This window comes from Anomaloglossus baeobatrachus, chromosome 6 (assembly GCF_048569485.1).
Source record: "Anomaloglossus baeobatrachus isolate aAnoBae1 chromosome 6, aAnoBae1.hap1, whole genome shotgun sequence".
Lineage (NCBI taxonomy): Eukaryota > Metazoa > Chordata > Amphibia > Anura > Aromobatidae > Anomaloglossus > Anomaloglossus baeobatrachus.
This window is the reverse complement of record NC_134358.1, coordinates 441,174,601-441,318,779: the sequence shown is the minus strand read 5'-3', so window position 1 is coordinate 441,318,779 and position 144,179 is coordinate 441,174,601. Positions and strand designations below refer to the sequence as shown.

Sequence of the window (144,179 nt, the reverse complement as noted above, 5' to 3'; positions counted from 1 at the left end):
TTTGAGCACTGCGGCTTAATCCGGCTGTAAAACCTATGCAACGGATGCGGCGACAAAACCGCATCCTTTGCATAAGTTTTTTAAATGCGGCTCGTCCGGTTTTTGCCACTTGCGGCACACTACTGAGCATGCGCAGTGGCAAAAACCGCATGCGACCGCCGGATGCGTTTTTTGCCGCTGGACAAAAAACGTGCCAAGCAGCGTTCGATCTGGCCACCGCATCGGCTAAATATGCCGCATCCGGCAAAAACCGGACCAAACGCAAGCCCGTACGGCCCAACCCGGCACTAATGAAAGTCTATGCAAAAAAAACCGCAACCAGCGGCAAAAAAACCCGGTTGCGTTTTTTGTGCAAAGTGCCGAACTATGCCGCACAGGAAAAACCGGATGTGTGAAAGCAGCCTTATCTGACTAAAAGATGGGATATGCTCATTCTTCAGTCGGCATCTGCTGTGAAACCACCCGCTTTCTATTCTTCATCGTATAGAGGAAAAGATGCCGGCGGCATAACTGCTGTTATGGCACTAAAGTGTACAAATGGTAAATAATGTAAAATAAGGTCTTACTTAAAACTAGTGCACCTAACCTACCCAGATCTTGTTCAGACTAGAGGTCCCAACTTCACAGTCCCTAAAGGTCCTTGCGCAGACTGAAAGCACCCTAACTGAATGTGTCAGATGACCACTTGGGCCACATACCTACTTAAAAATTCGGGGAAGTTACAGAGTGAAATAAGGTGAAACAAAGTTATAATCTTCCAGGATAACCACAAAACAAACATGCTGTAGTTCCAAGCAGGATCCACTTCAGAAATATCACCAGTGGGAAATGGAAGCCCGGGGGGACTTTAAATAGCTACACCCGCCGGGTGATAGGGGAGACAAAATTACATCATAGGAAACACTTGTTGGCAGAAAGGCAATGCAAACACAAAGTGTCCATACAGAGACAAAGTATTCAGAACCAGGACAGCAAACAAACCTAACTGGGGTTCAGTAGAGAGGGAAACAGACCACAGCACAGGAGGCTTGCGGCTCAAATATGAGGCATGACAACTTGCCGTGAAGCAGCTTCTTTAAATTGATTAACGGAATTTAGCTGAAGCAGCATTACCTTTGAAAACTCTGATTGTGTTAGTGTTTGTAAGACACTGTGTGTACATAGCCTTCCAAAGATATTTTTCCTGTAGGAATGCAAAATCAATAAATCGTGGCATGTTCTATCGCATGCTGTATGCAAAGAGGTAGAACCATACAAAAAGCTAACAATGTGTGCATTGCTCAGGCTGAACTTAATGAATTTTAAATTGTCCTGTAAAACCCTAAAGACTGTATCTATGTGGCGCCCCTGAGGCTTCAGTCGCCACAGGGTACGGCACCTGATTTTAGATGCTGTGCTTATCCCGGATTCTTGGGTGATCAGTGCCGGTTCCACACAACACCACATCCCAACACACAGCAAACATCCAATTATTAGCTCACACATTAGATAAGGGCGGGTGGAGGTCGCATTAATACATTGTGACCTATAACCTGGTTATGGTACTAATCTCCGTGTACTGTATCTAGAACCATCTAGGGGGATGAGCTTAGTGGGTGAGCTGTGTGAGGGATAGTGAGCGGAGCTAAGAATTAAAGTGACAGTTGACAGCTGATGCAGTCAGTGAGGAGTCGACATGGAGTGAATCAGGAGTTGACGGAGAGTGAGAAGGGACTTTGGTCCAGGGAAGAGCTCATTTAGTGACTATTGGTGGAAAAAGGAGTACGGTCGCTGGGAGAGTACGGTGTCAGTACTCACAGGGCCGAGCACAGTCGGGGTGTAGAGCCCTAAATTAGGGGACGCTTTAAGCTTGCCTAATCTACCAGGAGAGAAGATTTTACGTTTCTCGGCCTACCAGAGTGCCCGGGGCACAGTAGCATACACAGAGCCTGCGAATTGGGACAGAGGTCCAATCCATTGAGAGGTTCAAGTTGCCTGCCATATGGGCCAGGATTGTGAGACAGAGAAGGGGACCCCAAGTAGCTTTAAACCACGGGGACCCGGAAACAACAAAGCGCTTAGAGGAAGGGCCCACCAGTCACAATACCAGCATCGGGATCCGAGGAGTTCAGGATTGGCTGGAGCCCATCTTCGTGTAGACTGGCACCCTGTGGGCAATCAGACAATCAGTGAGTAAACAGCTTGAACCACATTCCCTGTATCATCTGGCGACTTGCCGTCGCCCATTACCTCAGCAGCACCGAATCTACGACCACCATCATCCTTCCTGGGGCCTAGCTCCACCTATGGGGAACAGAAACACCTCAGCTGCCACAACACCAGCCCCAGGAGTCTCGTCCAGCAGCAGCGGCTCCAAAGCCGCAATCCACAGGTGGCGTCACGAACTTTACTTAATATTAACTATATCTCCCATCATCATCTCCCCTTCATTTTAATTTAAGATACTGCCAGGGTCACGGAGCCGAGCACCGCCACCGCTGACATCGCCGGACTAGTCCGGCCCGATTCCAAGTATCCCTAAGGCCCTGGGGCGGGTGTGTCATCTACCTCCATCAGCTCTCCAGATATATTATAATATTAGATCTTATGATAAGGATCAGAGAGAAATTGAACAGAGACTGTGTGCAACCGTACCATGATCTGTCATAGATAGGCCGGGACTGTCCAACTGCCCAAGTGGGCAAATGCCCAATGGGACACAGCATTGCACTGCAAAGTGGGCCACCAGTCCCGGTTTTCGGGAACAGGCCATTTAAACCTTTGCTGTTGGCTTTTTAAGTCTTCTGCTTGTCGATCGCTCTCACTCCAGGCACGTGCAGCCATGATAGCAAGTCTGACGCTACCCATGTCATGACATTTCTGTGTGATCAAAGTTCTGCTCTGTCCACAATGCCGCCTATCTTCTCGGTGAATCCTGGCCAGATGGAAACTTTATTAGTGTTTGCAGCAGTCACAGCCTATATAATGTACAGTACATGCGGCAGTCATAGCCTCCTACAGTCATATGAAAAAGTTTGGGCACCCCTATTAATGTTAACCTTTTTTCTTTATAACAATTTGGGTTTTTGCAACAGCTATTTCAGTTTCATATATGTAATAACTGATGGACTGAGTAATATTTCTGGATTGAAATGAGGTTTATTGTACTAACAGAAAATGTGCAATCCGCATTTAAACAAAATTTGACTGGTGCAAAAGTGTGGGCACCCTTATCAATTTCTTGATTTGAACACTCCTAACTACTTTTTACTGACTTACTAAAGCACTAAATTGGTTTTGTAACCTCATTGAGCTTTGAACTTCATAGGCAGGTGTATCCAATCATGAGAAAAGGTATTTAAGGTGGCCACTTGCAAGTTGTTCTCCTATTTGAATCTCCTATAAAGAGTGGCATCATGGTCTCCTCAAAACAACTCTCAAATGATCTGAAAACAAAGATTATTCAACATAGTTGTTCAGGGGAAGGATACAAAAAATTGTCTCAGAGATTTAAACTGTCAGTTTCCACTGTGAGGAACATAGTAAGGAAATGGAAGAACACAGGTACAGTTCTTGTTAAGCCCAGAAGTGGCAGGCCAAGAAAAATATCAGAAAGGCAGAGAAGAAGAATGGTGAGAACAGTCAAGGACAATCCACAGACCACCTCCAAAGACCTGCAGCTTCATCTTGCTGCAGATGGTGTCAATGTGCATCGGTCAACAATAAAGCGCACGTTGCACAAGGAAAAGCTGTATGGGAGAGTGATGCGAAAGACGCCGTTTCTGCAAGCACGCCACAAACAGAGTCGCCTGAGGTATGCAAAAGCACATTTGGACAAGCCAGTTACATTTTGGAAGAAGGTCCTGTGGACTGATGAAACAAAGATTGAGTTGTTTGGTCATACAAAAAGGTGTTATGCATGGAGGCAAAAAAACACGGCATTCCAAGAAAAGCACTTGCTACCCACAGTAAAATTTGGTGGAGGTTCCATCATGCTTTGGGGCTGTGTGGCCAATGCCGGCACCGGGAATCTTGTTAAAGTTGAGGGTCGCATGGATTCAACTCAGTATCAGCAGATTCTTGACAATAATGTGCAAGAGTTAGTGACGAAGTTGAAGTTACGCAGGGGATGGATATTTCAGCAAGACAATGATCCAAAACACCGCTCCAAATCTACTCAGGCATTCATGCAGAGGAATAAATATAATGTTCTGGAATGGCCATCCCAGTCCCCAAACCTGAATATTATTGAACATCTGTGGGATGATTTGAAGTGTGCTGTCCATGCTCGGCGACCATCAAACTTAACTGAACTGGAATTGTTTTGTAAACAGGAATGGTCAAATATACCTTCATCCAGGATCCAGGAACTCATTAAAAGCTACAGGAAGCGAATAGAGGCTGTTATTTTTGCAAAAGGAGGATCTACAAAATATTAATGTCACTTTTATGTTGAGGTGCCCATACTTTTGCACCGGTCAAATTTTGTTTAAATCCGGATTGCATATTTTCTGTTAGTACAATAGACCTCATTTCAATCCAGAAATATTACTCAGTCCATCAGTTATTAGATATATGAAACTGAAATAGCTGTTGCAAAAACCCAGATTGTTATAAAGAAAAAAGGTTAACATTAATAGGGGTGCCCAAACTTTTTCATATGACTGTATATGATGTATATGTCCCAGTCACAAACCCTTATATGATGTATAAGCCGCAGTCACAGAACCTTATATGATGTATATGCCCCAGTCACAGCCCTCTATATGATGTAGATGCCGCAGTCTTAGTCTCCTGTTTAATGTAAATACCATAGTTACAGTCTCTTGTATAATGCATATACACCAGTTGCAGTCTACAATGTGTATACCGCAGCTTCATCCTCCTATATGATGTATGTACTATAGTCAAAGTCTTTTATATAATGTAAATACAGCAGTCTCAGTCTCCAATGTATTTGCCTCAGCCTAATATATGATGTATGTACCGCAATCTCCTATGTACACACTGGAGATCAAAATTGGAGAACACACAATTCCCTAAATGTTAAGGTCAATGTGTAGTGTTATGTGATTACATCCTAACACGAGTAAAATATCAGTATTTTAAGCTTATTTCATAAATTTAATTTTTTCAAAAGCACATAATAAAAATGTAAATGAGATAAATTAAAAAGAACACTGATCAAAATTGGAGAATACTTTCGGATACCTGCAAGTTATTGGTGTTAATCTAGCACCTGGTGCTAATTTCCTTAATTATCTGACAAACCCTATGTAACTGGCAGTCTAAGGCCTCTGCCACACTCACGTGAATTTCACGCACGTGCCGAGAGACACGTATTTTCCCTGCGTGTTGTGTGCAGGTAAGTACGTGTCTCTGGTACGTGCGTGACACGTGTGTTCTACGTGTGCTATCCGCGATAGCACACGTAGAATCAGTAATTATTATACTCACCTGGTCCTTCCTGACGTCCGCGGTGCTGTCCGTGGTGCTGATCCTCGGTCTCCAGCCCTCCCGTCTCCCCGCTGCTGCTGCTGCCAGGCAGTGAAGTGAATATTCAATGAGAATAATGAGCGGCGGTCGGCAGCAAGAGGCAGCAGCGGCAGAGACAGGAGGGCTGGAGAAGGTGAGTTAATGTTTTTTTTTTTTTTCACTGACATGTGTGTTTTCTCCGGCGCGTGTCACACGGGACCGCATCCACACTACACCCGTGTGGTGCGGGTGCGGGCCGTGTAACACCCGTGCTGCCGGAGAAAACACTGACATGTCAGCGCTTTGAAAATCGCACACACGTACAAACGCACACGGACACACGTTCCGTGTGGTTTTACGTGTGTGTGCCTGCTACAATAGGGTAGCATTGGTTAAAGTGTCTCCGTGCCGCCGGTACGTGTAAAAAATGACAAACACGTGCCGGCAGCACGGATGTGTGGCACAGGCCTAAGGCTGCTTTCACACATCCGGTTTTTGCAATCAGGCACAATCCGGTTTATACCTGATGCAACGGATCCGGCAGCAAATGTGGAAAAACCGGACCAACCGGATGCGTTTTTCCCGGATCCGTTTACTGGATCCAGAAAAAAACGGATCCGGTTAGTCCGGTTTTTGCATCCGTTCGGTCCGTTTTTTTCATCCGTTTGGTCCGATTTTTGACGGATCCGTTTTTTGAAAGAGAGAAAAAAAACATTGATTGGCCAATGAAAAACTATACATACAGTGCTTTCACAGCACAAGACACCTTGAAGACAAAGAGGGAGACATGGAGGCTATAATAGCAAATATCTTGACGATTTCTATGGACTTCAATTTTGAGGCTAATCGATTAGCAGTAATTGTGCGGGAGAAAGAGCGACAGCGCATCATGCGTCAGCGACGGCGGCGCTTTTCGATGCACCCATTGACAGGCCACAGAATGTCCCGTGGGGTTTATTGCACTCTATATTTAGAGTTAAGAAGATACCCTGAAAGGTTTGCCAGCTACTGTATGTACGGATGACCCCGGATTCCTTCGACATTCTGGTTGGCTACGTGGAAGAAAAAATCCGGAAGTCTGACACTTACTGCCGGTTCTCCATTTCACCAGCGGAGCGTTTGCTGGTGACTCTTAGGTAAGGTATTTTTACTGTATCTTCTTCTGTTAGGAGACTTTAACCCCTCAGCCCCTGTGCATTTTGCGGTTTTCCGTTTTTGTTTTTTACCTCTTTGTTCAGAGAGCCGTAAATTCTTTTATTTTTCCATCAATCTTGACATATTAGGGCTTGTTTTTTGCAGGACGAGTTGTACTTTTAAATGAAACCATAATTTTTACCATATAGTGTACTGGAAACTGGGAAAAAAAAAATTCAAGTGTGGAAAAATTTCAAACAGTGTTATCGCACATTAGTTTTTTGGATATTTTATTCACCGTGTACACTATATGGTAAAAATTATGTGTCATTGTGATGCCTGAGATCATTGAGAGTTTGTAGACACCAAACATGATTAGTTTTACTTGTATTTAAGGGGTTAACAAAAAGTCACAAGCTTGTCCAAAAAAAGTGCCACACGTTTTGCGCCATTTTCAGAAACCTGTAGCGCTCTAATTTTTCTGGATCTATGACTCAGTGACGGCTTATTTTTTTCGTCTCGAGCTGACGGTTTTAACTGTAACATTTTGGCGCAAATGCTCCATTTTGGTCGCCGGTTATTGTATTTTGCACACTTTGCAACGATCAAAAAACTCATTTTTTGCTTTTATTTATTTTTGACTGTTACGCAGTTTACTAATCAGATAATTGATTTTATATGTTGATAGATCAGGCATTTCTGAACGCGGCTATACCAAATAGCTGTATGTTTTTATATTTTTTTAACCTTTTAATTTTTCTGCCATATGTCAAGATCACAGCTACAGAGCTCAGAACTGCAGATATTGTGCTTAACTTTCAATGCCGGCTGTATTCCAGCATTGAGAGGACGTGACTCATGTTAGCTACAGGCGTCATCACATGACCCTGTGCTACCATGGCAATGTGATCATGTCACGTGACTTCCAAGGTGGGCGGGGTAATTCACTGTAATGGTGGAGCGCATATACATCTCACTGCCAGACTTTGGCTGCGAGATGTAAGGGGTTAAAAGTTGCAGGTGGAACGCGATGCCACTCATAACTTGCAGGCACACATGTCAGCTGATAAAAACAGCTGATATGTGCGCGGATAGCCATGACCTGATCACAGCAGGGGGCGGGGATTAACCTCACACAATCCATGACCTAGTCAGTACGTCATGGTTCATTAAGGGGTTAAACTGTTGTTATTTTTTTTATTAATTATTGTCTTTCTTTTGACAGATTCCTTGCAACAGGAGAATCACTATCTTCTCTCCACTTCCAATTCCGACTTGGGGTCTCCACAATATCCAGAATTGTCCGTCATACCTGCAGAGCATTGTGGGACTGTTTGCAGGAAGAATTTATTCCACAACCCACAAGGGACACTTGGCGTCAAATTGCAGATGGCTTCCAACAAATCTGTCAGTTTCCAAATTGCTTGGGTGCAGTGGACGGGAAGCACATCAGGATTGTGAAACCAGCGGCATCTGGATCGGAGTTTTACAATTATAAAAAGTACTTTTCCATTGTGCTTATGGCCATCACAGATGCACATTACAAATTTGTAGCAGTGGACATTGGTGCCTATGGCCGCTCCAACGATTCCCAAGTGTTCAAGATGTCAGTGATGGGGCGTCAGTTGCATGGAAACACCCTTGACTTTCCAGCAGAAAGACCACTTCCGGACACCACTGGGCCACCAATGCCATATGTGTTCGTTGCTGACGAAGCTTTTCAACTTTCAGAACACCTTCTAAAGCCCTACTTGAGCAGTGGATTGACCCAAACCAAAAAAGTATTCAACTATCGATTATCCAGAGCACTTCGAATGGTTGAGTGCTCTTTTGGTATTCTAACTGCTAAATGGCGGGTTTTATTGACCGCCATTAACCTGAAGACTGACACTGTTGATGAGGTCATTAAAGCATGTGTTGTCCTCCACAATTTTGTCATATCTACAGAAAGTATAAATGTTGATGAGAATGCTGAGCAAAGTACTTTGCTTGATTACACTAATCTTAGTGTTAGAAGAAGTGTTGTTGTTTGTCGATTAAGGGACAAGTTTGCCGATTACTTCATGTCACCTGAAGGAAGACTGGAATGGCAGGATGACATGATTTAATCTTTGTAGGTATATACCACACTTCTTAGGGTACTATCTCACAAAACAACGTACCAGCGATTCCGACCACGACATGACCTGGTCAAGATCACTGGTGCGTCGCTACATGGTTGCAGGTGAGCTGTCAATCAGGCAGATCTCACCAACCACCAGCAACTCGTGGACTTCAATTTTGAGGCTAATCGATTAGCAGTAATTGTGCGGGAGAAAGAGCGACAGCGCATCATGCGTCAGCGACGGCGGCGCTTTTCGATGCACCCATTGACAGGCCACAGAATGTCCCGTGGGGTTTATTGCACTCTATATTTAGAGTTAAGAAGATACCCTGAAAGGTTTGCCAGCTACTGTATGTACGGATGACCCCGGATTCCTTCGACATTCTGGTTGGCTACGTGGAAGAAAAAATCCGGAAGTCTGACACTTACTGCCGGTTCTCCATTTCACCAGCGGAGCGTTTGCTGGTGACTCTTAGGTAAGGTATTTTTACTGTATCTTCTTCTGTTAGGAGACTTTAACCCCTTCAGCCCCTGTGCATTTTGTGGTTTTCCGTTTTTGTTTTTTACCTCTTTGTTCAGAGAGCCGTAACTTCTTTTATTTTTCCATCAATCTTGACATATTAGGGCTTGTTTTTTGCAGGACGAGTTGTACTTTTAAATGAAACCATAATTTTTACCATATAGTGTACTGGAAACTGGGAAAAAAAAATTCAAGTGTGGAAAAATTTCAAACAGTGTTATCGCACATTAGTTTTTTGGATATTTTATTCACCGTGTACACTATATGGTAAAAATTATGTGTCATTGTGATGCCTGAGGTCATTGAGAGTTTGTAGACACCAAACATGATTAGTTTTACTTGTATTTAAGGGGTTAACAAAAAGTCACAAGCTTGTCCAAAAAAAGTGCCACACGTTTTGCGCCATTTTCAGAAACCTGTAGCGCTCTAATTTTTCTGGATCTATGACTCAGTGACGGCTTATTTTTTTCGTCTCGAGCTGACGGTTTTAACTGTAACATTTTGGCGCAAATGCTCCATTTTGGTCGCCGGTTATTGTATTTTGCACACTTTGCAACGATCAAAAAACTCATTTTTTGCTTTTATTTATTTTTGACTGTTACGCAGTTTACTAATCAGATAATTGATTTTATATGTTGATAGATCAGGCATTTCTGAACGCGGCTATACCAAATAGCTGTATGTTTTTATATTTTTTTAACCTTTTAATTTTTCTGCCATATGTCAAGATCACAGCTACAGAGCTCAGAACTGCAGATATTGTGCTTAACTTTCAATGCCGGCTGTATTCCGGCATTGAGAGGACGTGACTCATGTTAGCTACAGGCGTCATCACATGACCCTGTGCTACCATGACAACGTGATCATGTCACGTGACTTCCAAGGTGGGCGGGGTAATTCACTGTAATGGTGGAGCGCATATACATCTCACTGCCAGACTTTGGCTGCGAGATGTAAGGGGTTAAAAGTTGCAGGTGGAACACGATGCCACTCATAACTTGCAGGCACACATGTCAGCTGATAAAAACAGCTGATATGTGCGCAGATAGCCATGACCTGCCCACAGCAGGGGGCGAGGATTAACCTCACAAAATCCATGACCTAGTCAGTACGTCATGGTTCGTTAAGGGGTTAAACTGTTATTTTTTTTATTAATTATTGTCTTTCTTTTGACAGATTCCTTGCAACAGGAGAATCACTATCTTCTCTCCACTTCCAATTCCGACTTGGGGTCTCCACAATATCCGGAATTGTCCGTCATACCCGCAGAGCATTGTGGGACTGTTTGCAGGAAGAATTTATTCCACAACCCACAAGGGACACTTGGCGTCAAATTGCAGATGGCTTCCAACAAATCTGTCAGTTTCCAAATTGCTTGGGTGCAGTGGACGGGAAGCACATCAGGATTGTGAAACCAGCGGCATCTAGATCGGAGTTTTACAATTATAAAAAGTACTTTTCCATTGTGCTTATGGCCATCACAGATGCACATTACAAATTTGTAGCAGTGGACATTGGTGCCTATGGCCGCTCCAACGATTCCCAAGTGTTCAAGATGTCAGCGATGGGGCGTCAGTTGTATGGGAACACCCTTGACTTTCCAGCAGAAAGACCACTTCCGGACACCATTGGGCCACCAATGCCATATATGTTCGTTGCTGACGAAGCTTTTCAACTTTCAGAACACCTTCTAAAGCCCTACTTGAGCAGTGGATTGACCCAAACCAAAAAAGTATTCAACTATCGATTATCCAGAGCACTTCGAATGGTTGAGTGCTCTTTTGGTAATCTAACTGCTAAATGGTGGTTTTATTGACCGCCATTAACTTGAAGACTGAAACTGTTGATGAGGTCATTAAAGCATGTGTTGTCCTCTACAATTTTGTTATATCTAAAGAAAGTATAAATGTTGATGAGAATGCTGAGCAAAGTACTTTGCGTGATTACACTAATCTTAGTGTTAGAAGAAGTGTTGCTGTTTGTCGATTAAGGGACAAGTTTGCCGATTACTTCATGTCACCTGAAGGAAGACTGGAATGGCAGGATGACATGATTTAATCTTTGTAGGTATATACCACACTTCTTAGGGTACCATCTCACAAAACAACGTACCAGCGATTCCGACCACGATATGACCTGGTCAAGATCACTGGTGCGTCGCTACATGGTTGCAGGTGAGCTGTCAATCAGGCAGATCTCACCAGCCACCAGCAACTCGTGGAAGCGATGCTGCGCTTTGTAACCAAGAGAAATATCAGGTAACTAAGCAAAATGCTGTGCTTTGTTACCCGATGTTTACCTTGCTTACCAGCGTCCGCAGCTTCCAGACGCTGGCTCCCTGCTTGCACATTAAGATCGTTGCTCTCTCGCTGTCAAACGGAGCGATGTGTGCTTCACAGCGGGAGAGCAACAAGCAAAAAAAGTACCAGAGCTGTGTGTTAAGGCCACGTCTCACTAAGTAACATCGCTAGCAACATCGCTGCTGAGTCACGTTTTTTGTGATGCAACAGTGATCTTGCTAGTGATGTTGCTGTGTGTGACATCCAGCAACAACCTGGCCCCTGCTGTGAGGTTGCCGGTTGTTGCTGAATGTCCTGGACCATTTTTTAGTTGTTGCTCTCCCGCTGTGAAGCACACATCACTGTGTGTGACAGCGAGAGAGCAACAACTGAATGTGCAGGGAGCCGGCTTCTGCGGACGCTGGTAACCAAGGTAAATATCGGGTAACCAAGAAGCCCTTTCCTTGGTTACCCGATATTTACCTTCGTTATCAGCGTCCGCCGCTCTCACGTTGTCAGTGCCGGCTCCCTGCACATGTAGCCAGAGTACACATCGGGTAATTAACCCGATGTGTACTCTGGCTAGGAGTGTAGGGAGCCAGCGCACTGGTGTGCACTGGTAACCAAGGTAAATATCGGGTTGGTTACCCGATATTTACCTTAGCGCAGCATCACTTCCACGTGTCGCTGCTGGCTGGGGGCTGGTCGCTGGTGAGATCTGCCTGTTTGACAGCTCACCAGCAACCCGTGTAGCGACGCTCCAGCGATCCCTGCCAGGTCAGGTTGCTGGTGGGATCGCTGGAGCGTCGCTTAGTGTGACGATACCTTAACGAGCAGCAATTTCATAGCCAGATCGCTGCTCAGTGTCACACACAGCGAGATCGCTGATGAGGTCACTGGTGCGTCACACAAACCATGACTCAGCCGCGATCTAGCTAGTGATCTCGCTATGTGAGAAGTACCCCTTAGATTCGTAATATTTCTGATTACTGTTTTAAATCGTTTACTTCCTTTTATTATACCTTGTACCTTTTTTTAAAAATTTGTTTTATTGTTAAACCACATTTTATTTTCATACCATAACATTTTTGCTTATGATTAACCCCTTCACCCCCGGCCACTAAAACACCCTAATGACCGGGCCATTTTTTGCAATTCTGACCAGAGTCACTTTGACAGGTTATAACTCTGGAACGCTTCAACGGATCCTGGCGATTCTGAGATTGTTTTTTCGTGACATATTGTACTTCATGTTAGTTGTAAATTTAGGCCGATACTTTTTGCGTTTATTTGTGAAAATTTAGGAAATTGTGCAAAAATTTTGAAAATTTCGCAATTTTCAAACTTTGAAAATTTATGCCCATAAATCTGAGAGATATGTCACACCAAAAAAGTTACAAAATAACATTTCCCACTTGTCTACTTTACACCAGCGCAATTTTCGTTAGGAAGTTAGAAGGGGTCAAAGTTCATCAGCAATTTCTAATTTTTCCAACAAAATTTACAAAATAATTTTTTTAGGGACCACATCACATATGAAGTGACTTTGAGAGGCCGAGGTGACAGAAAATACCCAAAAGTGACCCCATTCTAAAAACTCCACCCCTCACACTGCTCAAAACCACATCCAAGAAGTTTATTAACCCTTTAGGTGCTTCACAGGAACCAAAGCAATGTGGAAGGAAAAAATGAAAATTTTACTTTTTAACACAAAAATGTTACTTTAGCCATAAAATTTTCATTTTTACAAGGGAGAAAAGAGAAAGTGCACCCTACAATTTATTGTGCATTTTCTCCTGAGTACGCTGATACCCCATATGGGGTAAAAATCAATTGTTTGGGTGCACGGCAGAGGTCGAAAGGCAAGGAGCGCCATTTGAATTTTTGAACGCAAAATAAGCTGCACTCATTAGCGGATGCCATGTCGGGTTTGAAGACCCCCTGAGGTGCCTAAACAATGGAGCTCCCCCACAAGTGACCCCATTTTGGAAACTAGAGCCCTCAAATAATTTTTCTAGATGTTTGGTGAGCACTTTGAACACCTGGGGGCTTCACAGAAGTTTATAACGTTGAGCCGTGAAAAGAAAAAAAAAAAATTTTACCACAAAAAAGTTGCTTCAACTAGGTAGTTTTTTTTTTCACAAGGGTATCGGGAAAAAATGCAACATAAAATGTATTGTCCATTTTCTCTTGAGTACGCAGATACCTCATATGTGGTGGAAATCAAATGTTTGGGCGCACGGCAGAGCTCGAAAGGGAAGGAGCGCCATTTGAATTTTTGAACGCAAAATTAGCTGCACTCATTAGCGGACGCCATGTCGGGTTTGAAGACCCCCTGAGGTGCCTAAACAATGGAGCTCCCCCACAAGTGACCCCATTTTGGAAACTAGAGCCCTCAAATAATTTTTCTACATGTTTGGTGAGCACTTTGAACACCTGGGGGCTTCACAGAAGTTTATAACGTTGAGGTGTGAAAAGAATTTTTTTTTTACCACAAAACTGTTGCTTCAACTAAGTAGCTTTTTTTTCCACAAGGGTATCAGGAAAAAATACACCATGAAATTTATAGTGCATTTTTTCCTGAGTACGACGATACCTCATATGTGGTGGAAAGTAATTGTTTGGGCGCATGGCGGGGCTCAGAAGAGAAGGAGCACCATTTGACAGCAAAATTTGTTTGAATCATTAGCGGATACCATGTCACGTTTGGAGACCCCCTGAGGTGCCTAAACAGTGGAGCTCCCCCACAAGTGACCCCATTTTGGAAACTAGACCCCTCAAGGAGTTTATCTAGATGTTTGGTGAGCCCCAAGGGGCTCCACAGAAGTCGATAATGTTGAGCCATGAATACAATTTTCTTTTGTTTTACCACAGAACTGTTACTTGAACCAGGTAGCTTTTTTTTCACAAGGGTATCAGGAAATAATGCACCATAAAACGTATTGTGCAATTTCTCCTGAGTACGCAGATACCTCACATGTGGTGGAAAGTAATTGTTGGGCGCATGGCGTGGCTCAGAAGAGAAGGGCACCATTTGACAGCAAAATTGGTTGGAATCATTAGCGGACGCCATGTCACGTTTTTAGACCCCCCCTATGGTGCCTAAACAGTGGAGCTCCCCCACAAATTACCCCATTTTGGAACTAGACCCCTCAAGGAATTTATCTAGATGTTTAGTGAGCCCCTTATACCCCCAGGGGCTCCACTGAAACTTGATAACGTTGAACCGTGAAAATTATTATTTTTTTTTTAATTTTTGCAGCAATAAGGTAGCTTTTTTTTTTCTTTTTACAGCGGTATCAGGAAAAAATGCACCATAAAACGTATTGTGCAATTTTTCCCGAGTACGCAGATACCTCATATGTGGTGGAAATCAATTGTTTGGGCGCATGGCGGGGCTCAGAAGACAAGGAACGCCATTTGACTTTTCAAACGCACAGACGCAGTGCACTGATCGGCCGCTGCAGGAGGCACGGTCGGATGAGATACAAAAAGCGCTGGGGATACGTAAAAAAAAGTCACGCCAAAAATTGAGCAGGGATGCTGATCCGCGCTCAGCAGGACGCACGGACAGATGCGATACTTTTTTTTCCGTATCCCCGACGCTTTTTGTATCGCATCAGTCCGTGCGTCCCGCCGAGCGCTGATCAGGGATGCACATAACGGATTGGCATCCCTGCTCAATTTTTGGCGTGACAAAAAGCATCGGGGATACGGAAAAAAAAGTCACGCCAAAAATTGAGCAGGGATGCCAATCCGTTATGTGCATCCCTGATCAGCGCTCGGCGGGACGCACGGACTGATGCGATACAAAAAGCGTCGGGGATACGGGAAAAAAAAAGTCCCGCCGAAAACTGACCACGGATGCAGATACGTTATCAGCGCTCGGCGGGACGCACGGACGCATGAGGTGTAAAAATGGACAGGGGATAGAGGAAAAAAAAAGTTATACTCACAGTACCCAGAGGATTAGCAGGAGGAACAGCTTTACAGGAGCAGCAGGCAGGAAGTTGGACAGCTCAGCAGAAGACCCAGGAAGAAGGACCCAGTGATGGAGGCAGATGTGATCGGCCGGTGAAGACAGGTAAGAGGACGTCGGGGGGACAGCAGAGGGGGAGGGGGACAGCAGAGGGGGATGGGGACAGCAGAGGGGGATGGGGACAGCAGAGGAGGAGGGGAAGAGCAGAGGGGGAGGGGGAGAGCAGAGGGGGAGAGCAGAGGAGGAGGGAGATACCGGAGGAGCTGCAGAATAGAGATCACAGGGGAGGCCGGCAGATTGGGATGTCGGGGGGGCAGATCGGGATGTCGGGGGGCAGATCGAGATGTCGGGGGGGGCAGATCGGGATGTCTGGGGGGCAGATCGGGATGTCGGGGGGGCAGATCGGGATGTCGGGGGGGGGCAGATCGCAGGGGGGGCACGGGCAGGGGCCATTACGGGAGCGTGCAGGAGCAATCACAAGGGCGCGCAGGGGCTGCAAGGAGAGCAGAGGAGGAGGGAGATACCGGAGGAGCTGCAGAATAGAGATCACGGGGGAGGCCGGCAGATTGGGATGTCGGGGGGGCAGATCGGGATGTCGGGGGGACAGATCGCAGGGGGGCACAGGCAGGGGCCATTACGGGAGCGCGCAGGAGCAATCACAAGAGCGCGCAGGGGCTGCAAGGAGAGCAGAGGAGGAGGGAGATACCGGAGGAGCTGCAGAATAGAGATGGCGGGGGGCAGATCGGGATGTCGGGGGGGCAGATCGGGATGTCGGGGGGGCAGATCGCAGGGGGGCACGAGCAGGGGCCATTACGGAAGCGCGCAGGAGAAATCACAAGAGCGCGCAGGGGCTGCAAGGTGAGCACAATACTCACCGCTCCTGCTCCGTGACGTGACAGCAGCGGCAGCAGCAGCGATGGCGTGGTACCACTAGTACCAGCCAGTGTTGCATGCTGCAGACATGTTGGGGGAGGGTCCCCAGACCAGCACAGGCCTGGGGAGGGCGGCCACCGGCAGATCAGACCGCCCCACTGCACACTGATTGGAGCGATTGCGCGTCATAGCACGATCGCTCCAATCAGTGCTGCAGGGGCTGGGGGCGGCATGTTTGAGATCCACCTATGATCTGCTGTATCTGCTACAGCATCTCATAGCCGGATCTCACAATATCGCACTATTTCCGGCATTATTTTTACCGAAATCAGTGCGAAAGATGTGGTTGGCGGTTCAGATTTGAACAGCCAATCACATCGATCGTCGATGGGGGTGGCGATGCCACCCCCCCTGGGGTGAAGCAAAGGTCCCCTGCTGTAAGAAACAGCAGGGGACATCATTTGAAAGCCGTTGCTATGGCCACGGCAATCAAATGAACTTTAGGCCGTAAAATTACGTCCCTGGTCGTTAAGTCACGTTAAAATAGGACGTAATTTTACTGCCCGCGGTCATGAAGGGGTTAAAACACAATAAATTATTAAACCAAAAAAGTATTTATTATATAACTTAAGTTTTTTAATTTAAAAATTATAAATTTAAAAATTCTTGGGTGGAGATAGTACTGGAGGGGCTGGGGCTGTCAGATGGGAACACTTGGACAGTGGGAGTATGGAGGGTGGATTTTGGTGAGGGTGAAGGAAAACAAGAAAGAGAAGGTGAAGTAGTGGTGGTGGAGAAACAAAGAGGAAAAACAGGAGATGGGATGGGATTTGGTAAGGATTGAGGGGTGGAGTTGAGGGATTGGGTGACAGAAGAGGTGGTGGTTGAAGAAGAGTGTTGTAGTTGGGGCAGGATGGGTGTGGAAGGAGACGGGTGGTACTGAGCAGGGAGTACAGGTAGGGCAGGGAGTGGACGCACATATGTTGGGAACTGGTACGGGGCTGGATGCTGGAATGGGGCAGGATGCTGGTATTGTATAGGAGGGGGAGGAGAGACAGTGGCTGGAGGGGGGGCAGGTGCAGGAGGAATTAGGGTGGTTGGAGTTGGTTGGGAGGTAACCTGCGCCAGAGCATTCTGGGTGGCTTGCATTACATGCATCTGCTGCTCAGGAGAAAGGTTTTCCATGCGCTCAAGGACAGCTTGGAAAAAACAATGAGTGGTCGACTTTCTTGCATCTAAATGCAGCCTGTCCAAACGCGTGCACAATTCATGCGTATTGCTCTGCATGGTGTTTTTGCACCAGGCTGAATGCAGCACTGGTTTGCTCGGAGAGCAATTTGATTGCATTCTGAAAGGCTGCATTTAGATGCAAGAGCACGGGCGCATAGCTCCTATCCAGACCCCTCTGCCGCTGCCGCCTAGAACCCAAAGGTGTTCTACTGAGGGCAGCAGTGTCAGAGGGGTGGGGTAGGGGAAAAGCTACCACGTCAGCAGCAGCATCATGTAATGAAGCCTCACCAGTTGCTCCAGCGCTGGTGGATGGGACAGAGACAGACAGGGAAGGTGCAGAAGGGTGGGGTCTGTCCAAGTGTTCCCCGGTGGCGGACTGTGTTGGGATCGCTTCAGGACGGTTTGATGCTGGCTCCCGGGTGCTGCAGATGGTGCTGTGGAAGAAAGGAAACAAAAAAAAAATTAATTAAATATATTGCTATTGCCTGTCTCTTGCTGAAACTCAAAAAAGGTTACACATGTAAACAGTTTAACTTTGTAGATGTTGTGTGAAATATTTACCTTCTGCACACCATTGTTGTCCGGATGAACGCCAACACTCGGAAATACTTATATCTTGAGACGCGTCCTCCGGATCCACTCGGGGCCAGGATCTCTTTGTTCATCTCCTTCTTGAAGCAATCCCTGATGGACCGCCACTGCTTCATAACTTTATCCCCTGAAAAGTAAAAACACAAAATGGTTATTATCCAAAACATTACATCCTGCAACATAACCTACTGAACTGTGAATACTTACTTGCTCGAACCTGGGCTTTAGCATTGAGGTCCTCCCAACCTGTCACCACTTCACGGCAAACCTCCTCCCATAGTCGACGGGTTACAACTAGTGCTGAGCGGACCCGGACTGTAAACGTCCGGATCTGCGCGGTTTCAGCGCTATCCCCGGGCCGGACCCGGGCGCGGGATTCCGGCTGCGCGATCCGGAATCGGCAATTAATAAAAATGTTAAAAAACAATGAATAAATGAGCGTTTCATACTTACCAGACTCCGTCATGGCGGCACACTTGCTTCCGGGTCGCGCTTTCACTTCCTGTGCTGTGCACGCAATCACACAGCTTTCCGTGCTTTCCCCACCCACCGGCCGTCCTCTCAGCTGTGATTGGTTCCTGGCTGACGCGCCCCCAGCCTGTGACAGCTCTGCCGTGCAGTCATCGCAGCTCAGTAATAGGCTGCTACGCTGAACTCAGAGCGGGCAGCCATGCTCTATGGCTGCTCGTTCTGACATGTAGCAGAGCTGGATGTGTCGCCGCTGGATCTCGTGTGGATTACGCCGGAGGACTGTGGTGGGATAATAAAGTGGTGAAGGAGGAGGCTGTGTTTCCACTTTATTCCAAATAAAGGATTTCCCTGTGTCTTGTTTATTTACTGTATTTACAGGTTTGTGATGCGGGTATCTCACAGACGCCCGTGCGATCACAAACCTGGGGTTTAATAGCAGCCATGCGCTGTTATTAACCCCTGCTATTACCTTGATTGCCACCGCACCAGGGCAATCAAGATGAGCCGATATCGCACCGGAATGGCCACATCTAACAGACCATACCGGGCAGCTGCGGGCTGAGGATATACCAGCCCCCAGCCGGCGTTATCATGGCTGGGAATGAAAATTGGGGGGACCGCACGTTGTTTTTTTTTTAATTATTTATTTAAATTTAAAGAAAAAAAAAAACCGCATGCGGTTTATCTTAGGCTACTTTCACACATCCGGTTTGAGCAGTGTGGCTCAATCCGGCTGTGAAACCTATGCAACGGATGCGGCGAAAACACCGCATCCTTTGCATAAGTTTTTACATGCGGCCCGTCCGTTTTTTTCCGGTTGCGGCACGCTACTAAGCATGCGCAGTGGAAGAAACCGCATGCGGCGGTCAGATGTGTTTTTTCCGCATCGCGCCGCATCCGGTGTCCATAGGCATGCATTGAAAAATGCGCCGCAGCGGCCGGATGCGGCGCGATGCGTTTTTTTTTGCCGGAGCAAAAAACGTTGCAGGCAACGTTCCATCCGGTACCGGCTAAATCTGCCGCATGCGGCAAAAACTGGACCGAACGCAAGCCCATGCGGCACAATACGGCACTAATGTAAGTCTATGCAAAAAAAAAACGCAACCGGCAGCAAAAAAAAAAACGGTTGCGGTTTTTCTGCAGAGCGCCGTATTGTGCCGCAGAGCAAAAACCGGATGTGTGAAAGTAGCCTTAGGCAGCAGTCACAGTGAGGGACTCCCACAAGTGTGACATCGCAGCACAGCCGCACACACATCTGACCGGAGCGTGCATGTGTTTCTAGGTACATGCACGCTCATGTTCAGACAATGGCAGGCTGTGATGGGTGATGTCAGACCCGCACGAGTCTGACAGCGCATCACCGACGCAGCTGTACACTTCTGACAGATGCGTGCATGTGTTTCTAGGTACATGCACGCTCATGTTCAGACAGGCGTCAAAACACCGCGATTTTTTGCCTGGAGGTGTAGATTGGATGCAGAAATAAGGTGTAAAAATCACAGCATCAAATTTGTATCCCTTGGCCCCCAAAAATAAAAACAAAATAAAATTTTTTTGCCACATGTGGAAATTTGGTGCTAAAAGCTGGTGCAGACTATTTCAGCACCAAATGTGCACCTCCTGGCAAAAAAACGCGGCAAAAATCGCGGAAAAATAACCGCGGTAAAAACCGTGGCATAAAAATTGCGTCAAAACACAGCGATTTTTTTGCCAGGAGGTGTAGATTGGATGCGGAAATATGGTGTAAAAATCACAGCATCAAATTTGCATCCCTTGGCCACCAAAAATAAAAAAAAAAATAAAAAAATGTTGCCACATGTGGAAATTTGGTGCTAAAAGCTGGTGCAGACCATTTCAGCACCAAATGTGCACCTCCTGGCAAAAAAACGCGGCAAAAATCGCGGAAAAATAACCGCGGCAAAAAAACGAGGCAAAAACCGCGGCATAAAAATTGCATCAAAACACCGCGATTTTTTGCCAGGAGGTGTAGATTGGATGCAGAAATATGGTGTAAAAATCACAGCATCAAATTTGCATCACTTGGCCCCCAAAAATAAAAACAAAATAAAAAAAATTTGCCACATGTGGAAATTTGGTGCTGAAAGCTGGTGCAGACGATTTCAGCACCAAATGTGCACCTCCTGGCAAAAAACCGCGGCAAAAACCGTGGCATAAAAATTGCGTCAAAACACCGCGATTTTTTTGCCAGGAGGTGTAGATTGGATGCAGGAGTATGGTATAAAAATTTCAGCACAAAATCTGCATCTCTTAGCCAAAAAAACTGCGCTTTTTCTGCTAGGAGATGCAGGTCTGTGAACTCAGTGACCTCCACCTGAGGTCAGGTTACCTGCGATCACAGATGAAGGACCGTGGGAACTTCCAGCTGTGACCGCAAATGACCCGAGTGACGTCACCGCTCAATGCTCAGCTCATTCATTCTCTGGAGCTCACAGAGAGCGGTCGGTCGTGCCGCTCTCTGTGATATTCAGATGTAGCAGAGCTGAAGCGGCGTGGGACTTCTCCTGTGGATTACGTCAGAGCTGCAGGGTATTTGGGGGTTAATAAAGTGGTGAAGGAGGAGTGTTTGGTACTTTATTCCAAATAAAGGATTTTTCTGTGTGTCTATGTTTATTTACTGTCATTTACAGGTTTGTGTGATGCAGGTATCTGACAGACGCCTGTGCCATCACACAAACCTAGGGTTTCGCAGCAGCCGTGCGCCGCTGCTAACCCCTGCTATTACAGAGACTGGCACCGCATCACGCCAGCGGGAAGAACCAGTAGCGCACACCGATATGTCGCATCTAACAGATGTGACATACCGGATGGCTGCGGGCTGAGGATATACCAGCCCCCGGCCGGCGTTATGGCTGGATGTGAAGATTAGGGGGAACCGCACGTCATTTTTTTTTTTTACTTTCACCGGAGTCACACGTGCGAGGGGCTCACGTGAGTCTGCCATGGCAGCACCCGACAAAGCCTCGCACGTGTGACTCCGGGCACTGTATACACTGCACAGATGCTGGTCGACGGCTGAGGCTGCAGCCGAGCGCTATAACTGTGCTGCCGAGTGTTTACTACTGTGAACTGACCGACAGACTGTACTGATTTCCCCGCCCATCGGCCATCCTGTGATTGGTTGCAGTTAGCTGCCACTCAGGATGGGGGCGTGCCTAGCTGCAACCAACACGTGCCGGTGGGCGGGGAAAACCATGAATATTGAATTGTCGGCTCCGGAAGGTAACAGCGTGACCCGGAAGGAGTGTGCCGCCATGACAGCACCTCGGTGAGTATGCCGCGCTCGTTCCCAGCCCCCTAGCCCCTCCACAAACGTTTTTATCTTGGTGCCAGGCCTGGTGCTGCCTGAGGCCTTGGTGCCGGGCGTGGTGCTGCCTGAGGCCTTGGTGCCGGGCCTGGTGCTGCCTGAGGCCTTGGTGCCGGGCCTGGTGCTGCCTGAGGCCTTGGTGCCGGGCCTGGTGCTGCCTGAGGCCTTGGTGCCGGGCCTGGCGCTGCCTGAGGCCTTGGTGCTGGGCCTTGCGCTGCCTGAGGCCTTGGTGCCGGGCCTGGCGCTGCCTGAGGCCTTGGTGCCGGGCCTGGTGCTGCCTGAGGCCTTGGTGCCGGGCCTGGTGCTGCCTGAGGCCTTGGTGCCGGGCCTGGCGCTGCCTGAGGCCTTGGTGCCGGGCCTGGCGCTGCCTGAGGACTTGGTGCCGGGCCTGGTGCTGCCTGAGGCCTTGGTGCCGGGCCTGGTGCTGCCTGAGGCCTTGGTGCCGGGCCTGGTGCTGCCTGAGGCCTTGGTGCCGGGCCTGGTGCTGCCTGAGGCCTTGCATGGCCTGGTGCTGCCTGAGGCCTTGCGGGGCCTGTTGCTGTCTGAGGCCTTGTGGGCTGGCGGGGGTCTCGTCTGGCCAGGCGGGGGTCTCGTTTGGCCGGGCTGATCTCGTTTGGCCGGGCGGGTCTCGTTGGGCTGGGGGGTCTCATTGGGCCGGGTGGGCCAAGGGGGTCTCGTTGGGCCGGGTGGGCCAGGGGGTCTCGTTGGGCCGGGAGATCACTCATGGGCGGTCGGTGGGGCTGCTTCTCTCCTCGTGCGTGCGGTCTTTCTGGGGCAGGAAGTAGGCTGGGAAAATAGATCCAGCCTACTGGAGCATGTGCAGTGCAAAAATCCTCATGCGGTGGCCGGATGCGTTTTTTTCCGCATCGCGCCGTATCTGGCATCCATAGGCATGCATTGGAAAAAGCGCTGCATCCGCCGTATATGGCGTGATGCGTTTTTTTTTGCCGGACAAAAAAACGTGCCAGCCAACGTTCCATCCGGCCGCTGCATGGGCTAAATATGCCGCATCCGGCAAAAAACGGACCGAACGCAAGGCCATGCGGCACAATCTGACACTAATGAAAGTCTATGCAGAAAAAACGCAACCGGCGGCAAAAAAAAAACGGTTGCATTTTTTCTGCAAAGAGCCGGATTGTGCCGCACAGCAAAAACCGGATGTGTGAAAGCAGTCTAACTTTCCAGTTTGCACTGTTTGCAAAAATAGTGTGCCGTTCCAAAGTAACTAAAACCCTCTGGCAGCAGGTTGTCCAGATGAAGGCCAAAGGGGTGATCCTATCAGCCATAGCAAGAGAAATTGGTCGTTCCAAATCTGTGATTTCGAGAATATTGCATCTTTACAACATCACAAACTCTTTCAAGTCCCCCAAGAAGGCTGGTCACCCTCGAAAGAGAGGACAGGATAATGTAGAGAATCTCTATGGGTAATCGATTCAACACTGCAGCTGAAATTGCTCTGCAGTTCAGCACTGAACAGGGTAAGGATCTGTCTCGTCCTACAGTGTCACAACGTTTAAGAGTATTTGGACTGAAAGGCCACTCTGCAGTGACCAAACCTCTCATTAGCAGAAAGAATTAAATGACTAGACTTACCGTTGGTGTGGAGCATGTTGTATGGCCAGAGACATGGTCTATAGTTCATTTTAGTGATGAAAGCAAGTTTAATTTATTTGGCTCTGATGGGAAACATGTTCATCAACAAATTGGGAAAAGACTGAACCCAAAGTGTGTTAAAAAGTCATTGAAAGGTGGTGGAGGAAGTGTCATGGTTTGGGGAATGTTTTGTGCAGCAGGAGTTGGACCTCTCATACAGCTACAGTACAGACCAAAGGTTTGGACACACCATCTCATTCAATGAGTTTTCTTTATTTTCATGTCTCTGAAAATTGTAGATTCACATTGAAGGCATCAAAACTGAATTAAAACATGTTGAATGAAATACTTAAAAAAGTGTGAAACAACTTAAAATATGTTTTATATTCTAGGTTCTTCAATGTAGCCACCTTTTGCTTTCATTACTGCTTTGCACACTCTTGGTGTTCTCCTGATGAGCTTCAAGAGGTAGTCACCGGAAATGGTCTTCCTACAGTCTTGAAGGAGTTCCCAGAGATGCTTAGCACTTGTTGGCCCTTTTGCCTTCACTCTGCCGTCCAGCTCACCCCAAACCATCTCGATTGGGTTCAGGTCTGGTGACTGTGGAGGCCAGGTCATCTGGCGCAGCACCCCATCACTCTCCTTCTTGGTCAAATAGCCCTTACACAGCCTGGAGGTGTGTTTGGGGTCATTATCCTGTTGAAAAATAAATGATGGTCCAACTAAACGCAAACCAGATGGAATAGCATGCAGCTGCAAGATGCTGTGGTAGCCATGCTGGTTCAGTATGCCTTCAATTTTGAATAAATCCCCAACAGTGTCACCAGCAAAGCACCCCCACAATATCACACCTCCTCCATGCTTCACGGTGGGAACCAGGCATGCAGAGTTCATCCATTCACCTTTTCTACAAAGACACGGTGGTTGAATCCAAAGATCTGAAATTTGGACTCATCGGACCAAACACAGATTTCCACTGGTCTAATGTCCATTCCTTGTGTTCTTTAGCCCAAACAAGTCTCTTCTGCTTGTTGCCTGTCCTTAGCAGTGGTTTCCTAGCAGCTATTTTACCATGAAGGCCTGCTGCACAAAGTCTCCTCTTAACAGTTGTTCTAGAGATGATAAGGTGTGTCCAAACATTTGGTCTGTATTGTACATAGCAAAGTGATTGTAAGTGTGTATCACAACCTTCTACAACAACACGTGGTTCCTTGCTTGCATTCATCACTCAATTAGTCAGCCAGCAATTTTCATGCAGGACAGTGGCCCCTGTCACACAGCAAAACGGGTAAAGCAGTTCCTTGAAACAGAAAACATTGAAACAATGAAATCGCCAGCCCAAAGTCCTGATCTAAACCCAATAGAAAACCTCTGGAAAATCCTTAGTGACAAAGTTATGGCCAAGAAACCCACAACAGTCAAAGAACTGAAAAATTGAAAAGAATTGAAAAACTGAAAAGAATTGAAAAATTTAATATTACCAGTTATGTATATTAGATTTTATGACAGGGTATTGATCCAGGGAACTAGTCTGATTCCCGGATGTGGAGTCAGGAAGGAAATTTTTTTCCCCATTGGAACTTGTTTGACACATTGGGGTTTTTTTGCCTTCCTCTGGATCAACATGTTAGGCTACAGGTTGAACTAGATGGACTTAGAGTCTCCCTTCAACCTTAAAAACTATGATACTATGATACTATGAACTGTGGATGAGACTGGAAGAAGAGTGGACCAAAATCACACTAGAGCATTGTGAAAGACTAGTGATGTCATGTGGCCGCAGATGTGCTGAAATCATTCAAAGTAAAGGCCTGTGCACTTCCTACTAATTGGTGAGTGTTGTTACCTTCAGAAAATGTACTTAAAAATCTTTCTTTATGCTACAGTCATTGTTGTTCTCTAATTATGATCATCACATTTTAGGCAAAGTAAAGGTTTTATGTTAATAAGCTTTGGATCTTTTGTGAAACACTGTTCTAGTGATATGGCGTACCCCTTACAAAAAAACCTTCAAATGTTGATCAATGTAGATGACATTATTTCTGAAAAAAGAATTGTTCTCTAATTTTGATCTCCAGTGTACACTGATGAGCAAAAGGGTAACAATGTTTTGAACTTTTGACTTTCAGACTCCATATCTCACCATCCACTACAGCTTTGAATGTGAGACTGCCTTGATTTTATAGCCAATTATCTTGGCTATCTCATACATAAATTTGACTTGCAATTATTTAGCATATGATTAGTTATGCATATTCTTGTTATATCACTGCATTGTTACGATATTGCTATTGGTGTTTGAAAAATCTTTTTCTTCTTGTATACTACAATTAACAATCATTTCTCATATTCCCTAATAGCTCAGTGTGTTATTAGGTTGATTCCAAGTGAAAGGTCACTGATTCGAAATGAGGAGCAGCCATGAGGAAGATTTCCCAAGAAAAGAGAAACAGCATTATCCAGCTCATCGATAACGGTCTGTTGGCCAAGAAAATTGCCAAACTGTAGCATGTACTGTAAGTGTCATGACAGAAGAATGCAAAATGAAGTCTGTCCATCCATTTAAAAGCCAAGAGGTAAACGTCCAGGCAAAATATCAGAGTGAATAAGTCAGCTCATTGCAAAGTTTATCAGTTCTGGCGCGACAAACACATTAGTGGAGGCAGCTAGTATGTTTCATAGTAGTGAGATTAGACATCCGTACAAGCATCGTGTGACACACGTTAGATGAGTCTGCAATGGTGGGCTAAAAAAAGGTAATGAGGCCTTGACTTCAATAACATCATAAGAAGTGTTGGCAAAAAAGTATGAAAAGTTGACAGTAGAAGAATGGAAACAGGTGATTTGGAGCAATGAGACAAAAGCCAATAGACTAGGCTGTGATGGGTGGAAATGTGTCTGGAAGAAAAAGGCGCTAACAGATGAAGAAATTGTCAAGTTCAATGGCGGAAGCTTGATGATATGGGGTTGTTTCACAACCAAAGACATTGGATACTTGAAAAGGATCGATGGTGGTCTTAATGCTGAACTATATGTGACTATGGTACAAGACGAGTTACTTCTTACACTCAAGTACTATGGGTAGGAAAAAAACGACAGTGTTCCAGCAGGACAACGACCCAAAGCATTTGTCGACATTTGCAAGAAGAGGTGCTGGATTGGCCCCCACTGTCCCCAGACCTCAACTTAATTGTGGGTAAAGTTGAAGAAAAAGCTGTATACATACCCTAGTGAGTTGACTAGTATTTCCCAACATTGGGAACGTGTGGAAAAGACCTGGGATCACGTTTCAAATTTAAGTGTTTGATTGGTTTTCATGAAAAACATAACAGGTCATACAATTACATTTTGCAAAAGAAATTGTGAATATCGGGACCATGAGGTCCAACAAGAGAAAGAAAGATATGGGGAGAGAGGGAGCCGGAAGGCATCTCTCTAATACGTCGTTATGACAGTTATCCAGTACACCACACATAAAAAATCCTCGCGCAAGGACCCCCTCTCCCCCCCCTTTTCCCTCACTTACCACAAAAGAAAACTCCTAATAAAGAAAGTCGAAGAGTGAAAGGAAGAGGGAAGGAAGGAAGGAAGAGCAGCGTAGAGGATACCACAGGGCCACCACATACCCGCCATGTTCATGTAAGGAGACAAAGAGTCTTAATCAAAAGTGGGGTTAAGTCATGTCATGGGTTCAAGCTAGACCCTGCCAAATAAGACTCCCAGTGAAACCATTTTGTGATCACAGATTCCGCATCCCCCCGCGATTGGGCCAGTACCCTCTCCATCCGATATATTGCATTCACCTCGTCAATCCACTCTTCCAAGGTTGGAGAGTCCGCCGTCTTCCAGTGGCGAGGTATAACAGTCTTGGCGGCCTGCAAAAGGTGTCGCAAAACAGATTTTTTTGTAAGCTATCTGGGACATGGGAAACATATAGAGCAGGACCACCTCAGGGCATCTAGGCACCACTATTCCTGAAACCTCTCTGACCACCTCTAGCACCCCCTCCCAGAAGGTCCCCAAGGCTGTGCATGACCACCATATATGCGTCATGGTACCCCCCTGACTCCTACACCTCCAACAATTATCCGGGATCTCAGGTCACCACCTATGTAGGAGGGAAGGGACCCGATACCATCGTGATATGACTTTATAACTAGTCTCCTGGGACTTAGTGGCAGTCACAGATTTATGTGACAAATGGAAGCAACGCTCCCATTGTTCTCTAGAGAACGTTTGGTTGAGTTCCCCCTCCCACGCTCCGCAAAAGGGGGGGAGAGCGTCCAAGCCTCTGGAAACCAGCAATTTGTATATGACTGAAATATTGTGATTTGGGGCAGTCTTTGTAGTACACATGGCTTCATAAGAGGATGGAGAAAATGAGAGCTCACGCGCCTGTGTAAGAGACGCAATAAAGTGCTGGAATTGAGCATATTCAAAATGATGGCGTAAGTTTTGGGGTTTTAGCCCAGCAGAGGCTGAATAAACCAGATGTGGCCTGGGCTCTGACATGTTTCCCAAAAATGGACCGGAAAAAAGGAGAGTACCGGATCCAAAAAAAAAGCAGAAAACAAAACCATAAAAAGTAAGAAGAAAAAAAGAGTTCAAAAAGGTTTTAGGTAAGTTCTCAGTGTGGAGAAAAAAACAAAACAAAAACAGAAAGTAAAAAAATCCAGGTAGAGGGTCCATGTCCAAGTCCCGATATCCGTATCAAATGGGGTCCTGCCATAAGTGACCCCCGACTTCCTCAGACCCGGACTGTGTTTCCAAAAAAGGGGCTTACTGCTCTCAGCCTATATATCCAGAAAGCGAATCCCAAAGGGCTCCTCTGAAAAGGGTTAACTAGCAGAGTTCCTCTCCTGTTTTCCATACTCTATTCCGTGAGGCAAAAACATTTCCTCGTTGCACAATGTTCATGCTTTGGACAATTCCTCTAAGATTGGTCGTGGTAGTGGATTTCTTTCTTGGCTTTCCCTAGCATTGGAAGGGAGATTCCACTCCTTGCAGAGGCGTAAAGTTTGCTCCAGGCTGTTCACCACATGTTTACGCCCATCTTTTGTGATTACCAGCTTCACTGGGAACCCCCATTTGTACGGGATATTATGATCCCTCAGGATGCTGATAAATCCGCATATATAGATATGTCCTTAAAGCAGTCGGGCACAGACGGCGGGTTCTGAGCGGCCTCCATTACTTTCTCTTTAATGTGAAAAAAAGTGGATTCTAACTACAACGTCTCTTGGTATCGCGGCTGTGAGATGTTTTGGCTTAGGAAGCCTGTGGGCTCTATCCATAATCAAATCAAGCTGTGTGGTGTCCGGCAACAGGCATGAGAAATAATCAGTAAGAAATTCTTTGAGGTCATCAGTTTTGACCGTTTCTGCAATGCCTCTCTGACGGACGTTGTTGCGGCGTGATCTGTCTTCCATATCCGCTACTTTGAGTTTAAGTGCATCTACTTCTTCATCTATGTACACCACCGAGTCCACCACCTCATTATGCTCAGTTGTTAGTTCCGCCTTCTTATCTTCTATGTGAGACGTGCGTTCTTCTATGACATTAATGTCCCCTTGCATATATCTAAGCATGTTCTGCATGTCTTTTTTAAATGTAGACATTATTTCAGACATAAGCTGTCTCATAATGTGCTCGTTTAGTGGTTCTCCAGCTGTGTCAGGTGCAGTGCCATGCCTGTATTCTATGGAGATGCTTGTGGTCTTCAGGCCTCTTCCAGGAGGGGAAGCCTGCGGCTGGATTTCTGGGTCCTCCCCCTGGTCCCTGTCTTCCTGAGCTGTGGGGTCCCTGGAGCCATCCCTTTCTTGGTCCTCTTTGCTGTGGTCAGATGGACTGCTCCCCCTGCGCTTCCACTCCAAAGTCCCCCGTGGAGTCTCTCCTACCTCCCCCAGCAAGCGTGGGGTTGCTGGTTTCTGCACCTCCATGCCGCGTCTGTGCTTCTCAGCGCCATTTTGCGCGCCCTCTGCCGCCGGGTAGAACTGGGTAAGTTTAAGGGGGCTTTTCCTCCCCCTGCCTCTGCTGCTGCGTAGCTCCTTCATGGCCCCGCACTCCTGCCTCTGTCGCTGTCCGTCGGGTCTGGAGCCGCTGCTGAAAGTAGCTGTATGCCGCTGTATGGGGTCAGAATGCACCGGAGAAGCGCTACTGTGCTTCCTTCTCCATGTGCTGCTGGCCACGCCCCCCATAGTATTTTGTTTTCAATCTTTGGGGTGTGGTTTGTTTTAAAATGTGTCTCCTGGAGGCAAATCAGGTGTACCTTACGTTTGTGCAGGTGATAAAAGATCTGGGCCCGTTTCTCTGGGGTGTTGAAGCCCTTCACATTGAAGGACGCAATGTTCAGGTCCGCCATTTAGAAGAGAACTTGGATTCTGCAACTGGAGAAAGGCAGGACTGTAGTTTTGGTGGGCGGTCCCCGTGGCTAGATCCAGTGTAGAGAAAAAGGAATAGAAAAAAGAGAAAAAGGAGAAAAAGAGAGGATTCAGATGAACAAAACAAAAGCAGAGGGATAGCCTCCGCACTTAACACTAAGCATGTTAATACAGTCAACGGGAGCATGCCCGCCTCACACCGGCAGGACAGGGGCTTCCAACCTATTGGGGGGAAAAAATGGTCAGGCATAACCAAAAGACAACTCCTTTTCAACTGAGCAATATTGAAGAGAAACATATAACATTAGTATTATACGAAACCATCGGCATCCCACGTAATCAATATCCTCGACATGCAATGCAGGTATCTGAGATAGACTCCCTCAGGCGGGGTCGGGACTCCCGCGGCTCAGGTGTGTGCGTCTCTTGCCCCGGGATCTCTCCTCCCTCTGAGGGAGGCCCGCAGACTGCCGATTCGTAGAGGGGCCCTCAGGAGGTCCCGTGCGCTGCCCCATACCCCACGGACAGAGTAAGGCGTTAGGCCACTGGGGGAGGAGGACAGTCGGCAGGCCCAAACCTGCGATAAAGGAAGGCAAGTCCTCAGGTGAATGGAGAGTGAAATATTTCGAGCCTTGGCGGACTGAAAGGGAGGAGGGAAATCCCCATCGGAACTGAATCTCTCTATCCTTTAAGACGTCTAGCAGAGGTTTGAGCCAAGGTATCGTGAGAAAGATCCGGTAAGATTCTAATAGGGGTCCCATTCTAGGAGAGATCAGCTTTTTTCCTGCCCGCCAGTAGGATCGCCTCCTTGAGAGCGTAGAAATTAACCCGGCATATAACATTCCTTGGGTGGGTGTCCTCAGGATTGAAAGGACGGAGTGCTCTATGGGCTCTATCCAGTTCTATTTTAACCCCTGGCGGACACCCAAGCAGCCTGTTGAAGATTGTGGTGAGCACTGAGGGGATATCTACAGAAGCAATAGACTCTGGTAATCCTCTAACAAGGAGATCATTTTTCCTGTTGCAGTTCTCTAGGTTGTTCATATCTTGCTGTAGGGAGAACAATTGTTTGGCGTGCTCTTTCACAGTAGCTTGTAAGGTATTGATAGAGGTAGAATTGCTTTCTTGTATCGCGGAGACCGTATCCGCTCTAGATGTTAGAGATGAGAGTTCCGCTCTGAATTGGGCAAATTCCTGTTTGCATTCCGCAACAACTTGGTTTGCTAAAGCTGCGATGTCACTTTTGGTAGGTATAGGCTGCATAAGCACTCGGAGGTCCGCCAGGGAGGCTGGTCTATCCTCTCCCTCTGAAACCGGAGAGAAGGCCACAGGGGAGGTATGGAAGCTTGGCTGTGGTCTGTATGACTGTGGCCTCCCCTCTCCCTGAGATGCGACCACGATCGACACATGAGGTACCACTCGAGTGTCTGGGCCCGGCTGAAGCAAGGAGGGAGACCTGTCTGCCCACGAAGAGCCTGTGGACCATCTAGATGGGGGGCTTGGTGCTGCCGCCCCCCTCTGCATTCTCTCTTGCACCACATCTTCCTGGGCAAGCAACTCCCCATCCTCCTTTGCCATATGTGGGGGACAGGCTCCCCCCCCACTCTGTGAAACTACAGTCTCTGTGCCACCACACCAGCGTGGATCATAAGTGGGGGAGGGGGTGGGCCCGACGCAAACTCCAGCTACTCCCTCCTGTAACTCTAATTTCTCTCCCAGGTACAGGGGTGTCTGGGGTCCCGAGCAGCTTTCTCCCCCTCCCTCCTGTGCGGCCTGGTCACCACTTGTCAGCTGCTTCAGGGTTGTGTTCTGAGGCGTGCTTACCTGCTCCGTCTCTACTGGGGATCTGCTGCGGTGGCCATCTTGGCATGGCGCCGCTATCACGCCGGGCCTCTCCTTCCTCGGTGTGGGGGTCCCGATCTCTCTGGGTGCGGACTCACCCCTCCGGGCCCGACCATCACTTACCAGTCATTATCAAAATTCTCAATTCTAAGTTAAAATCTATATTTAGTGAAGACTTTCCCATTACTGAGATAGGATTCTTTGACGATGGGAGGAGGAATGAGTTAAAGGCAAAGCTCCGCCCCTTCATCCCGCTTTTATCTACATAGAATCTTATCAGTAACAACTGCCACTTCCTATCTAGATAAAAGCGAGAGGAAGGGGCAGAGCTTTGCATCTAGCTCCTCCTTCTGCCTCTAGCTCCTTCCTCCTCCCTTTGTCATAGAATCTCATAAGTACAAATTGCCATCTCCTATCTCAGTAATGGGAAACTCTTCACTGAATACAGATTTTACCTCAAAATTGACAATTTTGATAATGACTGATCATTTCTGGCAGAGAAAGAAGCACATTTCTTTGATAAGTTATATTAAAGTTGTCTATTTTCATGTGTACTATTGATTTACGAAATAAAAATTAAAATTACAGTTACACTTTAAGAAAATGATGAGTAGTGATGGGCGGACTCACAGATGACCAAGACTGGCGGCGAGTCTAACAAAGTTAAAAAAAAAAAATCTCGCTTCCGGCCCGGCATTGGTCCCGGTTATCTGGCCTGACACCGGTCCCCATATAAGTCTATGGGGACCAGAATCTGGCGATTAAAAATGGTGGTAGAAGGGTTAGGAGCAGGAGCATTATACTTACAGAGGTTCTGGAGCGGCTGCAACTGATCCCATGGACACTCATTCACTTCCGGGACCACGTATTATTGCTAATCCGTATGCACTGCTTTCCCCACCGACTGGCCGTCTTGGTGTCTGTGATTTTTTACAGTCAGACGTGACCCCAGCCTGTGTGACGGTGTCTGACTGCAACCAATCACAAGCACTGTCTGTGGGTCAGTATTGTGGTATAAAAATATTACGATATTCAGCTTATCTTGGCTGTGTATCAAAATACGAGGAACCGCATTCAGCTTTTTTTTAAAAAAAACATACAGTGAGCGGTCCCCCAACATTGATACCCAGCCAAAATAAAGCCGGACAGCTGGGAACTGGTATGGAGTTTTCTCCATATGTTATACAGAAGTACAGATAATGCTAGTACATGTTGTCCTCCTCTCTATTCTCCACTAAGGCTATGTGTCCACATGTGTGCGCTCTGCACCGCAGCGTAAAAGTCACTGCATGTCCGCTTCAGAGCGCAGCTGAAAAGCTCAGTTCTGAAACTTTGGTGACTGCAGAATTCGTGCGCTCTGGATGCTGCCTCTCCCTATAGACAGAATGGAGACAGCATGCACAGCGGACGAAAGAAGTGACATATTGCTTTTTAGAACGCAGTGATTTGGCAGCATGTAAATCGCTGCGTTCTAAAACGCAACGTGGGCATGGATTATGCACAATCTTTATAGATTGTGCAGAGGACGCATGCAGTTACGCTACAGTGCAACACGCAGCGTAACTGCATGCAAATACGCAACGTGGGCACATAGCCTTACCAAGACCAGTGCAGCAGTCATGTCTAGAGGGTCTCTCTTGTAGTCACCTGACTGCTGCAGCGGCCCTAGGAAATTCTGAACAGAGCGGATATCACTTTCGAAGCCTCCTGCACTGTATCAACTGGGGGTGCTGAAGGGTTAGCATGCTTCAGTTTAATTTTTTTAAAAGCATTAAAGGAGTTGTCCGACATAAATTCAAAACTTTTTGGTAAGCTAATCTGTGCTGTATTGTCATTTAAAACACCCCTACATTGTTAATTTTTGTTTTCTAACTTTTGTTCCTCTTGAATTATCCCTTTATTCTCTGCAGCTCTTTATTTACATTCAGCTCAACCAAACTGACCTCTTCCTGTGCTAAACCTCACAGTCAGAGCTGGCACCGCCCGGCCTCAGTGTTCAGCCCCTCCCTCTGCTCGCCCTCTGCACACTCATTCCCTGTCAGTATTCTGCCCTAGCACCTGACCTGTTATCACTCTAGCATTGGAAATAACAGCCCCACATCAGGCTCTGCACCCCCCACTACATCGAGCTCTGCACCCCCACACACATCGGTCACTGAACCCCCACACACACACATCGGGCTCTGTGCCCCCCACCACATCGGGCTCTGCGCCCCACACACACATCGGGCTCTGCGCCCCACACACACATCGGGCTCCGCGCCCCACACAAACATTGGACTCCGCACCCCACGCACACATTGGGCTCTGCAGCCCACGCACACATTGGGCTCTGCAGCCCACGCACACATTGGGCTCTGCACCCCCACACACACATTGGGCTCTGCACCCCCACACACACATCGGGCTCTGCACCCCCACACACACATAGGGCTCTGCAACCCTCCACCCACCCACACACACAGACACATGGCGCTCTGTACCGACCCCCACCCCTATAGGGAATACACACTCACCCCTCCTTGGTCCCCGCCGCTGCTGCACGTTTGTGTGCTGTCTGGTCTGGACATATCGGCACAGGAGTGACGTCACCATTGTCCTGAACTGTCAGACACAGACCGCGGGACAGTGATGAGAAGCAGCGCTCCCTCTCATCAGTGCTTTCAAATGTATCGGCATCTGTGATACCGATACATTTGAATATGCTATCCTGAGCAGGGGGCCTGGTGCTGGCAGCGACCCCATGGGCAGCTGCCGCCAGGCCCCTCCCCTCAGCTCACGGGTCCCACAGCAGTGGCGGGGGAGGTTGCGGGGAGAGTACGGGGTGCGGGGGAATGCGTGGGAGGGTGCGGGGACTCCACGCACTGTACCTGCCCAGCAGGGCGGCAACATGCGGTTCACAGATTTGCATGTCAACATGGTCCTGCCCCTGTTGACATGAAATGACCGGAAGCAGCAAAATCGCGTCAGGAGCAGTCACATGACCGCTCTGAGTCGGGGGAGAGGGGCTGACAGTAGGGCAGGTAAGTGGTCACTATCTACTTACCTGCCCCAATGTAGCTCAATAGTGAAATAATAAAAAAGTCAAAATAAGCCGGATAACCCCTTTAATGTCTAGAACAAAATTTATTAAAGTATCACCCAACTTATTTAACATACACAGAAATTCTGTGATATCATGACTAGACAACACTAAAGTGTATTGAAGGAGACTGGGTTTTCTAGACTGTGACATAAGCGCGCAGGCTGGTGTGTTTCCAGAGCATGTGAAGACAGCGCTTTTCAGAGTCATTACAGGTCTTACTTATTATTTATGCAAAGAAAGAAGCATTACATTATGAATAATATAAACATCCACACATTAAATATGGGACTTTTCCTTGAAAGAAAACCATACCCGCTATTGCGGTTTTCATAACTTGATACGAGATCTGGGGAGAGATGCAGAAGTGTACAGTCACCTATACATCCAAGATCCACCTAAAAGCTGCAAAAGTCTCAACTTAATGAAAAAGCGTCAAGTATCTGTTCTGATGGCCAAAAATACTGTATATTGGAAGAATTCAAAGCAGCAATAACACTGGGCTGGTGGCCATGTTTTTTTTTTTGTTTTTTTTAACAATGGAAATTTTCTCCTTCAGCATTTTCATATTGAATGTTATTGCCCACAGGATAAAAGAGACAATAGAACATAGACGTAAATGACCAACAACTCTTTGGAGTACAGTTAAAGAGAATCTGTCAGCAGGTTTTTGCTACCTCATCTGAGAGCAGCATGATGTAGGTGAAGAGATCCTAAATCCAACGATGTGCCCCTTAGATTACTGGCTGCAGCCATTCTGACACAATCACAATTTTTAGATTTAGCCATGTAGCAGAGCTGAGAGAGCTGCCCCCGCCCACACCAGGTGTTAATCAGAGGCGGGAGCTGCCAAGCACATGACACTGTAGTCTGAACGATGACAAATCCTGCTGCCTAAACAAACAGCAAATAAACAACAGAACGGACCTTAGTTACATAGTTACATAGTTACTTAGGTTGAAAAAAGACCTAGGTCCATCTAGTTCAACCTTCCTCCACCAGTTCTACATTTAGTCACTAAGTCATTTATAACCAACAATGTTTTGTGTACTGAGGAAATCATCCAGCCCTTTTTTAAAAGCTGTTATAGTATCTGCCATTACTACCTCTTGTGGTAGTGTATTCCACAGTCTGACCGCTCTAACTGTAAAGAACCCTTTCCTATTTAGGTGTCGGAATCGCTTTTCTTCCACTCGCAGTGAGTGCCCCCTGGTCCTTAGTATTGTTTTTGGAAGAAATAAGTCATGTGCCAGTCCTTTATATTGACCACACATGTATTTATACATATAAATGAGATCTCCTCTGAGACGTCTTTTTTCTAAGCTAAACATATCTAACTTTTTCAACCTGTCATCATATGGGAGGCCTTCCATTCCTTGTAATAGTCTAGTTGCCCGCCTTTGAACTGACTCTAACTTCTGAATGTCCTTTTTAAAATGTGGAGCCCAAAACTGGATCCCGTATTCCAGATGTGGTCTTACAAGTGATTTATAGAGGGGTAACAATACGTTGGGATCACGGGATCTAATCTCTCTTTTTATACACCCTAAAATCTTGTTTGCTTTAGCAGCTGCTGCTTGACATTGAGTGCTGCTGCGCAGCTTATTTGTAATGAGAATACCCAAGTCCTTCTCCTGTTCTGTAGTCCAGAGTTTACTTCCATTTAATGTATACGCAGCTATAGGATTACTCCGTCCTAGGTGCATTACTTTACATTTAAAGTCTTGACAAGACAGGCAACCCTGAATTCTCTGTTAACACTTGCAGTATAGAGTCTTCAGATTACATAGGATAAACCTGCTGACAGATTCCCTTTCAAGGGAACGTGTCACTAGATTTATCTCTTATAAGCTGTGGCCACCACCAGTAAACCCTTATATACAGCATTCTAGAATTTTGTATATAAGTGTCCAGACCCTTCTGTATAACCTAAAAACCATCTTTTATCTTACTCACCTGTGGGGTGGTTGGGTCCAATGTCATTGCTCTTGGTCCGGCACCTCCTCTCTTCCATCGCCATCCTCCTTCCCTGCTCCGTGTGGAGGACGCATTCTATGTGATCCATACAGAGTCCGCCATTGCGCTCCTGCACACTTTTCTGCCCTTCTGAGGGCAGAGCAAAATACTGTAATTTGCAGATGTGGGGAAAGGTCAAAGACCGTCTGCATATGCGCACTACAATACTTTGCTCTGCCCTCAGCAGAGAGAAGTGTGCAGGAGTGCAATGGAGGACACTGTGTGGATGATGTAGGATGCATCATCCACATGGACCAGAGTAGAATGGCGATGGAAGGAGGAGAGGAGGCAGCGGACCAACACCAGCAATGCCCATCGGACCTGAGCACCCCGCTGGTAAGTATAATAAAAACAAATGGCTTTTAGGTTATACAGAGTGGCCTGGGCACTTACATATAGTATTCTAGAATGCTGTATATAAGGGCTTATTGGTGGTGGCCGCTGCTTATAGGGGACAAATATGGTGACCGCTTCCCTTTAAAAGGAAAAGTATAAAAACAAAGGCTTAATACTGGGAGAAAAGGGCAACAGCTCAATATTACAGAATATAAAAACTACAAACCAAGGTAATCATGACAAAAAAATAACACACGACTATAGATGGGGAAAGTGCAGTGTCAGTGCACACAAGTATTTTTAGTTAAGAGTTTTAGCCCCTCAAACCTTTCACTTTTTCTTTAAGCCATTGGTCAGTAAGATCATGCATTGTGCAGCATGTATCAGCTGTCTGGTTCCTTTTAAAGCTGGATGTAGATAATTTAGTATCTAATCCTTCAAGCGCTTTTACAATTTCCTTTGTCCTAATTTCTTTGAACCATTAACTCCCAAATAGTTGAAATAGTACATCTCAACAGGCAAAAAATTTAGAACCACTAGAAGAGTATGTAACCAGTTGTATCAATGGCAAAAACACAATAGATATAAAGGCTCTTAAAGGGATTCTTTGATCCTAAAAAGTTGATTACATATTGCTAGGATGTCAACACCACTGTACTGATCAGTAGAGGTCCAACATTTCTGAACTCAACTGATCTGGAGAATGATAGGGGCACATCAGTAGGTATAGAACTGCATCTAACTCACAATTTCTTTTGGACAGCAGCACCACCAACTATGCAGGAAACAAAACACTCACACACCTACCATTCATGGACGAGGGTGGTTGCTTAGGATTATAAATGCCCTGAGAGAAGGCTTGTATAGGGCGCTGGTCACACCTATGTAGTGTACTGTGTCTTGCTTACAGACTATTAGTAACACCCATACTATTAGATCAGGTTGGCCAACCAGCATTATGTAAGTGCACTCCACAAGGACAGACACCTCAATTTACCCAGCCAACACCAAAGGTCCCAGCTGCATCCTGCATATACTGTAAATAAATGTGAAATAAAAAGATGGTTGATATTTTGGATTGCAATCCACATCGAGAGCCCTCATTGTCTTGTGAGTCCCTACACTAAAATCAAAAAACAAACTCACGGAAAAGGACATAATTCAAAAAACATCACAGTAAAAAGGGCATCCTTACTAGGTCATAATTTAGTGTTGGCTTGGGGAACTCGGGTGTCTGTCCTTGTGGGGTGCACTTGTATAGGGGCTAGCAGCCTGCCTGATTTCATTTCTACGGTAATTTTTTTTCTCAACTGTAATTCAGCTACTCTTCTCCTTCTTCCTAAACAGCTATAAAAAAAAATAAATTATTTTCATTGTGAACTCCCACACTTTCCAGCACTATGTATGTGCATACAGCATACTTATTATGCAATGTGCTCACTTTGTAGCTTTATATAGGCCATACTATGCAGCTCGGCATCAAGACCGACTTGACACACAATCTAGACTTACTAATCTAAAACTTATATGTGTCAATTTTGTGTCTGCGTTAAAAAAAAACCAAAACATTTCTTTGCCTAGTGCGCAAATCTATTTTTGATCCATTTATATTCCGTTAGTCGATTTTTACAATCAGTATTTCAGCTTTTCTCATATGCAAAAACATGAGAGGTAGGTTTTCCACATGAACAAACTGATCGGGTACAGATGTCATATTTCGATTTTTTAGGGTTGTCAGTCTGTGTGAATAGCCCCCATACAATATGTCTGTGTAATCTGAGGAAGCCTGTAGGGGGCAGAGACCAGATGTGACCTCTGCCTATCCATGTACTGCTGAATCTTCACCTCCTGTGATGTCCGATTGCCACTTTCTGGTTTCACAATCCTGCTAACAATTGTCCATTGAACAGGTGGGTGCAACGTCAGGGAGGGCAAAAAAAAAAAATCCATGATGGATTGGTACTGAGATGAGATCCTCAGACCCCTTGTGAGACCATATGCTGGTGTGGTTGGCCCTGGGTTTCTCCTAATGCAGTACAATGCCAAACCTCATGTGGTTGTAGTGTGTCAGCTCTGCAGTTCCTGCAAAATTAAGGCATTGAAGCTATGGATTGGCCCGCCTGTTCCCCAGACCTGAATCTGATTGAGCACATCTGGGTCATCATGTCTCGCTCCATCCACCAACGTCATGTTGCACCACAGACTGTCCAGGAGTTGGCAGATGCTTTAGTCCAAGTCTAGGAGGAGATTCCTCAGGAAACCATCCGCAACCTCACCAGGAGCATGCCCAGGCATTGAAGGGAGGTCATACAGGCACGTGGAGGGCACACACAATACTGAGCCTCATTTTGACTTGTTTCCACTTTTATTTTGTCTTGTTTTCATTTTTACTTGTTTCCACTTTTATTTTGTGTGTGTCTTCAAATTCAGGCCTCCATTGGTTAAAAAAAAAAAGGTTTTTAGATGAGGAACCACTATATTTACACTGGAGATCAAAATTAGAGAACAATGTATGACCGCTTGCTTTTTTCAGAAATAGTGTAATCTACATTGTTAAACATTTGAGGGCGTTTTTTTTTGTAAGGGGTGCATCACGCCACTACAACAGTGTTTTACAAAAGATCCAAAGTTTATCAACATTAAAACTTTTTTTGCCCAAAATGTGATGAATATAATGATCATAATTCGAGAACAGCAATGACTGTAGCACAGAGAAAGATAAGTAAATTTTTTGAAAGTAACAACAGTCACCAATCCGTAGGAAGTGCACAGGCAGGCCTTTGTTTGAATGACTTCAGCACTTCTACAGCCACAACACATCCCTAGTCTCTCACTGCTCTGGTGTGATTTTGGTCCATTCTTCTTCCAGTCTCTCCCACAGTTCTTTGACTGTTGTGGTTTTCTTGGCCATAACTTTGTCACCAAGGACTTTCCAGAGGTTTTCTATTGGACTTAGAGCAAAACTTTGAAACAATGAAATGGCCAGCTCAATGTTTTCTGTTTTAAGGAACTGCGTTACCCATTTGGCTGTGTTACAGGGGGCATTGTCCTGCATGAAAATTGCTGGCTGAGTGATGAACGTAAGTAAGGAACCATGTGGTGTTGAAGATTGTGATATACACTTGCATTCACTCTGCCATGTAGCTGTATGAGAAATCAAACACCTGCTGCAAAAATCATTCCCAAACCATGACACTTCCTCCACCGCCTTAACACATTTTGGGTTCAGTCTTTCCCCAGTTTGTTGACTAATATAATGTTTCCATTCAGACCCAAATAAATTAAACTTTCATCACTAAAATGAACTGTGGACTACTTCTCCTGTGTTGACACATGTTGCTCATCAAAGGGGAGTCTAGCTTTTTGATTCTTTCTGAGAGGTTTGGTCACTGCAGAATGGACTTTCAGTTTAAATGCTCTTAAACGTTGTGACACTGTAGGACGAGAAAGATGCTTACCCTGTTTAGTGTGGAACTGGCAAACAATTCCACCTGCAGTGTTGAAATGATTACCCATGGAGACTCTCCACATTATCCTGCCCTCTCTTGCATTTGTCTATCGAGGGCGACCAGCCTTCTCGGGGACTTGAAAGAATTTGTGATATTGTAAAGATGCAATATTCTCGAAATCAGACTTTGGACGACCAACTTCTCTTGCTATGGCTGATAGGGTCACTCCTTTGGCCTTCATCTGGATAACCTGATGCAGGAGGGTTTCAGTCACTGTGGAACGGCACACCATTTTTGCAAAGTCAGTGGAAACTGGAAAGTCAGACTGCTAGTTAACTAAAGTTTGTCAGATAATTAAGGCAATTAGCACAAGGCGACAAGTTTTAACACCAATAACTTCAGGTATCTGAAAATGTTTTCTAATTTTGTTCCGTGTTCTTTTTCATTTATCTCATTTTCTTTTTTTATTATGTGCTTTTGAAAAAAATCAATTTATGAAATAAGCTTAACATAGTGCTAATTTACTCATGTTAGGACTGCACAATGACTTTAACCTATTTAGGAAATTGTGTGTGCTCTAATTTTTAATTTTGATCGTGTGTGTGTATATGTGTGTGTGTGTGTATATATATAAAAAATATATTTTGACGATATTTGTCACATTTAACACTTTAGTTTTCTGTAACAGATTTCATCAGTCATTTTTTAATATTACTGCACATATTCACCCATTTGCCTGATTTTATATACATGAAGCCACTTTCGTTCCCTCTTCTCTTGTTGTCCCCATTGAGTAATATCAAATCTATTATGTTGCACAGTGATGGGGTTTTTGTAAAAATAACTATTGGGTTAATATATATCTATAAAGTATGCTCTTGTATCATTATTGCATATAAATACCTGTACCTGATAAATTACTTTGCATGGGTACTTTGCAGCAGTGTTATGATCTATAGAGTTGATCACATAACTTATCACCTTTTAATGTGTAAAGAATCAATTTATGTTACTTCAACACAACACCTTATATATTATCATACAATGTCCACATAATTTCTACCTATATGTCCTGATCCCTTTTGACCAACCTATGACACTTATATATAATGATTTGTTAAAGGGAACCTGTCATCAGAAATTTAGCTTGAAACCTAAAAGATTCCCCCTCTGCAGCTCCTGGGCTGCATTCTAGCAATGTTCCTGTTATTGTGCCCCCTTTCTGACAAAAATAAAGACTTTGTAAAGGGGTACCTTTTTGTATTCAGATCTTGATAATGGTACACGGGGGCGGGCTCTCTGGTGGCCGTTAGTCTGCCTCCTGTCACTTTAGGCCGTCCCCCATCGCTCCATTCCATACTTCAGGACGCCGCCCACTGCGCCCGAGGTCCCGTGCACACGAGGACTGCTGGTCATGTGTGTCGCAGGCACGAGACTATGGGCAGCGCTGTGATTGCATCGCAAGTGCCCGCCCATCTCGTGCCCGCCCTTTCCCTTCTGCCTCCAGCGTTCTGCGCAGAACGTTCCAACGTCGGGTCATTTGGCCAGCGCTTGCGCAGAACGCTGGAGGCAGAGGGGAGAGCGTGGCCACAAGATGAAGGGCGGGCACTTGCGATGCAATCACAGCACTGCCCATAACCTCGTGCCTGCGACACACGTGACCAGCAGTCCTCGCGTGCACGGGACCTCAGGCGCGGTGGGCGGCGTCCTGAAGTATGGAATGGAGCGATGGGGGACGGCCTAAAGCGACAGGAGGCAGACTAACGGCCACCTGAGAGCCCGCCCCGTGAACCATTATCAAGATCTGAATACAAAAAAGGTACCCCTTTACAAAGTCTTTATTTTGGTCAGAAAGGGGGCACATAAACAACAGGAACATTGCTAGAATGCAGCCCAGGAGCTGCAGAGAGGGAATCTTTTAGGTTTCAAGCTAAATTTCTGATGACAGGTTCCCTTTAAAGTTATGGGCAAGGTTCCCTAAAATAAAATGCCTTTCTCTATGACTAATCGTGAGTGCACATGCGCTGGTGGGTTATTATTTATGCCTTCCATTGCACGTCCAAATGCCTCATGTGACGGTCTGACTCATGTATCATGTGAGCGGTAGAGTCATGTGATGCAGGATCATGCAAGACATTATGTATAATGGTGGCCGGCACTACCGCACACACAGCAAAGATGCGGTTGCGTCATCAGCAATTTTCAGGGCACAGTCCATTGGTTACCTGGTATATTTAAACCTCAGTGTCCCCCACCCAGGTATGCCCCTTGAGGAAGCTAGGGCGAAGCACGTGTTGGGGTGAGGGGACACGGACTGGTCCAACTACTGTACCTCCATCATTCTGCTTTAAAGGTAAAAGGATAAATTTGTGGATTTTAAACTCTTGCCTGTATACTTTTACTGTGCACTATTTTCTGCCTCTAGGCATATTAAAAGGCACAGGCAAATGTCAGTATGTTTTGATTAGAGTTCAGGCCATCCCAAGTTCCTCCTTAGTCTTTACTGATATATCCTATTTTGGAGTAGCTTTATAACTACTACTCTTTAGGGTTATTTCACGTGGATGTATTATTACTGTCTATGTCCCTATATAAAATGTGATTAATAGAAGCACTTGTATCTTTTATTTATACTTTAATATTTATTAATAAAAAAGTATTTTTTTAAACATCTTTTGATGTTGTCACTTCATAATCTTGAGCCTCTATATTGGCTGATGGGTGTGATAAGTGTTCAGTATTGAAGTGCGGTCTCTCATCAGATAACTATAAGGACTTAAGTGCAATATTTATTATACTCTGTAGGAATTTTTTACTCAACATGGCAAGTAGTTACGAAAGAAACCACACACATTAGTTTTCATGGATATATTTTCTTTTTCTGCTGAAAGTACATGTTTGGGAGTATCCATCTTGTTGGTACAATTTCACTATACAACAAATTGTTGCAACTGAGGTCAATGGTAGGTACAGTAGATCCATTAATAATATCCTTCATAAAAGTGAGAATTGGCACTCAAATACATATGGAGTTGAGTTGTGGGTCATATATACACAAAATCTTAGTGGAAAGAAACTTGTAATCCATAAAACATGCACTTTTCCTGGCAACTCTTAACTGCAGAAACATCTGAGAAACTATAACCCATCTCATGCAAATGAATTACTAATCTGCAAGAGATGAGTAATAACAATAAATATGTGCTTAGGATACATCAATTTTTTTTCAGTGTTTAAAGATTAAAATGTATGGATCCAAGATCAGAAATGATTAAACTGTTTACCTTGTCAACAATACAACTACGATAAGGTCTTGTTCCAGAAACAGCAGATTGGAAAAGTTGTCGAGTTTGGGAGGGGTAACTGAATTTCACAAATTGAGATTCTGACATTACGTAATTATTCCCTGAAGTTTACACTAGAGAAGCTTACACAGAAAAGAAAAAAAAAAAAAAAAAAAGAAGAAATTTTGGTTTTGAAACATCTGGTAATCCAGATTCTGTATAGAAATATCCCAGCTGATGTAATATTGCCAGGCCCTTCAGTAGTACTTATTCTAACTAAAAAAAAATCTAAAATAAGGCCAAACTATTAAAATAAATATCTCAACTGAAATATAAAAAAAAGTTAAATCTATGCAGATAATAAATACAACTTTATTAACTGATTGAAGAAGACAGAACTCTGTGAACCACCAATGTAAACCATGCCGGCGAGTGCAGAGCTGTACACAGTAGACAAATCTGGGACAACACAGTGAAGCTAATCTTACAAAATAGTCATTTAGTGCTTGCAGTAAATTGGTAATAGAACCGGCCCATACCGTAGGTCATTATAATGTGGAGCACAGCAGCAATATTTCTCAATGCCAGTTTTCATTACTTAGGTTTAGTACTGAATTTTGTTTTCTACAAAGTGTACAACAGATTAATTTGCCCCTTCCATTTACCTGACAAATAAACCCATTTTCTTTACTATTTTGGAAATGGGCAAAACCATCAGTAGCCTATTGAATTACATTTTTATTTCATGTATATTTTTGGTAATTAACTGCAAGGAATTGCAGGGCTACCAAACAGTGGCCTAACAAAAGAAGAGAAAATTAAATGAAAAAGGGAAAAAAAAAAAATTGTGGCAAGAAAAAGAAAGACATCTCAGTCCAGAATTGATTTCCATTATTCCACAGCTATATTTTGCCAACTTGGGAAATATCAAAACGATGCGTGTCTGGATTTTTCTCTCCCCAAAATAAAAAGGGTAAAAAAAAAAAAAAAAAAAAAAAAAAAGAGAAAGTTTCTGTCCCTGCTGTTTCACGATCACTGAGAAAGTAAAATGCAGAGGCAATTTTACACAATTCCGATGTTTTCTATGCAATTTTCAAGATGCTTCATTTTCTGTAGGTGAAGTTGGTGATGTAGGGGAAACCATGTCAGGTTTACGCGAGATTCTCTCTAGCTCAGCTTGGACATCTGTTAAGACCGGTTTCTGGCCTAAAAGACAAGATGAAATAGATTTCAGGCAGATGAACAGATGAACTATGACTAGTGAGGAGCGAGGGTGCTCGGCAGAGCTCATTACTCGATTGGCTGAGTATCCGCAAGTCCTCAGATGTTTAGTCCGTGAAACACCCCCAACGCACAGGCTTGTGTCACTGCGTGATGTGAGCAGGCACCCAAGGAGAAACATTCCCAGTCTCTGAATGGTTCTCACTAGGGTTAAAGCAATGTTTTCAGATGTAGTGTGTTAACCTGCCCTCCCTTAAAAATGTTCTGTTTATGGCTGGCTGTATTTGAGCGCAGAGACCACCTGCCTATTCAGTGACTTCCATTACACTTGTTACTCGAGTTGAGCACTTTCAGAGCGTCAGCTCTGCTCGACACGAGTACGGAGGATTTTAGTGCTCGCCCATCTCTATGACAAATCTACTCATACTAGGAGGATGTCCAATATCATCCCACAGTGGAACTTCTTGAACTAGATGGGGCGGCTGTGACCCCCAGAGACAATTTGATATTTCTGTCAATTCAACTATATTCAGCTATATTATTACAGACCAGCACAGCTCTAGATATATGTGGTCTTTCACAATAACATGGAGCACAGTAACGAATGGTAACTGCACTACTTTTTAGCAGTCAGTGAGACATTGATGCTATGAAAAATGTGGAAATACTGACCTCTAACAATGAAAAATCACTGCAACTGCACAACTCTACTTATGAATGTACTGTACTCACAAAATCAGAGAGAAAGAACTAATATAGAACACAAGAATAATAACACCTAGCTATACATCTTGTGGAAAGACCTAAAAAGTTTCAGCTATGTCGTTTTTTTTCCAGGGCAGACACCCTACAGTCTGATCAACCATCATTGGTTAAGTCACATCCAATGTTTTCTTCTGACTATTAAACATTACTTAGCATATAATAGTAAATGGGCACAACTACTACATGTCCATCACCTATTATATAAAATAACTGAAGAGTCAAGAGAAAACGTTGGATATAGCTTAGCATCTAATGGCTGATAGGAGTGTAGATGTTATGTTTGGGAAGAAGCCACAATAAGTGACGCTCAAGTCCGTCTGTGTCACAAAATGGACTTCATGGCGTGATTGCTTTTGTATTATACATGCATTTTTATTGCATGTGTGACATAACAAGGCTAATGCGGTTCTTCACCAGTGGAGATAAAATACTTTCACTTTCTTTTATAGAGGCAGTATAAGTGGTGCAGTTCCCGTAGTGTTTGTAGTGTCGTGTGTGAGAAGTCTTACAAGCTTAAACACTTTGGCTGGGATTCTTGGAATCTGATTGGCTGCTAAGGACACTTTTTTTTACATGAGGCACCACATGTTCTACACAAGTAGTTCTGGTTTGCCAAGTATTTTCCAGTTCTCCACTTATTTCTATTTTTAGCATCATCTATAGAGATTTTATATTTCCAGGTCAGCCATTAACTATATACAAATGTCACATAACGTTATTTTCATACACAGAATCTGGAGTACCTATTTTTTTAGTAGTTGTTGGCAAACTATTACCTCCTGAATTGACTGCAGAGTTGCCCGTACCACCAGGCCCAGGTGACCCAGTTTTCTTGCTTAACAAGCTGTTAAAGAAATTTGCAAGTACTCCTTCACTTGTTGTTCCAGCTAGGATGAAAACAGAAAAATGGTTAATACAAACATTTCGATTGCATTTGTCGGCTGATTTTAGAGGTCAGAACTTCAGATACCTTTCATATTGGGATCGATTTTCTTTGTACCAGCAGGGACTGGTGACACACTGGCAACATTAGAAGTTCCTGTTCTACTGGGTGTCCTTGGCGAACCACCAGGTACCCGAGGAGATGCATCCTGTAGGACATTGAAGCACGGGTTAACACATGGCTCAAGCTATTTTATTAAACAATGTTACTATTATATACATTTTTGTATGTCTCAGAAAGAAAATCTGCTAGTGAAATAAGTTTTCACTGGTACACATTAACTGGAAATACACTTATAAGCCACAGAACAACACATACCGTATATATACTATTCTCAAAAAGTTAAGGATATTTGGCTTTCAGGTAGAATATCTGTTAAACATAAAAAGTTCACGCCACAGTGAATTTATTGAAACAAAAGCCAACAACACTGGTGGGTATACACCCACCCCCCAAAACAAAATGTCAACGTCTCAATAACTTGTCATGTAGCCTTGAGCATAAATTACAGCTTTACAATGATATCTCATGCTGTTCACAAGTCGAAATTATTGTTTGCTGAGGCATGGCATCTCACTCTTAATGAAGGGTGGCCATCAGGTCACCAAGGTTCTGGGGTACAGAGTTACGAGCCTCTTCATGGCGTCTCAGATGGTCCCATAGGTTTTCTATGGAACTCAGGTCTGGAGAAAGTGTAAGCCACTCCATTTGATGTACTAGAGTCTCGAGCAGACTTCCTGATTGAAGCAACCTCGATGAGCTGGTGCACTGTCGTCCGTGAAGATGAAATTAGGCCTGTGGTGTTCATGCAGGCACAATGTCTCAATTAATGAGGATATTCAATTAGTAGGGGCTTGTCACTGTACCATTCACAACGTGGAGGGCAGTTCTGTATTGACTAGAGATACCTGCCCACACTAACACCACCACCAAAACCTCATCTGTTGACATCAATAGCTGATGCACAGCACTTTCCTTGACGTCTCCAACATCGTTGGGTGCCGACAATTCTACTCAGAATAATTAGACTATCAGTGAACATCACTGAGGCCCACTGGTCCCTTGACCAGCGTAGATGCTCCCTCGCCTGTACCTGGTATCTAGCACGTAGACCACACTGACGTAAATAGTTTCAAATGGTCTGACGTTACACTTCGGTGCCTCTGACCTCCCTGTGCCCGGAGTTGTGTGACATTCATCATCCAGTTCCAAAATGCATTGTTCACAATGAGGTGGTCAGTGTGAGATGTGGCCAAAGGACATTCACTTTCATGCCCCTCTGTGACTCTTTCAGTCTATCTCTGTTGCAACCTGCTGATGACACTCTTGACACTCTAGGTTCAGTGGCCACTTCAGTCTCAGAACATCCTATTTGAAGCTTCACAATGGTGAGGTGCTTTTGATCAATTGTTAGATGTCGTCTTGGCCTCATGATGTCAAATTGTGAACAGCAGGATGAGGAGGACTGTTTAAATACCAATTCTATTTGAACCACAAAATGTAATAGGCAATTCATGGATCAAACAACCATTTTAAATTTTGCCATTAAGCTCCTTGTTAGAAAACAGCAAATTGTGCAAAAAGAACTGAAACATTGAACAGTAGGACATGTGCATTCAAAAGTTGAGGTCACATTAATTTCACCTGAAAAGGTTAAAGGGCATTGTAGGATCATCCTGAAATTTCACCTGAAAGGTAAATATCCCTAATTTTTTGTGAGTAGTGTACATACGTGGAAAAAAAATCTGCATATGAGAATCTTCTCACTTCTCAGCTGGAACAAATTACAGTCTCCAATATAATCACACACCCTCTTCCTTGGTTGACATCCCAAAGAAAGGTGGAAATTTTGGGGTACATGAAGACTTAACTAAGCTGCTTATCATTATCTATTTTTCCTTTGTCAATTTTCTGAAAGGTGACCTGTTGTGATCTATTCACCACAGTGCTGTGGTCTGTGGTGTTGTCTGAAGGGTTATGTGGCCCAGAGATAAGGGATGCTGGGTGGCTTTCCCTAGAGTGTGGCAGTGTTGTAATGGCTGATGATTCCACGCAGTGCTGTGACATATAGAAGGGACCCACTTAAAAATAACTGTCATCACTTAGGTGTGGGCTTACTCAGTTTGATCAAAATGTGCACTAAGAACTCATCTTCATGTCTATGAATTAACAGTAAAAGATCAATATAAAATGTGGATGTTTGAGCCATGTTTTTTTTTTTGGTTTTTATTTAAATTTGTGGCATAAATCATATTTTAGCTTTAATCTTCTATATAGGACATTGTGAATGTGGGGGTGTCGGTGTCAAATAGGTTTAATCCATACGATAAAGGCACTAAAAATAAGGTTACAAAAGCTCTACTCACTGGACGCCCTGCAGAGTTTGGTGGTTGCTTTGCCAGCTGTGACTAAAAAGAAACATAAATGCCACATTAGAGAGCATATCACAAAGATAAAATATGTAAAACCACCTGCACTGAGCAACAGAAAATGATTAAAGACATCCATTGACTGCTGCAGGAAACAAGCAACCACTTACCTGTTGCTTCATAAGAAACACTTGATCGTCCTCTGCTACAATCTCTTTTTCATGAACAAACTGAAGAAAAAAAACAAAAGATGCAGTATAAATAGATCATGGACTAATGGACTAAAAAGAATAACGGGGTGTAGCCCTGGTATTTGAAATTTATTGGCAGGAAACAAAATATGAATCCCTCGGTATACCTGTCATAGAGCGGGTTTACAGTATGTGTGGAGCAGACTCAGGTAAGCAGCAATCGACGTTAGCTCTGATCGCTGACGTCAACCCTTTAAGGCCCGTTTCACACATCAGTGAAAAACACAGACGTTTTTCACTGGCGTGTAAAACACGCACATGTCCCTGCGTGTGCCGAAAATCACGGCACACGTGGGTTGTCCAAGTGCAATCCGGGCTCCGCGGCCCGTGATTGCACTTAGAGATTCACTCACCTGCGCCCACTCCCGCTGTCCGTGGTGCTGCATCCTCCCGCGACGCAGCATCCGGCCGGCGGTGACCCCTGCAGGAGCTGCTTTCGGGTCGGCTGTGTCGCGCATAATGAATATGCGCGACAGTAATCAGCCGGCACAGAAGGAGCAGGGAGGTCGGGCTGCAAAGGACATCGCTGGACGCCGGGTGAGTTAAAATGTTTATTATTTTAAAAGCACGTTTTTTTCTGGTACGTGTTTCACGGACCACACCACTGTGTGGTCCGTGGAACATCAGTGATGTCAGAAAAAAATGGACATGTCTCCGTGCAGCAATCACGCACACGCGGGTACGCCGCACGGAGACACGTGCAGTGACAAATCACTGACGTGTGAGCAGACCCATTCATTATAATGGGTCTGCGTATGTCAGTGATTCTGGTACGTTTAAAAAAAAAGCACAAACGTACCAAATTCACTGACATGTGAAAGGGGCCTAAATGCCATTATCACTCAATGTCAGCAACACTGACAGTGTTCTACAGCGGGTGAATTATGTATTGAACGCGTCACTAGTTTTCTAAGTAAATATATTTCTAAAGATTCTATTGATATGCATTTGTCACCAAATGTCGGTAACAACCCATCCAATCCACACAGGAAAAAAAAAATGAAATCATAGATATACATTAAATTTAGTGATGAGTAATAAGGAGAAATGAGATAAGAAAAAAGTATTGAACACATTTACTGAAACTGATTTAAAAAGGGAACCGGTCATCAGTTTTTTTTATTAGTATGTGAACTAATGCCACCATGTTTCTAAGCGCCTGTAGTGAATTACACATGTGTGTCCACCATCCCCTAACTCACCATGTACACAACCATAAATACCTTTTTATTTTCTCCCGCGCTGTATATAAATGCTTTAGGTCCATTCTAATGGGCATCATTTCCTCACAAAGGTCGAGACAGCTCACTATTTTTACCCAACATGAAATATTTCTTGTTTGGCACCTTGGAAATGAGACATGTTATGGTCAGGAGACCGCAAAAGATCTTGCAAAAATCCCATAAAAAAGGTTGAGGATAATACACAAGAGTAGTTGGAAACATAACTAGCTGCAATCCACTGACTACACAAACAACTAGAAGTAGCGGTGGAGCGTTCCTAACAAACCTAGACGCCTCGTCACTGCTTGAGAACTAACTAATATCAAAGATAGGATGAGGAATCCTGACTTGCCTCAGAGCAGCCCGAAACATATAATGACGGTGATGTAAGAAAAAACAACACACAGATGGTAAATATAGAATTAAGCAAAGTGAGGCCCTGCTAGCTAGATACAAAAGATACAAAAGTATAGGATACTGGTTGCAGCCAGTTAAAACCCTGAATAATACCAACACCTGATAATCAAAAATTCCCTTAAAGATCAAATGATCTTTCCTCCCACTATATCAGGAACTCTTGTGCAAATACATTTAAATAGAAAATGCAAATATAATAGAAAAGATCATAACTACAAAAACACATGACACAAAAATACAAAACTCCTGAACAGAGTGAAAACTCCCTTTCTTGCTGGGAATAAATCGCCCTCCAAAAATAGTGCAGGAAGAGCACTCATTCAAAAAGACAGATTTAGCAGAAAGGCCTTTCAGTGCAAATTCAGCCTTTAACCAAGCCCAGACTAAGAACAAAATACTTATCAGGCCTAGCTGCAGACTCAGGATGACATAGGAACAAAACCAATGCAAAAGGAACGAAAAACCGCTGTAGAAATCATTCCTGGAGAATCCAAAAAGGCGCAAAAAGGCAAACCAAAAACCTAAAAGGGAAAGGAAAGCAAGCCAAAAGGCTGGAGGACAAAATTCAGGACATCTTCACATGAAGCAGAAACAATTATCACCGGCAAAGGTTAGACAGAGACTGCATTCCTATATCCCCCCTCAATGGACTCCATAGGCTTCCTGAAACAGCAATCATCTCCAACACGTGTCTGAGTGACAGATGCAGAATCATACTCACTACTAGCATTAGCCACCAGAGAGAGCCCAGAAAAACTCTCGGGAACAGCACCATCTCTGATGATATTCACAACAGAGACACCTTTTTAGAGGCCATCAGTTGAACCAGCTGATATTTTTCACTAAGTGGACAGATATATTTCAAATAATGTCATGACTTTCCATGGCTTTTTGCACCTCTCTTTCTTTAGGCGTTTAATACCGGTTCCATATGTCATTTCTCATTATTGCACAACAATTTATGGACATCTATGGTTTGATTTCTTTGCCTGCGTGGATTGGATAGGTTTGATGTCAATAGCACCTTTAGAAATATATTTACTGAAAACATTGGTGACGTGTTCAATAATTTTTCACCTGCTGTATAAGATCACAGGGTGCCAATGGATTGCAATGGCAGTCGGGTACCTGCTTAAAGTACTCGTCGAACTGGTACTTTGGTAAAGTCCGGTCTGTGGCCAGCTGTCATACTGCGATTAAGACTATATACTCAATACTGAGTAAATTAAAATGTGGAAACAAACCTGAATTTTTTAAATCACTTGCCAGGTCATTTTTAACACAAAGAACGCTGTAAAACAAAAAGCTTAAAAGGGAACCTGTCATGTGCAATACGCACACAGAACCACAAGCAGTTCTGGGAGCACATTACTAATCCCTGTCTAGCAGTCGCAGCCTATAGTAGCATAAATTAAAGGGACCTTTAGACAAAGTATCTCTAAAGATCCCATATGATATGCTAATGAGGCCAGCAACTAGTCACAAGGAATGTTAATTCCCCTGGCTAGTCGGCTCCTTAGCATGTTATTATGCCCCTGCGGCGTGCTAACACACTAACGAATGTGAAACATCAGAGAATGATCGCACTCACCTCTCTGCTGCCATTGCATCCAAGTCCTGGATTTCGGCTCAGTGCGCATGGTCCCAGACTTTCGCTCATGCGCACTATGAAGCTGGGTGTACGAGTATTGACTTCAAACCAATGTAGTGCATATGACCGAATGTCAGTGATCATGCGCACAGACGAAATCTGTGACTCTGTCGCAAAGGCAACAGAGAGGTGAGGGCGACTATCCTCTGACGCTGTGCATTCATTAGCAGGGAGGTGCTTACATGCTAAGGGGGCCGACTAGCCAGGGGAAGTAATGCCCTTGCGACTAGTCGCTGGCCTCATTAGCATATGGTAAAAGATCTTTAGAAATACTTTTTCTAATGATCTCTTTATCTATGCTACTAGATGCAGGGACATTTAGGCAGGGATAAGCAATATACCACAGAGAAAAAAAAATGTTTTTTGTGGGTGCACAATATAACAAATTTTTTATTGATACAAAAGGACAAACAACAAGGGATAAAATGTTGTTACAAAAAGAATCAGTGCATATACAAGATGAAAACAGACCTATTAGGCCGGGGCCACACGGGGATTACTGCGATCCCCTCACATGACACTCGGCTCACGCTGGCAGTACAGCAGAGCCGAGTGTCCCTGCAACTGAGGTCCGTTCATGCGAGCAGACCTCAGCTGCGGGGGGCGGGCCGGCACTGAGGAGGGGAGAGAGGGAAATTCTCTCGCTCTCTCCTCCGTTGCCGGCTATTGCCATTCTTGCTCTGCACTCGCGGTACAACGGTGTACTGTGAGTGCAGTGCGATTTTTCTCTCGCCCAGTTGACATGAATGGGTGCGAGAGAAAGTCTCGCATTACAAATCGCAGCATGCTGCGATTGTTTTCTCGGTCCGATTAAGTCTAAGAAAATAAATCGCTCATGTGCGCTGACACACAGGCTAATATTGGTCCGAGTGGAATGCGATTTTTTTATCGCACTCCACTCGCATTGTTTTTCTTGCTGTGTGGCTTAGGCCTTACAATGATTATGTATGGATGTTAGAAAATTGTATCAATTGCTGCTACATAGATATGTAAAATACATAAAAAACATGAACAGAGTAGGTACAGTGGGTATTGCACGTGACCGGCACTGGAAATTAACTACCTTCCATCAGAGTCCATTATAACACTATGCTTATAACGTCAGGAGCAACCATGGCTCTATAAAAGGCTTAGGACACAGAGGAAGAAGGTTGCTACCTACTAAAGTGCCAGGAAAGGTGCAAGATGGAGAAAACCCCCCGCTGGAGAACCCGATGTATGTTTTGCGTGGATTACCAGTGCTTATTCATGGGAAGAAGTGTTACAGTGATCTGGCCAGATCACAGTAATACTTCTTCGCATGAATAAACACTGATAATCTATGTGAAACATACGTTGGGTTCTCCAGCGGGGGTTTTTCCTCCATCTTGCAGTCTGTCTTTGGACCACCAAACAGATGTGTAAATCCTGCCTTACCCATGGAAACAGACCACAATATATATAAAAAAACAAAACCACATGCAATTGGCACACGTAAAAGCTAAAATAAAAGGAACATGGAACTTCACTGATAATTACCTTCCGCACTGGTGGCTTAGTGATAATATCTTCAAAAGTGTCTTCAGGTTTTAGTGTTTGAAAATTTTCATGTAAAATTCCTATTTTTTTGTCATTGTCCCATCCTGCTGGACTGAAGAAAAAAAACACAGGACTAGCAGAATAAAAAGATACTTCTTGGGGAAAAAAAATCCCCCCCCCCCCCCCCCCCCAACACCTCAATAACTGGTCCACTCATTACTGCCGCAGTCTCACACCACTAAACAAAAAATTGCATAAAAATCTGGGATCATTGAAATGACAGAAAACAAAGTACCATTAGAAAGCAATATTTCACAGAAAAAGTCACTTCTAAAATATCGATTTATTGTATAAAAATTTTTTAAAAGATTTTTACATATAAATCCTTAAGGATACGTACAAACAAAAACCAGCCAAATATGAAAGACTCCAGCTGGTCATACAGCAGAAAGACCAGTGATAAACCCCAAAAAGAAATTGGGTAAGTATATCACCGCGCTAATCGACCTAGAATATATGCGATTGGACTAAATTTAGTTCAGGTATGTCTATATTCCGAGGCTCACACAAATCCAAGATAAGAAAATTAGTAGTGCCCAGAATACATTCACCTAGACCAAATTGTCCCTGAAGTCACAAAAGTATTTACATGACATTATTTGCAAACTCCTGATTACTGATTTACATTCAATATTTTTCACCTGACGCGTTTCTCCTCCTACACAGGAGGTTCATCAGGGGTGTTTATAACATGTCATAATACATTTAGTTGGTAATAAATGTGAGGAAAAAAAAAATCAATAAACATATATGGATACCACAGATGTTCTATGGAAGACCTCATCACTGAAGATTGTGTCATTGTGTCAGCTGTTCGCTAGATTTTTAATCCAAATCTTTATAAGGCAAAATTGTTCAGTTTTTATTAGAAGTTTCGACTGATGTCTAGATTGGTGGCCCAATCAGAGTGAAAATTCCACATCAACAAACTTTTAGACTATACTTCCGTTCCAAGATGATTAATAATAAATTTCACTAGTCCATACACGGGTACGTAGGTAATCTCAGCAGATAATTTAAACAAGGTCTTGTTTTTCAATGTGGAATGCTGCAGTTCCAATACCTCGTGACATGGCTGATCAGCATCAGCCATGTGAGGAGGTATTGGAGCTGCAGCATTCCACATTGAAAAACAAGACCTTGTTTAAATTATCTGCTGAGATTACCTACGTACCCGTGTATGGACTAGTGAAATTTATTATCAATCATCTTGGAACGGAAATATAGTCTAAAAGTTTGTTGATGTGGAATTTTCACTCTGATTGGGCCACCCATCTAGACATCAGTCGAAACTTCTAATAAAAACTGAACAATTTTGCCTTATAAAGATTTGGATTAAAAATCTAGAGAACAGCTGACACAATCTTCAGTGATTAGGTCTTCCATAGAGCATCTGTGGTATCCATATAGGTTTATTGATTTTTTTTCCCCTCACATTTATTATCAACTAAATGTATTATGACATGTTATAAACACCCCTGATGAACCTCCTGTGTAGGAGGAGAAACGCGTCGGGTGAAAAATATTGAATGTAAATCAGTAATCAGGAGTTTGCAAATAATGTCATGTAAATACTTTTGTGACTTCAGGGACAATTTGGTCTAGGTGAATGTATTCTGGGCACTACTAATTTTCTTATCTTGGATTTGTGTGAGCCTCGGAATACAGACATACCTGGACTAAATTTAGTCCAATCGCATATATTTTAGGTCGATTAGCGCGGTGATATACTTACCCCCAATTTCTTTTTGGGGTATATCACTGGTCTTTCTACTGTATGACCAGCTGGAGTCTTTCATATTTGGCTGTTTGTTGTTTTTTATTTATGTGTGTATCCCTAAGGATTTATATGTAAAAATTTTTTTAATTTTTTTTGTACAATAAAGAATCGATATTTTAGAAGTGACTTTCTGTGAAATATTGCTTGCTTAGATCACTTCAAACTATTTTTTCTCTGTGAATTATACTATTAGAAAGCAATTTAGATCTGCTCTAACATTTTTGCTTTTTACAAAATTATTTCTGCAAATTGAGATTGATATGCTGATCTTCAGTCCATACAATATTTCCAATATCCAAGTTTTCTATAGATAAAAAGGTATTTATTAATTTCAGAAATATGCAAGTCTTCAATGTCTGGCACCTATCTGCACACTCTTCTTTTAATCACAATATCCAGACGTCACCGACCGTTATTGATTATCTAAAATATAAATTGCTTTGGAACTAAGTGGGATGGAGATTAGAACTAGATATGACTTGAGCACTTACATAAATACTGCATCCTTTTCCACAACAACAGCAGGCATGTTGAAAGGAAATCCATATAATTGCTGAACAATATATTTATATACAATATCAATATTTTTGTTCTCTTTTATGGATGTATAAATTAGTGCAGCACCATCTAAAAGGGCACAGGTCAAGGAAGTAACCAGGTAAAAACAATGATTCAGCCAGAAATCAGCCACTTGGGCATGAAGCCTTTCCCAAGCTAACAACCTAGAGATACAGTATACAAATAATACAGTATTATCTTGGCGAATAGCAGAAGAAATTCATACACTTCACAACATTAATTTTTATGTAATTTTTCAAAAGTAAGACCTAAAACAAACAGCTTACACAACACTATTAAAATCTATCCTTGTTATCTCCCAAATGTTGAAGCTAAAAACACCAGCCTGCGTGTTGTCAGTAGATACAGAGAAGGCCTTTGATAGGGTCAGTTGGCCCTTCCTTGGGCGTGTGCTTGAGCGCGCAGGTTTCGGTCCGAGCTTTAGAGAAATGGTTCTAGCATTGTATACTCTCCCTACAGTCAAGATTCGCTGTAATGGAATTTTTTCCAACTCATTTAATATCAGAAATGGCGCTCGACAAGGATGTCCTTTGTCCCCCCTTCTGTATGCATTGGTGATGGAACACCTAGCCATAGCCATCAGGACGAACCCTGAATCATGGGATCTGCATAGGGAGAAAAAAAAACCCCTCAAACTGGCCCTATATGCTGATGACCTCCTCATCTACATCATGAACCCCGAAACATCTCTCCCATCCATCCTGAAGGAGTTTCAGCGGTATGCAGTGGTTAGTAATTTCTAGGTTAGTACCTCTGAGTCGGAAATCCTAAATATCACCCTTCCTGCTAAACGTAAAGCCTCTCTGCATGAAGCCATTCCCTTTAAATGGTGTGTCACTGCTCTGAAATATCTAGGGACTTATCTGACGCCGGACCGTTCACATCTATTTAATTTGAACTACAAATCACTACTGCAGCGCATTGACGCCGATCTTCAGGCTTACAATTTGCGGGATTTGCCCTGGTTTGAACATATCAACGTTTTAAAAATGGATGTCATCCCCAAACTCCTTTTTCTTTTTCAAGCAGTTCCTATAGCCGTACCCAGATTCTTCTTTGCCCATCTTCGACGGATCACGACAGCTTTTGTATGGAAAACAGGTAAACCTCAACTGGCCTTTAAATACTTGACGAGACGAAAATTAAAAGGGGGCACAAGACTCCCAGATTTTCGATCATACATCAGCTATCCTCACCAGAGTAGTAGATTGGTTTCATGGGGCCGAGATGAAGCAGTGGGTGGATATTGAAACTAACCTTTTAGATTGGACTTTGACCTCCCTGTACTGGATCGCAAAACATAGAAGACCTAAGAGCATTTTGAACTCCCCTCTGACAAGGGACCTACTCCTCATTTGGGACAGAACTAATGCTCATTTTAATCTGTCTGAAGCATGGGGCCCCCCTGACACCCCTTATTGATAATCCCGACTTTCCGTCGGCTGTTGGTGTAGACAGGTTTAGAATTTGGTCTTCATCCCAGAGGCCTAGGGTTGGCGCTACCCTGATGGGAGCGCCTTCTCTGCCAACCTTACAGCATTTCCGAGCCGCCTTCCCTGATCAACAAATCCAGTGGTTCATGTACCTGCAGTTGCAATCATTAATCTCCTCTGCTCGCTCAGTCTCCGACCTGGCCAGGGTCTGTACCAACTTTGAATCCCTTCTGATCCAACTAGAACCCCCATCCCACGTAATTTCCCAGATTTACTCCATTTTGATTAACCCAATCGATTCAGATCCAGTCTGGTATGTGAAATCCTGGGAGAAAGATTTGGGGAGTGCTTCCTCTGACCTGAATTGGGCAACAGCTTATATGTGTGTACATAGACTTCCCTTGTAAAGTGCAGGAAAAAAAAAAAAACTTTAAGATCATTTCCCGTTGGTATAGGTGTCCGAAGGAGCTACACAAAATCTTAACCATCCCTTACACTTGTTGGAGATGTAATGCTGCTGAGGGATCCATGCTACATATTTGGTGGTCCTGCCCGATAATTCAGGAATTGTGGCATAAAGTTTTCCAAATTCATAACCACATCACAGGGCTGACAATCACATGCTCTCCGCAGATCGGTCTCTTGTCCATGATCCCCAGAGCTTTCAAATAGATCAAGCAAGGTCTTCTCTGTCATTTTGTTGCCGCGACCAGAGCGATCATGCCGAGAAAGTGGAAGTCGGGTGTAACCCTGACGATTCTAGAGTGGTTGGTGGAAATGGATCACATTTGCAGGATGGAGAAACTATCCTCCCACATGAGCTCCAACTGAGCAAATTTTTCAGCTCTTGGACGCCGTGGCTTCTATTTAGAGAATCCGCTGATTTCGAGGTAATCGTTTCCTCTTAGGAACCAATCGCTTAATTTTTGCTCGGTTCGTGCTGGGAGGTGGAGAGTAGACCTCCTTAAACCAGTTGTGTTCCAAGTCTCTCCTTCCTACCCCCCTTCTGCCCCCCCTTCCCTTTCTTTTTCTGATCTGTCTTTCCTCTCATTTGAATTCTTCTTTGCTTCTTAACATTCTTTTCTCTTTCCAGTTTTTATTAATCTAAACTTAGGGCTTCAGAAATCAATGTTCTTATTTTCATTGACTCATTACCTAAGTCCACATGGAGAATTGTGTGTACATGATCTCTTATTGCGATTGTCTTTATTTCCTCGATATGTGGAAGTATTCGTGCACAAACTTAAAATATGCCACTATGTTATAGAGTTACTTATACTTGATTTTGTATATTTTCTCTTTTTCAATAAACATTTTTGAAAAAAAAAATAAACAGCTTACTGCAGTAATTATAGTCGTGCTGTACAATTTGTTTTTCTAATACTAAACAAAGAAGGGACCAACTTTAGGGGAACCTGACAGCTGATACATGCTGCTCAAACTGGGGCAGACTGCATCAGTCATTGGCTGTATGATCACAGTCAGGTATGTTTGTGACTGGCAGGTCTCTGCCTATGTGCACGTTTAGGCAGAGACCTGTCATCACTGTCAGCAGGCGTTGAGAAGCCACCAGAGACTCGCGTGTATGACTTGTGCACAGCGCAGTTCAGTCCCCAGCGGCTATTAAATATATGTTCTTTTCTGAAATGCCGCAGCTTTTCAGGAGAGATATATACCTGGCTGTGATCGTACAGCCAGTGGCTGACACATGCTGCACACAGTTTGGGCAGCATGTATCAGATATCAGGATCCCTTTAACTGCATCCTTTCAATTAATTTCAATACAATATGGAAGGCATATTATTTAACTAATTAAAGCGGACCTGTTACTTTCTCAAAACATTGAGTTAAAGGGGTATTCTTGTTGAGGTCGCCTGAGCTATAGCTTGTTTGTTCAAATGTAAGAAGAATATCTGTGTATATAAATAATCAAAATATAGATGTAGTTGTATAATAATCTGTCTGTCTATGTAGCGATCGCATAGACCCATAATATAATTGTAAGTTGTATAGCCATGAAGGAGTTAACCAAAGATAATGAAGCCAGAATGTGAAGCTGCAAAAGTGTTATCCGTAATGTTCACACAGAAGGAATGTACGGGAGGCAGGCAATGTGCTGTGAGAAATTAAGGAGTAAAAGTACTCCCTGTTCAGCTTCAAGGTTATTCATGCTTACTGTATAATTGGATCTATCGAATACACGGGTCAGTTGGTGATGCTGGCTCAAGGAGAACATGTCTCATGTATTCATTGTCTGATACATTAATATCGGCTCTGATATATATAGCTAATACGGCACCATCTCTGAATATCCCAAACGAAGACTCCATTAGCAGTCTTCACCAAAAATCTCTACCTTGACATTCTCATCTCTAAGATCCTATCCCAATATGTAGTAAACATGATAATAAGATTAGCAAATACCTCCAATTATAAATGTTGTATAATTTTTTCTGATATAGCCATGACTCTTAGCACATGTGCAGGGCATTGCAGCTTAGGCATCTATGGTTACAACCAATGCCCTGCACATGAGGTAAGTGACATGGCTAGATCAGGAGAACTATACTACATTTCTATTTGGATGTAATTGCTAATTTTATTATTGCACCTACTACAACTGGGATAAAATCTTGGAGATGGGAGTACCCCTTTAAATACTTCATAACATCCCTGAGATCTACTGCAGAGATATGTGAAATCTCTACTTGCAGTGCAACTGTGATATTAGTCTGCGTTTTCTCTAGGGGTGTGTGCTTTTACCTCTCTTTCCTAGACACTGTCATCACAGTTTGGAAGACTCGGCCAAGCTGCGATTGACCGCATATGGGTGGGGTGAAAGATCATGCTGCCAGAAAAACCTGCAACGAAAATACCCTGTTGGACTATAAGCAGAGATGTTACATACTGTGCTCGGAAAGCAACAAAGCATCAGAATCACAGTAGCTCAGGAAAATGTTTTACCTCAATGGCAACATTGAGGCTCAGTTGATAGAACTACAGTCTTGCAGTTCTGGGGTCCTGCGTTCATATCCCACTAAGGACTATACCTGCAATTAGTTTGTATGTTTTTCTCATGTGTTTGCATGGGTTTCCTCCCACACCCCAAAGACATATTTATAGTGAATTTAGATTGTGAGACACAGCGAAGACCGTGATGATCATGTCTGTAAAGTGCTGTGCCATTAATAGCACTATATAAGTGAGTAAAAAAAAAAATAACTCCATTGCTTTTAGCAAGTGACAAGTCGTCGTTAAAGTAACACTACTGTTTTTTTTCCTTCAGTATCTCCTATACACCTGAAGGAAGTGAGAACAGCAGCAGCGCTCACTTCCTCCTGATGTAAGCAATTTGTCCGAAGCCGGGGGATTGAATCATGTGACATCACATTGTTATGAGATCCCAGGAGATACAGTGCCGACACTGCTCTAACGGCACCGGAGGAGAGTATAAAGTTATTAATTTATTTTCTTTAAATATGGGAAAAATGGTGATTGAGACGAGCCTGTGCGAGTATTAGACAACCCATATAAAGTGAATCTGTAATCAGGATTTTATACCGAGTTAATTAAATTTTTATCTTGCTTGTAGAAATCAGTTTTGCTGTTTTAGAGAAATCCATAGATGAAATTGTATGCTAAGGAGTTGCAAGTGCAGTGGGGGGACATTACACTAGCAGCCTTCCTGCTTCTCTCCTATTCACTGCCCACTGCCTGGCTCCTGCCTCTGACAGGTCATTGAAACATGAGAAAGGTAAGAATTTACTTTGCATTAAGGTGCCTTTATATACATGCCATTAACTTAGGTTCTCTTTTCATCTGTGAGACAAAACTCTGTATGTTCTTCATAAAAAGGATACATTGTAAACAAAACTTCCTGATATATGACTGTATAAAGTCGAAGTGCTCATCGGTGTAGTCGTGTTCTTTTTCCAAAATACTAATGGCATCACACTGCAAAAAGTAATGAAATTATTGAAATAAGCATTTAGCTGGAAAGTGCATATGGCTGAAATGAAGGGAATTTTGTTTACTTACCGTAAATTCCTTTTCTTCTAGCTCCAATTGGGAGACCCAGACAATTGGGTGTATAGCTTCTGCCTCCGGAGGCCACACAAAGTATTACACTTAAAAGTGTAAACCCCTCCCCTTCTGCCTATACACCCCCCCGTGCATCACGGGCTCCTCAGTTTTGGTGCAAAAGCAGGAAGGAGGAAACTTATAAATTGGTCTAAGGTAAATTCAATCCGAAGGATGTTCGGAGAACTGAAAACCATTCAACATGAACAACATGTGTACACAAAAGAACAACAGCCCGAAGGGAACAGGGGCGGGTGCTGGGTCTCCCAATTGGAGCTAGAAGAAAAGGAATTTACGGTAAGTAAACAAAATTCCCTTCTTCTTTGTCGCTCCATTGGGAGACCCAGACAATTGGGACGTCCAAAAGCAGTCCCTGGGTGGGTAAAAGAATACCTCGGTAATAGAGCCGTAACACGGCCCCTTCCTACAGGTGGGCAATCGCCACCTGAAGGACTCGCCTACCTAGGCTGGCATCTGCCGAAGCGTAGGTATGCACCTGATAGTGTTTCGTGAAAATGTGCAGACTCGACCAGGTAGCCGCCTGACACACCTGCTGAGCCGTAGCCTGGTGCCGCAATGCCCAGGACGCACCCACGGCTCTGGTAGAATGGGCTTTCAGCTCTGACGGAACAGGAAGCCCAGAAGAACGGTAGGCTTCAAGAATTGGTTCCTTGATCCACCGAGCCAAGGTTGACTTGGAAGCCTGCGACCCTTTACGCTGGCCAGCGACAAGGACAAAGAGCGCATCCGAGCGGCGCAGGGGCGCCGTACGGGAAATGTAGAGTCTGAGTGCTCTCACAAGATCTAACAAGTGCAAATCCTTTTCACATTGGTGAACTGGATGAGGGCAAAAAGAAGGTAAGGAGATATCCTGATTGAGATGAAAAGGGGATACCACCTTAGGGAGAAAATCCGGAACCGGACGCAGAACCACCTTGTCCTGGTGAAACACCAGGGAGGGGGCCTTGCATGACAGTGCAGCTAGCTCAGACACTCTCCGAAGTGACGTGACTGCCACTAGGAAGACCACTTTCTGCGAGAGACGTGATAGAGAAATATCTCTCATTGGCTCGAAAGGTGGTTTCTGAAGAGCCGTTAGCACCCTGTTCAGATCCCAGGGTTCTAGCGGACGCTTGTAAGGAGGGACTATGTGGCAAACCCCCTGCAGGAACGTGCGTACCTACGGGAGCCTGGCTAGACGCTTTTGAAAAAACACAGAGAGCGCCGATACTTGTCCCTTAAGAGAGCCGAGAGACAAACCCTTTTCCATTCCTGATTGAAGGAATGACAGAAAAGTGGGCAAGGCAAATGGCCAGGGAGTAAAACCATGATCAGAGCACCAGGATAAGAAGATCCTCCACGTCCTGTGGTAGATCTTGGCTGAAGTTGGTTTCCTGGCCTGTCTCATAGTGGCAATGACCTCTTGAGATAACCTTGAAGCCGCTAGGATCCAGGACTCAATGGCCACACAGTCAGGTTGAGGGCCGCAGAATTCAGATGGAAAAATGGCCCTTGAGACAGCAAGTCTGGTCGGTCTGGCAGTGCCCACGGTTGGCCCACCGTGAGATGCCACAGATCCGGGTACCACGACCTCCTCGGCCAGTCTGGAGCGACGAGGATGGCGCGGCGGCAGTCGGACCTGATCTTGCGTAACACTCTGGGCAGCAGTGCCAGAGGAGGAAATACATAAGGCAGTTGAAACTGCGACCAATCCTGAACTAATGCGTCTGCCGCCAGAGCTCTGTGATCTTGAGAACGTGCCATGAATGCCGGGACCTTGTTGTTGTGCCGGGGCGCCATTAGGTCGATGTCCGGCTTCCCCCAGCGGCAACAGATCTCTTGAAACACTTCCGGGTGAAGAGACCATTCCCCTGCGTCCATGCCCTGGCGACTGAGAAAGTCTGCTTCCCAGTTTTCTACGCCCGGGATGTGAACTGCGGAGATGGTGGAGGCTGTGGCTTCCACCCACAGCAGAATCCGCCGGACTTCCTGGAAGGCTTGCCGACTGCGTGTGCCGCCTTGGTGGTTGATGTATGCCACCGCCGTGGCGTTGTCCGACTGAATTCGGATCTGCCTGCCTTCCAGCCACGGCTGGAACGCCTTTAGGGCTAGATACACTGCCCTTATCTCCAGAACATTGATCTGAAGGGAGGACTCTGGCTGAGTCCAGGTACCCTGAGCCCTGTGGTGGAGAAAGACCGCTCCCCACCCTGACAGACTCGCGTCCGTCGTGACCACCGCCCAGGATGGGGGCAGTAAGGATTTCCCCTTCGACAACGAAGTGGGAAGAAGCCACCACTGAAGGGAGGCCTTGGCTGCCCGAGAAAGGGAGACGTTCCTGTCTAGGGACGTCGACTTCCTGTCCCATTTGCGGAGAATGTCCCATTGAAGTGGACGCAGATGAAACTGCGCAAAAGGGACTGCCTCCATTGCTGCCACCATTTTCCCTAGGAAGTGCATGAGGCGCCTCAAGGGGTGCGACTGGACTCGAAGGAGAGATTGCACCCCTGTCTGTAGTGAACGCTGTTTGTCCAGCGGAAGCTTCACTATCGCTGAGAGAGTATGAAACTCCATGCCGAGATATGTCAGTGATTGGGCCGGTGTCAGTTTTGACTTTGGGAAATTGATGATCCACCCGAATCTCTGGAGAGTCTCCAGAGCAATATTCAGGCTGTGTTGGCATGCCACCTGAGAGGGGGCCTTGACAAGCAGATCGTCTAAGTAAGGGATCACCGAGTGTCCCTGAGAGTGTAGGACTGCTACCACTGTTGCCATGACCTTGGTGAAGACCCGTGGGGCTGTCGCCAGGCCGAAAGGCAGTGCCACGAACTGAAGGTGTTCGTCCCCGATGGCGAAACGCAGGAAGCGCTGATGCTCTGGTGCAATCGGCACGTGGAGATAAGCATCCCTGATGTCGATTGATGCTAGGAAGTCTCCTTGGGACATTGAGGCGATGACGGAGCGGAGAGATTCCATCCGGAACCGCCTGGTTTTCACGTGTCTGTTGAGCAGTTTTAGGTCCAGAACGGGACGGAAAGATCCGTCCTTTTTTGGCACCACAAACAAGTTGGAGTAAAAACCGTGGCCCCGTTGCTGAAGGGGAACAGGGATCACCACTCCTTCTGCCTTCAGAGTGCTCACCGCCTGAAGAAGAGCATTGGCTCGCTCGGGGGGAGGAGATGTTCTGAAGAAACGAGTCAGAGGACGAGAGCTGAACTCTATCCTGTAACAGTGAGACAAAATGTCTCGCACCCATCGGTCTTGGACATGTGGCAACCAGGCGTCGCAAAAGCGGGAGAGCCTGCCACCGACCGAGGATGCGGTTTGAGGAGGCCGAAAGTCATGAGGAGGCCGCTTTGGGAGCGGTTCCTCCGGCGTTCTTCTTAGGACGTGACTTAGACCGCCATGAATCGGAGTTCCTCTGACCCTTCTGTGGCCTGTTGGACGAGGAGAATTGAGACCTGCCCGCGGGCCGAAAGGACCGAAACCTCGATTGTACCTTCCGTTGTTGAGGTCTGTTTGGTTTGGACTGGGGTAAGGATGAGTCCTTTCCCTTGGATTGTTTAATGATTTCATCCAATCGCTCGCCAAACAGGCGGTCGCCAGAAAATGGCAAACCGGTTAAGAACTTTTTAGAAGCAGAGTCTGCCTTCCATTCCCGTAGCCACATGGCCCTGCGGACTGCCACCGAATTGGCGGATGCTACCGCCGTACGGCTCGCAGAGTCCAGGACCGCATTCATGGCGTAGGACGCAAACGGCGACGCCTGAGATGTTAAGGGCACAACCTGCGGAGTAGAGGCACGTGTGACTGCATTAATCTCAGACTGACAAGCTGAGATAGCTTGGAGTGCCCATACGGCTGCGAATGCCGGAGCAAAGGACGCGCCGATAGCTTCATAGATGGATTTCAACAAGAGCTCTATCTGCCTGTCAGTGGCATCCTTGAGTGATGCACCATCTGCCACTGCAACTATGGATCTAGCCGCCAGTCTAGAGACTGGAGGATCCACCTTGGGACACTGAGCCCAACCCTTGACTACGTCAGGGGGGAAGGGATAACGTGTGTCCTTAAGGCGCTTAGTAAAGCGCTTATCTGGAAAAGCTCGGTGTTTCTGGACTGTATCTCTGAAGTCGGAGTGATCCGGAAACGCACTCATTGTACGTTTGGGAAACCTAAAATGGAATTTCTCCTGCTGAGAAGCTGACTCCTCAATCGGAGGAGCTGGGGGAGAAAGATCCAACACCTGATTGATGGACGCTATAAGGTCATTTACTATGGCGTCCCCTTCAGGTGTATCCAGGTTGAGAGCGGCGTCAGGATCAGAGTCCTGATCTGCCACCTCCGCTTCATCCTCTAGAGAGTCCTCCTGCTGAGACCCTGAGCAGTGTGATGAAGTCGAGGGAAGCTCCCAGCGAGCCCGCTTAGGCGGTCTGGGACTGCGGTCCGTGTCGGAGACCTCACCGTGGGACCTATGAGCCGCCCCAGGAGCACTTTGCTGCTCCAACCGAGGGGGGCCTGGGGTCAATGATTCAACAGTGCCCGGGACCTGTGTTACCGGTCTGGACTGCAAGGCTTCTAGTATCTTAGCAGACCATTTATCCATAGACTCAAAGTTTGTCAGCGAATACTGCAAACTCCGTCCCTGTCACCTGGACAGTGGCAGCAGGTTGTTCCACCTGGGCCACCAGTGGCAGAGGCTCCGGCTGAGTGAGTGTCACAGGGGCCGAGCATTGCACACAATGAGGGTAGGTGGAACCTGCAGGTAGCATAGCCGCACATGAGGTACAGGTTGCAAAGTAAGCCTGTGCCTTGGCACCCTTGCTTTTTGCGGACGACATGCTGTTGTCTCCTCTGAGTACAATCAGGGAGGGTATATAGCCAAAAACAAGCAGTGCGGCCGTACAGAGTAAATGTATAGAATATAAGCATATAAATATACACTTCGGCACCCAGGGGGGCCAGCACCTAGTAACAGGTGCGGCTTACCGACCGCCCGCAGCGGTTGTGTGACCACCAGATTCCCTGCCTGGGCCTCCCAGAGCTGTGTTGTCTCTCCTCTCCAGCGTCAGATGCTGATAGGAATGGCTGCCAGCGTTCTGTGGGGAGGAGGGGGCCGTGGGCGTGCCTTTAGAAAGTGCGGGAATCTGGTGCCCCACGGTGCTCAGTGAGGGGGGAGGAGGATACAAAGTATGCTCCAGCCCTCAGCGCTGACGTCCAGTGCAGCGTCCCGCCCTTCCCCTGACTGGCAGGCCCGGGGGCGGGAATATGCGGTACTAGGCCGCAAAAGCCGGAGAGTAAAGTTATAAGCGCGGCCGGCAAACAAGCGCGGTCAGCGCGGTAGTCCCGGCGCACTAACACACCCAGCAGCTGCTGCAGCGTGCATAACACAGGCGCTCTATGCGCCGTCCCCAAGGGGACACAGAGTACCTCAGAGTAGCAGGCCTGTCCCTGACGATACCCGGCTCCTGTCCAAGCAGATTCCCCCAGGGGCTGCGGAGGGAGCACGGTCCCAGTGCCTGGAGACCGATTAGGATCCCACTTCACCCAGAGCCCCTAAGGGATGGGGAAGGAAAACAGCATGTGGCTCCTGCCTATGTACCCGCAATGGGTACCTCAACCTTAACAGCACCGCCGACCAGAGTGGGGTGAGAAGGGAGCATGCCGGGGGCCCTGTTATGGGCCCTCTTTTCTTCCATCCGATATAGTCAGCAGCTGCTGCTGATTAAATTGTGGAGCTTGCGTGCATGTGTGCCTCCTTCGCACAAAGCATAAAAACTGAGGAGCCCGTGATGCACGGGGGGGTGTATAGGCAGAAGGGGAGGGGTTTACACTTTTAAGTGTAATACTTTGTGTGGCCTCCGGAGGCAGAAGCTATACACCCAATTGTCTGGGTCTCCCAATGGATCGACAAAGAAAAGAACAGTACAAAATAAGGAATAAAAATGTAATTTTACAAATAACTTACAGTTTGGCAAAATGCGTTTCTATGGATTAAGCACAGAATGAACAGCAGGGGTGGTACAGGTATTGAAGCCTCGGGATTAAAGGGGTGGTTCACCCATTTTTTTATTTTCTATATGAGTAACTTACCATTTTAGGTGTTGTCTTCATTGGCCTCTATTTGCACTTCTGGCACTAAGCGGCGCTATCCTGCACGCTCAGTGCCGGTCACATGACCCCCTGGTGCTGTGACCACTAGTATCCTCCTACGTCCCATCAAGTTCCGGGCTCTCAAACTGGATGGTTACGTCAGAGGATGCTGGCGCCACTCACATTTGATTGACAGGGCTGTGGGCGGTGACTACCGCACGTCACAGCCCAGCATCGAGGGGAGGATCCGGAGGGCTCCAGTGTGGAAAGGTGAAGAGCGCGCCGCATAGCATCCGTCAGATGTGGGAGGTACAGGGCGCCAGTGTAGAGTAGAGGGGGGTGGGGTGGGGGGGGGTGTTCTTTAGCTGAATTCCCCCCTGTCACGCAAGTATGTGATCACACTATCCGCCCGCTGTGCTCAGCTGTCAGGAGAGCCTGCGGTGTCGGCAGTGTGATCATGTGCTCCTACCAGCAGCACAGGTGACCAGACGCTGCATGGGACCAACTTGCTCCACTCTGTCACCTGCACAACCAGTCAGAGAGTAGAGACAGTTAGTGACATGTAGCATCCGGTCACCTGCACAACAAGTCCCAGAGTGGAGACAGTTGGTGACATGCTCTGCTCTGACACAGTGTGCTATATGTCACTAACTTGCTCCACTCTGTGACTTGTTGTGCAGGTGACCGGATGCTACATGTCACTAACTTGCTCCACTCTGTGACTTCTGCTGCATAGTACCAACTTTCTCCATTCTCACCAGCACAACAAGTCCCAGAGTGGAGACATTTTATTTATATATATAATATACTATGAAATAGATCAGAAAGACCAAATGATAAAAGCTCTATTACCATGATTGGACAGTGCACACAGGAAGGTGGGGAGGGAACAGTTTTGGTGGAGATCTAAATGGGTGTGAGATAGCTTGCTAGTTACGGCAAAGGATTATGGAAGTTGTAGTAACTGAACCCAGGAAGTCAGGAGAGAGATTAACTCCATCAGAGCTGGAGCCAGAAATGAGGATGTGCTGCTAGAGCACGATAAAAGGTAATATTGCTAAAATAACATAATGGATGTGTGGAGAGGCACATAATAGCAAGATTAATGAGAAAAAAAAAAAAAGCAGTTTTGGTAACAGGACAACTTCTTTGATGAGGTTTATATGAACGCCTGGAGTCCACACTCTGGAACCGCAGTGTGAATGGAGCTGTAGTGAACATGTGCAACAATAACGGGAACTGCAAGCCCCATATCAATCACTTATCTATCTTGTGAAGAGGAGATAAATAGGGTTTCTAGGATAACCCATGTATAAAGCAGATTTATGAATATGGTTTTATAGAAAACAAGATATTGACAGATAGCAACCATAGAGAGTGCAGCTTCCGTTTTCTAAAAAAATTTAAAGAAATTAATATGAACTGTTATTGGTTGCTATGGTAGACAAGTTTTTATTTGTTTGTTTATGAATCCTCCTTTTTGTTTCTGCTCCTCACTGTGTTGATATCTGCGTGCAGTCTTTATGTACTACATGAGAAACTGCATTCAAGAAACTGCTACCAGCAGATCATCAATAAATCATCAATGTACAAGTAGAAACTGAGCAACAGAACCATATACTACACCGTATCATTTAATTACCTGTACATAATTGGGCCATTTAACCTTTATGTTTGCTAGGAATTATAACAAAAATATAGTGTATATAAGAATTTGCTGTCCCCCAGAACGCAAATTCATCCAACTATACAGTCAAAGAGGAGATTATATATATATATATATATATATATATAATGTGTGTGTGTGTGTGTGTGTGTGTGTGTGTGTGTGTGTGTGTTATACAGTACAGACCAAAAGTTTGGACACACCAGAGTTTTCTTTATTTTCATGACTCTGAAAATTGTAGATTCACATTGAAGGCATCAAAACTATGAATTACCACATGTGGAATGAAATACTTAACAAAAAGTGTGAAACAACTGAAAATATGTTCTATATTCTAGGTTCTTCAAAGTAGCCACCTTTTGCTTTGATTACTGCTTTGCACACTCTTGGCATTCTCTTGATGAGCTTCAAGAGGTAGTCACCGGAAAAAGGTTTTCATTTCACAGGTGTGCCCCCTGTCAGGTTTAATAAGTGGGATTTCTTGCCTTATAAATAAGGTTGGGACCATCAATTGTGTTGTGCAGAGGTCTGGTGGATACACAGCTGATAGTCCTACTGAATAGACTGTTAGAATTTGTATTATGGCAAGAAAAAAGCAGCCAAGTAAAGAAAAACGTGTGGCCATCATTACTTTAAAGGGAACCTGTCAGCAGAAATGTCCCCTAAAACCTAACAGATTCCCCCTCTGCAGCTCCTGGGCTGCAATCTATAAAGGTCCCTGTTATGATTGTGCCCACTTTCTGACCGAAAAAAAGTGTTTATAAAGTTGTACCTTTTTGGCTTCTGATTCTGTAAATCTGTCACGGGGGCGGGCTGCCTGATGGCCGTTATTCTGCCCCCTGGTCCTGTATGCCGCCCCCATCGCTGATTTCAATACTTCTGGACGCCGCCCACTGCTCCAGCCATCCCCGCGCATGCCCAGTGCCCATCTCTCGGGGATGAGCACTGTGCCCAGCGTCACCGCTGGTGACGTGCACGCAGGGTTAAGATTATGGGCGGTGCTGTGATGTTTATTCCTAAGCAACCGCCCATAATCGCGGGACCGTGCTTTCCCCCTCGGCCTGCTTCTTTCTGCGCAAGCGCGCTGCTGCTGACCTCACTTCGCCTCCTTCCCATCTTGCCCCGAGGCAGGAAATAGATGGGAAGAGCGCGGAGCAGTGACTACACCGAAAGCGCGGTCCCGCGATTATGGGCGGTTGCTTAGGAATAAACATCACAGCACCGCCCATAATCTTAACCCTGCGTGCACGTGACGCTGGGCACAGTGCTCATCCCCGAGGGATGGGCACTGGGCATGCGCGGGGATGGCTGGAGCAGTGGGCGGCGTCCAGAAGTATTGAAATCAGCGATGGGGGCGGCATACAGGACCAGGGGGCAGAATAACGGCCATCAGGCAGCCCGCCCCCGTGACGGATTTACAGAATCAGAAGCCAAAAAGGTACAACTTTATAAACACTTTTTTTCGGTCAGAAAGTGGGCACAATCATAACAGGGACCTTTATAGAATGCAGCCCAGGAGCTGCAGAGGGGGAATCTGTTAGGTTTTAGGGGACATTTCTGCTGACAGGTTCCCTTTAAGAAATGAAGGTCAGTCAGTCCGGAAAATTGGGAAAACTTTGAAAGTGTCCCCAAGTGCAGTGGCAAAAACCATCAAATGCTACAAAGAAACTGGCTCACATGAGGACCGCCCCAGGAAAAGAAGAACAAGAGTCACCTCTGCTGCGGAGGATAAGTTTATCCAAGTCTCCAGCCTCAGAAATCGCAGGTTAACAGCAGCTCAGATTAGAGACCAGGTCAATGCCACACAGAGTTCTAGCAGCAGACACATCTCTAGAACTACTGTTAAGAGGAGACTTTGTGCAGCAGGCCTTTATGGTAAAATAGCTGCTATGGACAGGCAACAAGCAGAAGAGACTTGTTTGGACTAAAGAACACAAGGAATGGACATTAGACCAGTGGAAATCTGTGCTTTGGTCTGAGGAGTCCAAATTTGAGATCTTTGGATCCAACCACCGTGTGTTCTGTGATGCAGAAAAGGTGAACGGATGGACTATACATGCCTGGTTCCCACCGTGAAGCATGGAGGAGGAGGAGTCTAATCCTCTGAACCGGCTGTTCACTAATGTGTAATCATATGTGCTGCGAGTGGTCACTAGAGCACCTGTACACTATATAAGTTGCTGCAGTGTCAGTACGTATGTGCATGGCCGGGAATTCAATTCAGGCAGCGCTCACTCTAGCCAAGCAAGTAGTGACAAATAAGGGAAAGTGCTGAGGCTGCTTATTGAGGGGCGAAATGGTGTGCTGAGCCCTTGGCTATGTCAAAAGTGTACCGAGGAGGCCTCAGATGCATATGTAATAAACTTAGTTTGATGTAACACTAAAGTAGTGAAATCGATACTTCAGGTATGATATTTATCTGGATCAAGACCTTACATGACTGAATAGTTTAATTTATGTTTATAATTTATTCTGATCCTTAAAGTCATGTCTGTGTTCATCGATTTGAAAGCCCTCAGTCCGCTATGCCCGACAGAGTACTGGCATTACTGTGCAGAAACGATTCAAGGAATGAGAGCAATATATTAAAATTAGAGCATCAAGTTTTTTTTCCTACTTATTTTAAGCCTATATGAATTTCCAGGTCAATGCATATAGAACATTATACACACAACATGACAAATGATAAAAACTAGCAAGTAGAGTAAACATGAGGCTACTGAAACTTAAAGGAGTTGTCCGACATTAGCTTACCAAAAAAATGTTGCGTTTATCTGTGCTGTATTGTCATATAAATCACCCCTACGTTGTTATTTTTTGTTTTCTATCTTTTGTTCCTCTTGAATTATCCCTTTATTCTCTGCAGCTCTTTGTTTACATTCAGCACAAGCAAACTGACCACTTCCTGTATAAAACCTCAGTCAGAGCTGGCACCGCCCGGCCTCAGTGTCCAGCCTCTCCCCCTGCCCGCCCCCTGCACACACATTCCCTGTCAGTATTCTGCCCAGCACCTGACCTGTTATCACTCTAGCAATGAAAAAATAACAGCCCCACATCGGGCTCTGCGCGCCACACACACACACACACACACACACACACACACACACACACACACACACACGGAACTCTGCACCCCACATCACATCAGGCTCTGCAACCCTCCCCCACCCACAAACACACACACGCCGCTCTGTACCGACCCCCACCTCACCATCGTTCTGTACAGATTCCGACCCCCATAGGGAACACATGTGGGCTACATTCACATGACCGTTCCGTTTTTGCGGTCCGCAAAAAACGGTCCATTTTTTCACGGAGGCATCCGTGTGTCATCCGTGTGCCTTCCTTTTTTGCGGACCACAAAAAATGGAAGCAAGAAAGTAAATAGATGAGTAGATATAGAGATGAATAGATAGATATATAACAGGGGGATGAATGAATAGAGCGATAGACAGATAGATAATGGATAGATAGATGAGAAAGACCTATATAATGTCCCACCCCCCTGCATTTTCTAAGCTGGCACCCTTTAGTGACTTTCATGTGGCACTAAAGGGTGCTTAGCCTTGTATTTAGCAAAAAGAAGGGAATTTTGTTACTTACCGTAAATTCCTTTTCTTCTAGCTCCTATTGGGAGACCCAGACGATTGGGTGTATAGCTACTGCCTCCGGAGGCCACACAAAGCATTACACTAAAAAGTGTAAGGCCCCTCCCCTTCTGGCTATACACCCCCAGTGGGATCACTGGCTCACCAGTTTTAGTGCAAAAGCAAGAAGGAGGAAAGCCAATAACTGGTTTAAACAAATTCACTCCGAGTAACATCGGAGAACTGAAAAACCGTTCAACATGAGCAACATGTGTACCCGAAACAACCCAAAAATCCCGAAGGACAACAGGGCGGGTGCTGGGTCTCCCAATAGGAGCTAGAAGAAAAGGAATTTACGGTAAGTAACAAAATTCCCTTCTTCTTCGTCGCTCCATTGGGAGACCCAGACGATTGGGACGTCCAAAAGCTGTCCCTGGGTGGGTAAAGAAATACCTCATGTTAGAGCTGCAAGACAGCCCTCCCCTACGAGGAGGCAACTGCCGCCTGCAGGACTCTTCTACCTAGGCTGGCGTCCGCCGAAGCATAGGTATGCACCTGATAATGTTTGGTGAAAGTGTGCAGACTCGACCAGGTAGCTGCCTGGCACACCTGTTGAGCCGTAGCCTGGTGTCGTAATGCCCAGGATGCACCCACGGCTCTGGTAGAATGGGCCTTCAGCCCTGAAGGAACCGGAAGCCCAGCAGAACGGTAGGCTTCAAGAATTGGTTCTTTGATCCATCGAGCCAGGGTGGCCTTAGAAGCCTGCGACCCTTTGCGCTGACCAGCGACAAGGACAAAGAGTGCATCCGAACGGCGCAAGGGCGCCGTGCGGGAAATGTAGATTCTGAGTGCTCTCACCAGAGCTAACAAATGTAAATCCTTCTCATACCGATGAACTGCATGAGGACAAAACGAAGGCAAGGAGATATCCTGATTAAGATGAAAAGAGGATACCACCTTCGGGAGAAACTCCTGAATGGGGCGCAGCACTACCTTGTCCTGGTGGAAGACCAGGAAGGGAGTCTTGGATGACAGCGCTGCTAGCCCAGACACTCTCCGAAGAGATGTGATCGCTACCAGAAAAGCCACGTTCTGGGATAGTCTAGAAAGTGAAAACCTCCCTCAGAGGCTCGAAGGGCGGCTTCTGGAGGGCAACTAGTACCCTGTTCAGATCCCATGGATCTAACGGCCGCTTGTACGGGGGCACGATATGGCAAACCCCCTGTAGGAACGTGCGCACCATAGGAAGGCGTGCCAAACGCCTCTGAAAAAAGACGGATAGCGCCGATACCTGACCTTTAAGGGAGCCGAGCGCCAAACCTTTTTCTAACCCAGATAGCAGGAAAGAAAGAAAGGTAGGCAATGCAAATGGCCAGGGAGACACTCCCTGAGCAGAGCACCAGGATAAGAATATCCTCCACGTTCTGTGGTTCTTAGCGGACGTGGGCTTCCTAGCCTGTCTCATGGTGGCAACGACCCCGTGGAATAATCCTGAAGACGCTAGGATCCAGGACTCAATGGCCACACAGTCAGGTTCAGGGCCGCAGAATTCCGATGGAAAAACGGCCCTTGGGACAGTAAGTCTGGTCGGTCTGGTAGTGCCCACGGTTGGCCGACCGTGAGCTGCCACAGATCCGGATACCACGCCCTCCTCGGCCAGTCTGGGGCGACGAGTATGACGCGGCTGCAATCGGATCTGATCTTGCGTAGCACTCTGGGCAAGGGTGCCAGAGGTGGAAACACATAAGGGAGCCGGAACTGCGACCAATCTTGCGCTAGGGCGTCTGCCGCCAGCGCTCTTTGATCGCGAGACCGTGCCATGAAGGTTGGGACCTTGTTGTTGTGCCGGGACGCCATTAGGTCGACGTCCGGCCTTCCCCAGCGGCGACAGATTTCCTGAAAACACGTCCGGGTGAAGGGACCATTCCCCTGCGTCCATGCCCTGGCGACTGAGGAAGTCTGCCTCCCAGTTTTCTACGCCGGGGATGTGAACTGCGGATATGGTGGAGGCCGTGGCATCCACCCACATCAGAATCCGCCGGACTTCCTGGAAGGCTTGCCGACTGCGTGTCCCCCCTTGGTGATTGATGTATGCCACCGCTGTGGAGTTGTCCGATTGAATTCGGATCTGCTTTCTTTCCAGCCACTGCTGGAAAGCCAGTAGGGCAAGATACACTGCTCTGATTACCAGAACATTGATCTGAAGGGTGGACTCCTGCTGAGTCCACGGACCCTGAGCCCTGTGGTGGAGAAAAACGCTCCCCACCCTGACAGACTCGCGTCTGTCGTGACCACCGCCCAAGACGGTGGTAGGAAGGATCTTCCCTGTGATAATGAGGTGGGAAGAAGCCACCATTGCAGAGAGTCCTTGCCGTCTGTGAAAGGGATACTTTCCTGTACAGGGATGTTGACTTCCCGTCTCATTGGCGGAGAATGTCCCATTGAAGTGAACGCAGATGAAACTGCGCAAACGGAACCGCCTCCATTGCCGCCACTATCTTCCCGAGGAAGTGCATGAGGCGTCTTAAGAAGTGCGACTGACCTTGAAGGAGAGTCTGCACCCCAGTCTGTAGTGACCGCTGCTTGTCCAGCGGAAGCTTCACTACCGCTGAGAGGGTATGAAACTCCATGCCAAGATACGTTAGTGATTGGGTCGTGACAGGTTTGACTTTGAGAAGTTGATGATCCACCCGAACGTCTGGAGAGTCTCCAGCGCAACATTCAGGCTGAGTTGGCATGCCTCTTGAGAGGGTGCCTTGACAAGTATATCGTCCAAGTAAGGGATCACAGAGTGTCCCTGTGAGTGCAAGACTGCTACCACTGCCGTCATGACCTTGGCGAACACCCGTGGGGCTGTCGCCAGCCCGAATGGCAGAGCTACGAACTGAAGCTGGTCGTTTCCTATCACGAAATGTAGAAAAACATTGGTGCTCTGTAGCAATCGGCACGTGGAGATAAGCATCTTAGATGTCTATTGATGCTAGGAAATTTCCTTGAGACATTGAGGCAATGACGGAGCGGAGGGTATCATCCGGAACCGCCTGGCCTCCACGTGCTTGTTGAGCAGTTTTAGGTCCAGAACGGAACGGAAAGAGCCATCCTTGTTTGGCACCACAACCAGATTGGAGGAAAACCGTGTCTTGTTCCTGAAGAGGAACCGGGATTACCACTCCTTCTGCCTGCAGAAGAGCATCTGCTCGGTGGGGAGGTGGGGACGTTCTGAAGAATCGAGTCGGAGGACGAGAACAGAACTCTGTCCTGTGCACGTGGGCACACTGTCCCTCACCCACCGGTCTGTGACCTGTGGCAGCTAAATGTCGCCAAAGGCGAGCGAGTCTGCCATCAACCGCGGATGCGGAAAGATGAGAGAGCTGAGAGTCATGAGGAGACCGCCTTGGTAGCGGTTCCTCCGGCTGCCTTCCTTGGGCGTGATTGAGCCCGGCCGGCAGCTGAGCCCCTCTGAGGCTTTTCAGCCCTTTTGGACGAGGACAATTGGGACCTGCCCGAGCCTGGGAAGGACCGAAACCTCGGCTGTCCTTCCAGGACAGCATTAATAGGGTAAGTCGCAATGCAGACATTGCGAGGTTACGGACGCCCCTGCGGCACAGATGTACTTGTGCTCAAGACCAGCTGCGCAAGAACAGCTGAAAAGCTTAGGGTGCCCATACGGCTGTGAATGCCGGAGCAACCGACACGCCGATAGCCTCACAGACAGATTTCAACCAGAGTCCATCTGTCTGTCAATGGCATCTGTAAGTGAAGTCCCATCTCCACTGCAACTATGGCTCTAGCCGCAAGCCTGGAGATTGGAGAATCCACCTTTGGACCCTGGGTCCAACGCCTGACCACGTCAGGGGGAAAGTGATAACGTGTATCCTTAATACGTTTGGAGAAAACGCTTATCTGGGAAGCGTGGTGTTCCTGGACTGCTTCTCTGCAGTCAGCGTGGCCAAAACAATACTCAATATACGTTTGAGCTTGAAATGGGACTTCTCCTGCTGTGAAGCTGACTCCTCCGCTGGGGGAGCTGAGGGAGAAAAGATCCAACATTCCATTGATGGACGCTATAGGATCATTCCTTATGGCGTCACCATCCGGTGTATCCGGAGTGAGAGCGGTGTCAGGATCAAAGTCCTGATGAGCTACGTCTACCTCATCATACAGAGAGCCTCCTGGGACCCCCCCCGGAGCACCGATTTTTAATCCAAGTGAGGGTGGCCAGGGAGCAATGATCCAGATTGCCCATGGCCTGTCCGGACTGCAAGTCTCTATCCCATTACAACTCCGTCCCTGTCCTTGGACAGGGTTGAGAGGTGGTTCTTTTGGCCACGTCAAGTAGAGACCCCGGCTGACCAAGTGCTACAGGGGAGCATTGCACCCAATGGGGAGCAGTGCCGTGGAACAGTATCACATGCAGCAAAAACAGCATCGAAAGCCTGTGTTGCTTATATGCTGCTGCCGACTTATAGAGCCAAGAATGGCGACCGTACAGTGCAATGTATATCATACAAGCATAAAGTACAAATGAACACTGCAGCACATGCAATACAAGCAGCATAGAAAGCCTGCTTTTCTGCTGCTGTAGACTAGCCATCTAGGGGAATATAGCCCAGAATAGCGACCATACAGTGCAATGTATAGCATACAAGCATAAGTACAAATGAACACTGCAACACCTGCAATACAAGCAGCATAGAAAAAAACCTGTGCCTCAGCACCCTTGCTTTTCTGCTGCTGTAGTCTAGCCATTCTATGGCGAATATAGCCAAGACTAGTGACCGTACAGTGCAGTGTATAGCATACAAGCATAAATACACATGAACACTTCAGTACGTGCAATACAAGCAGCATAGAAAGCCTGTGCCGTAGCACCCATGCTTTCCTGCTGCTGATGTGTCGCCATCTAAGAGGGCATATAGCCCGAAATAGCGACCTATGCAGTGTACTTAAATACAAATAGACAAACTGCGGTATTTAGTGTCAGCACCCCAGGTGCCGCTTACCGCCCGCCTATAAGCGGGTGTGTGGTCGCCCTATTCCTGTTGGTTGCCCAGAGTCCGTTCTCTCAGCTCGGGCTGCAGGAATGGCTGCCGGCGTCCTTCTCCGGCTCGTGTGAGTAGGGGCGGGCCGTGGGCGTGCCCCAAGTCAGAGCGGGAAACCGGCGTCCCACAGTGTCTAGTGAGAGGGCTGGAGCATGTAAATAAGGCTCCAGCCCTCGGCGCTGCTGACTGTACAGCGTCTCTCCCCTACCCTGATTGACAGGGTGGGGGCGGGAACGAAGCTGAGCTAGGCCGCAAAAGCCGGGGACTGGATTTATGAGCGCCGCCGCCGTAAAAGCGCGGTCGGCGCTAAGTCCCCGGCGCACTACAAGTCCCAGCCGCGCCGCCGCTCCCGGAGCGTCCGGCGCGGTAGTTCCCAATAAATAAAGTCACTCAGCTAGGCTGCAGTGACTGTAACCCTTTACTGTCCCCGGCGCACTAGCACACCCAGCAAGTCTGGAGTGTGCTGTGCCTGTGTGTACGGGGACACAGAGTACCTGAATGGTGCAGGGCCATGTCCCTGAACGGCACTCCCGCTCCACATCCAGCAGGTTCAATGGGTCTGTGGATGGAGCCCGGCCTCAGGGCTTTGGGGCCGGTAAGATCCCACTTCCTCAGAGCCCCTCAGGGGGATGGGGAAGGAAAACAGCATGTGGGCTCCAGCCGCCGTACCAGCAATAGGTACCTCAACCTTACAAACCACCAGTGGGGTGAGAAGGGAGCATGCTGGGGGCCCCATATGGGCCCTCTTTTCTTCCATCCGACATAGTCAGCAGCTACTGCTGACTAAACAGTGGAGCTATGCGTGGATGTCTGACCTCCTTCGCACAAAGCCGAAAACTGGTGAGCCAGTGATCCCACTGGGGGTGTATAGCCAGAAGGGGAGGGGCCTTACACTTTTTAGTGTAATGCTTTGTGTGGCCTCCGGAGGCAGTAGCTATACACCCAATCGTCTGGGTCTCCCAATGGAGCGACGAAGAAAAATAAATAATTAAAAAAAAAACACCGACATGGGTTCCCCACTATCTTTTGTAGCCAGCTAGGGTAAAGCAGACGGCTGCAGCCTGCAGACCACAGCTGGCAGCTTCACCTTGGCTGGTAATCCAAAACAGAGGGCACCCCACACTATTTTAAATTAAATAATTTAAAACAAAAAAAAAGCAGACAGCTGTGGTCTGGTATTCTCAGACTAGGGAGGTCCACTGTTATTGGACACTCCCCAGCCTAAAAATAGCAGGCCACAGCCGCCCCAGAAGTGGCGCATCCATTAGATGTGCCAATCCTGGCACTTTTCCCCAACTCATCCCATTGCCCTGGTGTGGTGGCAAACGAGGTAATATACGGGGTTGATGCCAGATGTGTAATGTCACCTGGCATCAATCCTTGGGGTTAGTGATGTCAGACGTCTATCAGATACCCGACATCACCAACCCAGTCACTAATAAAAAAAAAAAACAAAAAAAAACAACAAAAAAAACACAACAAAAAAAGTTTTATTTGAAAAAACACTCCCCAAAACATTCCCTCTTTCACCAATTTATTGAAAAGAACAATCAAATCCGGGTTCGGCGTAATCCAATAAGAGGGACACATGACTATCCATACCATAGACAATGTCCCCTCAGTCAATGAAGAACAGAATGTTCCCCATTGGCTGGGAGAGCAATGCAGTGACCTGAGCTAACATCAATAGGTCAGCCCAGGTCACTGCAGGGAATGACGAGCGCTGCCAGGAGGTTAGATGAGATCATTACCTGCTGTGACGCGCTCTTCAATCCTGTCAGCGATGTCACTGCCGTCTATGCCCTTCGCGTTCTCAGCAGTATCGCCCGTGACGTCACCGCTAGTGACGTGAGAACGCAGCGGGGATAGGCGGCAGTGACCGTACTGACAGGAGTGAAGAGGAGATCGTCACAGCAGGTAATGATCTCATCTGCCTCCTGGCGGCTGCCAGACCTGCAGGGTGAGACTCTGCATGCAGGCAGACACACACACACACACACACACACACACACACACACACACACTGCAATGAAGGCAGCCGCGGGGCTGGAGCGGGACACAGACGGCACGGGCACTCCTGCTATCCTGAGCAGGGGGCCCGGTGCTGGCAGTGATGCCGTGGGCGGGGAGAGTACGGGGTGCGGGGGCTGTTCCAGATTTGCATGTCAACATGGTCCTGCCCATGTTGACATGAAATGACCGGAAGCAGCAAAATCGCGGCAGGAGCAGTCACATGACCACTCTGAGCCAGGGGAGAGGGGCTTACAGCAGCGCAGGTAAGTGGTCTCTATCTACTTACCTGCCCCAATATAGCCCAATAGTGTAATAATAAAAAAAAAAGTCAAAATAAGCCGGATAACTCCTTTAATTAGAATTTTAGAAGTGTAGCAGAAAAGTGCAGCCGGTGTTTATTGTTTCGACAGTAATACTTAGATCAGTAGAAATTAGTTTAAAAAAAGCCAAAAAACAAAACTACTAATCCAAATGTTTTGTGTCATCCAGTTCTTGACCAAAACATGAATATGGTGCAGATAGAGATCTGTATATTGAAAGACAGTGAATTCTCAGCAAGCCTCATATCAGTAGTTTTATTATACCCAAGATTTTATCTAAAAACACTGGAGTATGAGAAAGGCAAAAGCAAAGGGAATATGAATGAAGCCCTTCCACTAAGTTGTGAACCATGTATGCTGTCACAGTTATTCACCAATGCCTCATGGCCTGGAGAACTGGTGCCAAAAATGCTGTCCCAGCAATCCCAACTTACCTTTGTGCAAACAACTACTACAGGAATGCCAAGATTATGGGTAAGCGTGTCTTCTCCAAGAGGCAAAGTCACACTTTCATCCCGATCATCTTGTGAGGATGTATTTCTTCTTTGAGGAGAAGCAGGGAAGTCATCTCCAGGCTCTACATACTCCTGAAAATTTCTAACCACTGGGGGAAGAAAAAAATAAAAAGATATAATTAGGAAAAACAATCTGGACTCTGTGCAGTACATTTTTAGAAAGGTCGGAAATTCTACTGGTTTCTACAGCTAAATTGGTTCAGAGACGAAAACAATTGAATTTAACTAATTTTGTAGTGTGTAAAAAAAAAAAAAAAAAAAAAATAGAATATGATGCTAAAGAAGGGAATTTTGTTTACTTACCGTAAATTCCTTTTCTTCTAGCTCCAATTGGGAGACCCAGACAATTGGGTGTATAGCTTCTGCCTCCGGAGGCCACACAAAGTATTACACTTAAAAGTGTAAACCCCTCCCCTTCTGCCTATACACCCCCCCGTGCATCACGGGCTCCTCAGTTTTGGTGCAAAAGCAGGAATGAGGAAACTTATAAATTGGTCTAAGGTAAATTCAATCCGAAGGATGTTCGGAGAACTGAAAACCATTCAACATGAACAACATGTGTACACAAAAGAACAACAGCCCAAAGGGAACAGGGGCGGGTGCTGGGTCTCCCAATTGGAGCTAGAAGAAAAGGAATTTACGGTAAGTAAACAAAATTCCCTTCTTTGTCGCTCCATTGGGAGACCCAGACAATTGGGACGTCCAAAAGCAGTCCCTGGGTGGGTAAAATAATACCTCGGTAATAGAGCCGTAATACGGCCCCTTCCTACAGGTGGGCAACCGCCGCCTGAAGGACTCGCCTACCTAGGCTGGCATCTGCCGAAGCATAGGTATGCACCTGATAGTGTTTCGTGAAAGTGTGCAGACTCGACCAGGTAGCCGCCTGACACACCTGCTGAGCCGTAGCCTGGTGTCGCAAAGCCCAGGACGCACCCACGGCTCTGGTAGAATGGGCCTTCAGCCCTGAAGGAACCGGAAGCCCAGAAGATCGGTAGGCTTCAAGAATTGGTTCCTTGATCCACCGAGCCAAGGTTGACTTGGAAGCCTGCGACCCTTTACGCTGGCCAGCGACAAGGACAAAGAGCGCATCCGAGCGGCGCAGGGGCGCCGTACGAGAAATGTAGAGTCTGAGTGCTCTCACCAGATCTAACAAGTGCAAATCCTTTTCACATTGGTGAACAGGATGAGGACAAAAAGAAGGTAAGGAGATATCCTGATTGAGATGAAAAGGGGATACCACCTTAGGGAGAAATTCCGGAACCGGACGCAGAACCACCTTGTCCTGGTGAAACACCAGGAAGGGGGCTTTGCATGACAGCGCGGCTAGCTCAGACACTCTCCGAAGTGATGTGACTGCCACTAGGAAGACCACTTTCTGCGAAAGGCGTGAAAGAGAAATATCCCTCATTGGCTCGAAAGGTGGTTTCTGAAGAGCCGTTAGCACCCTGTTCAGATCCCAGGGTTCTAGCGGACGCTTGTAAGGAGGGATTATGTGCAAACCCCCTGCAGGAACGTGCGTACCTGCGGAAGCCTGGCTAGGCGCTTTTGAAAAAATACAGAGAGCGCCGAGACTTGTCCCTTAAGGGAGCCGAGAGACAAACCCTTTTCCATTCCGGATTGAAGGAAGGACAGAAAAGTGGGCAAGGCAAATGGCCAGGGAGTAAAACCATGATCAGAGCACCAGGATAAGAAGATCCTCCACGTCCTGTGGTAGATCTTGGCTGAAGTTGGTTTCCTGGCCTGTCTCATAGTGGCAATGACCTCTTGAGATAACCTTGAAGCCGCTAGGATCCAGGACTCAATGGCCACACAGTCAGGTTGAGGGCCGCAGAATTCAGATGGAAAAATGGCCCTTGAGACAGCAAGTCTGGTCGGTCTGGCAGTGCCCACGGTTGGCCCACCGTGAGATGCCACAGATCCGGGTACCACGACCTCCTCGGCCAGTCTGGAGCGACGAGGATGGCGCGGCGGCAGTCGGACCTGATCTTGCGTAACACTCTGGGCAGCAGTGCCAGAGGAGGAAATACATAAGGCAGTTGAAACTGCGACCAATCCTGAACTAATGCGTCTGCCGCCAGAGCTCTGTGATCTTGAGAACGTGCCATGAATGCCGGGACCTTGTTGTTGTGCCGGGACGCCATTAGGTCGACGTCCGGCTTCCCCCAGCGGCAACAGATCTCTTGAAACACGTCCGGGTGAAGAGACCATTCCCCTGCGTCCATGCCCTGGCGACTGAGAAAGTCTGCTTCCCAGTTTTCTACGCCCGGGATGTGAACTGCGGAGATGGTGGAGGCTGTGGCTTCCACCCACAGCAGAATCCGCCGGACTTCCTGGAAGGCTTGCCGACTGCGTGTGCCGCCTTGGTGGTTGATGTATGCCACCGCCGTGGCGTTGTCCGACTGAATTCGGATCTGCCTGCCTTCCAGCCACGGCTGGAACGCCTTTAGGGCTAGATACACTGCCCTTATCTCCAGAACATTGATCTGAAGGGAGGACTCTGGCTGAGTCCAGGTACCCTGAGCCCTGTGGTGGAGAAAGACCGCTCCCCACCCTGACAGACTCGCGTCCGTCGTGACCACCGCCCAGGATGGGGGCAGGAAGGATTTCCCCTTCGACAACGAAGTGGGAAGAAGCCACCACTGAAGGGAGGCCTTGGCTGCCCGAGAAAGGGAGACGTTCCTGTCTAGGGACGTCGACTTCCTGTCCCATTTGCGGAGAATGTCCCATTGAAGTGGACGCAGATGAAACTGCGCAAAAGGAACTGCCTCCATTGCTGCCACCATCTTCCCTAGGAAGTGCATGAGGCGCCTCAAGGGGTGCGACTGGACTCGAAGGAGAGATTGCACCCCTGTCTGTAGTGAACGCTGTTTGTCCAGCGGAAGCTTCACTATCGCTGAGAGAGTATGAAACTCCATGCCGAGATATGTCAGTGATTGGGCCGGTGTCAGTTTTGACTTTGGGAAATTGATGATCCACCCGAATCTCTGGAGAGTCTCCAGAGCAATATTCAGGCTGTGTTGGCATGCCACCTGAGAGGGGGCCTTGACAAGCAGATCGTCTAAGTAAGGGATCACCGAGTGTCCCTGAGAGTGTAGGACTGCTACCACTGTTGCCATGACCTTGGTGAAGACCCGTGGGGCTGTCGCCAGGCCTAAAGGCAGTGCCACGAACTGAAGGTGTTCGTCCCCGATGGCGAAACGCAGGAAGCGCTGATGCTCTGGTGCAATCGGCACGTGGAGATAAGCATCCCTGATGTCGATTGATGCTAGGAAGTCTCCTTGGGACATTGAGGCGATGACGGAGCGGAGAGATTCCATCCGGAACCGCCTGGTTTTCACGTGTCTGTTGAGCAGTTTTAGGTCCAGAACGGGACGGAAAGATCCGTCCTTTTTTGGCACCACAAACAAGTTGGAGTAAAAACCGTGGCCCCGTTGCTGAAGGGGAACAGGGATCACCACTCCTTCTGCCTTCAGAGTGCTCACCGCCTGAAGAAGAGCATCGGCTCGCTCGGGGGGAGGAGATGTTCTGAAGAAACGAGTCAGAGGACGAGAGCTGAACTCTATCCTGTAACAGTGAGACAAAATGTCTCGCACCCATCGGTCTTGGACATGTGGCAACCAGGCGTCGCAAAAGCGGGAGAGCCTGCCACCGACCGAGGATGCGGTTTGAGGAGGCCGAAAGTCATGAGGAGGCCGCTTTGGGAGCGGTTCCTCCGGCGTTCTTCTTAGGACGTGACTTAGACCGCCATGAATCGGAGTTCCTCTGACCCTTCTGTGGCCTGTTGGACGAGGAGAATTGAGACCTGCCCGCGGGCCGAAAGGACCGAAACCTCGATTGTACCTTCCGTTGTTGAGGTCTGTTTGGTTTGGACTGGGGTAAGGATGAGTCCTTTCCCTTGGATTGTTTAATGATTTCATCCAATCGCTCGCCAAACAGGCGGTCGCCAGAAAATGGCAAACCGGTTAAGAACTTTTTAGAAGCAGAGTCTGCCTTCCATTCCCGTAGCCACATGGCCCTGCGGACTGCCACCGAATTGGCGGATGCTACCGCCGTACGGCTCGCAGAGTCCAGGACCGCATTCATGGCGTAGGACGCAAACGCCGACGCCTGAGATGTTAAGGACACAACCTGCGGAGTAGAGGCACGTGTGACTGCATTAATCTCAGACTGACAAGCTGAGATAGCTTGGAGTGCCAATACGGCTGCGAATGCCGGAGCAAAGGACGCACCGATAGCTTCATAGATGGATTTCAACAAGAGCTCTATCTGCCTGTCAGTGGCATCCTTGAGTGATGCACCATCTGCCACTGCAACTATGGATCTAGCCGCCAGTCTAGAGACTGGAGGATCCACCTTGGGACACTGAGCCCAACCCTTGACTACGTCAGGGGGGAAGGGATAACGTGTGTCCTTAAGGCGCTTAGTAAAGCGCTTATCTGGAAAAGCTCGGTGTTTCTGGACTGTATCCCTGAAGTCGGAGTGATCCAGAAACGCACTCATTGTACGTTTGGGAAACCTAAAATGGAATTTCTCCTGCTGAGAAGCTGACTCCTCAATCGGAGGAGCTGGGGGAGAAAGATCCAACACCTGATTGATGGACGCTATAAGGTCATTTACTATGGCGTCCCCTTCAGGTGTATCCAGGTTGAGAGCGGCGTCAGGATCAGAGTCCTGATCTGCCACCTCCGCTTCATCCTCTAGAGAGTCCTCCTGCTGAGACCCTGAGCAGTGTGATGAAGTCGAGGGAAGCTCCCAGCGAGCCCGCTTAGGCGGTCTGGGACTGCGGTCCGTGTCGGAGACCTCACCGTGGGACCTATGAGCCGCCCCAGGAGCACTTTGCTGCTCCAACCGAGGGGGGCCTGGGGTCAATGATTCAACAGTGCCCGGGACCTGTGTTACCGGTCTGGACTGCAAGGCTTCTAGTATCTTAGCAGACCATTTATCCATAGACTCAAAGTTTGTCAGCGAATACTGCAAACTCCGTCCCTGTCACCTGGACAGTGGCAGCAGGTGGTTCCACCTGGGCCACCAGTGGCAGAGGCTCCGGCTGAGTGAGTGTCACAGGGGCCGAGCATTGCACACAATGAGGGTAGGTGGAACCTGCAGGTAGCATAGCCGCACATGAGGTACAGGTTGCAAAGTAAGCCTGTGCCTTGGCACCCTTGCTTTTTGCGGACGACATGCTGTTGTCTCCTCTGAGTACAATCAGGGAGGGTATATAGCCAAAAACAAGAAGTGCGGCCGTACAGAGTAAATGTATAGAATATAAGCATATAAATATACACTTTGGCACCCAGGGGGGCCAGCATCTAGTAACAGGTGCGGCTTACCGACCGCCCGCAGCGGTTGTGTGACCACCAGATTCCCTGCCTGGGCCTCCCAGAGCTGTGTTGTCTCTCCTCTCCAGCGTCAGATGCTGATAGGAATGGCTGCCAGCGTTCTGTGGGGAGGAGGGGGCCGTGGGCGTGCCTTTAGAAAGTGCGGGAATCTGGTGCCCCACGGTGCTCAGTGAGGGGGGAGGAGGATACAAAGTATGCTCCAGCCCTCAGCGCTGACGTCCAGTGCAGCGTCCCGCCCTTCCCCTGACTGGCAGGCCCGGGGGCGGGAATATGCGGTACTAGGCCGCAAAAACCGGGGAGTAAAGTTTTAAGCGCGGCCGGCAAACAAGCGCGGTCAGCGCGGTAGTCCCGGCGCACTAACACACCCAGCAGCTGCTGCAGCGTGCATAACACAGGCGCTCTATGCGCCGTCCCCAAGGGGACACAGAGTACCTCAGAGTACCAGGCCTGTCCCTGACGATACCCGGCTCCTGTCCAGCAGATTCCCCCAGGGGCTGCGGAGGGAGCACGGTCCCAGTGCCTGGAGACCGATTAGGATCCCACTTCGCCCAGAGCCCCTAAGGGATGGGGAAGGAAAACAGCATGTGGCTCCTGCCTATGTACCCGCAATGGGTACCTCAACCTTAACAGCACCGCCGACCAGAGTGGGGTGAGAAGGGAGCATGCCGGGGGCCCTTTTATGGGCCCTCTTTTCTTCCATCCGATATAGTCAGCAGCTGCTGCTGACTAAATTGTGGAGCTTGCGTGCATGTGTGCCTCCTTCGCACAAAGCATAAAAACTGAGGAGCCCGTGATGCACGGGGGGGGGGTGTATAGGCAGAGGGCAGGGGTTACACTTTTTAAAGTGTAATACTTTGTGTGGCCTCCGGACGCAGAAGCTATACACCCAATTGTCTGGGTCTCCCAATGGAGCGACAAAGAAATTAGCTTTTTTGCTCTAATTTTCAAGATACAGAGGGGGTTGTTATTACTTGTCACACCTTTCATGCAAGCTTATATAAAATTTGGTTCTATTTTATCATCATTATTGCATTGTTAGTAGCTAGTCTTTCACATCTTTTATTTAGTCTATTGAGCCTTCAGCATTCTATCATATTAGGGTGACTAATCAAAAAATGCCAATTCAGCTACGCTGACTTAATCCCAATTACAGCTGCATCATCTATTTTCAGAAATGCTCTTGGTACAAAGTATACAGTTTTAGGATTTCTTAGCATAGTTTTTTAGCCTATTGACATGTCTCTCTATGTTTTGTTTTCCAGATATGCCTCGTTCTTGCATTAACAAATCAGATAGTTTTTGCTACATATGCATACAAGGCACTTTTGCGTCAAAAAAACTAAACCTGACTACCATGATAGGGAAAGCCTACAAACTGTATTTTGGCTGCAGAATTGGAAATCAGTACTAGAGTTTGGCTCCACACATATACTGCAATAGATGGGTATCACATCTTACCCAGTGATTGCACGGGAAGAGGCAATCTATGCTTTTTATAGTTTCGACTTGGAGAGAGCCAACAGATCACAATTCCAATTACTATTTCTGCATTGTGCCCTCTATTAGAAAAGGAGTTTCAAGGAATAAGTAGACATTACAGTATCAAAACATTCCATCTGGAATACATCCAGTATCACATACAGAAGACCTGCTCCTAAAGCATCAGAAACATTTTTAGTGGAGTCAAGGGAGGATGAAGAGCGCGTTTGGTGTCATGAAGCATCTTCCTCTCATCCAGACTTTGTCAGCAACCTCAAGTGAACTGCGCCTTATAACACAAAGTGAACTGAACGATCTTTTTAGCGGGCTTTACATGCTGCGACATCGCTAGCGATGTCGCGAGCGATAGCACCCGCCCACGTCGGTGGCGCGTCACGGGGTGATCGCTGCAGTAGCCAACAATATCGCTACAGCAGAGTCACACGCAATTACCTGTTCGCCGATGTCGCTGTGGCCGCCGAACAATCTCTCCTTTAAGGGGGAGGTTCGTTAGGAGTCACAGCGGCGTCACTAAGTGGCCACCCAATAGAAGCAGAGCGGCGGAGATGAGCGTCTGGAGCATCCCGCTTATCTCCTTCCTTCCTCATTGTCGGCGGCCGCAGGTACAATGTTGTTCCTCGTTCCTGTGGTGTCACATAGTGATGTGTACTGCTGCAGGAACGACAAACAACCTGCGTTCCAAACGAGGAACGATTTTTTAAAAATGAACGACGCGTACACGACGAACGATTTGACCCCTTTTTGCGATCGTTACTGATCGTAAAGAGGTGTCACACACAACGAAATCGCTAACAAGGCCGGATGTGTGTCACCAACACCGTGACCCCGACGATATCTTGTTTGCGATATCGTTGTGTGTAAATGGGCCTTTAGACTGAACTCTTAGATTCCAGACTACAGCAGTGGAATATCCTAGCTGGCGATGTTGGGACTTTTTTTGTTCTCAAACCATGATAAACATTTTGTCCAATACGTCTTCACGGAAGGTGATCTTGTGGCAAACAACAGCATTCTAACTAGTGTCTAGACATGCTTTACTTATATGAATTGTTGCCAAGTTTAAAATAAATATCAGAAAACTGTCAGAAAATTTTCTGCATCTTTCTATTTGCAAAAATAATAATGTTTCAAAGCACTGAAACTTTGCAGCATTTATTATTTGTAGCAGTAAAACTATTTAATATAACAGAAACAGGAGACAAACAAAAATGTTAACTTTCGATTTTGATTCAGCACGCTTTCATACCTGAACCTGACAACCTTTGAAACTATGTAGAAGTGTAATGTCATAAAATGTGATTGTTAGGAGTCATAAGCTGGGAACCGCACCAACCACTAGAACGAAGGACAAGGTCTTTTCAGCTTTAAAGGGAACCTTTCACATTTATCATGGCCCCCAAAACTACCATTATCTTTCAGAGTTATATTCCTGCGTTTTAATCAAGTGTGGGGTGGGACAAAACCCTGCTGATACATCTGCAAAAACACTTGCATTGCAGGTCATGAAATGCTAATTGGGCAAGACTAATCTGCCATAGGCATCTCGTGCTGTGGACTAGTTCTGGCCTCGGGGGCTGTAATCACAGACACTTGGCACAACTGACATCTCCTTCAATGTATCCATCACAGCATCAGTGCAGGACGTTGTACACTTGAGTGATATCTCCTGTGCTAAAGCTATGACTTGGGACAGTGAAGGGGACGTCAATTATACAGAGGGGGCTTGCAAGATACTGATAGCAGTTTGGGGGCCTTGGGAAATTTTAAACATGACAGTTGTGTCAGCGTGTTTCCCATTACATTATGTGAAATCCTAATGCAGAGACCCCAATAATCTCTTCTGAAATATCTGGAGGTCACATCATAATGTGTCGTAAAGTGAACCTTCATTTTATAATAGCCCATCAAATCGAAAAATAATGCTTCACTTACTTTTCTCTTCCATCTCCTTTATTTCCTCTGGGGGAATCTTCAGCTTGTCCATGTGTTCCCGGGTAACACTAGCCCATTTCTGAAGCGAATCCAATGCTAACCATGGCCGGGACATGTCTACAACCAACATAACTAATGTGTCCTTAACACTACTGGCATCCATAGCAAACTTCAACAACCCCTTATGGTAGAGATCACCATCCAAGATCCACACGTTACATCTGGTCTGATCTAAAATAAAAAGACATGCAGTTACTACACTGCCCACACATTAGCTCATGAAATAAACTACAATGTATCCAGTTAACAAAAATCTCCAATTGTGATGACTGCATATTTGTCTTTAAACTCCATTCAATCTCACCAAGTTAGAGCTATTTTGCAATGAAGAATGGACAAAAACATTTTTTAACTCTAGATGTGCAAAGCTGGTAGAGATCTACCCCAAAAAACCTGAAGCATCAATTGCAGCAAAAGGCGGTCCTACAAAAGTTATTGACTTAGGGGTCTGAACACAAATGCACATCACAAATTTTTAGATTTACAGTGCCTACAAGTAGTATTCAACCCCCTGCAGATTTAGCAGGTTTGATAAGATGCAAATAAGTTAAGGTCCAGTCACACTAAGCAACTTACCAGCGATCCCAACAACGATAGGGATCGCTGGTAAGTTGCTAGGAGGTTGCTGGTGAGATGTCACACTGCGACGCTCCAGCGATCCCACCAGCAACCTGACCTGGCAGGGATCGCTGGAGCGTCGCTACACGAGTTGCTGGTGAGCTCACCAGCAACCAGTGACCAGCCCCCAGCGCCGCGTGGAAGATGCTGCGCTTGGTAACTAAGGTAAATATCGGGTAACCAACCCGATATTTACCTTGGTTACCAGCGCACGGAGCTACACGTGCAGAGAACAGGGAGCAGCGCACACTGAGCGCTGGCTCCCTGCTCTCCTAGTTACAGCACACATCGGGTTAATTACCCGATGTGTACTGCAACTAAATGTGCACAGAGCAGGGAGCAGCGCACAATGCTTAGCGCTGGCTCCCTGCTCTCCTAGCTACAGCACACATCGGGTTAATTAACCCGATATGTCCTGCAGCTACATGTGCACAGAGCAGGAGCCGGCACTGACAGTGAGAGCGGCGGAGGCTGGTAACAAAGGTAAATATCGGGTAACCAAGGACAGGGCTTCTTGGTTACCCGATGTTTACATTGGTTACCAGCCTCCGCAGAAGCCGGCTCCTGCTGCCTGCACATTTAGTTGTTGCTGTCTCGCTGTCACACACAGCGATCTGTGCTGCACAGCGGGACAGCAACAACTAAAAAATGGCCCAGGACATTCAGCAACAACCAACGACCTCACAGCAGGGGCCGGGTTGTTGCTGGATGTCACACACAGCAACATCGCTAGCAACGTCACAAAAGTTGTTCGTTAGCAGCGATGTTGCTAGCGATGTTGCTTAGTGTGACGGGGCCTTTAGAGCCTGCAAACTTCAAATAAGAGCAGGATTTATTAACAGATGCATAAATCTTACAAACCAACAAGTTATGTCGCTCAGTTAAATTTTAATAAATTTTCAACATAAAAGTGTGGGTCAATTATTATTCAACCCCTAGGTTTAATATTTTGTGGAATAACCCTTGTTTGCAATTACAGCTAATAATCGTCTTTTATAAGACCTGATCAGGCCGGCACAGGTCTCTGGAGTTATCTTGGCCCACTCCTCCATGCAGATCTTCTCCAAGTTATCTAGGTTCTTTGGGTGTCTCATGTGGACTTTAATCTTGAGCTCCTTCCACAAGTTTTCAATTGGGTTAAGGTCAGGAGACTGACTAGGCCACTGCAACACCTTGATTTTTTCCCTCTTGAACCAGGCCTTGGTTTTCTTGGCTGTGTGCTTTGGGTCGTTGTCTTGTTGGAAGATGAAATGATGACCCATCTTAAGATCCTTGATGGAGGAGCGGAGGTTCTTGGCCAAAATCTCCAGGTAGGCCGTGCTATCCATCTTCCCATGGATGCGGACCAGATGGCCAGGCCCCTTGGCTGAGAAACAGCCCCACAGCATGATGCTGCCACCACCATGCTTGACTGTAGGGATGGTATTCTTGGGGTCGTATGCAGTGCCATCCAGTCTCCAAACGTCACGTATGTGGTTGGCACCAAAGATCTCGATCTTGGTCTCATCAGACCAGAGTACCTTGAACCAGTCTGTCTCAGAGTCCTCCAAGTGATCATGAGCAAACTGTAGACGAGCCTTGACATGACGCTTTGAAAGTAAAAAGGTACCTTACGGGCTCGTCTGGAACGGAGACCATTGCGGTGGAGTACGTTACTTATGGTATTGACTGAAACCAATGTCCCCACTGCCATGAGATCTTCCCGGAGCTCCTTCCTTGTTGTCCTTGGGTTAGCCTTGACTCTTTGGACAAGCCTGGCCTCGGCACGGGTGGAAACTTTCAAAGGCTGTCCAGGCCGTGGAAGGCTAACAGTAGTTCCATAAGCCTTCCACTGCCGGATGATGCTCCCAACAGTGGAGACAGGTAGGCCCAACTCCTTGGAAAGGGTTTTGTACCCCTTGCCAGCCTTGTGACCCTCCACGATCTTGTCTCTGATGGCCTTGGAATGCTCCTTTGTCTTTCCCATGTTGACCAAGTATGAGTGCTGTTCACAAGTTTGGGGAGGGTCTTAGTCACAAAAGGCTGGAAAAAGAGATAATTAATCCAAACATGTGAAGCTCATTGTTCTTTGTGCCTGAAATACTTCTTAATACTTTAGGGGAACCAAACAGAATTCTTGTGGTTTGAGGGGTTGAATAATAAATGACCCTCTGAATAAACTTTTCACAATTTAAAAAAAAAAAAAAAAAAAAAAAAAAGAAATAACATTCTTTTTTGCTGCAGTGCATTTCACACTTCCAGGCTGATCTACAGTCCAAATGTCACAATGCCAAGTTAATTCCGAATGTGTAAACCTGCTAAATCTGCAGGGGGTTGAATACTATTTGTAGGCACTGTACATTTTTTTAAATATTTAGAAAACCATATATTATTTCCTTTATACTTCACAAATACTTGCTATGTTGTCTTAGTATAAAACATAAAATTTCAATACAATACATTTAGATTTGTGGGTGGAATGTGAAAAAAATGTGGAAAAGTTCATGGGGTGTGAATACTTTTTCAAAACAATGTAGCCCAAATGTGCAGCCTAAAATAATAATAATAAAAATCGATACAGTTATCTCCCAGATCGGCAGCGCTCCTCTGATGTCGGCACTGGGTCCTCCAGCTGTCCCGTGAAATTGTTATGTAATGTGACCACTGTAGCTTATCAGTAACTGATGATTGGTTGCAGCCTTCACAATTCTGTCAGAGTGGACATTGTTATGTGACCACTGCAGCCAATCTGCTCTGATGAAAAAGCAAAGACTGCAGTGGTCACATGACATTAGAATGTCATATGAACAAAGTTCCTACAGCAAAGGATCGGTTATGTCTGCGACATAAGGACGCCTGTTTCTTTTCATTACATTTTAGGTTGCACAACCAAATTGTTGATAGATGGGTATTCAGTTCTGGACAACTCACTTAATTGTAAATGCAAACTGTTTAATTTAATATACGTTCACAGTATGACATGGTAACCAGGGGTTAGGGCACCTAGACTGGCCCTCAGAATAGGAGCCCTAAACTGTCCTTTATCTCAGAGGTAGGCTTGAAGATATCCAGGTCTGGACCGCCAGGGTAGCTTTATCTCCTGAGCAGCCCTGGTCTAGAACCCCTTTTCCCCCACCCCCTCACCCCAGCAGTTCACCAAACTGGATAACCACACACACAAAGACCGATAACGCTGGAGCAAACCTAGAGCTGTCTTCAGCATGTGAGGCTAGGTTACACCATGTTTTATATGGCGGAGGTGGCTGTAATAGGATCTCAGCAACCTGTGACCCCAGCAACAATTCACCAGCCAGCAGGAATTAACTCCTGCTAAAACGAAGATCAGACAGCACTAAACAATCGACGCCCGAAGATAAAATGCAAACAGCTTCCATTAAATATAAACTATTCATAGCTAAAAATTAAAAACGTTATACCAAAAAGAAGGGAATTTTGTTTACTTACCGTAAATTCCTTTTCTTCTAGCTCCTATTGGGAGACCCAGACAATCGGGTGTATAGCTTCTGCCTCCGGAGGCCACACAAAGTATTACACTTTAAAAAGTGTAACCCCTCCCCTCTGCTATACACCCTCCCGTGCATCACGGGCTCATCAGTTTTGGTTGCAAAGCAGGAAGGAGGAAACTTATAAATTGGTCTAAGGTAAATTCAATCCGAAGGATGTTCGGAGAACTGAAACCATGAACCAAAAGAACAATTCAACATGAACAACATGTGTACACAAAGAACAACAGCCCGAAGGGAACAGGGGCGGGTGCTGGGTCTCCCAATAGGAGCTAGAAGAAAAGGAATTTACGGTAAGTAAACAAAATTCCCTTCTTCTTTGTCGCTCCATTGGGAGACCCAGACAATTGGGATGTCCAAAAGCAATCCCTGGGTGGGTAAAAGAATACCTCGATAAAAAGAGCCGAAAACGGCCCCCTCTTATAGGTGGGCAACTGCCGCCTGAAGGAGTCGCCTACCTAGGCTGGCATCTGCCGAAGCAGAGGCATGTACCTGATAGTGTTTCGTGAAAGTGTGCAGACTCGACCAGGTAGCCGCCTGACACACCTGCTGAGCCGTAGCCTGGTGTCACAATGCCCAGGAAGCATCTACGGCTCTGGTAGAATGGGCTTACAGCCCTGCAGGAATTGGAAGCCCACAAGAACGGTAGGCTTCAAGAATCGGTTCCTTGATCCACCGAGCCAAGGTTGACTTGAAAACCTGAAATCCCTTACTCTGGCCCGCGACAAGGACAAAGAGCGCATCCGACCGGCGCCGGGGCGCCGTGCGAGAAATTTAGAGCCGGAGTGCTCTCACCAGATCTAATAAATGCAAATCCTTTTCACATTGGTGAACTGGATGAGGGCCCAAGGGTAAGAAGATATCCTGCTTGAGATGAAACGGGGATACCTTAGGGAGAAAGTCCGGGACCGGACGCAGAACCCCTTATCCTGGTGAAACACCAGGAAGGGGGCTCTGCATGATAGCGCTGCTAGCTCAGACACTCTCCTGAGTGATGTGACTGCCACTAGGAAGGCCACCTTCTGCGAAGGGCGAGATAGAGAGACCTCCCGCATCGGCTCGAAAGATGGTTTCTGAAGAGTCGTCGGCACCCTGTTAAGATCCCAGGGTGCGAACGGACGCTCGTAATATGGGACTATGTGGTCAACCCCCCTGCAGGAACGTGCGGACCTGCGGAAGCCTGGCTAGACGCTTTTGAAAAAACACGGAAAGCGCCGATACTTGTCCCTTGAGAGAGCCGAGACAAGCCCTTGTCCATTCCGGATTGAAGTGAAAGAAAGAAGGAAAAGTGGACAAGGCAAACGACCAGGGAGTAAAACCCTGATCAGAGCACCAGGATAAGAAGATCCTCCAAGTCCTGGGCTAAATCTCGGCGGACGTTGGTTTCCTTGGCTGTCTCATGGTGGCGATGACATCTTGAGATAACCCTGATGACGCTAGGGGCCATAGAAGCGGACGCAGACGAATCTGCGCAAGGGAACTGCCTTCATTGCTGCCACCATCTTCCTTAGGAAGTGTATGAGGCGCCTTAAGGGGTGTGACTGGGTCCGAAGGAGAGAGTGCACCCCTGTCTGTAGTGAGCGCTGTTTATGCAGCGGAAGCTTCACTATCGCTGAGAGAGTATGAAACTCCATCCCGAGGCATGAGAGTGTAGGACCGGCACCGCTGTTGCCATGACTTTGGTGAAGACTCGACCTGATGGCGAAACGCAAGAAGCGTTGATGCTCTGGTGCAATCGGCACATGGAGATAAGCATCCCTGATGTCGATTGATGCTAGGAAGTCTCCTTGGGCCATCGAGGCGATGACAAAGCGGAGAGATTCCATCCGGAACCGTCAGGTTCTCTGTCTGTTGAGCAGTGTGAAGTCCAGAACGGGGCGGAGTGATCCGTCCTATCTTGGTACCACGAACAAGCTGGAGTAAAAACCGCGACTACGTTCTTGAAGGGGAACGGGGATCGCAACTCCTCCTGCCGTCAGAGTGTTCACCGCCTGAAAACGTGCATCGGCTCGCTCGGGGGGCGGAGATGCTCTGAAGAAACGAGTCGGAGGACGAGAACTGAGCTCTATCCTGTAACCGTAAGACAGAATGTCTCATCCATCGGTCTTGGACATGTGGGGACCGCTCCCCTGACCTGGACCGCCATGCAGAAGAGGTTCTCTGGCTCTTCTGTGGCCCGTTGGACGATGAGGATTGGGACCTAGCTGAGGGTGCTGAGGTCTCTTTGGTTTGGGCTGGGTAAGCACGAGTCCTTTCCCTTGGACTGCTCAATCGTTTCATCCAATTGTTCGCCAAACAATCGGTCGCCAGAAAAAACCAAACCGGACAAGAGCTTCTTGGAAGCAGAATCTGCCTTCCATTCGCGTAGCCACATGGCCCTGCGGACTGCCACCGGAGTGGCGGATGCTACCGCTGTACGGCTAGCCGAGTCCAGGACAGCATGCACGGCGGAGGATGAAAATACCGACGCCTGAGACGTCAAAGACGCTAATTGCGGAGCAGAGTATGACCGCATTAATCTCAGACCGAGCAGCTGAGATAGCCTGGAGTGCCCACACTGCTGCAAAGGCTGGGGCAACGGACGCGCCTATGGCTTCATAGATGGATCTCATTAGGAGCTCTGCCTGTCCGTGGCATTCTTGAGCGTTGAACCGTCAGCCACTGCTACTACTGATCTAGCCGCCAGTCAAGAGACTGGAGGGGCACCTTGGGACACTGAGCCCAACCCTTAACAACGTCAGAGGGGAAGGGACAACGTGTGTTATAAGGCGTTTAGTAAAAACGCTTGTCCGGGAAAGCCCTGTGCTTCTGGACAGCATCTCTGAAGCCTTGAGAGCCACGTCCGGACAGAGTCCTGGGTTGCGACCTCCGCATCATCCTCTATAGAGTCCTCAAGCTGAGACCCTTGATGAAGTCGGGGAAGATTCTAAGCAAGGCCGCTTAGCCGGTCTGGGACTGCGGTTCGTGCCGGAGTCCACCAAGTAATAACTAGAGGCCACCCCAGGAGCATGCTTCGTCGCAGACCGAGAGAGGCCTGGGGGCGATCCCGCAGTGCCCGGGGCCTGTGTAAGGGGCCGGTCTGGACTGCAAGCTCCTAGTATCTTAGCAGACCATTTGTCCATAGCCTGAGCCATGGATAGTGAAAATGACTCAGAGAGTTTCTCAGCAAAACCTGCAACTCTGTCCCTGCCGCCTGGACAGGGGACGCCGGCGGAGCTCAACCAGTGCCCCCGGCTCCGGCTGAGCGAGTGCCACATGGCCCGAGCAATGCTCACAGTGATCACTGAGGGATACATATGTACAGCCGAACTGTGAAAATGCATACAAACATTATATATCTATATATACAGTTCAGCACTCTAGGGGGCCCAGCACCGAGAAGAAGCCCCCTGGCGTACCGACCGCTCAAGCAGTGTGTGCTGCTTAAAAACATGGCTGTCGGCGTTTACAGTGGAGGGGGGAGCCGTGGGCGTAACCCCAAAAGTGCGGGAATCTGGTGCCCCGAGTGAAACGTGAGGGGGGCGGAGGACAGCCGAGTGTGCTCCAGCCCTCACTGTCGGCCTCAGACTGACCGTCCCGCCCTTCCCCCTGACTGGCAGGGCCGGGGGCGGGAGTTTAAGGCGCTAGGCAGCAAAAGCCGGGGGCTAGAGTTAAAAACCGCGGCCGGCAAGCAGGCGCGGTCGGCGCGGTAGTCTGTACTAACCCCGCAGGCGCTGCCAAGTCTGAGGCCAAGGTGCTCCATGCACCGTCCCCAAGGGGACACTGAGTACCTTGCGGGGATCAGTGTCGTAGAGTGCTTAGTGAGGGGGGCGGAGGACAGCCAAGTGTGCTCCAGCTCTCACTGTCGGCGTTAGACCGACCGTCCCGCCCTTCCCCCTGACTGGCAGGGCCGGGGGCGGGAGTGTAAGGCACTAGGCCGCAAAAGCCGGGGACTAAAGTTAAAACCGCGGCCGGCAAGCAGGCGCGGTAGTCCCGGCGTCATACCAATCACCGCAGTCGCTGCAGCGTCTGAGGTCAAGGTACTCTATGCACCGTCCCCAAGGGGACACAGAGTACCTGTAGATGCAGGGCCCTGTCCCTGATGATACTCCGTCTCCTGTCCGGCAGAATCCCACAGGGGCTGCGGAGGGAGGCCGTTCCCAGTGTCTGGATGACCGGATAGGATCCCACTTCCCCAGAGCCCCTAAGGGATGGGGAAGGAAAACGGCATGTGGCTCCGGCCTGTGTACCCGCAATGGGTACCTCAACCTTAACAACACCGCCGACTTAGTGGGGTGAGAAGGGAGCATGCCGGGGGCCCTGTTAGGGCCCTCTTTTCTTCCATCCGATATAATCAGCAGCTGCTGCTGACTAAAATGTGGAGCATTGTGTGAGTGTCAGCCTCCTTCAACACAAAGCATAAAAACTGATGAGCCCGTGATGCACGGGAGGGTGTATAGCAGAGGGGAGGGGTTACACTTTTTAAAGTGTAATACTTTGTGTGGCCTCTGGAGGCAGAAGCTATACACCCGATTGTCTGGGTCTCCCAATGGAGCGACAAAGAAATATGGGTGCTCGGTACTTGCAACGAGCAGTTGGATGCTCAGATGGCAACTTGAATACCTGAGTATAATGGAAATAACTGGGGAACGAGCAATTTTCAGGGATATCACATCAGGAAAAATGCTCGAGTTCCCCACTGAATTCCATTATACTGGGGTACTCTAGTTGCATCCATCTGAGCACCAACTGCTTGTTACGAGTACAGAGCACTGTAGTGCTCGCTCACCACTACTAAAAATATAAAATCTGACAAAAAAAAAAACCAAAAAACTAAATGTAGAAAAATTAATAATGCTTTTCAGAAAAACATGTACATGGCTTAAAACGAAAAGACGACACTAATATATATATATATATATTCTGTCCAACTCTCAGTAGCCTCTCACTGCTACTTGCCATCTCTGTCTTCATCATGAACATTAATGTACAGGTACTCCATTCCTCTTCCTTTCTTATATTCCTCAATTCCCTGAAGTTTTCCTATTAAACTTGTCTTTCCGGCTCCATCCTCACCTGTTCAGAAGGAAAAAAAAACCAAAGTAACTCATTGGCTACTAAAAACAAAGAAATGTCAGTTGTACATGACCGCTCTTGAATAATCGTAATGTATGACATTACACGGTCAATTCTACTGTTGTGTAGCAATTAAGCTTTAATTAAGTTTTTCATGTCTCTATATATTCTTCTGCTGTGATACTACAATTTTCCTTGAGATCAATAAAATACAGTGGCACCTTGCTTAACGAGAACAATCCGTTCTGGGAGTGTGCTTGTTAATCAAGTTACTCGTTCAGCAGAGCAAGATTTCCCATAGGAAATCATTGCAATGCTGACAATTTGTTCCACAACTAGTTAAATGTCCCATCCTGGTCCCCTATTGTGTCATTCCACACATGCACAAATACAGACAAACACATACAAGCACACACAAACACACAAGCATGCACGCACATATTATATGCTCACCTTACCTTCCGTTCCATCGCCGGTCTCCTGCGACTTTCTATTCTCCGATGCGGGCCGTGTAACAGGTAACCATAACGACGAGGGCGGAACTTACTGCCAGAGCGCTGACGTCAAAGGCAGAGCCGCTTGCCTCCGATTAGCCAGCGTGCTGCCTTTGACAAGCGGTGACAGGAACCAGGAAGTTCCTGCTTCGTTGCTATGGATGCAGATGCCTGGAGTGGAGCGGTGCGGCGCGGCGCACTACAGGACCCAGGAGGCCGGCGATGAAACGGAAGGTACAGATATTATATGCTCACCTTACCTTCCGTTCCCCCGCCGGCCTCATGGTACTTATAGTTCGCCGCGATGTACCCGGGAACTACAAGAACCATAAGCCCAGTGGTGGAACGGAAGGTAAGGTGAGCATAATACTGTATGTGTGTGCGTGCGTGTGTGTTTGTGCGTACATGTGTGCGTTTGTACGGACTGCAAGTGCGGGTCAGTGCACGGTGGATGGACGGAACCAGAAGTGTGTGAGGTGAGGATTTCGCACGTACAGCAAAGCTTTCTCGTAAAGCGGGTTACAAATTTACAAAAAGCTTTGCTTGTTAAGCGAAATTCTCGTTAAGTGGGTTACTCGTTAAGCGAGGTACCACTGTAAATCGTATCTCACCAAGTAGCAGGACGTTCTTCCCAGATGGTAACTTAGAGCGAGAGCGTGTGGAGACTTCACTCAGGATAGACGACCTGTGGAGATAGAGGTGGAAAAAGAAATATGATGATACTAACATCTGACCTAGGAAGCAGGACTTTTAAAGACGTTGAAGCAAGCAACAAGCACAAAATCAAATCAGAACAGAAGTAGATAATATGCTAAAGGGCTTAGCACCAAAGGAAAAGGTCTAGCAAAAGTAATGTTCAGGGCACTGTAATATTAGAATTTTACATTGTTTTATTAGTTTTAGTCGTTGAAATGTCAAACAAAAACCCCAAACCAATCTGACAACCCCATTAAACACTGCCATTATGAGCTGACATGAGTTGGCAGACCCATGTAAACTTAGTTGGCTTTACAAGGTTTGGTTTACACTTGTGTCTAAAAGGCCCCTTTACACACTGCAACATCGCAAACGACATCGCTGTAACGTCACCGATTTTGTGACGAAATAGCGACCTCCCCAGCGACATTGCAGTGTGTGAAACACATCAGCGACCTGGCCCCTGCTGTGAAGTTGCTGATCACTACACATCTCTTAGGACCATTCTTTGGTCCTGTTTCCCGCTGTGCAGCATGATCGCTAGAAAGTCTCAGAGTGTAAAGGGGCCTTTACAGCGACTTCGTTAGCGACTTCCCTTTCAAAAAGCTGCTTTACAATGTCCCCAATGACTAGCTGGGTTGTTCTGCAGGTCCATATCGCTGTTGCGTCGTTTTCCAGGTCTGCCTGTTTGACAGCTCACCAGAGACTTTGTAGCGATCCTGGCCAGGTTGGGATCGCTGGTGGGATCGCTAGAAAGTCTCAGTGTGTAAAGGGGCATTAAGGCTATGTGCCCACGCTGTGGAAAATTCGCCGAATTTGCGGCAATTTTTTTGCAGAAATTTCGCGGATTTCTCAAAAATTCGCAGTACAGCGAGTCCCCAGCCATTTCTATGGCATTTTGGAAGCGCTGTGCCCATGCTGTGTTTTTCCGTAGTGGTAATAATGCAGATTTCCCTGCGGAAAAATCTGCAGCATGCCAATTTAAGGCTATGTGCCCACGTTGCGTTCTGTCCCTACAGAAATTTCTGCAGAGATTTGAACAGGACACGTGCGCTTCAAATCGCTGCAGAAACCGTGCGTAATGAAAAGCCGATTCCATACGCTCTGCATGCAGTCCCTCCCATAGACAGAGCAGGGGCTGCATGCAACGCACACGAAAGAAGTGACATGTCACTTCTTAGAACGCAGCGCTTCAGCAGTAGCTGAAGCGCTGCTTTCTAATATGCCACGTGGGCATGGATTAGGCACAATCTTCATAGATTGTGCTGGGGACGCAGGACGCATGCAGTTACGCTGCGGTGCAGATCGCAGAGTAACTGCATGAAAATATGCTACGTGGGCACAGAGCCTTAGTCTCCCTCACGTCTCATTCATACATTCATATGTCCTTTTTGCATTTATGTGTTCTTTCCACCAAAACAATACATTTAATTTGTCTCAAAAGCTTACCTATTCAAATTAATGTCCTACTGTATTGTTTCTTGGGAGGAAAAAAGTTTGGAATATTGTTTTTTTGCATCTGAGTAAAATTGGTGCCCCACTTTTTGTAAGAACAGAGATAGAGAGCAAACATTAATGGAAATCAAATACAGCACTCTAAAGAGAAAAGGTCAGTTTCTTTCTCATATACAACTGACGTCTTAATGAGACATTCGGAGGCCCCAACACAGGTTCAATAACGCACAGCAGCTGACCGACAGCCTGCTCATAGTCAATGGGGGAATTTACCAAGCTAAATGTGCCAGAAGTGTAATCTAAATAGAGGGGGGGGGGACCTGGTCTTTCATGACCTGCACCACATTTATTGTGTTTTAGATGCTTTCTGTGCCTAAACCAAAAAGGTGGAGTGACCTCACTGAAGAGGGGCAGAGCTAATTCGGAAGGGTGTGGCTTTATCACACAAGAAAATTGCACCAGGATAGTAGCACACATCTTTGGCACAAAGCTAGCAGACTGAAAAGTGGTCATCAGAATAATTATTTCACTAGTCTTGAAGTGGGAGCCTGTTGGAGTCAGATGCTTCTGATGCATTAAAGGGGGGGTTCAATACTCTGCAGTAGCAACCACATCTCTGTAAAACTGATAGGAGAGGCTTTTTCTAAATACCTTGTGTTGCCAATTCTGCATCTAAGAGGCACTATCGCAGTCTGCTCTTCCCCATCGCATGACGCCCCTGAGCTCCGTGACCTCTGGGATCCAGTGAGGTCAGGTCAACTGGAAGTTGACCTGACATCACCGTGGCCCCAGCCTTGCTGAGTGACTGGACTGTGGCCGGTGTTTAGCCACTCATCACAGCCCAGTATCTCTCATGCTTGCGGACCTCTGCAGTGAAGGAGAGCGCACGCGAGATGCTGGGTTGAGACGCTAGGCTGTAATGTGCGGTGGAATGCCACCCACAGCCCAGTCACTCAGGGAGATTAGGGCCGGCCACGGTGGTGTCAGGTCAACTGGAAGTTGACATGTTATCACCGGACCCCAGAGGTCACGGAGCCCGGAGTCACACGATGGGGGAAGAGTGGACCGCAATAGCACCACTCAGAGGCTGAATTGGCAACAGAAGGTATTTAGAAAACGCCTCCCCTATCAGATTTACAGAGATGTGGTCACTACTACAGAGTAGTGACCCACCCCATCAAGAGATGAATGTGTCGCCCTGGGCAAGCCAGGGGACACAGGTCACAACACCACCACACCCCACACTCCAGGTAGGCACACCTGCTAACCAGAAATCCTTGTTGCCTTCCTCCAGAGGTTGATGATGCACACCAGGGGGTGGGCCAGGCGGTTGGCTCTGCCCACCAAGGAGCTCACAACTCTGGAGGCAGGAAGTAACCAGGCAGTCAGCTCAGGGACGAGCTTGAGTGAGCAGAACTGTCAGGGAGGAGGAAGTGGAAGGAGTGAGGAGTAGCCCAGGCAGGGGCTAAAGTAAACAACAAAGTGAAAGTGAAGGGAGTAAAGGAGGAAAGCAAGCAAAGTGACAGAAGGAAAGAAAGCCTGAGAGCCCAGCCGTGTGTAGGGCCAGAACAGCAAGGTCAGCGACGGCGGTGACTGTTTGGAGGGGGGACAGTTTGGAAGTTCCTGGAAGGACCCCGTTGGCTGTGTGCCCGGTGGTCTGGAGCAGTGTTCCGAAGGACAGTCAGCACCAGGGCAGGGGCCTCTCGGACCCCGGCAAGGCTAGGAGTCGCCAGATATGCCAAATCCGTCAGTGACGGGGACGCAGCTCCCCCAACAACCAAGTCCCGAGTGAAGGCAACAGCCCGACCATTACCGGGGAGACACCGCCACCGCCAGGGCACCAGTTTCCCCAGGGCCAGCGCCTGCGGGCAAAGTGTAGAGCTCCTCCGGCCCAGATTGCAGCCGGGGAGCGGGTAACCGGAGGGAATCCACCGCTACCATCAGTCAACATAGGTGCAAGGAAGAGAAACGTCACCGTTACCTACCGGGAGTGCAGGTGCAGCCGTCTGTGGGACCGTCCTACCAGCCGTTGGTTTACCGCACAAACTGTGTCCGTGTGTCAGGCTGAGTGAGTACCATAGTGCCGCAAGGCACAGCGCTGCCCCCGCGCCCCTGCGCCCTCCAGGCCCTACACTTCACATCTCATCACCGGGCCCCGGGATCACCAACCCCTACCCACGGAGGGGCAAGACAACACCTGGCTGCTCCGCATCACCATCCCCGGGACCCCCACACTGAGCAGCGGTGGTGCAATCACCACAACCGTGGGTGGCGTCACGAACTATAACAATCCCCACACCCAACAAACACCCCCCCTTTCACTCACGGGCGAGGAGTGTCGCTCGAGACACCCCGGGATCCGGCCCACGGCTCGAGCCACCAGGAGCAACTGCCGGATCCGAGCAGAAGGGGTGAGCGCGGTGTGCTGACACCCTCCTCCCCGCCCGCGACACATGCCTATGAAGAATTAGGAGCATCTGATGAGTGGCGAGTGCGCCACGCCACAAATATTATTCCAGTCAATTATTGCACCAAGACCTCTGGCTTAGGTACTGCCACAGCTTGTCATGAATTAGACCAGCTGTGACGTCACGCATGAAAATACGAAGTCAAAGTTTTTGCACAACTCTGTTGTGAAAAAAGTTGCCATTCTTGAAAGCAATTTACACCAAAATCTGGCAAAATTGCTCTGACGAATCAGGGCCTGAAACTAGACAGTCTAAAATTTGAGAGATTAAATAATACACAGCATTTAAAGGGGTTGTCCACTTTCAGGAAAGAGGGCCAAGAACTGTATTACATACATAAAATTACAAACTCCGGAGGTACTCACCCTCCCTGGGACCAGCAACAGTTGCCAGCCAATGCTCCAGTCCCAGTGTTGTGACTAGTGATTTTGCGTAGGCAGCACGAGTCACCCCTCTAGGCAATCGTTGAGGGTTGACGGCACTCAGCGCTGAGCTGAGGGACTGGTGACACGCACATGACGACACTGCTGTAGTCAAAACACTAGGACAAGAGTTGTGATCAACCCCTTTAAGGCCCTTTTCACACGTCAGTGATTTTGGTACGTTTGTGTTTTTTTTTTTTTTTTTTAAACGTACCAGAATCACTGACATACGCAGACCCATTCTAATGAATGGGTCTGCTCACACGTCAGTGATTTGTCACTGCACGTGTCTCCGTGCAGCGTACCCACGTGTGCGTGATTGCTGCACGGAGACATGTCCATTTTTTTCTGGCATCACTGATGTTCCACGGACCACGCAGTGGTGTGGTCCGTGAAACACGTGCCAGAAAAAAACGTGCATTTAAAATAATAAACATTTTAACTCACCCGGCGTCCAGCGATGTCCTCTGCAGCCCGTCCTCCCTGCTGCTTCTAAGCCGGCTGATTACTGTCGCGCATATTCATTATGCGCGACACAGCCGACCCGGAAGCAGCTGCTGCGGGGGTCACTGCCGGCCGGATGCTGCGTCGCGGGAGCGATCAGCACCATGGAGAGCGGGAGCGGGCGCAGGTGAGTTGATTTCTAAGTGCAATCACGGGCCACGGATAACGGAGCCCGGATTGCACTTAGACAACCCACGTGTGCCGTGATTCACAGCACACGCAGGGACATGTGCGTGTTTTACACGCCAGTGAAAAAAGTCACTGTTTTTCACTGACGTGTGAAACGGGCCTAAAGTGAACCTGTCAGGTGCAATATGCACCCAGTACCACGAGCAGTTCTGGGTGCATATTGCTAATCCCTGAATAACTGTCCCTGTATCTAGTAGCATAGATTAAGAGATCTTTAGAAAAAGTATTTCTAAAGATCCTTTATGATATGCTAATGAGCGCAGGGACTAGTCGTAAGGGCGTTACTTAGGTAGTCGGCCCCCTTTGCATGTAAGCATGCTCCTGTGGGCATGCTAACATGCTAATGAATGTGCAGCATCAGAGGATGGTTGGACTCACCTTTTTGCTGCCATTATGTCAGACTCCTGAATTTCGGCTCAGTGTGTATGATCCCGGACTTTCGGTCATGTGTACTACATGGGTCTGAAGCCAGGACTCATACACCCGGCTTCATAATGCGCATGACTGAAAGTCTGGGGTCATGCGCACTGAGCTGAAATCCAGGACTCGGACGCGATGACAGCAGAAAGGTGAGCGCGACCATCCTCTGACGCTGCGCATACATTAGCATGTTAGCACGCCCACAGGGGCATGCTTACATGCTAAGGGGGCCGACTAGCTAAGGGAAGTAACGGCCTTGCGACTTGTTGCTGGCATCATTAGCATAAGATAAAAGATCTTTAGAAATACTTTCTCTAAAGATCCCTTTATCAAATCTCATCACGTTACTTGACTTCTGATAAAGATTTAACATTCCAACATATGGCAACGTCTGCTGTGAATTTTCACAGATTCGGCTCAATTTTGAGAAGCAGCAAAATCTGCAGTAAGCTCAGATACTACACATACGGATTTTATTGCGGCAAAATATGCAGTGTGCGGACCTGGCCTCAAGGGGAATGATTCTTTGGAACCCGGTATACTGGTTACACTGAGGCAGCAGAAAGAGAAATATCTGCGAAAAACAAGGTCACTGATCAAGAAGCTAAATTGCAGCATGTAATTACACAGTTAGGTCCAGAAATATTGGGACAGTGATAAGTTTTGGAATTTTAGCCATTTACCAAAACATATTCAAGATTCAGTTATATGATCAATATGGACTTAAAGTACAGACACTCAGCTTTATTTTGAGGATATTCACATTCTGAATGGAGTAAGGATTTAGGATTTTTTTTTTCTTTCAATAGCCTTCAGTTCGATCTCGAGCCATGGTGACTTGATGGATGAACGCTCTTGTAGCTAGATTGAAAATGTGCAAGCCTAGATAGGTCCTCCAGGGTCTTCTACACAAATATTTTGATAATAAACCATTGGATTATTGGTCTTCCTCTTCGCCTTGTTCCTTCTATTCTTCCAACCATGATGTCCTTCTCCAGTTACTGCTTTCTTCGTATAATAGAATAATGTGTCCAAAGTAGTCAAGTCATAGTTTGGTGATCCTTGCTTTAAGCCACATGGCTTGGTTTGTTCCAAAATTGACTTGTTTGTTCTTCTTGCCATCCACGATATTGATAACATCCTTCTCCAGCAACACATTTTGAAGACGTTGATTCTTCTTCTGTCGTCTTGTTCATTTATCATCCAGCTTTTCCATACATATGTTACTACAGAAAAGACCAGACTATGTACGAGTCATTTCTTCATCACCAGCGAAATGTTCCTTGATTTGAGGACCTTGTCCAGTGACTTCATTGTTGATTTGCCCATATATATTTTCCTATTCACTTCCGGAGTCATCACTGCATCTGGAGTGAACATTCAACCGAGTAGGTTAAAGTCCTTTATAACTTCCAGTTCATCGCCATCCATCTCAAATGTGTTCCAGTCGTACCGGGCAGTAGTCAAAATTTTTGTCTTCTTTGAACTGAGTAGGAGTCCTATGTTTGAGCGTTCCATCTTGAGACTCCATAAGTCTTTCAATCCATCTATGCTTGTTGCGATCAATGTTATATTGTCTGCCTATTTAAGATTACTGATGATTTGACTAGCAATGATTCAATTTTCAGCAAGCCCAGCCTTCCTGAAAATAGCTTCTAATTATGAATTGAAGAGAAATGGTGAAAGGCTGAAGCCTTGTCTGATGCCTCGCTCTACTGTGAACTATTCCGTTTATTCATTTTAACTATTGCTTCTTGGTCAATGTAAAGGTCCCTGATGAGGCTCATTAGATGATTTGTGGCACACCCATATCCTAAAGTTGTTTAGGAATTACAGCTCTTTTATATGTAGCTGCCTCTTTTTCAAGGGACCAAAAGTATTTTGATAATTATATCAAAAGCTCTTTAATGTGCTGCATTGGCCATTCCATTATTAATCCATTATCAATTAAGTAAGAGGTCTGGAGCTGATTCCAGGTTTGGAATTTGCATTTGGAAGCTGTTACTGCGAACCCACAACATGTGGTCAAAAAAGATCTCAATGGAAGAAAAACCATCAGGAGACTGGAAAAAAAAAAAAAAAAAAAAAAGATTAAATCATCAGAGAGATAGCAGAAATCTTAGGAGTGTGAAAAGCCCATTCACCACGTCCGATTGAAGAACACTCTCACCCTCCACTAAGTACCTAGGTGTTTCAGTATCTAAAGGCCCCTTTACACACTGCGACTTTCAGCGATCCCACCAGCGATCCCAACCTGGCCGGGATCACTACAAAGTCTCTGGTGAGTCGCTGGTGAGCTGTCAAACAGGCAAACCTGGCCAACGACGCAACAGCGATCCGGACCTGCAGAACGACCTAGCTAGTCATTGGGGACGTTGTAAAGCAGCTTTTTGAAAGGGAAGTCGCTAACGAAGTCGCTGTAAAGTCCCCTTTACACACTGAAACTTTCTAGCGATCATGCTGCACAGCGGGAAACAAAAGGACCAAAGAATGGTCCTGAACGATTTGTAGCGATCAGCAACTTCATAGCAGGGGCCAGGTCGCTGATGTGTTTCACACACTGCAACGTCCCTGGGGAGGTTGCTATTACGTCACAAAACCGGTGACGTTACAGCGATGTCGTTTGCGATGTTGCAGTGTGTAAAGCCACCTTAAGGCTACCATAAAGAGAAGACTTCACGAGAGCAAATACAGAGGGCTCACCACAAGGTGCAAACCATTAAGCAGTGGTCCAATGATTGCGGCAGGTGAATACAAGAGAGGGTAAGGGACTTTCATTTAAAGAAACACTCCAGGGCTCAAATAAAAAAAAAAAAATGCAGGAGGGGTGCTTTAAAAATATAAAAGTCAGATTAGAATTTGCCCTCCCAAAAACCTAAAGAAGCCAGCCTAGTTCTAGAAAAGCTTTCTTTGGACAGATGAAGCTAAGGTCAACCTGAACCACAGTGATGGGAAGAAGAAAGTATGGAGTAGGCTTGGAACTGCTCATGATCCAAAGCACAGCATATCTTCTGTAAAATATGGTGGAGGCAGTGTGATGGGCGGGCATGCATGGCATCCAATAGCCCTGCTCACTAGTGATTATTAATGATGTGACAAGACAGAAACAGCTTCACTGAAAATGAACTTTGTTTACACCTGTATATTAAGGGCCATGTTCCATTTGCTGGAAGATCATATCAGTGATAGAACTCCTAGGGGCACGCTCACACGTGCGTATGAATCGGACGAGTGCAATGTGAGAAAATCTTGCATTGCACGCAAACCAATGTTAGTCTATGATTCAGAGGAGTTGGTCAGCTTTTTTGTCATCCAGATTCTGGATGAGAGAAAAGTCGCAACATGCTGAGATTTGCTGCCGATATCATCTGAGACTCGCCAATACAAGTCAATGGGTGCGAGAAAAAAAAAACCCACTTACGTCACATGGACGTTTGTTTTTATGGATACAATTCTATCATGTAGTACAAAACACTGTAAATGGTCCTGTAAATGACTAATAGCTGCTGAGAAAAAAAACGGATTGCACACTGACAGCACACTGAGTGTGTGTGTGATTCGATGTTTGTGTGAGAGATCCGATGTGTGTGAGATCTGATTGTGTGTGAGAGATCCGATGTGTGTGAGATCTGATTGTGTGTGAGAGATCCGATGTGTGTGAGATCTGATTGTGTGTGAGAGATCCGATGTGCGTGAGATCTGATTGTGTGTGAGAGATCTGATGTGTGCGGGTGTGTGATCCACTGCAGGTCCTCTGCTCGGCGTCTGGTGAGTGTAATTGCGGGGTGCCGCTGTCTATAATGAAGTGTCCTACAGTATCAAACTTTTTTAGCTGCACAGACACTTCATTATTGAACCGCGACTATGGCTTATTTTCGGGGGAGGGCTTATATTTAAGCCTTGCTCCGAAAATGCTTAAAATCACTGCTAGGGCTTATTTTTGGGGGAGGACTTATTTTTGGAAAAACACGGTATTTGCGAGTCATCAGAAAGCAAAAGTGGATCTATATTTCTACCTTAATCCAAATGATTATTTGGGAAAAGTAGATGCATTTGCCCAACCTTGGAAGTTCAAGCTGGCTTATGCGTTTGCTCGAATTAACGTACTACCAAGGACATTAATAGGAATCTGTCAGCATGATCCAACCTCTCTCCCCTCAAACGATCTACATGGTCATATTGCTCTGTGCTAGGTAGCCAACCATGACTACACAAGCAGAGAGCTGTCAGTCAAGCAGAGGAAGGTGGGTCTGGGTAGGAAATATAGCCCTTGGAGGTAGGGGCTATGGATGTGGTCCGACACACCCAAAGTGCTTGATTCCTTATTTGCATATGGATTAAAAACAGCAATTTTTCAGTCAAGGGCCAACGGATTGTACTGTATAAAGATTTCAATTGACTTTATGGTGGTGGTTGTTCTGAGTAGAGATGAGCGAATCGCTTTGCACAATTCCAGTCTATGGTCCAGATCAGTAGTCTCTGGCCGTGCTGCACAGACTGCCTTATCTACTGGGATCCCAGACTTGGCTTATGATTAACCAGGCTGGCGAGACATTACCTGTGAACCACACATTGCACAGCTCACACCAGGTAAACAGGAAGTTTGGGAAATTTGGGCAGCTCCTGTCCAAAGTCAGACAACTGACCTACATCACAGTTGTATGAAGCGATCCACTCAGATCTAGTTCTGACATTACATGTAGGGAGCAGTGAGATAGGAACGTGTGATCATTTGATCCCTTGTATCCTGTACACCTATAAGTACAAAGAAGATCACTACGGGGGCTTTCAATAGTGCCTGACTGCCATGTTAACCCTGGTGGCCTCCATCTGACTAACAGACATTTATGATTGCTTTACCTGTGTAGGCGAGGCATGGTACTTGTGTCTGAGCTCTATTTTGAAACGTACAAGGACCACAGAAAAATCGCATAGCGTCTTTGAATTTGCTAAAAAAAAAAAAAAAAAAAAAAACAGAAACCCAAACAAGCAGTGATTGAATGTTTCAAACATTTATTAAATAGGTGCTGTAGGGTATAACAATAAAAACGTTAAATATAGGACCAGGAGAAAGGATGTGGCATGAGATGAGGCATAAATTACTCACAGAGGTCTGATCACCGTCCCAACACGTGTTTCGCGTTGGTGTGCTTCGTTGGGGACCCGTCCCCCGACGAAGCACACCAACGCGAAACACGTGTTGGGACGCCGGTCCCCACGTGTTATCCAGATCCAGATACCTACGTAGATCAGACCTCGGTAAGTAATTTCTGCCTCATCTCATGCCACTCATGAAAGCATATTTTGCATCCTATGTGAGTGCCTCTGTACTAAATTGATGTAGGTTTCGCCTTGTACTCTGGGCATCTTGCCTATAGGTCTTGTATGATCACCTTTGATGAGTTTCTTAACTCCCTCTTTACTCTTCCGGGACACGTGGGGTTTCTTTCCCCCTCAGCACATCCTTTTCTCCTGGTCCTATATTTAACGTATTTATTGTTATACCCTACAGCACTTATTTAATAAATGTTTGAAACATTCAATCACTGCTTGTTTGGGTTTCTCTGTTTTTTTAGCAAATTCAAAGACTCTATTCTCTGGTGATGTCTGAGCTGTATGTGGTAAGTGGGCACAGCCTGTGGTGTTTGGGGAGGTGGATGAGGTGCGCACTTATCGGTGGTGGCAGAGACCTGAGCAGACACTGGTGCAATAGCTGTCACTGCAGTAAATAATTACTGACACAGCAATAACTATTATACAGGACTTCTAAAATCCCATGGATATTGCAGTGTAGTTTTCGGATTTCTGGAGCGTGCTGTATTCTTGTAGTGTACGGCCATCTTTAGATAGGCCCTGTTCACAGAGTGGCTTATGTGTTGGGAAAGTTTCTGATGTGCGGACTTAAAGGGGTTCCACAAAACGTTTCCTATTATGTATATTAAAAAAAAAATCCCACCATAATTTACCCTGTTGAGTTCCAGGACTGAGTCTCTGCCACTACTGGAGATTAGCGAACCTGAAAAATCAAGGTTCGGGTTAGAGGATCGGATGCTTTACGTGTGAACAAAACTCGTGAGCAATGCTGTGCTCAGGTACGCTTAGTACTCAGCCCTGTGCGAGCCGCTTGCGGTGTTTGAACGGTTCATTCTGGGAATAATAACAGCACGATTACATGTAGTGTACAACAAAGCACAAGAAGAACAGGTCTGCTTATGGCTGGCTGTATGTGGGCGGAGACTCAAACTGCCAATCAGTGACTTGATCAGGGGTTCGAGGCAAAAGCTCGAGCCTGTGGAGCTAGGCTCATTTGCTGCCAGCGAAGTGACCCTCGACCAAACAGCTCATCTTTAGCCACTCCCCCGGTCTCTGGTACTTGGCTGCAGTAGTGAACTCTGTGGCTCTGCCCATGTAGACCAAACAAGCTACTAAGCCCACTAATTGGCTGCAATACTGTTTGGCTACAACACTGCTTGGCATGACAGGGGATAGCCCCATTAAGGGTATGTGCACATGCTCAGTGTTCACAGCGTTTTGGACGTAGCATGCTTTAGATGCGTCTAAAACGCTGTGTTGTACAGTACAAGCATAGTGGATGGGATTTCTAGAAATCCCATGCCCACTGTGCTTGTTTATCCCATAGCAAACACTAACCTGTGGTGCGACTTTTCAGACCGCAGCTTGTCAATTGTTTGCTGCGGATTCTCATGCGTCCTCCATAGGGAGAACACAAGCGAGAGACCGCAGCGCACTGAACCATGGTCGTGGGTACGAGCAGCCCGGTCTCCTGCGGAGGAGACTCATGGCCCCGCAGGTCAGGACGCAGCGACTACTCATCGTGTGCATGTACTCTGTACATCAGGAACTTTCTAGACCCAAAACCCACACTGAACAGGACCTAACCCAAGATGGCCATATGCTACCCAAATACAGTTCACTATGGGGCATGGGGTTACATAAAAATCCCGTGTAACATCTGGTAGCTGGCTGCAGTGCCAGCTATTGTTCTCTGCTGTTGCAGCCATTGCACCAGTGTCTGCCCAGAACTCATCTCCAACTCCCAAACACCTCAGGCCGCGCATGCGCACATAGCTCAGACATCGGGCAGTGCTGCGCCTCGCCCACACAGGTACAGCGCGGCCTCGCGTCACCTGTCTCCACACCCGGGCAGTCATCTGTCACCTAACTCATCCGGCCCCGCCCGCATAGGGTTAATACAGGGCAACGCTACTCCACCCGATGTTGATGTTAGATGCAAGTCTGGAGCACGGAAGGGTTAATGAGCGCGAGCCCTCCCCGCAGTGTCACGGGCTCCGTATAACGGTCCTGGCCTCAGCTAATGAATGAGCAGCGCGGCTCTGCACGAGGCGCCCTGCCCCCACCCAGCACACAACACACTGACCAGAGGTTCTGTCCGTCCTCGTCCTCACCGGCCGCCGCCCCGTTGTGGCTGTTCCCATAGCCAGCATTGAAGCTGGAGGATGGAGACGAGTAAGAGGCGGCTCTGCCCGCTGCCATCCTAGAACTCCTTTACTACTGACAGCTTTCAGTATGGTTGTTAGGACAGCTTGTCCCCCCCCTCTTGATTTTGGTCCCGGCCACCCTTCCGCTTGACAGACAAGGCGCGGTCCCTGGGAAGAAGAATCAGGAGCCGTGGAGAGGGGGGGAAGCGAGAGGACGGCGGGAGACAGGAGGAGGGGCGGGGCCTGCGCAAGGCATGGCGGGGGTGACGTTGTGGCGGGGAATTGACTCCGCCCCCTGGAGTGACGGTGATACCTGCTGTATCACTCGCCAGAGTCGCCTCGCCACAGACGGTGAGAGAGCGCTGAGGGGAGCTCTGTGGTGTCCTCCGCCTGTGCCAGGGAGGCAGGGAACTGGATAATAAAAGCGCTAGAGAAATACTACATAGCATAAAACTAGAAAGCATTAAATACTACATAAAACAGAATGTGAGCTCTTCAGGCCGTTGTTCACGCTACTTTCCCCCCATGAGGTTTTGGTGAGTTTTTTTTATTGCATAAGAAACGCATTGTCTTCCAGCTCCAGCACAGTGGATGTGCATACACAGGCAATGTGCGCACGCTGCATTTTTGAGCGGTTTTTGGTGCAGTTTGGGTCTGAAAACTGCATAAATTTCCTTCCCCAGCAAAGTCTATGAGATTTAATTTTTGCTGTCCGCACAGTGCAGTTTGGGTTTTTTTTGCTGCGTCTGTGGTGACCACCCATTGAACAAAAATGCATCAAAATGCCTGTGCGCACTAGACGTTTTTTTCACGCTGCGTTTTTATGTGCGTTTTTGTCTAAAAAACGCACCCGCGGCTAAAAAACGCGGCAAAAACGCATGCGTTTTTGCCGCGATTTGGTGCGTTTTTTGCTGCGTTTTTACTCACTGCGTTTTTAATCAGTGCACAATGCCATTAAAGATTGTTGATGAAAAAAAAAAAAAAAGGTCTGATGTCATTTCCTTCTTCAAAATGTTCATTGTATGCAGGAGAGCAGACAGCTGCAGAACTAGTGTATGCAGGAGAGCAGACAGCAGCTGCAGAACTACAAGTCTCAGCATCCTCCATTCACTAGTGTATGCAGGAGAGCAGACAGCAGCTGCAGAACTACAAGTCTCAGCATCCTCCATTCACTAGTGTATGCAGGAGAGCAGACAGCAGCTGCAGAACTACAAGTCTCAGCATCCTCCATTCACTAGTGTATGCAGGAGAGCAGACAGCAGATGCAGAACTACAAGGCTCAGCATCCTCCATTCACTAGTGTATGCAGGAGAGCAGACAGCAGCTGCAGAACTACAAGGCTCAGCATCCTCCATCCAGGACTGTATGCAGTTTTTTGCCCAAAAAGAAAAAAAAAATGACATGGGCTTCGCCATATTTTTGTATGCTAGCCGGGTACAGCAGGCAGGTACGGGCTGCCCCCAACCCCCAGCTGCCTATTTGTACCCGGCTGGGAACCAAAAATATAGAGAAGCCCTTTTTTTTAATTATTTCATGAAATAATTAAAAAAAAAAATGACGTGGGCTTCGCCTAATTTTTGAGTCCAGCCGGGTACAACTAGGCAGCTGGGGATTGGAATCCACAGTGCAGGGTGCCCATGCTTTCTGGGCACCCCCACTGCGAATTGCAGTCCGCAGCCACCCCAGAAAATGGCGCTTTCATAGAAGCGCCATCTTCTGGCGCTGTATCCAACTCTTCTAGCTGCCCTGGTGACGGGTGGCTAGCTAGGTAATAATGGGGTTAGGGCTAGCTGTATAGCTGGCCCTAAGCCCGAAATTCATGGTGTCACGCCAATATTAGACATGGCCACCATGAATTTCTAGTAATGATAAAAAAAAAACACAACACACAGAAAAATATTTTTATTAGAAATAAAACACAACACAATTAGTGACTCCATCTTTATTGAAATAAACCCCCCTCCGCAGTAATCCTGGGTCAAGGGTCCCGCGCCGTCCAATCAGGATCCAATATCATCTGATCGGTTTGCTGCAAGGCAAAGCGATCAGATGATGCGTCAGGATCAAGTGCCTGAATCCCATCACACATCAGCTGATTGTATAAAAGCCGATTATACAATCAGCTGATGCATCAGTAGAAAAAAAAAAAAAAAAATACTCACTTATGTGCTGTGCTGATTACCGGCAGCTCCTGGAGCGATCGATTGGACAGGAGTCTGATCCCGTTCTATCGCTGCAGCAGCTGCCGGTGATCAGCTGATGAAGTCCCCTGACGGCAGGATCAGCTGATAGCCGGCCGAGCGCGAAGAAGCCGGCGAGACTACGATCAGCTGATGCGTCAGGTGACTGCATCAGGTGATCAGCGCCAGGTCCTGCAAGCAAGGTCCTGCCCCGGGGAGACTGCACACAGCCAGAGCGGCGGTACCGGGAGGAGCTGGGAGCGGGCATGGCACCGGGACCCTGCGGACAGGTGAGTATATATGACATTTTTTTTTTTTCTACTGTTCACTTTGGTTTTCGCCGCTGCCTCCACCTCCCGCCCAGACATGGCGCCGCACGGAGCTGACATGCAGAGGACGGGAGGTGGAGGCAGCGGTGACGGTACCGGGAGGATTCATGCTTCTGTGTTTACCAACAGAAGGAATCCTCTTCCTGTACACGTCACTGTAGTGCCCACCCCTTGCGTTTATAGCTGCGTTTTTAGTCATAGAAACGCGGCTATATGCGTTTTTCATTGCGTTTTTAACATCTCATTGAATTCAATGAGTGAAAAACGCAGTGGAAAACGCAGAAATAATTGACATGCTGCGTTTTTGTGGTCACCACAAAAACGCAGCTAAAAAAAACGCTGTGTGAGGACAGCACTTCTGAAAACCCATTGACATTGCTGGGGAAGCAATGTCACTGCGTTTTCAGCACAAAAACGCGGTAAAAAACGCCGCTAAAAACGCCTAGTGCGCACAAGGCCTAAAAAACGCAAAAAAGCATATGCGTTTTTTATACGCTTTTCCTGTGGGTGTTTTTTTTGGGACCAAAAACGCTGCATTTTTGTGGTCAGAAATAGGTGCAGCATGCACACATAGCCTTCTAGAAACCTCCTGCCCACTGGGCTTTTTTCCTCAGGGTACACTGGCCTGCGATGTGTTTCTCAGAGCCACAACTTGTCAGCTTCTCCTGTGGGTACACTTAGTTTTCTGTGCTGATTTCCCCTTATTAGACTAACATTAGATGCAGAAAATATGCAGGTAAAAATTCACACGCGTTTTTAGTGTTTCTTCAGCGTAAACACATGAAAAACGCATATAATCCGCACCTAAATATATCAATAACGTTTTGTCAAAGCCAAATACCAGTAACTAACAAAAAGAAGCAGCTTAAAGGGGTGGTTCACCCATTTTTTTTATTTTCTGTATGAGCTCTACTTACCTTTCTAGGTGTCTTCTCCATTGGCTTTTGTTTCCAGTTCTGGCACTGAGCGGCGCTATCCTGCACGCTCAGTGCCGGTCACATGACCCCCTGGAGCTGTGGCCGCCGGCATCCTCTGACGTCCCGGCATTTCCGGGCTCTCAAACAAGACGGGTACGTCACAGGATGCCGGGCCACTCAGATTGAGTGACAGGGCTGTGGGCGGTGACTACCGCACGTCACAGCTCAGCATCCATGGGAGGATCCGGAGGAAGTCAGTGTGGAGCCGGAAGCGTCCTGCAGATGGAGAGGAACGGGGCGCCAGTGTGCAGTACAGGGGGGGGGGGGGGTTCTTCAGCTGAATCCCCCCCTGCACGTAAGTATGTGATCACACTGTCCACCCGCCCGCTCTGCTGCGATGTCAGGAGAGCGGCCGGTGTCGGGCAGTGTGATCGTCTGCTCCTCTCAGCAGCAAGACACTGACAGGCATGTCACCGCTGTGCTCTGCCATCTGTCCTGCTGCATGGGACCAACTGTCTGCACTCTGTCACCTGCACCACAAGTCACAGAGTGGAGACAGTTGGTGACAGAGCACCTCTGCCCCCCCCTGTTCTTTCCCCACTCTCTTCTTTCACCCCACTCTTCTCCCCCTCCCCTCTTCCCCCTCTTCTCTGCCCCCCTATTATCCCTCTCCCCTCTCTTTTCCCTCTCTCTCTTCCCCCCGCGCTCTCTTTTCCTCCCCCCGCGCTCTCTTTTCCTCCCCCCGCGCTCTCTTTTCCTCCCCCCGCGCTCTCTTTTCCTCCCCCCGCGCTCTCTTTTCCTCCCCCCGCGCTCTCTTTTCCTCCCCCCGCGCTCTCTTTTCCTCCCCCCGCGCTCTCTTTTCCTCCCCCCGCGCTCTCTTTTCCTCCCCCCGCGCTCTCTTTTCCTCCCCCCGCGCTCTCTTTTCCTCCCCCCGCGCTCTCTTTTCCTCCCCCCGCGCTCTCTTCCCCCCCCCCGCGCTCTCTTTCCCCCCCCGCGCTCTCTTTCCCCCCCCCGCGCTCTCTTTCCCCCCCCGCGCTCTCTTTTCCCCCCCCGCGCTCTCTTTTCCCCCCCCGCGCTCTCTTTTCCTCCCCCCGCGCTCTCTTTCCCCCCCCCCCGCGCTCTCTTTTCCCCCCCCGCGCTCTCTTTCCCCCCCCCGCGCTCTTTCCCCCCCCCGCGCTCTCTTTTCCTCCCCCCGCGCTCTCTTTTCCTCCCCGCGCGCTCTCTTTTCCTCCCCCCGCGCTCTCTTTTCCTCCCCCCGCGCTCTCTTTTCCTCCCCCCGCGCTCTCTCTTCCTCCCCCCCGCGCTCTCTCTTCCTCCCCCCCGCGCTCTCTCTTCCTCCCCCCCCGCGCTCTCTCTTCCTCCCCCCCGCGCTCTCTCTTCCTCCCCGCCGCGCTCTCTCTTCCTCCCCCCCGCGCTCTCTTTTCCTCCCCCCCCCGCTCTCTTTTCCTCCCCCCCCCCCGCTCTCTTTTCCTCCCCCCCTCGCTCTCTCTCTTTTCCCTCGCTCTCTCCTGGCATGGTCAGTACAGAAATCTCTCCATCGTGGAGGGGTGAGAGGGAGTAATAAACATGGAGTCCCTACTGTGTCTGTGTATTTATTTCTAATAAAGTATTTTTCTCTGTGTGGTCTTTTTTTTTTTTTTAAACCCTTTATTGGAGATTCTTAATGGCCTGGTCAACCTTGGCCAGACATTAAGAATCTCGGGCTTTATACCAGCTGGTAAAACATAGCTGGTATTAACCCCTTATTACCCAGCGTGCCACCTGCCACCAGGGCCACTGGAAGAGTTGGATACAGCGCCAGAAGATGGCGCTTCTATGAAAGCGCCATTTTCTGGGGCGATTGTGGACTGCAATTCGCAGCGGGGGGGGGGCCCAGAAAGTTTGGGCACCCTTCACTGCGGATTCCAATCCCCAGCTGCCTAGTTGTACCTGGCTGGACTCAAAAATTCGGCGAAGCCCATGTCATTTTTTTTTTTAATTATTTCATGAAATTCATGAAATAAAAAAAAAAAAAAAAAGGGCTTCTCTATATTTTTGGTTCCCAGCCGGGTACAACTAGGCAGCTGGGGGTTGGGGGCAGCCCGTAGCTGCCTGCTGTACCTGGCTAGCATACAAAAATATGGCGAAGCCCACGTCATTTTCTTAAAAACGTTTTCAGGGAAAAACCTTTATAAAAAAAAAAATGCTTCCCTGCATTTCTATTGCCAGTGAAAGTAACACCAAGCAACGGGGGCTAGCAGCCAGTAGCTGCTTTGGTTACCCTTAGCAACAGAAAATGCAGCGGGAGCCCACAAACAATGTGATTTTTTTGTTTTTTTATTTTTAATGAATTTTTTTTTAAAAAAATCGGCATGGGCTTCGCCCATCGAGCACCAGAGCATTTTACTGCTCAATTCATCCCAAGTAATCAGATGACTCCAGTGTCGGCCGATTACTTGTTCTGTGTCCCCCTACATCCATCGCAGCGTGTACGGGCTGTGAGGTCAGCGGAGTGGAGACAGTGACATGCTCTGCTCTGACACATAGTGTGCTGCATGTCACTATCTTTCTCCACTCTGGCACTTGTAGTGCAGGTGACCAGATGCTACATGTCACTAACTGTCTCCACTATGGGACTTGTGCAGGTGAGAGTGTATACAGTTGGTACTATGCAGCAGAAATCACAGAGTGGGGCAGTTAGTGACATGTATCATCCGGTCACCTGCACAACAAGTCCCAGAGTGGAGACAGTGACATGCAGCACACTATGTGTCAGAGCAGAGCATGTCACCAACTTGCTCTGCTCTGTCACCTGCGGTGCTGCATGTCACGTTTTTGCTGCGATTTGGTGCCTTTTTTGCTGCGTTTTTGCTCACTGCGTTTTTAATCAGTGCACAATGCCATTAAAGATTGTTGATGAAAAAAATAAAAAAGGTCTGATGTCATTTCCTTCTTCAAAATGTTCATTGTATGCAGGAGAGCAGACAGCAGCTGCAGAACTACAAGGCTCAGCATCCTCCATCCAGGACTGTATGCAGTTTTTTACCCAAAAAGAAAAAAAAATGACGTGGGCGTCGCCATATTTTTGTATGCTAGCCGGGTACAGCAGGCAGCTACGGGCTGCCCCCAACCCCCAGCTGCCTAGTTGTACCCGGCTGGGAACCAAAAATATAGAGAAGCCCTTTTTTTTTTTTTATTTCATGAATTTCATGAAATAATTTAAAAAAAAAAATGACATGAGCTTCGCCTAATTTTGGTGTCCAGCCGGGTACAACTAGGCAGCTGGGGATTGGAATCCACAGTGAAGGGTGCCCAAGCTTTCTGGGCACCCCCACTGCGAATTGCAGTCCGCAGCCACCCCAGAAAATGGCGCTTTCATAGAAGCGCCATCTTCTGGTGCTGTATCCAACTCTTCCAGCTGCCCTGATGCCGGGTGGCTAGCCGGGTAATAATGGAGTTAGGGCTAGCTGTATATTATCAGCTAGCCCTAAGCCCGAAATTCATGGTGTCACGCCAATATTAGACATGGCCACCATTAATTTCTAGTAATGATAAAGATAAAAAAAAACACAACACACAGAAAAATATTTTTATTAGAAATAAAACACAACACAATTAGTGACTCCATCTTTATTGAAATAAACCCCCCTCCGCAGTAATCCTGGGTTAGGGTCCCGCGCCGTCCAATCAGGATCCAATATCATCTGATCGGTTTGCTGGAAGGCAAAGCGATCAGATGATGTGTCAGGTTAAACTACGTGAATCACATCACACATCAGCTGATTGTATAAAAGCCGATTATACAATCAGCTGAAGCATCAGTGCAAAAAAAATAAATAAATAAATAAATACTCACGTCTGTGCTGATTACCGGCAGCTCCCGGAGCGGAGTCTGATCCTGGCCCATCACTGCAGGAGCGGCCGGTAATCAGCTGATGAAGTCCCCTGACGGCAGGATCAGCTGATAGCCGGCCGGGCGCGAAAAAGCCGGCGAGACTACGATCAGCTGATGCGTCAGGTGACTGCATCAGGTGATCCACGGCCAGGTCCTGCAAGCTTCGTGCATGCACCGGGGAGACTGCACACAGCCAGAGCGGCGGGACCGGGACAGGGGCTGGAAGCAGGCATGGCACCCGGACCCTGCAGACAGGTGAGTATGACATACACATACACACTCACTCACACACTGTATATATACACACATACACTGTATATACGCGCACACACTGTATATATACACATACACTGTATATACACACACACTGTATATACACACACACACTGTATATACACACACACACATTCTTCCCCTGGCTGTAGAGCTGCTGCTGTCTCTGTGTAATTGATCTCAGTGCACATCCACTGGGAAGAGGCAGGGAGGAGGGTTTGGGTGGGAGCAGAGTGGGTGTATTAGACACAATGGGTGTGTTAGATAAGCTAGACACCGCCCTAGAGCCACAAAGAATTCTGGGACTTGTAGGAACTGAACACAGGAAGTCAGAGGAGAGATTAACCCCATCAGAGCTGGAGCCAGCAATGAGCATGTGCTGCTAGTGCACAATGAAAGGTAATTTTGCTGAAAAAACATAATAGATGTGTTGAGGGGCACATATTAGCAAGATTTATCAGAAAAAAAAAAAATCAGTTTTGGTAACTGGACAACTTCTTTAATTAAGGGACGACACACCAAAAGGGTAAAAGAGCATGTTTAAAAAAAAAAAATAATCCAACTAACCTAAATGAAACAATAGGTGTAGAAATTCTGCAACTTCCAAAACTCAGTGAATACTCATTGTGGGAACGCAGCCTAAGGGTATGTGCGCACTAGGCATTTTTTTCACGCTGCGTTATGTGCGTTTTTGTCTCAAAAAACGCACCCGAGGCTAAAAAACGCGACAAAAACGCATGCGTTTTTGCCGCGATTTGGTGCGTTTTTTGCTGCGTTTTTGCTCACTGCGTTTTTAATCAGTGCACAATGCCATTAAAGATTGTTGATGAAAAAAAAAAAAAGGTCTGATGTCATTTCCTTCTTCAAAATGTTCATTGTATGCAGGAGAGCAGACAGACAGCTGCAGAACTAGTGTATGCAGGAGAGCAGACAGCAGCTGGAGAACTACAAGGCTCAGCATCCTCCATTCACTAGTGTATGCAGGAGAGCAGACAGCAGCTGCAGAGCTACAAGGCTCAGCATCCTCCATCCAGGACTGTATGCAGTTTTTTGCCCAAAAAGAAAAAAAAAATGACATGGGCTTCGCCATATTTTTGTATGCTAGCCGGGTACAGCAGGCAGGTACGGGCTGCCCCCAACCCCCAGCTGCCTATTTGTACCCGGCTGGGAACCAAAAATATAGAGAAGCCCTTTTTTTTAATTATTTCATGAATTTCATGAAATAATTAAAAAAAAAAAAATGACGTGAGCTTCGCCTAATTTTTGAGTCCAGCCGGGTACAACTAGGCAGCTGGGGATTGGAATCCACAGTTCAGGGTGCCCAAGCTTTCTGGGCACCCCCACTGCGAATTGCAGTCCGCAGCCACCCCAGAAAATGGCGCTTTCATAGAAGCGCCATCTTCTGGCGCTGTATCCAACTCTTCCAGCTGCCCTGATGCCGGGTGGCTAGCTGGGTAATAATGGAGTTAGGGCTAGCTGTATATTATCAGCTAGCCCTAAGCCCGAAATTCATGGTGTCACGCCAATATTAGACATGGCCACCATGAATTTCTAGTAATGATAAAAAAAAAAAACAACACACAGAAAAATATTTTTATTATTTCAAATCTGTTTTATTATTAAGTTTATAAATCAAGCATACATCTTGAACATTTATAAAGATTATAAAACATAAACACTGATCTCTCAGTTTCGGAATGACAAAAATAACATCACATTGTAGATTTCATTGGAACTCTATAAGCTATCCTTATGCTAACACTCCATGACAAACCATACACTAGAAATCAGAGTTCCAGCTAAACATGTCTTCCTGATAATTGACAAGACCACTCTCAGCATAAAACAATCCCCTTTTAAGTTATTGAATAAACATTTAAGAAAAAGTAGAAAACTAGAAAAAAAAAAGAACAGATATAAGCTTGCTTAGAAAAGAAGGAATCAAATAGAGTGAAGAAAGTAGGGTAAAGAGGGGGTGGGGGAAAAAAGTGTGTGGGGAGAGGGGAAGACAAGGTATGTCACCATTTCTCATCCCAAATAACCTGCCAGACTCACCGTGAACTCAGGAGACTCCATGAACGTAATCCACGGTCCCCACACTGTGATAAATTTTTCCGTGAGCCCATTAAGTTCAGCTGTGAGTTCCTCCATTCTCTGGAGGTTTGCCATCTCCTCTACCCAGTCAGCTAACGTGGGGCATCTAGTCTGTTTTCAGTATCTGGGAATAATTATACGGGCTGCCGCTAAACAAAATCGCAGCAGGTCCCTCTTTTGTGACTTGAATGAACCTGGGAGGATAGACAGGAGGGCCACCTGGGGAGATCTCTCCACCTCACCCCCACTCATCTTTTTATACAGAGAAAACACTGAGTCCCAGAATGGTTGCAATTTAGCACAGCTCCACCATATATGTAACATAGACCCTTTTTCTGTACCACATCTCCAGCACATGTCGGACACTGAGGGAAAGATAGCATGCAATTTGGTCGGGTATTGGTACCACCTTGTGAGAATTTTATAGTTTTTCTCTTGGGCGGCACAAGCCAGAGAAAGTTTGTGGGTCCACAGAAACACCCTGCTCCATCTGTCCTCCGAAATGTCCTCTCCCAGTTCCTCTCCCCATCTATAGACAAATTTGGGTTTGTCCGACATGTCTCTCTGGTTCAGCATTTTATAAATAAGAGAGATGACATGCCCAGGTGACGAACCCTGCAAGAACAATTTCTCAAATGGAGTAGGGGGGGTCCTCAACTTCCTCTCCCTGTCCTAGTTGGATGGAAATGATTTCAGCTGCATATATTCTATCCAGGAAACCTCTCTCCCTGTGGCCCGTAGAGATGCATAAGGGGGCAGGGTATTTCCCTGGAGCACATGAAAAAAACGAGTTTCCTCCACCCGAGCATATCCCAGAAATTTATTGGCATGAAGCCCCGGAGGGAACTCCTGGTTGCCAAAGAGGGGGGTAAGTGGACCCCTCCCCTGTGAGAGAGAACCCCTCCTAACCTCACCGTCCCACGTCCCCATCACTGTCCAAATAAACTCCATTCCCTTCTCTATCTGTGACCTACTCTCCTTTCCCATCCATAAGAGGAAGTGCAAAGGGACTCCCAATCCGTCCTGTTCGATCGCGACCCATTGTTTCGAGTTCCTATGGAAGTGCCAATCCATTATCCTCGTTAGAATAGTTGCCCTGTAGTATAACTGGAAATTTGGGAGCCCTGCCCCTCCATTATTTTTGTGTCTGGTAAGAGTTTTTATGCTTGTCCGAGGTCTCCCATTCCCCCAAACGAACCTTGACAAAGCCGTCCGAATTTTGGAAAAGTAACTCCCCGGTAGCTGAATAGGTACCGTTTGGAACAAGAAAAGAAACCTAGGAAGAACATCCATTTTAATAGCGTTGATACGCCCAAACCACGATAGTCTTTTTTTGTCGTACTTCTTTAAATCCCTAATTGTCCTCTCTAACAGGGGTAGAAAATTATGATGCATAATTTTTGTTGGATCCCGAGGTACAACTACCCCCAGATATTTTATAGCTGACGGTTGCCACTTAAAGGGAAAATTTTGGGTTGTACGGGCTAGATCTTCCGCCGACAGGGTCACATTCATAGCCTCCGATTTAGAGAAGTTCACTTTAAAATTACTTAAGTTACCAAACTCCTCGAACTCTTTGAGCAAAGACGGGAAGGATATGTGTGGCTGGGAAATAAACATGAGAAGGTCGTCAGCAAATAAAGCTAACTTGCGATTCCCTCCCCCGGCCTCTATCCCATGGATACTAGCATTATTTCTTATGGCGACTGCGAGATGCTCCATGACAATGACGTAGAGCAGAGGTGACAATGGACATCCTTGCCTTGTTCCATTGTGGACCTGAAACGATGACGACAGAAACCCATCCGTCCTAACTTTTGCTGAGGGTCTCGAATAAAGGGACGCAATCCTATCTAAAAATTTTTTGCCCAAACCCACCTGCTTTAGAGCGGCCATCATGAAATTCCAACTGACCCGGTCAAAGGCCTTCTCCGCATCCACTGAGAGTAAACACATGGGAAGAGAATGAGCCCTCGACCGGGTCATCAGCAGGAACAGTTTGTTAGTATTGTCACGCGCCTCCCGACCTTGTACGAATCCCACTTGATCTGTGTGTATTATCCCGGGCAAGGAAGGAGCAAGTCTGTTGGCTAAGGCTTTGGAAAAAAGTTTTAGGTCTAGATTGATCAGTGAAATGGGTCTGTAATTTGTAACTAACATGTGATCCTTCCCCGGTTTGGGGATAACACATATATGGGCTTCGAGAGATTGCGCCACCCATTGGGAATTTTCTGAGATGGAATTAAATATTTTAGTCAAGAACGGGGATAGCTGAGTTTGGAATATTTTATAAAATTTAGGGGTGAACCCATCTGGACCCGGACTTTTGCCTGAGGGAGATTCTTTAATGATAGATGCCACTTCTGCTTCTGTAAAGTCCGTCTCTAAATTTTCAACCTCAGCGCTGGGTATAACCGGTAGGGCCGTTCTGGATACGTAGTCGTTTATTTTATTTTCTAATGCGTCATGTGGCATGTCTCCAAATTTGCCCTTTATGTTATATAGGTCTCTATAATACTTTTGGAACTGTTCCGCGTTGAGAGTTGGGTTCTGAGTCGAAGAGCCGTCTGCTTGTTTAATCATGGGAATGTGGCTGGGGTCTCCCCTAGGGTGTAGAATCCTAGCTAGTGGTCTACCACATTTATCTGCATACTCATAGCTTTTTATTCTAGCCCTATGTCGCTCATACTGTCGGTTGAGAATCGATTTAAGCTCCTCTCCATTTTTGACTAGCTCCGCCAGTGTCAAAGGTGATAATGTCTTCTTATGGGCCCTTTCCAGATCTGAAATATTCTGAAGTAGGGACAAAATGGTTTGGGCTCTCTCTCTCTTAAGCCTAGACCCCTGTTTGACCAAAACCCCTCTCAACACACATTTAAGTGCCTCCCACTGCACGGGAAGGGCTGTGGGGTCTTCTGAGTGTATTTCTAAAAATTCATCAATCGTGTTCTGTAGATCCTTCATGCACCCCTGATCCCCAAGCAGACTATCGTTCAGCCGCCAAGACCACGGCCTCCCTGCCCCATCTGGGATAGTAAGGCTCAGGAATATAGGAGCGTGGTCAGACCAGGATATACTGCCAAGTCAGAGCCTTTTGGCTCACAAGAAACAGGTCTATGCGGCTGTACGAGGAGTGAGCCGGGGAGAAGTATGTGTAGTCACGCTCCACTGGGTGTAACGTTCTCCACACATCTACCAATCGAAGCTCTTGTATTCAGCGTTTAACTTTTGTTAGCTTTCTGAGAGAGAGAAAATTGTGTCCCGAAGTTGTATCTACCTTAGGGTCCAAAGTGAAGTTTAAATCGCCACCCACGATCACGGTCCCTTCTGCGAATTCATCCAATGATGACAGGAGAGAGGAGCAGGACGTCGCCGGATCTCTGTTTGGTAAATACCAATTGACAATGGTAAAGATAGATGAATTAACATTAATTTTCAGAAAAATGAATCTTCCCTCAGTGTCCACTCTCGTGTCCAGAACCGTGTGCACCAGGGCTTTATGGATGCCTATAGACACCCCTTTTGATTTTGACTCTGGGTTGGTGCTATGGACCCATTTGGTGTAATATCTGTCTTTAAAGTTAGGGAGGTGACCAGTTTTGAAATGTGTTTCCTGAATCAATAATATATGGACTCGTTTCTTATGCATGTCAAAGAATACCTGAGACCGTTTTTGCGGGACATTGAGGCCTCTCACATTCAATGAGCCAAAGGTAATCTGCTTCATTCTGAGGAGGAGGAACGGTGAGGAACCGGGAAGTAGGGTCAGAGGATGGGGATGGGAAGAGAGGTGTGGGTGGAGAGAATAGAGAAGGTTAGGAGAGGGGGAGAGAAAAAAAAAAAAAAAAGAGGGGGGGGGTAGAAGGATTAAGTATATGAAGGAAACTACAAACAAAGAGAGAGTACCGTAGGCAAAAAGGTCAAAGCACCTCTTGCCTGTAGGGTCGTAACGTGACCCTTATACTTGGTCAAATAGACTAGAGGTAAATGCAGAAAAATAAGAATCTCTATATACCAGGGATGTTAATCCTACGCCACTACCCTGTGGCGTGTTATCCCAATCAGGGAGGGAACTTTCCACAAAGGAGCCCCCTGCCCTGGACTAAAAAACAACTTTTAACTATATATATTTTGATTTGCAACTAAAGGTCTGTATAAAGAAGGGAGAAGGGGCTTTGAGAGGGTATTGTACCTTATAATGTTGAGGGGCGCCCCCCATTACACCCAGGATGGAAGGAGGGGAACCCCCCACCCCCCTGTCCAGGGCGATACAATAACCCCACAACGCGAAATTCCCATCAGGACCAGGGGATAGACTCCATCGTACTGTGATCCTATAACCAAAAAAATACTAGAACAATTTAATCCACCATTCTCTTATACATCAGACCGGCCTCCCTCCTCTTCTCTACGAGAGCCACGCATCCGATCACCGGCTGGGACGGTGACTCCCCCCCCCATTGGAAAGTCCGGCTAGTCCTCTATAGGCACTAATGGAATGTCCAAGGCCGCGGTGAACGAGGGTAAATCCGCCGGAGAACGAAGAACATGCATTCGTCCCGCGTGCCGAACCTGCAGGCGGAAGGGGAACCCCCAGCTATATGGAAACTCGTATGAGCGGAGAATGTCCAGCAGAGGTTTAAGAGCTCTTCTCCTTTGTAAGGTAAAACGGGATAGATCTTGTAGAATCTGGATTTGGCTCCCCTCATACGATGGTGATACTCCACTGCGGAGCTTAAACAGAATGGCCTCCTTAATAACATAGCGGTGGACCCTACAGATCACATCCCGAGGTCGGTCGTTCTGGGCTGGTTTGGGGCCCAACGCTCTATGCGCTCTATCCAATTCCAGGGGTTGGCTTGATGGTTCACCCAGAATATTATTGAAGATCACTTGAAGGGTGCCATGTAAGTCCTTGGACTCGACAGACTCAGGCAGGCCGCACACTCTGAGATTGTTTCTTCGGCCCCTATTTTCAGCATCATCCATTGCTTCAACCACGTATTGTATTTGGCGGGAGTGTTGTTCTAATAGTGCCCCGTGGGCCTGTGAAGTGTCCTCCATATTCTGAATTTTAGCTGCCTGCACTTGACTCTGGGTGTCCACTCTCTCCACCTCCCCCTTCAGGGCTGACAGCTCTGTGCGGTACGCCTGCTCCAGCCTGGTTATATATGCCTCCATATCTTCCCTGGTGGGTATAGCTGAGAAACGTGCCCGCATCTCATTAAGCTCTGTCAGAACTCCTGACTCTTGTGTTGTTGTTATGGCTGGCCCTGACCCTGCATGCTTGTCTGCATCTGGTAACTTTAGATTTATGTTGTGCTTCTCCCTGGGTACGGTCTCACTTCTGTCAGGGACCTGTAACTCATTTGCAGTGCAGTGTCCCCCCTCCTGAAATTCCTCACACTCCTGCATGTGTGTTATAGGAGGGGACGTTACTCCCCCCTCCAGAGGCCTCCAGGCTTCAGGGCTACTGTTTGTATCAGCAGGCACTTCCCCCCTGCTTCTCACTCCGGGTTTCCCCTGTACCTGCAATCTTGGGCTGTCTGGCCTTATCTTCTGTATCTCCTCTTCACTCTGGGTGGTCTCTCCTCTCAGTAGCGTCAGCTGCTGAGCCTTTCCCTGCATCTCCATAGCTGCCATCTCACTGCTGCACGCTGAGCTCACCTCGTGTGTAGCCTTAGCAGCCATCTTGGGTGCCACCTGTGAAGCTTCTCTCTGTCCCGGCCTGGATAAAAAGTGCTTGATCCCTCTCTCCTCCGATTGTGAAGCTCTGCTGCTGCACCCCTGGGATCTCCCTCGTCTCCTCCGCTGCATAGCCTGTGTTGCAGAGTCCTCAGTTGCGTGGATCATCAGTTATAAAGTCCAGTGGCAGGAGCTAAGACAAGTCACGTCCTCACTCCTTCATAGCCAGGACACGCCCCCGAAAAATATTTTTATTAGAAATAAAAACACAACACAATTAGTGACTCCAACTTTATTGAAATAAAGAGCCCCCCTCCGCAGTAATCCTGGGTCAGGGTCTCGCGCCGTCCAATCCGGATCCACTATCATCTGATTGGTTTGCTGGAAGGCAAAGCGATCAGATGATGTGTCAGGTTAAAGGACGTGAATCACATGACACAGCAGCTGATTGTATAAAAGCCGATTATACAATCAGCTGATGCATCAGTAGAAAAAAAAATAATACTCACTTATGTGCTGTGCTGATTACCGGCAGCTCCTGCAGCGATCGATTGGACAGGAGTCTGATCCTGTCCAATCGCTGCAGGAGCTGCCGGTAATCAGCTGATGAAGTCCCCTGATGGCAGGATCAGCTGATTGCCGGCCGGGCTTGAAAAAGCCGGCGAGACTACGATCAGCTGATGCGTCAGGTGACTGCATCAGGTGATCCACCGCCAGGTCCTGCAAGCAAGGTCCTGCCCTGGGGAGACTGCACACAGCCAGAGCGGCGGTACCGAGACAGGGGCTGGGAGCGGGCATGGCACCGGGACCCTGCAGACAGGTGAGTATATATGACATTTTTTTTTTTCTACTGTTCACTTTTGTTTTCGCCGCTGCCTCCACCTCCCGCCCAGACATGGCGCCGCACTGAGCTGACATGGCACTGGGCGGGTTGTGGACGCAGCGGTGACGGTACCGGGAGGATTCCTGCTTCTGTGTTTACCAACAGAAGGAATCCTCTTCCTGTACACGTCACTTTACTGCCCACCCATTGCGTTTATAGCTGCGTTTTTAGTCATAGAAACGTGGCTATATGCGTTTTTCATTGCGTTGTTGGACATCTCATTGAACTCAATGGGTGAAAAACGAAGTGAAAAACGCAGAAATAATTGACATGCTGCATTTTTGTGGTCACCACAAAAACGCAGCTACAAAAAAATGCTGTGTGTGGACAGCACTTATGAAAACCCATAGACATTGCTGGGGAAGCAATGTCACTGCGTTTTCAGCACAAAAACGCGGTAAAAAACGCCGCTAAAAACGCGGCAAAAACGCTTAGTGCGCACAAGGCCTTAGACTAACATTAGATGCAGAAAATATGCAGGTAAAAATTCACACGCATTTTTAGTGTTTCTTCAGCGTAAACACATGAAAAACGCATATAATCCGCACCTAAATATATCAATTACGTTTTGTCAAAGCCAAATACCAGTAACTAACAAAAAGAAGCAGCTTAATTAAGGGACGACACACCAAAAGGGTAAAAGAGCATGTTTAAAAAAAAAAAAAAAAATAATCCAACTAACCTAAATGAAACAATAGGTGTAGAAATTCTGCAACTTCCAAAACTCAGTGAATACTCATTGTGGGAACGCAGCCTAAGGCTATGTGCATGCGCTGCGTTTCTCTTTTTCCATGCATTTTTCTCTTGCAGATTTTATTCAATCTGCAAGGGAAAACACATCCCAGCAAAGTGTAGGAGAATCCTGAAGTGTAGTGCACACATTGCAGATTTTTTTCCTTCCAGATTTGGGTGCAGGAAAAATCTACACCAACCAACTGACATGTCAATTGTTTTTTCCAGCGTTGTTCCTATCACAATGCATAAAAAACCCTGCAAAACTGCTGCAAAAAAAACACATTTTCTTCCGCAGAGTTTTTCCTGGCAAGAAATGCAGCTTTTGGTGCAGAAAAACTGCACCTAAATCTGCAATGTGGGAACGTACCCTTAGCATTTAACAAGTGGCTACTTGATTAAAGTCGTAGTGTTTTTCCACTATAAATTGATTACAAATGGAGAAATTCATAGCCAGGGTCACAAGAGGGGTTTCCCAGGCATGTGGTGCCAATGACCGCTGGATAGATAATATCAGGGTGGGTGCAGCCCCTTGGGAACTCCTCCCTTCATTTTGAGCTCCAGCTGTAGGCGAATGTAAACAATTTGGCCGGCTTCTCACTTGCGAGTTTCTCGCAGTAGTGCAATGCAAGAAAATCTCGCATTGGAATCCGACACATGTTAGTGAATGATTCAGCTCTCATCTGCGATTTTTTACTCAGTCCAAATCGGACTGAGAAAAAAATCGCAGCATGCTGTTTTTTTGCGAGTTTCTCACACGAGTCTCTCCAATGCCACTCTATGGGAGCGTGAAAAAAATGCATGTCACACGGACCGGCACTCACACCATCCTAGTGACATTCGTTTTTCTAAATACATTAATCGCATGTTTCTCAAAACACTGGAAATGAGTGAGGTCTCACAATGTCGGTCAATCATAGACCGAGTCGGTAATCTCTATGATTGACCGACATTGTGAGACCTCACTCATTTCCAGTGTTTTGAGAAACATGCGATTAATGTCAGTCCGTCTCTCCCTCTCGGTCTCTATTCTCTCTCTGTCGGTCGATCTCTCTCTCTGTCGGTGTCTCTCTCTCTGTCCATGTCAGTCTATCCTTCTCCCCCCCTCTCTCATACTCACCGATCACCAGCGCGGCGCTGCACGGCGTTCATACTGCTCCGGCGGCTTCTTTGAAAAAGCCGGCTGCTCATTATTCAATCTCGTATTCCCTGCTTTCCCCGCCCACCGGCGCCTATGATTGGTTGCAGTCAGACATGCCCCCACGATGAGTGACAGCTGTCTCACTGCAACCAATCACAGCTGCCGGTGGGCGGGTCTATATCATGCAGTTAAAAATATAAATAAATAATTTAAAAAAAACGGCGTGCGGTCCCCTCAATTTTAATACCAGCCAGGGTAAAGCCATACGGCTGCAGGCTGGTATTCTCAGGATGGGGAGCCCCACGTTATGGGGAGCCCCCCACCCTAACAATATCAGCCAGCAGTCGGCCGGAATAGCCGCATCCATGAGATGCAACAGTCCCGGACAGTACCTGGCCATCCCGAATTGCCCTGGTGCGTTGGCAATCGAGGTAATAAGGAGTTAATGGCAGCAGCCCATAGCTGCCACTAAGTCCTAGATTAATCATGGCAGGCGTCTCCCCGAGATACCTTCCATGATTAACCTGTAAATGAAGACATACACCAAAAAATCCTTTATTTGAAATAAATAACAAAAATAAACAACCTCTTTCACCACTTTATTCAAGTCCCCAAATACCCTTCCATGTCCGACGTAATCCACAGAGGTCCCTCGACGCTGTCAGCTCTGCTACATCGGAAGCTGACATTGAGCGGTCACAGAGCATGACCGCTCTCTGTGAGCTCCCCGAAGCGACTGAAGTGAGTCGCGCTATCAGCGATGACGTCACTCAGGTTACCCGCGGCCACAGATCTCAGCGGGAGGACTTCTGCTGTGGCCGCGGGTAACCTCAGTGACGGCACCGCTGATCGCGCCGATCACTGCGGTCACAGGGGATTTGCGGTCACCAGTGAGACCTTCACCGGTGACCGAAAATCAGGGGCCATGCCACACAGACAGAGCCGCGGGATAACAAGTCGGGTGAAGTTCATCCGAATTCATTCTGATCGTGCGGCTCTGTCTGTGGCTGCTGTCAGCGGCCATTCAGCTCTGCTAAATGGCTTTGTCTGTGGCTGCTGTCAGCGGCCATTCAGCTCTGCTACATCGCTCTGTCTGTTGCTGCTGTCAGCGGCCGTGTAGCAGAGCTGAATGGCAGATGACAGCTGCTGAGAAAAAAAAGGATCACACACGGATCACACACGCATTACACACGCTCTGCTACCCTGAAAACAATTTAAAAAAAAAGCATCGCACTTGCATTGCACTCTGACCTAATGTGAACTAAAATCGGTCGAGTTTTTTTCAGGCAACTTGGACCGATTTTACACGCATAGGTGTGTTTCCAGCCTTTACAGAATCTGAGCAGAGCGGCTCTGTTCACTGTGTAGTGACTGAGAACTACAGATCAGCTCCTATTCACTTCTATAGAAGTCGCGCTGCAAACAGAGCTATCCTGCTAGCTACATTGTTTACACCTACCAGAGCTGAAAAGTGCTGACCGGTAGAGGAACAAGGGGTCAGATCCACTGAAAGGTCATCAATATCATAAATCTGGATAATTCCTTTAACTAAATGCACATGCTAGAATGCTACAAAGGATCTCAGCCTCAACTTTTTGTATTGAGGCATATTATTTCCTTCACACAAATTGCTTTTCTTTATCGTTCCTTTGGGAGACCCAGACCATGGGTGTTTAGCTTCTGCCTCCGGAGGACACACAAAGTACTACACTTAAAAGTGTAGCTCCTCCCTCTGAGCTTATACACCCCCTGGTAGCCAGTCCTAGCCAGTTTATTGCTTTGTGTCAGGAGGCATACATCCACACATGCATTCTCATCTGATTTGTTTGACTTTTGGAAAGAGTTTGAAGAAAAGCGGGTCCATGTCTGGACTCCCGGCATGTCCCTTCTCACCCCACTGTGTCGGCGGTGTTGTTAAGGTTGATTTACAAGGCTGCAGCCTTACATGCCGCGCCCCTTCACCATCCCTTCTGGGCTCTGGCTTGAAATGGGAGCCAGCACGGTCTCCATGCCTGGCAGGAGTCCGGTCTCCATCCACAGCCCCTTGAGGATTCTGTTGGACCGAAGCACTCATCCCCAGGGACATGGCCCTGCGTCTCAGCAGCTAAGTACCTGAGACGTTTATGTTGGGGGTCCCGGTTCTTTATTGTAAGGGGAGAGTATGCTGTATGTGATTGTTTTAACTTTTCCGGCGGGTTCTCTAGCTTTTGCCTGAGAACCGCGCCGATGGTGCCTGCTTGTCGGCCTCGCCGCTTAAATTTAGGCCCTGGCTTCGCCGGAGGCCTAGTTTCATTTTCCTGCCCTCGCATGTCACTCATGCAGAGGGACAGGTTCGGCTCCTCCCGGCGGCCGTTCTACACAGGGGAGGGACACTCCCCACTGCTGGGGCGTCCCTCCTTCCCTGCAGGTCTCTATAGCCCTCCGGTTCCCGCTCTTTTATAGGAACACCCTCTTCTCAGGCAGAGTTCACTCTGCTCTGGGACATCCTGCATTCTGCATCTCTGCTGAGGTGCTGCGACTGGGGGACCGGGCTTCGGAATCTGGAGGGCACACAACACCGCGCTCAGCGGTCTGGTAAGCCACAGCCGGTCGCCGGTTGTGGACCTCTGTATATTCTCCCTGGGGTTCATTCTCTGCAAAGCCCCCACTCCAGCAGCAACACAAGGAGCAAGGCTCCAAAGCTTTATTCTACATGCACTGCATGTAAGCTCCTGCTGCCTGAGCCGAGCACCTATCCACATTGTGATGTCTGCTCTAACTTGGCAGTCTCACCCCCAGTGGTCTCTCAGGCTGCTGCTGCACCTGTGACTGAACTCCCGCCCTGGGTAGAGTCCTTTTCTAGGTCCATATCCCAGTCATTTGCTGAGTCCATGGGAATTTTGTCCAGGACTTTGATGAATATGCATCAGCCTCCCTCACAGGGTGCCTCTAATACTCTTGACAAGATCTGTGGTAGGGAAAACAAGGGCGCAATAGGGTCTTACCCGATATTTAGGGCATAAGAAAAATGGAGAGATGCACTCACCTGGTCTGGTTGTGATAGTCACAACCCCTATAACAGCGTATGGGAGTGCTGAGCTGGTTCCAGCAGCGGCCCCGTCAGAGGTGGTTACTGTAAAAACGGTGGTGAAAGAAGACAGGTTTTTCAGCCGCGCTATGAACCACACCGTTGAAGATTCCTTAAGATATTTTTATTGAGCCATTCCAACGCGTTTCAAAGGCATAACCGCCTTCTCTCAGCGCCTGGCTGGGGATTCTCTGGAGCTCTGCTAATACTCTTGACAGAGGACTCCTATCCTCTGACCTCTGTCCATCGGAGCTCACGGAGGATTCATCATCTGATCCCAGACCCCGTCCTTCTAAGAGAAGGCGCAGGGTTTCCTCCCCCTCCCCATCCCACGGCTCTGTCTCAAGAGCTGACTCTCAAGATGAGGAGGATGCCCTCACTGGGGGCTCGGAGGCTATGTATCCCATCGATTTCTCTGAGGGTGACTCAGATCTTAGTGATTTGATTGCTTCTATTAATTCTGTGCTGGATCTCAATCTGCCAGTGTCAGAGGAGCAACTCTCTTTGGCAGAAAAACATCAGTTTACCTCGCCTAAGAAAGTGAAGAGTGTGTTCTTTAACCACTCCAGTTTTCAGACCGCTGTGACCAAACCCAGGACCTGCCCTGACAAGCGCTTTCCAAAGCGTGGTTCTGATGACCGGTTTCCATTTCCACCTGAGGTGGTCAAGGAGTGGTCTCACTCCCCAAAGGTAGACCCCCCGGTGTCTAGGCTATCAGCCCGGACCGTTGTGTCGGTGGCTGACGGCACCTCACTTAAGGATTCCCCTGACCGTCAGATTGACCTTCTGGCCAAATCTGTGTATGAAGCTGCGGGGGCCGCGTTTTCCCCGACTTTTGCAGCAGTGTGGGCTCTCAAAGCCATCTCTGCTTCTCTAGAGGAGATGCATTCCCTCACCAAGGAATCTATGCCTGAGATGGTTACCTTAACTGCTCAGGCTTCAGCTTTTTCATCTTATGCCATGTCTGCCATGCTAGAGGCTGCTCACCGCACTGCGGTGGCTTCAGCTAATTCTCTTGTTATCCGCAGGATTTTGTGGCTTCGAGAGTTGAAGGCAGATGCTTCTTCCAAGAAGTTTCTTGCTGGGCTCCCTTTTGCTGGTTCACGGCTGTTTGGTGAACAGTTGGATGAAATCATTAAAGAAGCTACTGGCGGGAAGAGTACTTCCATGCCACAAACCAAGACCAGGAAACCCGCCCAGGGTAGGAATCAATCGAGGTTTCGTTCCTTTCGTTCCTCCAACTGGTCATCCTCTAAGCCTTCCGCCTCGTCCGCTAACTCAGGCAAGGATCAGAAATCCAACTGGCGCCCAAAAGCGCGTCCGCAGAAGACCGCAGGAGCTTCTGCCACTAAGGCAGCTTCCTCATGACTCTCGGCCCGCTCCAGCCACGTCCTTAGTCGGTGGCAGGCTCTCCCACTTTGGCGACGCTTGGTTAAAGCAAGTCTCCGATCAGTGGGTGAGAGACATCATATCTCACGGCTACAGGATAGAATTCTCTTCCAGCCCTCCAAACAGATTTTTTCTCTCAACTCCCCCCTGCTCCAAGGCCGCCGCCTTCTCGCAGGCCCGTGGCGTCCTTGCAGGCAAACGGAGTGATTGTCCCAGTTCCCGCTCAGGAACGGTTCAGAGGTTTTTACTCAAATCTCTTCCTAGTTCCAAAAAAGGACGGTACCTTCCGGCCCATCCTGGATCTCAAGCTTCTCAACAAGCATGTCCGGGTGCGGCATTTTCGCATGGAGTCTCTGCGATCAGTCATTGCCTCTATGACCCAAGGGGAGTTCCTGGCGTCCATCGACATCAGAGATGCCTATCTGCATGTGCCAATCGCAGTGTCACATCAGCGTTGGTTACGTTTTGCGATAGGAGAGGATCATTTCCAATTCGTGGCTCTCCCCTTCGGGTTAGCCACGGCCCCTCGGGTATTCACTAAGGTCATGGCGGCAGTGATTGCGGTCCTGCACCTCCAGGGGTTAGCAGTGCTTCCTTATCTGGACGACCTTCTGGTCAAGGGTACATCCAGCGCAGACTGTCAGCGGAGTGTTTCGCTCACTCTCGCCACCCTAGCCCAATTCGGGTGGATTGTCAATCTTCCCAAATCCACTCTGACTCCGACCCAGAGTCTCACGTACCTAGGGATGCAGTTCGAGACTTTGCCGGCACTTGTGAAGTTGCCCTTAATCAAACAGCAGTCTCTCCGGCTAGCGGTGCGCTCTCTCCTGAGGCCCCGCCGTTATTCCCTCAGGCGCCTGATGCAGGTGCTGGGTCAAATGGTGGCCTCCATGGAGGCGGTTCCCTTTGCCCAGTTCCATCTGCGTCCTCTGCAGCTGGACATTCTCCGCTGTTGGGACAAGTGGCCTTCCTCCTTACAGAGGTTAGTGGCTCTGTCGCCACGGACCAGGAGCTCTCTTCAGTGGTGGCTTCGACCCCTATCCCTGTCCCAAGGGCGCTCCTTCCTGACTCCGTCCTGGGTGATTCTCACCACGGATGCCAGCCTATCCGGCTGGGGAGCGGTACATCTCCACCACAGAGCACAGGGCACTTGGACTCCGTCCGAGTCAGCCCTTTCAATCAATGTGCTGGAAACCAGAGCTGTGCTTCTAGCTCTCCTAGCCTTTCACCACCTGTTGGCGGGCAGGCACATTCGAGTCCAGTCAGACAACGCCACAGCGGTTGCCTACATCAATCACCAAGGGGGGACACGCAGCCGCCTGGCAATGTTGGAGGTCCAACGCATTCTTCAATGGGCGGAGGACTTCAAGTCCACCATATCCGCAGTCCACATCCCTGGCGTAGAAAACTGGGAGGCAGATTAACTCAGCCGTCAATCCGTGGACGGTGGCGAGTGGTCCCTGCACCCGGCAGTGTTTCAGTCAATCTGCCGCAAGTGGGGCACTCCGGACGTGGACCTAATGGCATCCCGTCACAACAACAAGGTTCCAGTTTACGTGGCTCGCTCCCACGATCCTCAGGCCTTCGCCGCGGACGCTCTGGTTCAAGACTGTGTAAAACTGTAAAGGGGAAAAAAGCGCAATAGGGTCTTACCCGGTATGAGGGTGGACAAACAAGACAAAGAAGCACTCACCTGGTGAGGTTGTGCCAGTCACAACCCCTTATGATAGCCTGTGAGTGCCTGGTGGTTTAGCTGCAGCCCCGGGAGAGGAATTTTGTATCACACAGGTAGAAGAAAAGACCGGGTTTATGCCGCGCTGAAAACCACTGATGCGTGTAAATTAAAAGATTTCCTTTTTATTGGATAGTTCCTACGCGTTTCAGAGACATCCGTCTCCTTCCTCAGGAAAAAAAATCATTGATTTCTTTTCCTGAGGAAGGAGACGGATGTCTCTGAAACGCGTAGGAACTATCCAATAAAAAGGAAATCTTTTAATTTACACGCATCAGTGGTTTTCAGCGCGGCATAAACCCGGACTGGTTCAAGACTGGTCCCAGTTTCGTCTGTCCTACGTGTTTCCCCCTCTAGCTCTCTTGCCCAGAGTCCTGCGCAAGATCAGAATGGAGGGCCGTGGAGTCATCCTCATTGCACATCTTCCGGACCGTCCAGACCTGCTCTCGCAAGGTCCGTTTTTCCGCCCGAATTCTGCGGCACTCAAATTGACGGCGTGGCTCTTGAGTCCTGGATTTTGACGGCTTCTGGTATTCCTCCTGAAGTCATCTCCACTATGACTCGGGCCCGTAAGTCTTCCTCCGTCAAGATCTATCACAGGACTTGGAAAATTTTCCTGTCCTGGTGTCGCTCTTCTGGCCATTCTCCTTGGCCATTCTCGTTGCCGACCCTTCTGTCTTTTTTACAGTCCGGTCTGCAGCTAGGACTGTCCCTCAACTCTCTCAAGGGACAAGTCTCAGCTCTATCAGTGCTGTTCCAGCGGCGTCTCGCCCGGCTGGCTCAGGTCCGCACCTTCATGCAAGGTGCGTCTCACATCATTCCGCCTTATCGGCGGCCCTTGGATCCCTGGGACCTTAACTTGGTCCTCATGGTATTGCAGAAACCCCCTTTCGAGCCCCTTAGGGAGGTTTCTTTGTATCGTCTTTCTCAAAAGGTGGCCTTTCTAGTTGCCATAACTTCTCTCAGGAGAGTCTCTGATTTGGCTGCGCTCTCCTCGGAGTCACCTTTTTTGGTTTTTCACCAAGACAAGGTAGTTCTCCGTCCGACACCGGACTTTCTTCCTAAGGTGGTCTCTCCCTTCCACCTTAACCAGGATATTTCCTTGCCTTCCTTCTGTCCGGCCCCTGTTCATCGCTTTGAGAAAGCGCTGCATACTCTAGATCTGGTGCGTGCTCTCCGGATCTATGTGTCTCGCACCGCTGCGCTTAGGCGGTGCACCTCTCTTTTTGTGCTAACCACAGGGTGGCGCAAGGGTCTCTCTGCTTATAAGCCGACCTTGGCCCGTTGGATTAGATCGACCATTTCGGACGCCTACCAGAGTACTCAGGTGCCTCCCCCGCCGGGGATCAAAGCACACTCGACCAGAGCTGTCGGTGCCTCTTGGGCTTTTAGGCACCAGGCTACGGCTCAACAAGTCTGTCAGGCTGCCACTTGGACTAGCCTGCATACCTTTTCGAAGCACTACCAAGTGCATGCTCATGCTTCGGCAGATGCGAGCTTGGGCAGACGCATCCTTCAGGCGGCTGTCGCCCACTTGTGAAGTTAGGCTCCGCCTACTTCTTAGTTTTTTCTGTTTATTCCCACCCAGGGACAGCTTTGGAACGTCCCATGGCCTGGGTCTCCCAAAGGAACGATAAAGAGAAAGAGAATTTTGTTACTTACCGTAAATTCTTTTTCTTATAGTTCCGTATTGGGAGACCCAGCTCCCTCCCTGTTGCCTGTTGGCAATTTTCTTGTTCCGTGTGTTATCACCGGCTGTTGTCGTGGACAGAGTCTCCGGTTGTTCCGGTTCTTACTCGGTTTTACTTGTGGGTGGCTATTCTCCTTCAGCTTTTGCACTAAACTGGCTAGGACTGGCTACCAGGGGGTGTATAAGCTCAGAGGGAGGAGCTACACTTTAAGTGTAGTACTTTGTGTGTCCTCCGGAGGCAGAAGCTAAACACCCATGGTCTGGGTCTCCCAATACCGAACTATAAGAAAAAGAATTTCCGGTAAGTAACAAAATTCTCTTTTTTTTGTGGCTTTTTTTTTTCCCCTAGAAATGGTATTTAACACCCCCCCCCGCCTGGTTTTACCTTCATGACCAGGCCATTTTTTTCAATTCTGACCAGTGTCACTTTGAGGTTAAGGCTATGTGTCCACGGGAGAATGTAGCTGCGGATTTTTCTGCATCAAAATCCGCAGCTTTCCCGCAAAATCCGCACCTTTTCAAAGGTGCGGATTTACCGCGGATTTGATGCGGATTTTGGTGCGGATTTTTTTTTTTTTCTCCCAATCTTAAAGCCAAAATCCGGATGAAAATCCGCAACAATAATTGACATGTTGCAGATTTTTCCGGACGAAAATCCGCACGATTTCCGCTGCGGAAAAATCCGCAGCGTGGACACAGCATTTCCAAAATGCCATAGAAATGGCTGGGGAGTAGCTGTGCTGCAGATTTTCGGGAAATCCGCAGCTTTTCCGCGAGAAATCCGCGGCAAAATCCGCGCATTTTCCGCAGCGTGGGCACATAGCCTAAAACTCCAGAACAGTTCAACAGATCCCGATGATTCTCAAATTGTTTTTTCGTGACATATTATACTTCATGTTAGGCTAATTTCACACTTGCGCTGTGTCTCATCCGCCTGGTCCGTCGTTGCGACGAAACGACGCATCCGTCATTTTTTTGTTGCTAATGGACCCAAACCCAATGGATGTGTTATTTATCAGACATCCACTGACGAATTCCTGTGAAATAACGCATCCGTTGTGCATCCGTTTCGCGTCAAATTCGACGTTATCCGTCACAATCCGTTTTTGTTTTGTTTTTTTTGGGACAGTTCAATGGGTCTGCCAGTCATTTTGGAGCTATATATATATATATATATATATATATATATATATATATAGAGTTCGCACAGGCCATCTATGACAGGTTTTAGAGAAGGGAGCACAATGGATGTAGTAACAGGTAAAATTGTACAGGCGCACATATAATTTTCTTACCAAGCTTAAATTTTTATGCGTATACAGTTTCCGAAAAGGAGCTGCAATGTTGTTGGCGTCGCATTCGTCGTTTTTTGGTTCACCCCATTAACCAAGTCCGTATTTCCCGTGCTGTTTTCACCACACTGTATGTGGAATTGAGGAGGCACCCGGAGAAATTTTTTAATTATGTTCGCATGTCAGAAGTAATGTTTGACCAGTTGATGGAGCCTCTGATAAGACGCAGTGACACCTTTTGCTGGCTGGCAATTACTCCAGCAGAGCGGCTCATGATTACTCTGAGGTAAGCCAATTGTATAGTAGCATGTGTGCTACCCATAATATAATGTAATTGTCCTGTTGGGATTGATAATTATTTTTCTTTATTTCTTTTACAGATTTCTTGTGACAGGGGAGTCCTATTCCTCCTTACATTTCCAGTTTCGTTTTGGAATATCGACAATATCTGGCATAGTGAACACAGCCTGCCGGGCATTGTGGGAATCCATGAAAGTGGAATTTATTCCTCAACCGACGGAACAACAATGGATGGCCACTGCAGCCAAGTTCCAGGACATCTGCAACTTCCCAAATTGCTGTGGGGCTGTGGCCGGCAAACACGTTAGAACTGTCAAGCTGCCACGCACAGGATCCGAGTACTATAACTATAAAAAATACTTTTCTGTGGTCTTCATGGGGATTGCAAATGCCCAGTATAAATTCTTGACGGTGTATATTGGAGCATACGGAATATCGAACGATTCTCAGGTACTGAAGACCTCTGCCATGGGCCGCAATCTCTATGGAGAATATTTCCATTTCCCGCCACCCAGACCACTTCCACAAACTGACGGACCACCCCTGCCCTTCGTTTGCGTTGGTGACGAGGCTTTTCAAATGGACAAACATTTACTTAAACCCAGTGGCGTAACTAGAGTTTGATGGGCCCCGGTGAAAAGTTCGGACCTTCCCCTCCCCCCTCCACATACACCGACATTTGGGGTACAGAATAATGACACTGACACTTGGCCAATACCCACAGCACCCAGGTTTCCCATGATCTGAAATCCCTCTATCAGCACCCAGCTTTCCTATGTTCTGATATCCATCTTGTCCTTGGCACCCAGCTTTTCCATGCGCTGCTATACATATTTCCCTCAGCACCCAGCTTTCCCATATCAGAGCATGGGAAAGCTGGGTGCTAAGGGAAAGAGCCATTTTCCCCTCAGCACAAAACGTTCCCATCCCATGCTTGTATCTTTGTCCCCCTTTGTATATAGTGCTCCAAATACTATAATGGCCCCCACATAGCCTTCCATATAGTATAAAGGGTCCTACATATATTAGAATGCACCTCCATAGTCCTCCATGTATTATACTGTATTTCCCATAGTTCTCCATGTATTATAATTCACCCCATAGTTCTCCATGTATTATAATGCACCACATAGTCCTCCATATATTATACTGCACCACATAGTCCTCCATATATTATAATGCACCCCCATAATCCTCTATGTATAAAGTAGCCCTTATAGCCCTCTAATTATTATAATGAATTTCTAATAGTTTTCCATATATTATAATTCACACCAGAGTTCTCCATGTATTAAAATTCACCCCATAGTACTCCATATATTATACTGCACCACATAGTCCTCTACGTTTTATAATGCACCCCCATAGTCCATGTATAAGGTAGGCTCCATAGTCCTCCATATATTATAATCTAGCCCCATAGTCCTATATGTATTATAACGCAACCCCATAAACCTTCATATTGTATTATGCAGTCCCATACTCCTCCATGTATAATGCACCCCTATATTCCATGTATAACGTGTCCTTCATTTTTTATTATGCAGCCCCATAGACCTCCAGTATAATACACCCCTATAGTCCATGTATAAGGTGTCCTTTATGTTTATTATGCAGCTCCTCAGGCCTTCATGTATAATAATGCAGCCAGCTTCCCCAGGCCTCCATCTATAATAATGCAGCCAGCCTCCCCAGGCCTCCATGTATAATAAAACAGCCAGCCTCTCCAGGCCTCCATTTATAATATAGCAGCCAGTCTCTCCAGGCCCCCATGTATAATAAAGCAGCCAGCCTCTCCAGGCCTCCATGTACAGTATAGTGCAGACTCCTCAGGCCTCTGACCACAGTGTACTCACTAAATTATATATATATATATACATATATATATATATATATATATATATATATATATATATATATATATATATATATAAAAACAACACAACAAGTACTCACCTCTCTCCTCTTTCCACCGCTGCTGTCCTCACTGCTCTCCTCTTCCACCACCACTGCTCGTCCTCACCTCTTTCCTCCGTTCCCCCGCTGCTGCGGTCAGCGTCCTCCCGTCCTGTGCTCTTTGCACTCAGCACAGAAGTGACATCACCGCGCAGGCACAGGGGGAGAATGATGATGCATAGAGCAGCGCCGGCCACTTTATGCCTCATTATTACTCTGCGCGGTGACGGGGGAGGGAGCCCCGATGCCGCCGCTGACACCGGGCAGGTGGGCCCAGTGGCGGCAGCGGGTCATATAGTGGCCACGTGGGCTATGGCAGATCAGCTCAGCTCCTCTCTCACTGATCGGAGCTGGCTGCTGATCTGCCGGGCGGCCGCGGGCCCTTAACCTACCAGGCCCGGTCGCAATGGCGACCCCTGCGACCGCGGTAGTTACGCCCCTGCTTAAACTGTTTTCAAGCCATGGTTTAACACCACAAAAAAAAATTTAATTACAGATTAAGTCGCGCACGGCACATGGTGGAGTGCGCATTTAGGCTCCTCACTGCTAAATGTAGAATCTTGGCAAAGCTATCAATATTGAAGTTGAAACTGTGGACGAAATAATTAAAGCTTGCGTGGTGTTACACAACTACCTTTTGACAAATGGTATAATTCCTGTTGACAAGTAACTGACCAACAGTCCGTTGCCACGATACACCAACATAAGCTTTCGCTGCACTAGAGAGGTGATGGCAATTCGTGACCAATTTGTGGATTACTTTGTATCTCCAATTGGCAGATTGGACTGGCAGGACAGAATGGTGTGATTTACTCCTTTCATTATGTCAATTTCTGAGAATTCTTTAATGTTTGTAATGTATTTATATATTTGAAAAATTGGACTATCGTATGTACAAATATGTAAACTGTTGTGATTTTTGTCCTGTGTTTATAATGTAATTTTTGTGATATGGTTTTTGTAACCTGTTATATAAAACCCATTTTAAAATTATTAATAAAACCAATTTTTAACTTTTTGTTCACTTTTAAAATAAATAAAAGAAAAAAAATCACACAATAT

The 144,179-nt window shown here is 47.1% G+C and overlaps 1 protein-coding gene across 1 annotated transcript; it reads right to left on the bottom strand.

Annotated features, from left to right (window-relative positions):
- Window positions 1-43,511: 43,511 nt before the first annotated feature.
- DYNC1LI1 (dynein cytoplasmic 1 light intermediate chain 1) lies at window positions 43,512-113,828 on the bottom strand. The gene is made up of 13 exons (XM_075315239.1): window positions 113,523-113,828; window positions 100,581-100,654; window positions 99,359-99,475; window positions 90,240-90,470; window positions 81,388-81,557; window positions 62,013-62,106; window positions 56,632-56,767; window positions 54,301-54,412; window positions 49,411-49,470; window positions 49,238-49,279; window positions 46,899-47,019; window positions 46,705-46,815; window positions 43,512-45,148 (listed from the first exon to the last, which is right to left on the bottom strand). Exons 1-13 carry the CDS (start codon window positions 113,636-113,638, stop codon window positions 45,036-45,038), a joined length of 1,497 nt encoding a protein of 498 aa, XP_075171354.1. The 5' UTR covers window positions 113,639-113,828; the 3' UTR covers window positions 43,512-45,035.
- Between the last annotated feature and the right edge of the window lie 30,351 nt (window positions 113,829-144,179).

Coding starts and splice junctions, on each gene's coding strand:
- DYNC1LI1 (XM_075315239.1), bottom strand. CDS start 113,638: ATGGCAGCGGGCAGAGCCGCCTCTTACTCGTCTCCATCCTCCAGCTTC. Junction 100,655..113,522: donor GAGGACGGACAGAACCTCTG/GTCAGTGTGTTG, acceptor CTATCTCCACAG/GTCGTCTATCCTGAGTGAAG. Junction 49,280..49,410: donor TGTTTCTTATGAAGCAACAG/GTAAGTGGTTGC, acceptor GTTTCTTTTTAG/TCACAGCTGGCAAAGCAACC.